Below are 112589 nucleotides of genomic sequence, written 5' to 3' on the forward strand. Positions count from 1 at the left end.
CCTCTTCCTTGGCTTCCCCTCCAGCATCAGGTCTCAACTTTCACCTCCACCCCCAGACCTCCCAAATGCTCCTGGTGAAACTCATAAGATAGAACAAGATAAAGACAAGTGAAGAGACGTGGCACAGAGACAAGGGCTTAAATAGAAATCTGATTTTTCTCACTTTTCTCCACTTTTTGAGACAATTCCAATGTCCCCATCCCACCTCCAGCAGTAGAGAAGTCCCCTGAGCTTCCTGACCATTACGAACCTTCACAGGATGCTCAGTAAGGGTCCCCCTTTTTCTGTCAACAGACCTAGCCCTGAGGGTACAAAGTGCAAGATGGGAGACAGATGGGTTTATCTCTCCACTGAAACTTTTTCTCTTTTACAGCACATTGTGGGCAACTTTTGCACACATTCACATGCTGTATTTAAACTTTGCACTGGAATGCAAATTCCAGAGCTTATGTCCTCACTGGGACCAGAGGAGGAGGGAGCTGGAAGAAATGACCCAAATATGGGCCAGTTCACCTCAGCCCCTTTTGCTCCTGGGGTGACTGGGTCTCTGCTGGAATGAAAAGTAGCCTGAGACCCAGAACCTGAACAGAACGCTTTAGAGAGAGGAATCATATGCCCTCTTCTCCTCACCCCTACCCCTGATGGCTAACCTATCAAATAACACTTTTTGCTACCACCAACCCAGACAACATTGTGGCAGCCAATGAACCAAAGCTCATTCTTCCTTTTCTCCAAGAATGAAATCTAGGAGTCCAGCTGCTTGCTTATCAAGGGGGATGTACAGCAAGGCCTAAAGCGCCCTGACTCACAGAAGAGCTGACCTCTGCTGAATTGCACTTGATATCATAAGACAGCCCAGACCATGCACTGGGTCTCCTTGGCTCCATCCCAAACCAGGGTAAATGGGATTCAGGAGGCTGGGTGTGTGTCCTCCCGTTTGAATCTAGCAGACCCTTAGTGTTAAAGCTCTATAATGAGACCTAATACTGCACTTACAGGGCTCTTCTGCTCAGATCATAAATGTGCACCCCACTTGTTTGCCAGTACTTAAGACTACTCGTACACATTTAATTAACATTTTCACAAGCATCAAGTCTTAGCTAAGTATCTCCACCAACAGGAAGTTCTAGAATTATACCGTATGAGCCCTAAGGATTTGGAGAACATTATACACCCATCTTAATCCAAAAAGTTGGGTGCCTGATTAATGAGGTCTTGATCATGGCCAGGCTGTATATTTAGGTCAGGCCTGTTTGTGCAGCTTTATATGCTCAGTGCTTAGCATAAGTCTAGACACAGACCTCAATAAATATTTGTTGAATTTGAATAAATCCTGTTAAAAAATCTCACTTGGAGACATCAGCTGTGACATCTCTTACTGCTGCTTCTCCCACAAGTTCCTGGTATAACCCAGGACTGACAGCAGGGGGCGCATGGGGGTTGTTCCAACACCAGAGGGACCAAAGGGGATTGGACTTTGACCAGGCCTCAAAAGCCTGAAATGACCTCCCCTCACCATGTTGATGACACAGTTCCTAAGGTACAAGTGGGAGCATGAACAGAGGGAACGGTTTTGGGCCTCAGAACCCACTGAATTAACTCCTAAGAGAACTCTTCTTTTGCAAAGAGAATGCACAAAAAGAGAAGGGAGAAGAGCAGCCAGCCTCCCACAACTGTCAGCCTGAGAGCTGCTCTCACCTCAGTCCATCTAGGGAAGGGGCTACAAAGCAGACAATCTTTATTCACAACTGGGGCAGCAGACGGGAGAGACCCCCGGGTCAGTCCAAAAGCAAAGATACTGGGGAGGTGGGGAGATGGAGTAGGGCAGGGACTCAGCACTCGTCCTCGCCCAGCAGGGCATAAGGGTTTCGGGCGGCCAGGCTGGACCCTGGAGCCGAGGTTGGGGTGTCCTCATCCCCTTCCCCCTCCTCATCCGCATCCCGGTCCTCCTCTCCCTCCTCCTCACAGGAGCTGCTCAGCTCTTCCTCTTCCTCCTCCTCCTCGTCACCCGCTGGCCCCACCCTGCCCTGCAAAACCACCAGCTCCATGGTCTCTGGATGGGACTCCCAGGTGCCTGGGGAACCAAAACAGAAAAAGAATGGGGGAGAGTTTTGAGCAAGAAACTAACGCCAGGCAAAGATGGGGAAGAGGCAAAGACTAAGAATGACAACCATTTTTTATAGCTGCTGGCATATATTGTGCGCTCATTCATTCACCCTCTCCTGTGCTGGGCACAGAACAGAAGCTTTGCACACATTAACTCCCATCTTGCCACCTCCTTGCCAGGAGCAACTAAGCACCCTGGTTTTGTAGATTGGAAAGTCATCTCAGACCTACTTAGTCACACAGAGCTGGCCGATGGGGGCAGAATCCGAATCCTCACACAGTGTGGCCACAAAGCCCACACCCTTCTGCCTCTCCTACAGCAGGGGCTGGGGAGGATCACCGGCTGACTGACCTTTCTGCTCATTGTAGCCTGGGGGATGAAAACACAGGCTGAGGCGGCCATCCAGCGCCAGCCGCAGGAGGCTGTTGGCCGCTCTGTACACATCGTTTCGGGCGGCCTTGGCTGTCTTGTAACCACGTTTCTCTGCCCAGGCTGGAGGGAGAGAAGGATGGGGATGGAAGACCATCAACTGGGCCCAGTCACCATCATCCCACACCCCTAATACAGTCCTTCCAGTTTCTCCCAGAATATTCCAGGCCCAAGATCTTGCTGGCCCTGAGACAGGGTCTATGGGTGACCAGCCAGCTGCCCCATCAGGATGGCAGGACCTCTGAGGAAGGACAGAAGAAGAGACAGGGCCAGGGGAGGAAAGCCAGACACGTGGAGCCCACCTTCACAGATGTCCCAGGCACACCAGGGGTGTTCTGCAGAGGGGTCCTCGGCCTCTGGGTGGCGCAGATGGAGCAGGGCCTGCACGGGGATGCGGGAGGCCAGGTAGCCCACGGCGGTGTACGGCTCCTGGATCTGGGCGATAGGGTAGATCCCCGCCAGGACCTGAGGGGAGGTAAGAGCATTCAGCACCTGCCTCGATCTCCTGCCTTCTCCCCACCGCTGGCCCTCTGCCCTGTACCTGCAACTGCCTGGGCAGAAGCGAGGGGAATATGAGGCCGGGACAGTCACAGAGCTTCACGGAGGGAGTGAGAAAGTAGGTCTGAAAGTATCGGGTGTGGCCCGGAGTTCTGGAGACACTCACAACCTTTCGGCCTACCAGCCCGTTGATCAGCGAGGACTTGCCCACGTTGGGGAAACCTAAGGAAGACAAGGAAAATTAACACTGACAGATCCTTACTCTGTGACAGGTAGGACATGGTGCTGTAGCTATAGATGAATGGGAAACTAAGGCGCAGAAAGGAAGGACAGAAGCGGTACAACATCACAAGTTACAAACCAGGCTCTGGCCTCCCAGCGCCAGGATCTCCCAGATGTTTCCTCCACCCCGCTCTGTGGTCTTACCCTGGGCCTGTCACTTCACACCTTCCAAATCCCACCTACAAGCACCTCTCTCTCTGCCTGACACCTCATCTTTCCAGCTCACTTATTCTGGATCCTCTATTCCAATGAGCCTCTGACCCTGACCAACATGGGCTCATGCCCTCACCTCCCTTCTTATTCAACTTAGATTCCACGGTCCAGCGCAACAGCCAGTCCCTTTCAAGGAGCTTCAACTCCCTGGCCCTGCCTCTCCCCTTCTTAGTCATCTGGCAAAACTCCAGCCTCGTAAAACGCAACTCTGCCCGGTCAGCAGCTGACTGAGGCCAGGCAGAGATGCACCCTGGTGCTGACTGTGCTCTCTTTACAACACACGCACGCACAGCTGGTATATCCACAGGTACCAAACTCCAGAGAGGCTCAGGTCCCTTATATAAAACGAAACAGTACAGCTAGCCCTCCCTAGCCATGGGCTCCTTGATTATATTTCCTCTCGAAAGGGGCTGGGAGACAACTCTCCTTTGACAACTCCATTCTTCTCTCCCCTTTATAGTAAACTCCTTAAGACTTGTCTATTTTTTGCCACCACTTCTTCACACCATCTTCTTTGTGACTATAAATTATAACACACACACAAAACACGTAAAACATAAACATGCCTGATGAACCCCCATGTCACCCTGAGCAGAGAGTGACTCACTTCCTCAGAGGCCCCATCCATTCCTTCTTGATCATAACCCTCTCCCTGTGCTCATGGGAGCCTGATCCCAAGGGGTACAGAATTCTGCTTCTTCACTTTCCTTTCAGTTCTGTGGCCTGTGAATCCTGAATGGCTGGTGGAGTTCAATTCTACAGCTTTGGAGCCTTACACAAATGGGATTGTACAGTATGGATGCTGTTGTGTCTGGCTCCTTACTCATACAACATTACCATGTCATTCCCCATCCTCTCGTCCGCCACCCTAATCTGGCTTTCTCTTCTCCACCCACGAAATCGCTGATCTCCATGTTGCCCAACTTGCTGAGCAAGTCTCTGTTCTTACCGCTCTTGACCTGTCAGCGACAGTCAACACGACTGAGCCCTCCTCTCCTCTCCAGACTTTCTTCATTTGCCTGTTGGAACACTCTTGATTTCATTCTGCTTTGCCCAGCCTCTAAATACTAGCCTAGTCTCTTCTCCATCTATCTCCTCTCCCACATCTCATCCCATCCCATGGCTTTAATCACCATTTATGTACACTACTGGCTTCCCAAGTTTAAATCTCATTCAAATTCAAATCTCCAGTTCTCTCCTCTAAGCTCCTGGCCCACTGCCTAGTCAGCGTCTCCACCTGGGATATTTAAAAAGACTCTCAAACTTAATTTGATTCCCTTCCCCAATCCCTCCAAATCTGCTCCTCTCCCAGTCTTCCTACTTCAGTGTTCCCGCTGCTCAGTATAAAACTTTGTTTATGCAACCCAAGTGCAACTCCTCAGCAATCTTGTGTTTTCTACCTTCAAAATATATCCTGACCTGTCTCCCCACCTCTGCCTCTGTTCTGAGCAAGTCTCATTTCTCCCCTAAACTGGGACTGCCTCTGACCACACTCTCTGCTTTGTCTTGCCCATCCCTACCATTTACATTCCTTTATCCCCCACTGAGAGCAGAGACAAAGCTCTTAATTAAGAGAAGATTCTCTTTACAACAGACTACAAGAGTTAAGACCAAGAAGGAACCTGATACTTGCTAAGCTCTTGCTATGATTTATGATGGACTAATTATTACAACTAAAAAACTTAATATGTAAGTTACATAACAGTGACCACTTCACATCAAGCATCACACAATTTTAACAATTATTGTTATTACTATTATCACTATTTGTCAGACTTTGTTCAGCTCTCTCTATACTCTTCTCCTGCTTCCTTCCATCCATTCTTTTAACTGAGCATCACTGTCCTCATTTTTCAAATCAAATTCACTGAGACTGAGAGTTGGTAGATCCCTTGCTCGAGATCAATAAGCTAAGAAGGCAAACTTAACTCAGGTGTCCTGTGATCATTTGGCCATGGCAGACAGCCTCCTCTGGCCTCAGAGACCCTGGAGCCTAAAGGGACCTGACCACCTTCTCTATTTCCCAAGTACTGAAACCCTGTGCCTCCTAGGCAGCCGCTACTTCCTTACCCACGCAGCCGATGGTCGCCACCCCGTCCTTGTAGCGCTCCCGCGCGGGGCCTGTCGGCTCCATCGCGGAGTCAGTCTGCTGCTCCACCAGGACGGCCGGCCCGTCCTCCTCTTCCTCCTCCTCCCCAGAGCCGCTACCCCAGGTGGCCCCGGCCACATCCCGGGCAATCTTCTCCCGCCAGCTGCTCAGGTCCACTGTGCAGGGAAGGAGAAAGAGGAGGTAGTTCTCCCCAGGGCCGCTGCCCATGATGGCGGAGACAGTGCTCTGCACAGTCGAGGTAAGTGGCTCCCTCTGGATCTCGCAGAGCCAAGCTGCATAAAAGCAACCTCCCCAGCCTTCACTTGACCCCACCCTGGAATCAGGTGCATTTCTGAGTCTCTAAAAAGCACCAGCAAGACTGAAGGCAGTCAGCCACAGGGGCTCCTGCCTCCCGGCTGCCTCCCTTGTCCTACCAAGTCAGGCAGCTTCTTCTCTTGGCCCTCCCTGTGGCCTCTTGCCTGAGTCGATACTAGAGGAAAGGTATGCAAAATGATTTGGGGCCCTGGGTCCCCCCCACTGGCCCCCATGCTTCGCCTCGAAGGGGCACATACCTTTCCCCGCAGTGATGGCTTCACAGGCTCTCAGCAGCTGCTCTGGCCCCAGAGCCCGAGTCCATCCTCTTCCCCGCCTCCGACTCTTCTTCAAGACTGAGATCAGAGGGTGCAAAAGCATGAGCTCACCCCATGGGGCTCAGGTACCCCCTCCCTCCCACCACCCTCAGACCCCAGATCAGGTCCTCCCTTTTGTCCCCTGCCCCCCGCCCCCGCCACATCTCCCACACTGCCCTCCTCACTGCCCACTCACCGCTGCTAGGGTCCTGTGGGGTGCGGGGATCCCGAGGGAAAGAGGTGAAAAGAACAATGTGGAGCTGGGGATAGTGTTGATGGAAATAATGCTTCCAGGCAACCACGAGAGCTGGGGGGGCCAGATCCACCTTGTTCAGGACAAGCACCAGGGCCAGCCCAAGCTCTCCAGTCACGTACTCGTAAAGTGCTGGTGGGAAATTCACAACCTGGAACAGGATATAGGAGGAGGGAGTGATGCAAGGTCAACCCAGAGTTCTCTGCCTGCAGCGCCCTACTCACCAGGCACAGCTTGGAGAGAAGAACCTGGTGGTAGCAGATTCTGGGGCAACAAGGACAGATCAGCCAAACTGAACTAGGGAGACAAAGCAGCGGTGAGCATCACCTGTATGTCTGTCTCTGGGCATTCCCTGTGGGCCCGATCAGGGATGGTAAATAGCTAAAAACAAGGAAGCAGACCTAGCAACGGGGGATAAATGCTAGAATCACTCACAGGGATGAGGGCTGGGATAGAAATTAATATCTAGTTTTACACACACATCTGTCTGCATGTGTACACAAGCTTATGTGCCGGCATGCACGTATGAGGTTTGCATTGAGCATGTGTAGCTGTTTAAGTGAGTGTGTGAATGCACATGTATGTCTCCGACTACGTAGGGGGTACGTGTACATGTTAATGATCTCCAACCTAAATATCCACACAGACTTTAGACCTCCCTTTCTCCCCCTAGAGAACAACAGTGAAGCAGCACAGCCAGATCACAGGAGAGCCATCCAGCAGCTTGTCTAGAGCCTTAACCACTACCCTAGCATCCCAAGTGAGGCTGAGTTCTGTAGAGACTCATATGGCAGGGAAGCCCACTTCACAGACTTCCCTGGAGCTCCACACTGAGACTTCCTATTAGCCCTGGTGTGCTAGGAAACAGGAACAGTTTTCCATCAAAGGGTTAAAGAACAGGAGGGGCGGTTGGCCAGAGGAGGAGTGAAAGGCTCTGACACTGATGAATAAAAACTGAGTTCCCAACTGCAGACGTCAGCAGGGTAGAGGAGACTGGAAAGGAAGGGATTACCTCTTTATCTCCCAACTAGTGCCTCTGCCCTTTACCCCACCAGAACCTCCCTCCCTCCTGCCCCTTGCCCACTCTCATCCCAGGACTCACTGGATGTCGGATATCAGTAATCAGCAGAACAATATCAGACATCTCTAACACTCGCCACAGCTGCCTCCATGTCTGAAAAGACAAAATCAATGAAAGAGAACTTGAGCCCAGAGTCACTCTCCTGCCTGACTCAAACCAATTTGGCCATGGGTGACTATGCCCCACTCCTGTCCCCACTCTAGTCTCACCTCCAGATTGTGCTCAAAGTAGCTGAGTTTCTCAGAGGTGTAAGCCCCATGAATCTTCCCAAGATACTCCTGGAAGCTCCGTTCCTCCTGGCTCATCAGTTGCTCCTTAGACATCTCATAGCTCCAAGGTGGGCGTCGGGGAAAGTCCAGGACTGAATAATCAAGAAAAAGTCCAAATAAGTTTCAGAATAGTTTTAAGACTAAAGCGTGCATGTCTCCCAGACCCCTTCTTTCTCCCAGTAGGCTCTTAACTCTTCCAAACTCCTTTCTCCAGCCCACTGCCTGTCCCAAGCATCCAGGCGCTGGGCTCTCACTCACCAGAGCCGGGCTGGTAGACCTCTTGGATGTCCAGCTCCAGCAGCTCAGCACTGATGGGCTGTAGCACTTGCTCCCGGGCAGCTCTCTTTCTCCTCTCCACTTCCTCCCGGCTGTCTCGCTCAAAATGCAGCCGGTATCTAACAGGGAAGGGACCACAGCATCCATCGCAATCCTTGGCCACAAACTCTTTTCTCCAGACTTCAAGTCTCGCTTCTCAGTCGGCCCTCCCCCAAATCTCTTTCGTGCAACAAAGGGCCTTCCCTAAGTTTCGTCCAGAAAAAGCCAAACTCTCTCCAGGTTCTGCGGAAGGGAAGATTGTGGCCCGCTCCACAAGCTTCCCTTGTGCCCTAGCGGCCCGTGGAGAACCGTGGTATCCCAGCCCTCCCCCATCTCCTCCAGTTTCAAGCCTCCACCAGCAGCAGCCTGCTTTCCCCCAACGCTCTGACTTCCGGGTAGGCGGGGAAACCTGGGCCAGAGCCCCCCGCCCACTCTCACCGATTTGGGTCATAGCCTCGCGGGCCCAGCCCTTGGGAAGGTTGCTGGTTGAGCCTGCGGATGTGATGGGTCACAGACTCCCCGTCCGAGGTGTCGGTTTGCTCCTCCCGCCGCTCTCGGCTCCCGCTGCGGCTGTTGGAACTGGATCGCAGCCCATCTTGAAGCCCTGCGGGGAGGAGCCGGTGACGCCAGTGCTGGCCAGTTCTCAGGGGCCAAAAGACCCCCTCCCCGGTCGGCCTGGCTCCTCCCCACACTACCGCACTTCTTTTGAGACCGGGCCCTCCCAACTACTATGCCCAGGACCCTTCCGGATGTGCGTGGGGGGAGGCACTCCTCCTCCTCCAGGGATCTGCGGGGATGGCGCCCCGTTGGAGCTGGAGGGATTCCCCTCCCCCAACTCTCCATCCTTCCCCACCCCTTCCAGATGTAGGGGGCTGGGGTGAGGGAATCCCCTCCGCGGTCGCCCACGCGCGTCGGCACGCGGCCGCCACCCCCTCCCACGCCTCCCAGAGGTGAGGCGAGCACACCCCTCCTTCCAGATGTGCGGGAGTCCGAGCCCCGCCCCCTCCTCCGGCTCCCGCACTGACCTCGCTTCCGCTCCCGCTTGTCCTGCAACTGCTTTTTCTTCTGCTTCACGCTGAAAGGCTTCTTCCTCGGCATGGCCCGGACCAGTCACCTGGCCCGCCCTCCGCCGAGCTCCCGCCGCCTCAACTGACTCCCACCGGGGCAGCCCCCGCCGCAAGGGCCCGGGACCCTGGAGGGGGCGGGGCTGGAAGGTGACGTCAGCGGGCGGGCCCGGCCGCTGCGCCCGGGCGGCCCGGGTGGAAGACAACGGGGAAATACAGCCACTTCCCAGTGAGAGCGAGGCAAGAGGATGATGCAGGGTAGGCTACCCGCACGTGAGAGCCAGTGGCACTGAGAGGGCGCTGCGGCGGCGAGGAAGGAGGCGCGCGTGGGAGGATCGGGCTAACTTCGTCACGGACGCTACCAACTCGCCTTCAGAGGAGGGGGGACGCGTGTCATCACTACCTTGCGCGCCGGGGAGAAGCTACCACTCACCTGGAGGGGGCGGTGGAGCGGAGGGCGGGTCCTACCACCTGGGGAGAAAGGGGCGTGGACACGCCTAAGCTACTTTACCAATCCTCCAGCTGGGCCTTAGAGGAAAGGCGCGACTACGCGTCCCGGGAAGGCAGCTGAGTTACTGAACTACACTGGGGGCCGGGTCAGAGGTCTTGAAGGGCGGGTGGCGGTATGGAGAGCCCTGGGCAGAGCCCTGCTGGGACCCAGATTCCTTGTGGGAACGATGATAAGGAGCAGGCTTACAGATCATAAATGCAAGCGCCGCCGAGGAGAGAAACCCAGATGGGGCAAGGATTTTTGGAGGGAGGTCATAGGGCACCAAGTTGTACCTGCAGCTGTTACCATAGAAACCGGGGACCGGATATGGCGATCTCAGGATGCGACAGCCTTCTCTTCTCAGGCCTTCTGGCCCGAGAGTCTGTCGACTCTATGGCAGACTGTGAGGAGCAGCCGGTTGTGGATTTTTTTTTCAGCGAGGGGGAGGAGCTAGCAACTTTTTCAAAGCGTTTATAGCAACGCAGCAACGGAAAGGTTTGAGATTGCTGCCCTGCCTGGCAGAGACTGCGGGAGGCGGCTGATGCGAGAAGAGCCGCACAAAGATTCCCCGCAGCCTTCCGGAAGTGAAATGGCGGGAGCCTCAGCCTCAGTGTCCACCGCGCCCCCCGGAAGCGGAAACAGAATCCCAGCGTGCCCCTTCCTCACTGCCCTCCAAATCCCGCTGCAGCCATTGCCGCAACCACGATGCCGAAACGAAAGAAGCAGAATCAGCAGCAGCAGCTGCAGCAGCAGCCCCCACTGCCAGAGCGGGATGAGACTGGAGACGAGGAGGATGGGAGCCCCATCGGTGAGGAGCCCTGGAGGGGTGCGCACATGCCTGTCAGCCTGTCGAGGCGAAGGGTTAGAGCTGAAAAGATGCGGGGGAGAAGGCTATGACGGGAGGAAGGGCGCACGCGCTGGGGCGGGGGCTTGGGGAGAAGCCTGTGTGGGATGGAACACTAAATGAGTTCTTTTACTTGAATCTTCAACTTCAAACTGGCCTCTAAACCTTTCTAAAGAAGGGAGAGGAGATAAAGAACTTATGTGCGCAGCCGCAAAACGTCAGGGGGAGAGGGGCCCTAGAGAAGTTGCAGATTGCGATGACTGGGATGACAGTTTGTGACCACACTTGCATGGGGAAGGTGGAAGTAGAGCTTTCTGTGAACTCCTTGCGGGTAGGGTTAGGGGAGAAGTATCTGATTGGCCAGTTAAAGAGAGGGATTGGTTTTACCTCTGGAATCACTTGGGATCTATTGGATAGCAACAATGTAAGGGAGAGAGAAAGTTTGTAGGTATCGTTTTCTCATTATACGCCGTGACAGGGCTGAGTCTCCACTTTGCAAATCCTGAAAATGCTTTGGAAATAGATGGGCGTCAGAACCCATAACACTGTTGAGAATATATCTGGCTTTACTGGTTAAGAAATGAGTAATAGAAGGAAAGCATATAAGAACAGGATTATCAGTTTTTTAGTCCATTCTGATGACCATATTTTCATGTCTACTCTTAGGACCACCCAGCCTTCTGGGCCCTCCCCCCATGGCCAATGGAAAGCCTGGTGACCCCAAGTCAGGTGAGAAGAAAGGGGCTCTGATCCTTTGATTGGGTCCTGAAAAGGGAGCAAGGGAGGGACTAAAACCCACAAGGGATTAAAAAAAAAAAGATCAAGAATTCTGTACTTAAATGAAAAACTCAATGTTATAAAATGACAGTTCTTCCAAAATTAACCCATAGGTCCATTGCATTCCCACTTATAATCCCTACAATGTTTTTGTAGAAATAAGCATTCTACATTATTGTATGGAAATGCAAAGGATCAGGGTGAGAAATTGCAAAGACAATTTTTTAAGGGGAAGGGCTTACTCTGAATATCAAGACTTATTTTAAAGCTGTAGCAATTATGACAGTGTGGTATTGGCCCAAAAATAGACATATAAATTAACAGAATGGCATAAAGAGTCCAGTAACAGGCCCACACACATATGGTTATTTCATTCTTGAAGATGGAATTGAAATAATGGCCTTTTTAGCAAATCATGGTAGGTTAATTGGATATTCATGGGTAAAGAAGTAATTTTAGAAAACAAATGTATTTCATAGTCTTAAAGTAGAATAGAGTTTTTAAGCAGACAAGCAACACTAAGCATAAAGGAAAAATAAAGTGAATTTCATTAGAAAATACGAACTTCTATTAATCAAATCACACCATTAAGAAGTTAATAGGAAGCCATAGAGTAGAAGATACTTGAAACAAACATAACCAATAAAGAGTTAAAATCTTGAATATATAAAAAACTCTGACAATCTGTTAGAAAAGTGGGCAAAAGACTAGAGCAGCCACCTAATAAAAACTGAGATCTAAATGGACAAAAACATGAACAAGAACACAGCATCATTAGTCATCAAATAAGGACAAGATAAAAGCATATAACTTGGAAACCAAACCCTTTGTGTACTGTTGATGGGATTGTAAAGCGGTGAAACCACAGTGGAAAACAGTATGGCGATTCGTGAAAAATTAAAATAGAACTACTATGTGATCCAGCAATTCCACTTCTGGGTGTTTACCCAGAAGAATGGAAAGCAGGATCTTGAAGAGGGAGTCACACACCCATGTTCATAGCAGCACTATACACAGTAGACAGGATATGGAAGCCACCAGATGCCCATTGATGGATGAATGGATAAACAAAATGTGGTATAATCATGTAATGGAATATGATTCTGCCCCTCAAAAGAAGAAAGTCCTGTAGCAGGCCACAGCACCGATGAACCTTGAGGCTAAGCCAGTCACACACAAAAAAGTGCTGTATGGTTCCACTGATCTGAAGTATATAAAGTAACTAAATTCATACTAACAGAAAGTAGAATGGTAGTTGCCAGAAGCTGGGGGGAGGAGAGGGAAAGAGTTATTTAGAAGCTACTAAGTTTCAGTTTTGCAAGATGAAAAGTTCTGGAGAACTGTTTTCCAACAACATGAATTTACTTAACACTATAGAGATACACACTTAAGTACTAAAGTGGCAAGTTTTATGTTAGTTACAATCACAGTTTCAAAACAAAAGACCGCTTTTCACACCCACCAGAATGGCAAAAATGAAAAAGATCATTACCAAGTGTTGTCAAGGAATAACAGCTTGTTTGTGGTGGTGGTGGGAGTGTGAATGGGAACAACCCAAGTTTCGAATTTCTTAAACATAAGCATACATATACTCAAGGATCCAATAATACCTCTACTACGTATATGCTCAACAGAAATGCATCCATGTGTGTACCAAAGACTTAAATAAAAATGTTCATAGCAGCATTTTTTTTTTGTTATATCCCCACACGATAACAAAAATGTGGAATCTAGTAGCATGTCCACCATCAGTAGAATGGCTAAATCAGTTGTGCGTACATGCGGTAGAATACTACACTGCAGTGAAAATGAAGGAACTCCTGCTACGAGCAACCTGGATGAAGCTCATAAACACTATGTTGAACCAAAGGATCCAGACAGAAAAGAATGCAGACTGTATGATTTCCTTTGCACAGAGTTCAAAAACTAACCTATGGTGCTAGAAGTCAAGACAGCTTTTTGGGGGAGGAGGGTAGGATAGTAGGCAAGGAGGGGCACAAGAAGGTGGGGCTTCTGAAGGGCTAATAAGGCTCTGTCCCTTCTCTAGCCTGTCTTAGTGGGAACATAGGTGTGTTTACCTTGGTAATAATTGAGTTGTGCACTTAAAATTGTGTATTTCTGGTGTATATATTATACTTCAATAAAACGTTTTTAAAACAAAATCAGGGTTTCATTATCTGTATTAATCTGGTCATTGATCATCTTCCCGTGTCTCTCTCTGTCTCTGTCTCTGTCTGTCTCTTCAGCTTTTCACAGAGGTCCTCCGGGATCAAGGGGACCAATGATCCCACCACTGCTGAGTCTCCCACCTCCTCCCCGGGGCAGAGGCCCAATTCGGGGAGGCCTAGGCCCCAGGTCTGGCCCATATGGTCGTGGTTGGTGGGGGGTCAATGCCGAGCCTCCTTTTCCTGGACCAGGCCACGGGGGTCCCTCCAGGGGAGGCTTTCACAAAGAACAGAGAAATCCTCGAAGGCTCAAAAGCTGGTCTCTTATCAAGAATACCTGCCCACCCAAGGATGGACCCCAGGTTATGGAAGGTGAGGTCCATTTTTTTATGCCTGCACACATTTAATACCCATCACTCCCAGAGCGACCTCATGCCTAGAATCCCCGTGACTCTTGTGCTTTGGGTTGTCCTTTGTCCTTTTGAAGTAGGAGTAGCCCTGAATGTTTTTTCTCCCGCGAGAAAGACTGTCATTCCATAATACCTGGAAATGGTAGCAAGCAGGAAGTCTGACCGCCTTCTCTATCTCTGCTTTCTGTTAGATTTGTTCGTTCTTACATTTTAAACTGCCCGATTTTCGCTTATTCACAGACAAATCTGACCGCCCCGTCTGCCGACACTTCGCCAAAAAGGGCCACTGTCGATACGAGGACCTCTGTGCCTTCTACCACCCGGGCGTCAACGGGCCTCCGCTGTGAGGCCGCCTCCCCACCCAGACTGGAAGGGGTCCCCGGCCTGGCGGCCACGTTCTCCCCTGCAGCCCTGTGCTGGCCACCATGAGGCTGTTGCTCGCACCACCCCCAGTCAGTGACGCCCACCCCCTCACCGCCCCCTCCCACTGGGGGTCCAGAGTTGTGTTCCATGACTGGTGTGCGGCGTGCACTCTTCTGATCCAGCCTCCAGAGACGTCTCCAGGACCATCACTGCTCCATTCAACTGCCTCCTGGCTCCTCTTCCCCCTCGCCGGCTGACTGCGGAACAGGAAACCTCTTTGGTGCTGTTTCTTGTGCATCTGTCCACCCAGCCCCGGGTATCGCCCTGGATTCCTGAGAGCCCTGGAGCAGTTTCCTACCATTCCCTCCTCGCTGCTTGTTTTTAAGTCCTTTTCGTGTGACACCCCTGCCCCAGCGTGATCAGCGGCCCTGTGACGCTCACCCAGTCGGCTGACCTGGGGTCAAGTGCGGATGACTGGTGCAGAGTCAGTCCCTGAGAGGCCACGCTCCCCTCTCTTGGATCTGGTAGTTCCTGCATCAGTAGCATGATCCCCACCGCTGTGGTCTGTGGTCACTGTGCTTTGTGAAACTCTGCATTCCCCTGCCCCCGACCCCCGTAGCCTTTCTCAGTGTCCGTGGCATTTTCGTGACTTCCCAACACTAGAGTAGGTTTTTCCGCCAAAATGGGTGGGGCCATTGGTGCCCCCTAGACTTTCCCCACTTCCCAACGAGGAAGAACTGTGAAACTTCACAAGACCGCCTCCCTGGTCGTCTCACCCTTCCCGTGTCGGTTTCTCGGGATTGACACAGGCCCGAGCGATGTCGTCCAAAGGCTCAGATGGGCCTCTCCTCTCTCCAGCCCATTTTAGTTAGACTGCATCATTGTGAGGCCACCAGCCGTTTCATTTGAATTCTGTGAATCTCCACCTGGCCAGTGGGTGGAACTCGGACAGTACTGTCGCCCTCTTCCAACCTTCTTCCCCTGTATCCCTGGCACTGGTTGTTTTCTGTGAAAACGGCAGTGAACAGTTTCAGTTTTGAACTGGCCCTGAGGAAATGGGTCAGGAGTTGTGTGGGCAAGAGGGAGGGATGAGAGCTGTTGGAGAACTGAGAATGAATTTTTTTTTAACATTTTTTTATATTAGTAATAAATGCAGTGGAAACAAGCATTTTCTTTAATCCCTGTGTTGCAGCCATCTCTCAAAGTGCAGAGGAGGCTGGGAGTCAGTGTATGCTTCATTTAGAATGTTGACAGATGTTTCTCCCAGTCTGAAGAAACCAGCAGGGCCCCTTACCCTGCGGAGATCAACTGGACCAGCTGCATTATATTCAAGGGCTAAGTTTTGTTGGAGAAAGGAATGGCCTGTCCATGGAGTCATTTTTAAACATTTTACCTGTGTTTATGGTTATAGAGTGGAGGTGACAAAGCAATCTTTGAGCAAATACTGGTAGAGTGCCTGCGGGCCAGGCAGCATACAAGACACTGTAGAGATAACGGAGAGCCAAAATCAATGAATTTAAAATCTACAAGAGGAGACACGTTCATCAAGTCACAAATATGTGTAAAGTACCTGTCAAAAGTGCTGTGAAGAAGCGAGACGTGGGGGAATACGAAATAACGAGTCTGGGGAGGTGACAGCTGAGACAAGCTCTGAGGACAAGCAGGAGGCGAGGTGGGAGAGCAGAATCCAGGCAGAGGTGTTGCTAAGAGGAGATGGGGAGAATGGGAAGTCAGGGAGAAGGGAGAGGAGCTAGCACTCAGGGCCGTGCAGGATATAAGGATGTGGGTCATAAGACAAGCCTTTGAAGAGCCTGTGATACCTGCCTTTTTAGGCAGGTGAGTATCATAGATTGGTTTTACAAAAAGATCACCTTTGTATGGAGCTGGCCAGCTTGGAAATGGCATTAGCAAGTTGAGTAGTCTGAGTGAGTTGTTGGTTTGGACTTGGGTAGCAGAATGGAAGAAAAGTGGACATTTGGAAATAGGTCAAAATGAAAGTATTTTAGATTTCTGAGGGTTGTTGGCTTACATAACCAAGTGCTGTTCGAAAAGAAAGTTAGTGGAAGAAACAGGTCAAAGGCCACAAACTTGCTTTTGGAATGGTTAAATCTGAGCTGCTTTTTAAGACATCCAAGGAGAGAGACAAAATAAGTAGTTGGATATACAGGTTTGGTACTCAGATTAAAACTAGAGACATTAATCTAAGTTATCTGCATTTGGGTAGTGGCTGAAGCTATGAGCATCGGTCCACTGGTTCACTTTGTAAATATTAAGCACCTGGGATGGCCCAGTGTATCAGTTTTAAGTTCAGTTGTAACAGAAACCAAAATTAGTCTTAAAGCAACATAGTTTATTTTTCTCACAAATCAAAAGACAGTGCAAAGCATGTATGACAGTCATGCCACCAGGCCCTCTGGTATTCATTCAGAACCCTTGCTCCCCCCACTTCTCAGCACCATGGTTCTTGGGGCCAAATCCTCCTATTCACAGTCTGAAATGAAGCTCTAGCTCACTTATCCATGTTCCAAGCCTCAGGATGGAGGAAAGGCAAAGGAAATTACCTCCAAGCTAACATTCAGCTCTCTAACTTCTATGTCATTGGCCATAAGTCGATATGTCCTGTGGCCTATAATACTCAGCTCCAGCAGCGAGGCTTGAAGAGTACTCTTTATCCAGGCAGCCAGGTACTAACCAGCAAACTCTTGGCCCTTCAGCAGGTGAAAACATTAGGGTAGGGCAAACATCCTCTGCCAGCCCCTCCCTGCTAGAATTAGGGCTGGAGATAGAGAATGGGACAGTAAAAGTGTCAGTGTCCTCCAGCCAAGGACCAAACAGGAACCACCTCTAGTTAAAGTTTAACTGCAGAGATCTTATAAAAGAATTAAAAATGACAGGATTAAGGTTTGTGTTAGGTGATTTGGGGGAAGATTCAAGGAAGAGGGGGATCTAGACTGAGCACTCCCAGGAAGTGGGGACAACTCTATGATTGCATATCTTAATACCACTTTAATACTGTTGTCTCTCAGGGTATATGGGGCACTGGTTCCAGGACCCCTTTATGTGCCAACATCCAAGGATGCTCAAGTCTCTTGGCTAAAATGGTATAATATCTGCGTGAAACCTGCACACATCCTCTCCTATACTTTGTCATCTCTAGATGATTTATAATACCAAAAATAATGTAAGTGTCATGTAGATGGTTATAAATTCAATGTAAATGCTATGTGAATAGTTGCAAATGTGCAGCAAATTTAGTTTTGTTTTTTGGAACTTTCTGGAGTTAATTTTCTCTCCTAATATTTTAATTCTAGGTTGCTTGAATCTGAATATGTGGACCCTGCAGATACAAAGTCTCCTGTTGAGGGAAGAGATGAAATATGGCTGAAGCTGTAATCAGCAAAAAAAAAAATAAAGCAGCCACTCCTCATTTTAGCTGAGAGGTACTTGTTCAGAATTTATGGTTTCCACAGTAACCTTGTTTTTGTCTTCGATTAGACAAGATGATAGACTTTATCTTACTTCATCACAGTCACAGGTTGACCTTGCCTGACTTGGGTGTTCTGTGAGTTTATGACCAGTGAGAGAGCACCATGGCCTAGATATGAGGGCCAGACCAGCTCTTAGCAACACCAAGGCCTACCTTCCAGGGTCAGGCCAGTTTCCAGTTGTCAGGCACTGTTCCTCAAAAGTAAACAAATGAGTAATTACAGGTTGTGGTTAATGATATAAAGAATATAAATGGGGCACTATATAGAGAATAATGGTTGGGAGCCAGTGGTGGTTAGGATAGACCTTACTGAAGAATCTGTAGCTGAAATCACCTGGAAGAGAGTGTCAAATGGGAAGAGGAGAGGGCCCAGGACTTAGCCTAGAGGACAGCGACTTTCAACGGCCAAGAGAAGAAGGACAAGAATGACCTGACGAGGAGGGATGGCCAGAGAGGCGGGGTGAGATCTTAGAATGTGTCATTGTCTGGTTGCTAGCCCTGCGCCAGGTACCATGCTAAGTTCCCGATATGTATTATCTTATTTAAGCCTCACGTTCATCTAATGAATACTTAGTGCCTACTCTGAGCCAGGCACTGTTTTAGGAGCTCGGGATATATCAGTGAAAAAGGCAACATTTCTGCCCATATGGTGTTTATAGTCTGGTGAAGATGGTAGACAATAAATACGTATATAATTTTAAGAAATATTTTGAGGACAAAGTGAAAGGAGAGGTTGGAGAGTGACAGGTGGAAGAGAGGTCAATACTACAATAGGTAGTGGTTCTTAGAGGAGATAGTCTGTGAATAGAGGCAGAAATTAAGTGAGGAAGCAACCATATGAATATCCTGAGGAAGTGCATTCCAGGCATAGGGAACAGCAAGGGCCAAGGCCCCGAGGCAATAGTGAGTTTGAGGGATTTGAAGTAGAAATAGAAGGCCAGTGGGTCTAGACTGGGAGATGAGACCAGGAAGTTCAGCAGGGGCTAAATGATACAGAGCTGCGGCAAAGCGTTTGGATTGTGTGTGTGTGAGGGGGGTGGGCTGTGCTGGCTCTTTGTTGTGGGCTTGGTGGCCTTTCAACGTGTGGAATCTTAGTTCCCTGACCAAGGATCAAACTGGAGTCCCCTGCATGAAAAGTGGATTCTTAACCACTGGATCATTCTGCATGTACAGCACCGACCCCGACCGCTCTGGAAGTCCCAGAGTGTTCTGGGAAAATGATTTATGTTTTAAAACTACCATTAACTGTAGGTTGGAAGGATAAACTAGAGAAGGAGAATGACAGCAGGAGAACAGGTAGGAAGCCACTTTGGTGGTCCAGAGGAAAGAGACGATGCAGAGGTGGAGAGAAGTAGGAAGATTTGGGATATGTTTTAAAGTCTCAGTTGATAGCATCTCTTTCTAGTTCACACCAGAAGTCTTGAGGTCATCCTTAGTTGTTTGGTTTTTTTTTTTTTTTTTTTTTTTGGTCACACCTGATGTCTAGTTCATCAACAAAGCCTGCTGGCTCTTTTTGTCAAATATATTCAGAAACCAGCCATTTTCACTACCTCCAATCACAACTATCACCCTGGTTTGAATCTTCACCACCTCCAAGAGGTCACTCTGCTTCTGCCATTTCTCCCATCTCATGCCCCTCCGTCAGTGTGAACCCAAAGTCATCCTTCTAAAATATAGGTCAAATCAGGTCACTCCTCTGCTCAGAACCTTGTAATGATTTCCATTTTAGTCAAGAGTAGAAACCCAATGATCTGAAAACCCATTTCCAGTTCACAGCCTGCTTTCCTTTTCCATGTGCCTCTCCAGCAAGCACACTGCTTCTACAAGGCACCACACTAGCTGTTCCTTCTGCCAGAATGCTCTTCTGGAAGTCCTTGTGGCCAGAGCTCTCACTGTCTTCAAGAATTTGCTTGAATTTCACATCACTGAGGCCTCATGAAGTCTATTTAGTGCTGAAACCTGCCTTCCTGATACTTTTTACCTTGATGTATATTTTAACATAGCAGTAACTCCTCTGCTAGAAATGTAAGCAGAGATCTTCATTTTATTCAGTGATATCCCGAAGGCCTAAAAGAGTGCCTAGCACATACTATGCACTCAGTATACTTTTGAATGAATGACGCCTGAGGCAGACATGGCTTGCTGATGAAGAGCGGGAATGGAAAAAGGATGACGTTTTAGTTTTGGCCTCAGTAACTAGATGAAAGATAGTGTGATTTCTTGACATGGGGAAACCTGGAAAAGATACAGCCTTGCAGAATAAACATAAGAGCTCAGGGACTTCCCTGGTGGTCCAGTGCTTAAGAATCCGCTGGACAATGTAGGAGTTTGCTCCCTAGTCCAGGAGGATCCCACATGCGACAGGGCAACTACGCCCATGCACCACAACTACCGAGTCCCCACAACTACTGAGCCTGCACTCTAGAGCCTGTGAGCCATAACTACAGAAGCCCACGTGCCCTAGAGCCTGTGCTCCACAGCAAGAGAAGCCATCACAATGAGAAACCCGTGCACGACCAGGAAGAGTAGCCCCCACTCGCCACAACTAGAGAAAGCCCTCACGCAGCAACAAAGAGCCAGTGCAGCCAAAATAAATAAAATTATTTTTAAAAATTAAAAAAGTAAAAGCTCAGTTTTGTGCATATTAATTTGAGATAGCTATAAGAGATCTCTCTGGTGGGCTGCCATCTATGGGGTCGCACAGAGTCGGACATGACTGAAGCGAGTTAGCAGCAGCAGCAGCAGCAGCATAAGAGATCTCAGAGAGGATGTCCAATGAACAGTTGGATTCATGAGTTTAGGGTAGAAATTTGAGCCAAAAAGAGAGATTTGGGGATTTTCATCAGTTTTGGATGATATTTAAAATTATGTGCATGCGTGTGTGTTTAGTCGCTCAGTTGTAGCCAACTCTTTGTGACCCTTTGGACTGTAGCTTGCCAGGTGCTTCTGTCCATGGCATTTTTCAGGCATGAATACTGGAGAGGGTTGCCATTTTCCTCCTCAAGGGGATCTTCCCAACACAGGGATGTGTAATAAGTCTAGACAAAAGACAGTTGAGCCTGGAGGCACTTCAATATTTAGACTTCAGGAGGAGAAGCCAGGAAAAGAGAAAAGGGAGTAGCCAGGAAAGGAAATTTGGAAAACAGTAGTGCCTCTGAAGAAAGCAAAAGGAGAAGGGAGTGGCCATCTGTATCAAGTGCTGCTGAGAAGTGAGTAGGATAAAGACAGAGAACTGGCCCCAATCCATTGACCTTGGAAAGAGTAGTGACCTTGCCAGGGAATGGTGAGGACAAAAGCAAGACTGTATTAGTTTAAGGAGAGAAGGGAGCTGGCAGAGCTATGGGAGCACTTTGGTCCCACACCTATTAAGCGGTAGAATTCGAAGTGTCCCAAATATTGATTTTGGTGGTGACTTAAGATCATGGCATACGGTCCCATCACTTCATGGCAAATAGATGGGGAAACAGTGGCTGACTTTATTTTTCTGGGCTCCAAAATCACTGCACATGGTGATTGAAGCCATGAAATTAAAAGACGCTTACTCCTTGGAAGGAAAGTTATGACCAACCTAGACAGCACATTAAAAAGCAGAGACATTACTTTGGAAACAAAGGTCTGTCTAGTCAAGGCTATGGTTTTTCCAGTGGTCATGTATGGATGTAAGAGTTGGACTATAAAGAAAGCTGAGCACGGAAGAATTGATGCTTTTGAACTGTGGTGTTGGAGAAGACTCTTGGGAGTCCCTTGGACTGCAAGGAGATCCAACCAGTCCATCCTAAAGGAGATCAGTCCTGGGTGTTCATTGGAAGGACTGATGTTGAAGCTGAAACTCCAATACTTTGGCCACCTGATGCGAAGAGCTGACTCATTGGAAAAGACCCTGATGCTGGGAAAGATTGAGGACAGGAGGAGAAGGGGACGACAGAGGATGAGATGGTTGGATGGCATCACCGACTGGATGGACATGGGTTTGGGTGGACTCTGGGAGTTGGTGATGGACAGGGAAGCCTGGAGTGCTTCAGTTCATGGGTCGCTAAGAGTCGGACACGACTGAGTGACTGAACTGAACTGAACATGTCAAAACTTATAGCATTCACTTTGCAGTTTATTGGTTATCTTTTGTATTAATATATAAAGTTTACCTTAAGTCAGTTACACCTCGGAAAAGCTGTTACCAAAAAAAAAAAAAGTGAACCCAAGCCCCACTGCACTGTGATTCCTGTTTGTTAGGCTACAGTTCCTTGTTTACATTTCTACACTTCGGGGTTTTGTGACACATCTCAACACTAGACCGACAAAGCCTCCTCCTGAGTTAGTGGACTTTGCTTTTCTGCTCCTTACCAATCAGAAAGGACTGGTAACAAGGTAGCGTTCAGTTTGTTTTTTTTTGTTTTTTTTTTTTTTTTTAAAGACTTCATGGGGAAGGAAATGGCAACCCACTCCGGTACTCTTGCCTGGAAAATTCCATGGCCAGAGGAGCCTGGTAAACTACAGTCCATGGAATCGCAAGAGTTGCACACGACTGAGCAACTTCACTTTTATTCAAAAAAAAAAAAAAAGACTTCACTCTTTCATACTAGTCGGAAATGATTATGTTCTGTCACTTAGTCACGCGGCGTCGTAGAGTCTTTGGGGTTCCTCGACTGCCTTAAACCTGCTGTCGCGACCCGAGTGGGCGGGCACCAGCCACGCCCTGTCATTTTAAGGCCACGCCCCCACCAGGTCTCAGGCACGCCCACTACAGGACGGCGCGGCGCGCACGTGGGCCGTCCGGGGCGGAGTCGACAGCCCAGACCTAGAGAGCAAATCTGGTTCCGGGCCCCACGTTACCGGAAGCGGAAATAGCACCCGGCGAAGCCAGAGTTACCATAACTGCTACCGCGATGCCGAAGGGGCCCAAGCAGCAGCCGCTGGAGCCCGAGTGGATCGGGGACGGAGAGACCACGAGCCCCACAGGTAAGGCTGGCAGGCAGAGGAGAAAGAAGATAGAAAAGAGAAGAGAGAGAAATGTGCGCTGGGTCCTACGAGAGGGTGGCGGGCGCGAGACTCACCGGGCCGTTCGGGGGGCTACTGCGCATGCGTGCAGTGGGGCCGGGAAGAGTTTGCCCTGGCAGGAGTGCTTTTGGGATGCCGGCGAAAAGAAAAGGTGTCGGGCTGTCAGGCACGAGCTTCAGTAACACCGGGCAAGAGACGGGGAAGAGAGTATGGGGGACTTCCCTTGGTGATCCATTGGTTAAGAATTGACCTGCCGATCCAGGAGGTGCGGGATCGCTGGTGAGGAAGCTAAGATTTCCACAAGCCTCCTGGCCAAAAAAGACAACACATAAAACAGAAGCATTATTGTAACAGATTCAGTAATGACTTTAAAGAGGGTCCGCGTTAAAAAAAAAAAAAAACTTAAAAGATTATTCCAAGAAGAGGATATGGTAGGAAGAAGAGATGGTGGAAATGAGAAAAGCCCTGTTTTCTTCTTCTCTTTTGGATATCTCGGTCACACCGTATTCCACAACCGGCATGAATATATAAGCTGTGCCTCGACCTATTCTGTGCCAGCGCAACTCGTACTCACCTGGGGTCCCATCTGCTTCTCAAGAGAGGCTGATTCCTTCATGGAGTCGTGCCTAAGACAGCTTTCATAAGACACCTTTTTGACTCAAGTGGAGCAAGAAGGTAGATACTGGGTGTTGGAATGGAGGATTAAGTTTTACTTAAAAACAGCTAATGTATGTTGAGCCACTTGTTTTTAATTATGCACTGTGCTTTGGAGAAGGGACAAAAAAATATGAAGACCTTCTCCCAGACTTGAAGGTACTTCAAGAGGCAGATAAGATGGATGGAAATAATAGTGGGTAAACAGTGACTAATTTTACAGAACTGGAGATGTAGGGATGAAAAGACTTGCCTATGGAGAAGGGGCAAGTCTAGTGTAGGGGACAGAGCTTTAGTCAGGGAATGTGCTTGAGAATGCTGTGGGACTAGAGAAGACAGGGGCAACATATAGGCAGATGGGAGTGTCAGCAAAGCCTCCCAGGAATATGTGATAGCTGAGTTCATTCTCGAATGATCATTATGAGTTAGCAAGGGGAAGAAGGTTCTAAGCAAGCAGAGGGTACAGTTAATGCAAAGATAGAGATGTAGTTGAGCCTGGCTGGTTCCCAGTATTGTATTGACTCAGGTGATGGTATTGAAAAGATGTGCAAGACAAGACACTGAAAGGCTTTATACTATTCCAAGGAATTTAATCCTAAAGACATTAAGAAGGAAGACCCATTGAAGTGCATAGAAATGATTTGAGTCAGGGAGATCATTTAGGAGGCTCTGGTAAAGAACCCTGTGAGAAGTTATAAGAGGAAGCCAGGGCATTGACTAGAGCTGGGAACCAACTAAGGGGAGAAGAATTAAGGCTGACACTCACTTGAATAATTCCATGGGTACTAGGCTCTTAATTGAAAGCTGTAATGGGCTATGGGTTGGGGAGCAGGAAGAGGTAAGGTCAGCTATTGAATGCTAAATTGGAGATTTCTGAGACGGCAAGGAGAGAGTTTGTTCGGTGGCCGTGGATAGAGCGGTAGACTGGGAGTGAAGACACATGTGTAGTTGAGCTGTTGGATCCTGGGAGTCCCCTAGAGAGTGTCTGTGGATTGAAGTGAAAAGAGGTCTAAGATGGGAACCCAAGAGAACGTCAACAATTAAGGGAAGACATATAGGGAAGGAGGCTGAGGAGATGAAACTAAGAAAGGCGAGCAGCCAGAGAAACTAGAGGCAGACCATCAGGATCCCTGACGCTAAGTAACAACAGGAGAGAAGAATGAAAGTGATGAGGGAATTAGCTTGGAATGTTGCTGAGTATAATCAAGCAAAATAAGGACTACAAAAAAACCCCCACAACAACAGCCCTTTTTGAATTGAACAACTAAGAGGATGGTGGCAGCTTTGACAAAAGTAGTGTTCATTAGAAGGTAACACCCAAGTCAGATTGTGGAATATTCAAAAAGGAATGGGAGACGGCGGGGGTGGGGGGGGGCTAGTGTGGACTGCACTTTTGAGACTCAGTGAAGACAAGAATAGAAACAGTAATTGGGTGGGGGGAGTGTAAGTTTTCAGAAAGTGCTTCACTTGGCTTTGAAATGAAGAACCACTTCAGTGGTGGCCTTACTAAAAGCAGGAGCTGTTGTGGTGGGGTAAGACGTGGGGGGTACAGGGTAGCTTTAGCCACACTCAGCCTTTTCCTGCTCCTGGGTGATGATACTTCTCACACTTGAACCAGTGGTCAGGAGGCATGGTTGTATTAGTTCATGGAGAGAAATTAGTGCCTGAGTCACTTCTGAGTGTTGTCAGAATGAGCTGATCGCATCATTCCGGCTTGTGTACTACATTGGGTCCTCCCGTTTAGTGGCTTTAGGATTAGAGTCCTCAGAATAGCATATACAGGAAGTCTTTCATTATTTCTCCACATCTTTTTGGTTCCATCACACTAGTCACCCCGTACAGGTATCAGATTTTGAAGTGTGTTCAGGGTGGAGGTCACCGATTAAGCAAAGACAGGCATAAGCATGGCTGGGAGTTACCAAGGAGCAGAGAAAAGCCAGTGTCCACAACATCAGTATGGATTAGGGAAAGAGGAGAAGAAATAGGATACGCCCTTCTCTTTTGTGAGGCCCTAAATTATAGGGCTTGACCTTCATTTTATCCACTTTTTGACACTGTAGATGCTCAGCATCTGAATAAATGATTATTGTGAACTCGGTGGCATTCTGGTCTGAGAATACTTAATGTGGTAGATAGCAGAAGGCTTTGTTTTGGTTTGGGGATGGGGGAAATTAAGTGACTCCAGGAGTGCCTTTGGATAGAATCAAATAGCCGTAGGCGATGGGATGGTTGGGGGTGAATGTGATGGTGGATAGGCCTAGGAGTGGCGAGAAATCACGAGGCTGCTGGCTGCCTCCCCATCTTATGTTGGAAGGAGTTAGACGTAACCCTCCATCTTCGGGGAAAAGGAGATGGACAGAAAGGAGAGGCTGGAATTTGTCAGTGACCTTTCAACTTCCCACTTTGCTCCCTGGGAACACGAGCTAAGCAGTGTCTCAGGTCACTCTGGGATGAATGACCGATGCCCAGTGAAGCCTAACACAGCGCGGTTTGTGCCGGAAGTGCAAGCGGAGCAGGTGTGGCATAGACCCAGGTGTTTGTTAACTTAGCAGATGGCTTTGTTTCCATGGCCTGCAGGTTCTAAAAATGACATATAATACTTTGTCCTACTTTTTTCCCCATGGGTGACTGGGGTGGGAAAAGGTCTTTCTCTCCCAGTATATCCTGAGTTATTCATGGTACCACTAGCTCAGCTAATTTTGCCACTTAATAACATTGGCGTCATCTCTGAATACCGTCTTACTTCCCACCTCTGCCATCACCTTGTGGATTCTCCTTTTCTGCCTCCCACTGCTCCCCTAGACCAGCCACCATTGTCTGTCTCTTGGGACAGTGTCCAGGGAGGGAGCTAGAAAAACAGTGACTAGGGAGGGTAGAGTCCATTGAGGGTTGGCAGGTGAGATCAGGGTGGCTTTGAAATTTGCAAATCATCATTCACAACGTCTGCTTAACCCTTCTAGACAAAGTGGTGAAGAAAGGGAAGAAGGACAAGAAGACCAAAAAGACGGTGAGGCAGTGAGGGGTGAGGAGAGAGGGGTGTGGGTGTTTCCGAGCAGAAGGTGGCCCTGTGAAGTCGGTGAGGGCAGGAGGGAGGGGAAGAGGTCTTGTCGGGAGAGGGAGCAAGGCGGGATGGTGTGTGTGGCAGGTCCCTGGGTACATGCGTGGTGGTGAAGGGCTTAGATCTTAACTCCTGTTGTAGTTCTTCGAGGAACTGGCAGTAGAAGACAAACAGGCTGGGGAAGAAGAGAAAGTGCTCAAGGAGAAGGAGCAGCAGCAGCAGCAGCAGCAGCAGGTACGGGTGTCAGCAGACCAACCACTCCCTGGAGGCATCTTCGGTCCGCCAGCCCCTCCACAGCCCACACTGGTTCACTCAGCTGACTGGGAGTGTTCTCTGGGGCAGAGATACAGCAGCGGCCCAGCCTTCATTCTCTCACCCTGTTTGGCTTTCAGCAGCAAAAAAAGAAGCGAGACACCCGAAAAGGGAGGCGGAAAAAGGATGTGGATGATGACGGAGAGGAGAAGGAGCTCATGGAGCGTCTTAAGAAGCTCTCAGTACCAGCCAGCGATGAGGAGGACGAGGGTAAATGCACTGAGGGGAGATGGGTACCTGGAACCCTTGAGTCAGGAAGAGTCAAGGGTTCATTCCTTGATCTTGGAGTTGGAGTAGATTGAGGAGTGGACATGGTCATTCTCTTTCCCAGCTCACCTTCTCCCCTTGTCATTTCAGTACCCGCCCCAGTACCCCGAGGAGGGAAGAAAACCAAGGTAAGCCGTCTGTCTCAGTGGTAGACAGAGACCCCAGGGGTGCAGCCTTGACCATCCTACTGACTTCTGCCCTTTCATTCTTCAGGGTGGTAATGTTTTTGCAGCCCTGATTCAGGATCAGAGTGAAGAGGAGGAGGAGGAGGAGGAAAAACATCCTCCTAAGCCGGCCAAGCCAGAGAAGAATCGGATCAATAAGGTGATATGGCTGTGCTAGTCCCTCCCACCCCATGTGGCACCTCTGGCTACAGTGTGGTGATTCCCTGGCTTCTTTTCCTGCTTTCAACTAGCTTTTCTAGGCCAGGCCAGTCTTGCTTATACTGTCAGTTTATCCTGTCAAAGTCAGCTTTTTTAAAAGTATTATCACTCTGAAATTTACAGCGATTCTGTTGCTTTCAAACTCAAAATCTAAACCAAAGACTTTCAAGTCTTTGCCCTTCCACCAGGACCCCTCTGCAGGATTGCTTGGGACTTGCCTTGTATACCGATCAGCCTCATCACGTTTTAATCCGGCCTGACTGTGTGCTGAAGCCTTTATTTTTTACCACTAAGCCACCAGAGAAGCCTGAAGCCTTTATTCTTTATGCTTTCTCTTCTTCCTAGAACACCTTCTCCAAGCCTATGACCATTCTCTCTTCTCAGCATTTGCCATCTGCAGGAAGCCCTCCAGTGTTAGGGCCATCCCATCTACGTGGCTCATTTGCCTACTCGCAGTCCCTTAGCTTCGCTGTTACTCTCTTCTCGTCTCTTCACTGTCTGTCTGCCGCTGGAGGGCAGGTTTTTTCTGGGTCTCATTTTCTCCCTGGCAGACTTAGTACAGTTAACTGCTACTCCTGGACTACCTAGAAATTCTTGTCAAGCTACAGGATAGCAAATTAATTTGTATGTCTGTGTGTGTCTTTTCCAGGCTGTATCTCAGGAACAACAGCCAGGGTTGAAGGGCAAAAAGACAAAGGAGGAGAAGTCAAAGGGGAAGGCCAAGGTGAGGGAACATTGGCGGGAGGTGGGCTGGTCTCAAGAATCAGAGCATTACATCTGACCTGCTGGATTTTCCCTGTAGCCTCAAAATAAATTTGCTGCTCTGGAGAGTGAAGAGGAGGAGGATGAAGAGGAAGTAACAAAAGAAAAGGAACCGCCCAAGCAAGGGAAGGAGAAGGCCAAGAAGGCAGAGCAGGTGTGTGTTTTGATGTTGGGGGGATGTGGGCTGAGGGGATCAGCCTTGGTGGCCCTTGGGCCAGGGGCAGGACGTGAGCTGCGACCTGGGGTGCTCTTACTCCCCAGAGCAGGGGTTGGCAAACTTTTGTAAAGGACTTCCTAGTAAATACTTTGGACTTACAGACCGCATACAATCTCTGATACATATTTTTCTTTTCTGTTTTTGGAAAGCCTCTTTGAAAATGTAAAAGCCATTCTTAGTTCAAGTGCCCTAATTTGCACCTCTTGATCCAGAAGAGGAAGGGACATGGCTGGCACCCTCAGCCCAGGTTCTGGCTCTGCCACTCCCTGTGTGATCTTGAGTACGTCTTGTCACCTCTTCAGGCCTCACTCTTCTCATCTGTGTCATCGAGTGACCTCTGAGCTCCCCTGTACCGCCAGCACCTGCTAGTTCTCATTCTGTTGGCTCTGCACAGGGCTTCTGGACCTCTGCTTTGCATGTTTACCTGCAGAGAAACTCGTGTGATACATGAGGAAGAGAACCTGTTCCTTTTGTTTTACCTTCAGTTACATTGTATTGACAGTTACATAGGTATAGGTACATACACATCTTTACATTTCATATATACATACATAGGTGTCTTCCTGGTGGCACAGATGGATACAGGGCTACAAGGAAACCAGAATGGGTATGAGAATGTGAGCACTGCCAAGATATTTCAGGATTCTGGGAGAGAGACAGAGCTGACTGTGGACCTGGCAGTGGATGACATGAAGTTCTCAAAGGCCCCCTTGTTTTTACCGTTGCCTGGTTCTCACAGGGCTCAGAGGAAGGAGAAGAGGAGGAGGAAGAAGGGGAGTCCAAAGCCGATGACCCCTATGCTCACCTTAGCAAGAAGGAGAAGAAGAAACTCAAGAAACAAGTAAGACCTTGGGTTCTTAGTGGTCAAAGGCAGGAGAAGTTTTTGTTTAATGCTTCAAGTAGGGGACATGTGAAGGGAGAGCTTTGGGAGCTGGGTTGAGTACAACAGCTGGAGTAAGGAAACAGTTGTGTTCTGTGAGCACAGTGTCATGGTGTCTGGTGATATGGGTCTGTGTTGTGGCAACGGGAAAGTGGCAGGCAGTGGCCTCAAATGTGATCTTCCCTTCCTTCTCAGATGGAGTATGAGCGCCAGGTGGCTTCGTTAAAAGCAGCCAATGCTGCTGAAAATGACTTCTCTGTGTCGCAAGCAGAGGTGTCTTCCCGCCAGGCCATGCTAGAAAATGCCTCTGACATCAAGGTAAGGTGCGAAGGAGCCCCTCCTACCAGCTCAGCCAGGGACCTGCCACTTCTCCCCTTCCCCTGAGAGGCCACGGTGACCAAGGAAGTGGGTAGGAGGAGGAGGTCCATTGGGAAAAAAGCTGGGAGACGTTCTCCACATCTTGAATTCTCCCAGCCTGTGCAAGAAGTTAGAAGAACCAGCATAGGAGTCCAGCTTTGGAGGGAAGCAGGTTGGGACAGGCTGGTCGCGCTTAGGGTGTGGACTCTGATTAGAGGCAGTGGATGGGGAGGGGGCTTCCCTGCAGAGAAAAAGGTGCAGCTGCTAGACATACGGAAGGGAGTTCTAATGTACTCACTCTTTGCTGACCATCGCAGCTGGAGAAGTTCAGCATCTCGGCCCATGGCAAGGAGCTGTTCGTCAACGCAGACCTGTACATCGTCGCCGGCCGCCGCTACGGGCTGGTGGGACCCAATGGGTGAGGAGAGGAGGGGCTGGAGCTGTGAGAGGGGAGGGGCCAGAGGGAGAAGAGACTTGTTCTGGGAGGCAGCCTGGTCCTCAAAGCTCTCATTCCCCAGCAAGGGCAAGACCACTCTCCTCAAGCACATCGCCAACCGAGCCCTGAGCATCCCTCCCAACATCGACGTGCTGCTGTGCGAGCAGGGTGAGGCCGCTAGTGGCAGAGGGGCTGGTGGGGAGGGGGAAACTCAGGGGCTTGCGAGGGGCTGCCACTGGGGTATGTGAGCCAGCCAAGAACAGACGAGCCCATGGTTGTGGAGTTGGAAGGGTTATGTGGGGAGACTGGGGACTGGGAAACGGGTGCCACAGAAGTAGGGGGTGCAGTGAGAGGCTGGAACAAGTGCCGAGAGCTGGACAGGGTCAGGCAGTCCAGAAACGGAGCTGCAGAGAAGAGGGGGTGGCAGACTTGGCCCCTGGGCACACCCTGACTGCTCCCCGGCCCCCAGAGGTGGTAGCTGATGAGACGCCAGCCGTGCAGGCTGTCCTTCGAGCGGACACCAAGCGCTTGAAGCTGCTGGAAGAGGAGCGGCGGCTTCAGGGACAGCTGGAGCAGGGCGACGACACAGCTGCCGAGAGGCTCGAGAAGGTAGAGGAGATGGCGCAGGGGACATGGGCTAAGACTGGGGGCTCCCGGGACCCCCCAACATGTGTCCTCTTCTCCCTCCTCCCAGGTGTACGAGGAATTGCGGGCCACCGGGGCGGCCGCTGCAGAGGCCAAAGCCCGCCGGATCCTGGCCGGCCTGGGCTTTGACCCTGAGATGCAAAATCGACCCACGCAGAAGTTCTCGGGGGGCTGGCGCATGCGTGTCTCCTTGGCCAGGTGGGCTCCCACCCCCTGCCCTCCCGGCCTCTGCCCACCCTTCCCTTCTTCCTGTTCTTCCAAGGCTGTCTTCTCCCTCCCGTACTGTCTGACTTGTCAGATTCGGAGGGCTTCTCTCCCTGTCTAGGGGTGTGTTCTCATCTGTCTCAGGAACTCTCAGGAGAAATTGGGAAGGAGTGTTCATGGTCTCAGGCTCCGCTTAGCAGAGGCTTCTGTGGGTTGTCTGAGCAAGGGTCTTCCTCCCACTGACCCTGCCTTCTGCCGCCCACCCTCTAGGGCGCTGTTCATGGAGCCCACGCTGCTAATGTTGGACGAGCCCACCAACCACTTGGACCTCAATGCTGTCATCTGGCTCAACAAGTGAGTAGCCCTGGATTATAGGTTTGTATCACTGGTCTCCAGTCTGCCCCTGACAGCTCTCACCCCAGCCTCTCTCTTTCGCTTCCTGCCCCTGTCTGCACTCTAACCTGGAGATTGTGACATTTCCACACTCTTTAAAACCCAGCTACCTCCAGGGCTGGCGGAAGACGCTGCTCATCGTCTCCCACGACCAGGGCTTCCTGGATGATGTATGTACCGACATCATCCATCTCGACGCCCAGCGGCTTCACTACTACAGGGGCAATTACAGTACGTGGGACGTACGAGGGCGAGGAAAGGGATAGTTCCTGGAGAAAGGCCTGGGAGGGAGGGACACAGGGACGCGGTGATAATTCTGAGTATTTCAGAGTTCTGGACATGATCCCTGCCCCCCCTTCCCCATCCTGCTGGGGACAGGGACAAGCATTGATGACCCCCCATCCCCTTGCCCCAGTGACCTTCAAGAAGATGTACCAGCAAAAGCAGAAGGAACTGCTGAAGCAATATGAGAAGCAGGAGAAAAAGCTGAAGGAGCTAAAGGCGGGTGGCAAGTCCACCAAGCAGGCGGTGAGCGCTGGCTCTTCCTGGGCAGGGATTTTCTCGGGAGAAGGAGCGGGGCTCAGACCCTGCCTGCCATTCAAGGCCTCCCGTCCAAGGCTTGGATGTCTCCCTTTCCCCGTTCTCCTCAGGAGAAGCAAACCAAGGAAGCCTTGACTCGAAAGCAGCAGAAGTGCCGGCGGAAAAATCAGGATGAGGAGTCACAGGAGGCCCCCGAGCTGCTGAAGCGCCCCAAGGAGTACACTGTGCGCTTCACGTTCCCCGACCCACCGCCGCTCAGCCCTCCAGTGCTGGGCCTGCACGGTGAGCGGCCGCGGTCCTGCCTCACCGCCCCACCAGGGCTCTCTGGTGCCCTCGGGGGACTCTGAAGAGAAAATAAAGTGCTGCTTTTCTTGCTTTCTCAGGTGTGACCTTTGGCTATGAGGGGCAGAAACCACTCTTTAAGAATCTGGATTTTGGCATCGACATGGACTCAAGGAGTGAGCTGGGGGGAGGCTCGGTGCAGGGTTCGGGGTGGCACTCGGGCTGTGGAGCAGGAGCCCCAGGGAGTTTCTGGGGACCTCCCCTCTGACCTCTGTCTTCCCTCTGGCAGTCTGCATCGTGGGCCCTAACGGCGTGGGGAAGAGCACCCTGCTGCTGCTGCTGACAGGCAAGCTGACTCCGGTGAGTCCAGGAGTCAGGGAGGGGCGTGGTGGTGGGCGAGCAGAGGCATGAGCACATGGCTGTTCCCTGGAGGCTCCAACTGGGGAGCCGTCTCTTCTGTGGAGAGTTAAATACAGAACTCGTCATGGATGGTTCTTTCCCTTAAGAGGTGCTGTAGAGGACAGTTTAGATCAGTCAGGGATACAGACCTGGAGAAGTGGGCCCAGATGAAGGGCATGCCTCCCCCATCCCGCTTGTGTGTTCTGGTTATATAAGAAATAGATGCCCATTGTAGAATCGTTAGAAATTGTGGGAACCAGGGAATTCCTGGCAGTCCAGTAGTTAGGACTCAGGGCTTTTACTGGCATGAGCCCGGGTTAGATCCCTGATCCGGGAACTAAGCAAGGGACAGATGAAAAACAAATTGCATAAGCCGGAGAAAAATCTAGAGATAACCTGTATTAATTTTAATGGATCGCTTTCCTTTTTTTTTTTCTTACAAGCATATATGTAATTATTTTTCTTAACAAAAGTGGGTTATCCTGTTAATTGTTTTGTAGCTAGCTTTTTTCAGATAACGTATATTAAGCATTTTTTTGTGCCTGTAGTCCTATATGCATTTTTCTCATGGATCTATTATAATTTATTTGACGTCTGTTGTTTAGAATGTTTCTGGTTTTTCACTGAAGGACAATACTATAGTAAAGAGTCTTACTGTACTTGTTCATGAATTTAGTTTTTCCTTAAGGTAAATTCCCTAGAATTGCTTTGGGGACTTTTTCAGTATATGTAGTGCTGCTGCTGCTAAGTTGCTTCAGTCGTGTCCGGCTCTGTGCAACCCCATTGACAGCAGCCCACCAGGCTTCCCCGTCCCTGGGATTCTCCAGGCAAGAACACTGGAGTGAGTTGCCATTTCCTTCTCCAATATGTAGTGCTAGTTGGTTGTAACCATCTGTCTGCCCTCCAGGCAAGTGTGGAGAAGGCACATTGCCTCACACCCACAGAGTAGATCTTTAGAAAGGTGTCCTAGATCCTCGCACAAACTCATTCCCATCTGAGGTGGAACCCTGAAAAATTCTGGCTGGAAGGTAGGGACGGGGTTTTTCTGCTCGTGGTCAGCCTGCTCCTGGTTCTGAATCTCCACTTACCTCTTCGCTTTTCCTCTTGCCTGATTTCCTGGCCTGCCGTGGTCATGTCAGGGACACACATGTATTATCTTTCTTGCGCTGGCTCGTTCCCGGCCGAGTTCTGGTGTTCATTTCCCTTCAGAGTTAGGAGGTGGAGCTGTGGCTCCTCTCCGCCCCGCTTACTCCGCCCCACCTTGCTTTTTCCTTGCAGACTCGGGGTGAAATGAGGAAGAACCACCGGCTGGTAAGTGGCTTTGGGAATCAGGTAGTCAGAGGCCGAGAGGAAGTCTGACTTTCATTGACTACCCTCCTCTCCTCTTGGGCAGAAAATTGGCTTCTTCAACCAGCAGTATGCAGAGCAGCTGCGCATGGAGGAGACGCCCACCGAGTACCTGCAGCGGGGCTTCAACCTGCCCTACCAGGATGCGCGCAAGTGCCTGGGTCGCTTCGGCCTGGAGAGCCACGCCCACACCATCCAGATCTGCAAGCTCTCTGGTACCGCGGCCCGGGCAGGCGTCCCCCTCCTCAAAATTCCCTCCCGCACACTGTCCCTCAAGGCGGGAGGGAAGAGGAACCGGAACTTGGGGGACCTCAGCGTGCGCGCATGCACCTGCTGCACACACAGGCGTTCAGGGCTCACCTACAGCCATGTCAGGTGGTGGAAGGTGCAGTGGTTCTCCCTCCCCTTTGCTCCAGGTGGGCAGAAAGCCCGAGTTGTGTTTGCAGAGCTGGCCTGTCGGGAGCCTGATGTCCTCATCTTGGTGAGTGAATGGGCCTGTGGGGCAGGGCTGACACCAGGAAGGGTAGGGGTCGTTAGCACTCGGTTTCGGGACACCTCCTCCCTGTAGGACGAGCCCACCAATAACCTGGACATCGAGTCTATCGACGCTCTAGGGGAGGCCATCAACGAATACAAGGGTGGTGAGTCAGCTCGGGCCTGCCCTCCTCCTGCCCCGCTTGGGGATGGGACTATGGTGTCCTGGGGCTGGGCACCCTCCTCGCAGGTTTTGATTCCCCTCTTCCTTTCTGCCTGTCCTCCATTCTCGCTGTCTTGCCTCAAAGCTGTGATCGTCGTCAGCCACGATGCCCGACTCATCACAGAAACCAACTGCCAGCTGTGGGTGGTGGAGGAGCAGAGTGTTAGCCAGATTGACGGTGACTTCGAAGACTACAAGCGGGAGGTGTTGGAGGCCCTGGGAGAAGTCATGGTCAGCCGGCCCCGAGAGTGAGCTTTCCTTCCTGGACGTCCCCCGTCTCCTCTCCACTCGGAAGCTTGCTCTGGTCTACAGCCGGCGTGGCAGCTGCTCGGACGTGTGAAAGCGGAGTGTGGTCTTGATGTGACCAGAATATTTGATTGCTTCTTTTTCTCTGAATGACTCGTCTGTTCTGCTTCTCTTGAGATAACTGAGTGGTCCTTGTCCTTGAAGTCCCTCTGTACAGGCAGAGGTGACATTTGTCATCATGGGGTTCCATCCAGCCAGCTCACGCAGCCAGTTGTCTGAGCCTCTGTCCTCACGGGGAAGCCTGCCTCTGGGCTGCCCCAAGCTTCGGGTGCAGCTGCCGCCTGGTCTGAGTGGTACTGCACTCCTCTGGTGGATTCAGCGCTGACCTAATGGATACCAACAGCTGCTGCTGCTCCTGCCACCCAGGATCTGGTGCCTGCAGTATCTGGTCTGATGGGGGAGTTGGGGACAGGAAAGGAATGCTGCTGAACTCGAATCGCCCTTTACAAGGGGAAGAAATAAAGTAAAGGAGTTGCCGCCGCCTTGTTGCTGTTGGGAGATTCGTGGGAGCTGGAACTCTTCTGAATCTTGATTTGCTGTGTCCGCTTTTCTAGCAGTGGGTGGCAGCGTCTCTTCCCCACCGGTGCAGGCGGGTGTCACTTGCAGTCTTACCTCACTTTAGGTAGTGCTCGCTGTTTGAGGAGCCTCTCCCTTCCCCCAGCCCTTCAAATGAGTGCAAGGGAAAGGGAGTCCTCCCTTCTAGGTAGGACTAGGACACTCGGGTTTCTCACTATCCAAGCTCCACCCTGGGGTCAGAGACCAGAGTGTCTATCCCCGCAGAGTTACTGTGTAGCACTGTGGGGTATACGGGAAGGGCGCAGACGTGGTCTGCCTTCATGCGTAATCTAGACAGAGAAGACTTAGAAGATGTGAGTGTACAGCATTGATACAGGTAATTGCCAAATGTGCGGAGTTGTAGATTCTAAGTGGCCTTGAGCTCATAGATGAGAAAGGTTACTCAGAACTTGGTTTTGTGACAGGATCACTTGAGGGAGGACCTTGAGAAATAGTAAGGCTTTTAACCATGAGCAGGGAGCCATTTTTGAAATGTAGGAAAAAGAGCGGATCTAAGGAAGAAAGAACTGTTTTGGGAGTTAATGAAGAACATGGCTGGTGTGGCCACTTTTTTTATTAGTGTTAGATTGGAGAGACGGGTTTGGAAAGTAAAACCCAAGTGGCAAGTGGTTGGTTGGTGATCATTTCAGTGAGTGATGGGTGAGGTGGACTATAGAGACTTAACAGGACAGGCCCCAGAAACTTCCTAGCGCGGATGAGGTGATACATCCTGAATTAGGATGTGAGAGAGGGGTGGAAAGGACGGACAGATGGATAGAGCCAGGTGTGCAAATTGGAGAGAAAACAGGTGCATCCACTTCTCAGGGGCACTTGAAGAACCATCTCAAGGCTTCCTGAGGTGGAATGTCTTGACTTTGGGAAGTTACGTTCTGGCCGGAAATACTACTGGACCGCAGTTACAAGGTTTGTACTGAAAGTTAAGATTTGGTATGAAGATGGTCACAGAGGTAGTACCATCAGGTACGTGTCCAGCCAGATTAGAAAGGATCTTGGAATTCGAGGGGAAAAAATCAAGGTCTTATGCCAAGTAAGGTGTTACATGTTAAAGTAGTCTCCATAGTAAGGTCCTTTGTAAAACGATGAGAACAGACTTCAAGTCCATGACTAACGGAGTGACCTTGGACTTAGCCTCTTGGTACCTGTTTCCTCATTTGTGACATGAAGGTGATAAAAAGTACATGCCTCACAAGGTTATTAAGATTTTAGATAAGTATTTATTATAAAGTGTTTTTTTTTTTAGTTACATGTATTTCATGTACAACTTAACACTTTGCACTTCAGTTCACTAGTATAGATGAGATGATATATAAAACAGGAATGTTATTTATAAGATGAACACCAGAATTTTGCATTTCAAGTATTTGATGCTAATTTCACTACAAATACTTCAGATACTGAAAGTAACTTCCATCCACAGGCAGAAGTTCTGTTTGTTTTCTCAATATATATACTGTTGTAATGCACCTAAATCTGGACAAAAGAATGCGCTCCTCCAGAGAGGGGAGCCTAATACAATACAGTGTATGGCTAACCCAAAGCCTGAAAAATGAAATTTCATTAACAAAATTAAATATTTGTATTCATGACAGTCTTTGTCACCTACAAATCAGGCACTAACGTGGTTCATAATGAGCACTTTGGAATGGTTCAAAAAATTCCTGATTATTCTGCACACCTTCCCAATGAGGAAACAGAGACCCTGAGCTGCCCCTGGCCACCCAGCCTGGAGGAGACTGTTCCTGCGACGGCGGCCCTTGTTTTCTGACCCCAGCACCCTGGGCATTCTCCCTTGGCTGTAGGATGTGGACAGATCCTTACTATTTCTCAAGGTCCTCCCTTACGTGATCCTGCCAAATCATCAGATTCTGGGTAATCTTTCTCTCTTCTGAGCTCAAGGCAACTTAGAATCTAGAATGCCACACATTTGGCAATGTGGACAAGGTGACCGAAGGATGAGTCCTCAGAGGGCACGAGAGCCAGGACAGGTGTTTTAGGGAAGACTGTCACATCAGCACTACAGTGGGAAAGGGGAACGCCAGGGAGGAGCGCCGCGCGCGGCCGTGAGCGCCGTGGCCGTGCAGGACTCGGAGGCGGCCTGGGTACGTGCGAAGTGGCCCTGGTGAGGCCAGTGCTGATGCAGCAGCTCAGATGCTTGAACTGGCTGCTCTAGAACCGTGGTTCTCAACGTGTCCTAGACCAGCAGCAGCAGCAGCACCCAGAGTTTGCTAGAAATGCCAAGATAGGGTTGACACAGAGGTCAGAAGTTACAAGGTTATTTGGGGGGTGGCGGTGGAAATGGAATAAGAAGGAAGAAGAGGTCAGTTGGAACAGGAGAGCTGTGCCTGCAAGGCTTGGTGAAGAAGCAGAAATGGGCACAGTAGCGCCTTTGGAGTTAGTCACAGGAAACGGTATTAGAGTGGAAGGTAGGGTCGCCTTTAGTTTGAGTGATAAGGGAAGACTTCTCAGGAAGTAAAACACTAAAGACAAGGCCTGTAGGTGGAAAGGAACCCACTAGATGGATAAGAAAGAGCCTTCATGGAAGGGACCAGAATGTGCAGTGGCTCAGAAGCTGGAAAGAGCTGGTCCTGGAAAATGGCTTGAACTTAGAGCTTGAGCAGCAGCTAGGACACATGAGGCCTTATACACCTTGATAGGGAGTTAGGATATGGTTCTAGAAGCATTAGAAGGCCATTGGAGTGTATGCAGAAGTGTGAATTTTCACAAAATTGTTCTGGCTGCTGGGTAGAGTGGTGGGTTGGGGGTGATAGGGAGAGGAGATGCCAGGAGTGCTGTTAAGATACTCCTTTGGGCAGGAGAAGATAACCTCCCTCCTCTAAGAAAGGAAGGGAGATAATGTGAACGCAGATATTTCCAGGTGAAGAGAAGCAGCGGTGCTCACTTGGGATGGGGCTGACTTTCTTAACAGGATTTGGTGCCAGAGAGTCTGTAGGAGTTAGGAAGTTTGCCAGCCAGCTGTGAATGTTGAAATCAGTGCTAGTAATTTGTACTGGGCCAAGATGGTAGGATTTCATGATTTTTCAACATTAGGTGTACTGCCTGGGAGCAGGAATGGGAGAAATAGAATAATGGTGATTCAGAATTGGAGATGGAACCAGTGTGCTTGGGGAAGGGTTGACAGAGGAGTCAAAAGGTAATTTTGGGGCTGGGGGTGGAAATGGAATAAAAGAGGACGAACAGACCACCTGAAACAGGAGAGATGTGTCTGCAAGGCTTCACTTCAGTCTCTCAGTCGTGTCCGACTGCGACCCCATGAACCGCAGCACGCCAGGCCTCCCTGTCCATCACCAACTCCTGGAGTCCACCCAAACCCATGTCCATCAAGTCGGTGATGCCATCCAACCATTTTATCCTCTGTCGTCCCCTTCTCCTCCTGCCCTCAATCTTTCCCAGCATCAGGGTCTTTTCAAATGAGTCAGCAAGGCTTAGAGAAACAGAAATGGGTACAGTGGGTACAGTGACATGGACCAGATGAAACTCTCAAGTGACAGGTTATTTTGGATTTTCATGGAGAATTTGTAAGAAAAATGGCTGAATTTAGTTTTTAAAATAGAAAAAATGAAGTTCTCTTAAAAGGTTTTTGTGGCCTGTTGCAGGAGATGGAAGAAGGGGAGAAGCAGGCAGTCAATGGAACCAGAAGCACAAGAATTTTAAACTTTTTTTCACTTGAGCTGTGTACTTCGTTGGTTATTTCTTAGTGTGGCCTTCGTATTATGTCTTCTCAGGTTCTATCCCAGTGCACAGAGCAATAGGATGACTGAACACTCTCCCGAGAAGGGGCAAAAGGGTAAAATCAGCCAATGCAGGTGGCACGTGGGAAGTTTAGGGAATTGCTGTCCTCTTGTGGCCAATCCTGGAAACAACAGCCAAGAAACTTGTGTTCTAGGGCTGTGTCCCTAGTGTTTTCCAGATCAACAATCAGCAACACTTGGGAATATGTTAGAACTATAGAATCTTGGAATTCATCCCAGACATACTGAATCAGAAAATTTGCTGAACCCCATGCCCAATTCCGATGCTGCTGAAAGGTTGGAAACCACTGTTCTCAACCTATAGCCCCAAATCCCCACCCTCCCTTTCCCTCTCCCTGCAAAATGTAATCTCCTAATATCTAACATAGAATAGCAGAACTTCCTATTTAAAGGTAATCCTCCTCATGCCTCCTGTCTCCCTAGGAGTGTTTTTGGTTTTTTTTTAATACACTTTTTTTCTTCTTGGCAGCACAGCGCAGCTTGCACGATCTTAGTTCCCCAACCAGAGATCAAACCCAGGTCTCGGCAGTCAAACTGCTGAATCCTAAACACTGGACCACCAGGGAATTACCATCCCTGGGAATCTTACTCCATCAGTTACGCCCTCAATACCTAGCCTTAAGATCTAAAAATAACTGAGTCTATACCTAGCAGCAGGCCTGTTTCCCTCTACACTGCAGAGCTGCAGGAATAAGGTGTCTGCACTCTAAAATTTTTCCACTGGAGCTGCTCGTCTTGCAAGAATCCACCTGTTTTTCCTTCCTTCCCTGAACTGCTCTTGGATTTTTCCTTCTTCCCTTTTATCCCTCCCCAAATTAGTCACAGGGCTCTTAGGATCAACTAGAATCAACATGCCTGTACCTCCTGCAGTGGGTGATCTGTGAGCTCTGCCCTCCCCAACGTTGAACTGCACGCCACCTACCCTGTACCCTGTGTGTGGTATTTATAGTCAAAGCACTCCTTCACCCGTGTTTCACTTACCAAAAACAAAGGATTGAAAACCACACTCCAGAGGTTTTGATGAACCTTTGACCACAGCTAATAATGGTTTCTAACAGAGTCCAAACACACCGGAGGTTAAATACTTCTCTTTCCACTGTTTATTATTAATGTACAAAATATACAAAACCAAAAGAAAAAGAAAATACTCATCCTCAAATCCATTGTGGCTCTAACCCAAGACCCTGCACAAAACCTAACCAATCCACTGTTTTCATAGAAAACAACTGATGCCGAGACGGGTGAAGGAGAGGACTGGGAGAGGGCAGGTCATCTTATCGAATCCACCCAGGAAGGCACCTGGTGGGGATTCAGAGGTGGCTGACAGGGCAAGGGAGCTGGAGGCCTCACACCTACGAGGTTCCAGGTGGGGACCAGGAGCGCGCTCACTCCCAGAGGCAGTGCATGTAGTGTGACTGTCAGGCCCAGCACGCCAGGCTTCAGTTGATGAAAAGCTGGTCTCACTGTTTTACAGTTTCCAGAAAGAGCTGTAGGCAAGGGTGGACCACCACCATGGCCTCACCTCTGCCAGCTACAACTTTCACGGGCTGCAGATGTGATTTGCCATCATTGAACCTAGCACACTCAAGGCGCAAAACTTGAGTGTCCTCGAAGATTTCAGAAGTCTCACTTGAGAAAGGACTCAATGTAAAAAGCCTGTGTTCGGGGAGGGGTGGGGACGATGTGTTCCAGAACTCAAATCCAGCCTGATTGAGCCCTCTCAGTGCAGTGGGGTACACAGTACCCCTTTACATCCCCACCCATGGGGAAATGAACGTGGCTGGGAGGATTTCATAAGTGCAGCTGATCCCACGTCCGAGTTCCGTGTGCATGTGGAAGACCCACAGCAGGAGAGCAGAGGTGTTCTCCAAGATAACCAGCTCTAGGTTCTCAGGCGTGAAGGGCAATACCGGAAAGGGGCTCGGGATACAGGGCAAAACTCCTCAAAGAGTGAAGCCAACTGGGTCTCCTCTTCAGCAGTCCAGGGTACAGAATGTGTCCAGTCTCTCTCCTCCCCAGACTGGAGGAAAATATGTACATTGATGCGCACCAGTGATCAGAAAACCCCCAGAACCCAGGCGTGTGGGCACTGAGGGGCCGGCTCCTCATCAGCTGGGGGAAGGGGAAATGGGCCTCACAGAAGCCATAAGAAAGTGGAAGGAGCAAGGCTGCAGTCCACAGGGCGGGGTGGGCGGGGGCCTAGGGCAGGGGCGGCCCGTTGACGCCCGGGTGGTAGAAGGCACAGTTGTTCTCGTAGCGGCAGTTACCCTTCATCATGAAATGCCGACACACGGGGCGGTTCGACATGTCTGTGGGGATGAAGATGGGGTCGTTAGACAGGAAGGCTCAGAGGCCGGTGCCACTCATCCCCCGAGTCCAAGGCATCCTGAGAGCCGTCTTTCAGAGACCTAGTCTTGGGGGCCTGGGAAAAGGGCAAAAGGGGATGCTGGGAACTGGGACTGAGGTGACCTCATGTTCTGCCTGACATACCCCAAGTAGTGAGGCCTCCCAGAAACTTGTACGGGACACCAAGAGCTGTATGTGGGGGACAGGGAGCAAACTCACCTCCTCCGTGGCTGTGGCCGCCATCATGCCCTCGGTGGCCCCCTCCTCCATGGCCAGGGCCATCATGGCCACGGTGCTCGTGAGGGGGTGGCCCTCGGTGGTCGTGGCCTCGGTGACCAGGGACATCATGAGGCCGGTGGCCATGGGGCCCCCCGTGTCCAGGGCCTTCATGGGGCCGATGGCCACCACCAGCACCCATTCCTCCACCAGGGCCTTCATGGGGGCGATGTCCACTGCCTCCACCCATGCCACCGCCGGGGCCTTCGTGGGGGCGGTGCCCCCCACCCATGCTACCACCAGGGCCTTCGTGGGGGCGATGCCCACCACCCATGCCACTGCCAGGGCCTTCATGGGGACGATGTCCGCTGCCACTGTTCATGCCGCCACCAGGGCCTTCGTGGGGACGATGTCCACCGCCGCCAACCATGCCCCCACCAGGGCCCCCTCGTCCGTTTGGGGGTCCACCTCCAGAGCGACCTCCTCTGGCCCCCCGGAATGGAGGAGGAGGAGGGGGAGGTTCATTTCCTCCTCGGCCACCGCGGCCTCTATGGTATGGCCCAGGGCCAGGTCCTGGCCCGCCCCGCATCGGGCCACCCCGCATAGGGTCACCCGGGCCATCCCAGAAGGGGTCACCCCCCCGGGGAGGGGGTGGGGGACCCAGGAGACGTGGACCCACCGGCCCACCAGGGCCCCCAGGGCCTCCATGGGGACCTGTTAGGAGGGGGAAAAAAGGGAGAGACAATGTCAGCTACCTGAATTATACCTAGGGACCACCATCTCCCAACCTAAACCACCCCCAAGTCTGGTCAACCCTGTGCTGTTACCAGGCTCAATCCAGCAGACAAGCCCCTTCCAACCGCTTGCTCTCCACCTACCTGGCATAGGCCCCCCAGGTCCAGGGGGGAAGTGCTGCATGCCCTTGGGGCCCCCAGGGCCTCCGGGTGGGAAACCATTGGCTATCGGACCAGGGCCTAAGAGTCCATGTGGCACTGTTGAATAAGGAGTGAAGCAGTCAGCAAGAGGATTCGAGAAGAGCGGCATGATGTCCTCCCGCTTAGGCGCGTCCAGCCAGCCCTTCCCACCAACCTGGCAGAGTGCCGCTCTCTGTCCAGTCTTCCCCTCCCGCGTCTTGCCGCCCAGTGGCAACACCCGAGCTCCCCCAAGTCCACTGCCGGTCCCCTCGCCCAGGCCCGGGGGCTGGCCCTGAGCATTACCCAGCATCTGCTTGATCTTGTCTGAATAGTCTGCTTGCTTCAGCAGTTCTTCTGAGGGGTGACTGTTGGGGCTACCCTGTAAGGCAAGGACGTTGAGGACAAGGTCAACAGAGAAGAAGGGTAATACCCTGAGGCGCAAGCAGATGGGGAGGCGAGCAGAAGGGGAGTGAAGAGCAAGGGAGGCAGGGGAGGGGCAGGAGAGAGGCTCGTACCATGATGGAGGTGAGGATCTCCTGCACGTTGATGCCCCCTCCTCCAGGACCCTGCGGGCTCTTCCCGGCACCCATGCTCCCCATAAGATTAGCCAGAACCGGAGGCAACTTGGAACCACCTGCTCCATCAGGTGACCCACCGGCTCCCCCAGGTTCCAGGGTCTCAACATATGGGGTCTCATCCATGGAACATTCCTGGAAGAACAAGTGGACAATCAGGACCAACAAGGAATGAAGAAGACTGTCTCACATGAAAGAGGCATTAACAATCACAACCTCCATCAGCATGCAATACTCACCTCATCTAGGGGGATGAGCTTTGGGGGGATAGGCTCATAGGGCTCAGGATCCGGCTCATGAGGGCTGTCAGGAATGCCGCAGGCAATAGAAAAAAATAGAAGAATGACAGTCAAATTATTTACTCAGGCCCTCCACTTCCTTCCTAACCCCCACCCCCTTCTGATTACCTCAAGGGCTCAAACCTCAGGGAGCGACCCCACTCCTGCTCACCTTTCCTTGTTCAGGAAGAGCTCCTGAAGGATCCCCTTCTCCCGCTCAGCCTGGATGTACCGCTCCTGGCTGTTGCTTCCAGGGGTGACGAGGGGCGAGGGCAGCACCAGGGGCCGGGGGCACACCCAGGGCACCTTCTCCTCCATGTTGTCATGGCTCAGACGCCGGGCAGTCTCAAATGCGTGTCGGTCTGACAGGATCTCTCGCTTAGCTGCTTCGCCAAAGTCCTTGATCTTATTCACGTTTACTATCACCCAGGAGAAAAAAAGCAAAAGAGGAAAGTAAGCCCAACCAAGTCCGTTTACCAACCAAGTCCTTCAACCCCACCTCCTACAGAGGAAACCGGATCGCTCACCTCGCTCAGTTTCATCCAGTTCAAAATAGAAATACTCTCTCAGCTTGCCCTCCTCCGGCCACGTCACAGTTTTCCTCTTCCTGCCTTTCCGGGTCAGCTGGCTAGGATCACTGGGACTCTCCACTGGCTTCACATCCAAAGCTCCTGGCTCCAAAGAGGCTGGAAGCAGAAGTGATTTCAGACCAGTCCCTTCCTTTCAAAGAACCCCCAAACCTGATCCAGGTTCTGAACTCACCAGTATCCATGAGCTCTGGGACTTCAACAGGGGGAACTGGGGTCCCGGGACGTTCTGTGTCCATAGTCTCAGGAGGTGCTGGCTCTGGGGAAGAAGGTTTGGCCACACTTGGTTCTGTGCTTGTTTTTCCTTCAAATGGGCTTGGCTATTGTGGAAGAAAAAGAAGTCACTGGGCACACAGGAAAGGCAAGGTCAAGGCAGGGCAATCAGTTCAGGTTCTAGAAGGATCCGCTGACACTTCCTGTCAAGGAAGACCGCCTCTGACAACGCTCTGCTGCTGCCACCAGTCTACGTCTGAGACAACTCCTCTTGCCTCCCCCAAGTGCTCCAAGCTGCTGGGCGCTTCCTTTCCCTGTACCTTTTCTACCTGGTCACTGGTACCTACTGCCCAGTGCCCGTACCTTGGCAGCTGTGGGTGACAGCACCTTCTTCTTCTTCTTAATTTTGATGCCTGGGACAGGAGCTGAATTGAGTGCATCCAGAAAGCCCAGGCCCTCCATAGCTGCAAAAGAAAAAAAACATAAAATAGCATCATCAGACCTCTTCATGAGCCTATTCTTACAAAGTCTGGGCAGAAAATTGGTCAATAGAGATTCTGCTGCCTGAATGTTGGACACAATAAGCTCAAAGTGACCAGGAAGCGTATGTAGGAGGATTTGCCCAAGAAATTCTTGTCATTCTTTCTTCTAAAGGCAGGCAAGCCATGGCTCTGGATATGAATCACAGCTCAGGTAAGTGACAAAGCCAGCCCCCACGAATGTGACGTGACAGCTGGGAGCACCCCAACCAGTCACTGAGCAGAAAGCCTCCCTAGTCCATCTCTCAAATCACTCCTAAGCCATCCTCTGAATGACTCCCATGGAGGGAATTTCTGAGGTACACACATCAAAGGACACCATTAAATCAAATGAAAATGGAGAAAAGCATTTCATTCCCCTGAAAAGTTGGCTCCCAATTCAAAGTACGTCCTCCCACTTCAGACTCACGTTGTGGTGGGATGATCTTCACTTTGATCTCTTTGGTGGCGTTGGGTGTCGTGTTTAGTGGTTTGTATTTCTTCTCTGCCGGCGGGGCAGCATCTCCTGGGGCAGCTGCAGAACTGTGAGAAAGGGAACTGTCAGCACCAGACTTGCCCCTTCCTTCTCCCTCAGGGCCACAGACCCCGACCATTCAGAACCCAGAATGTGCTCCGTACCTCTGACGCTTGAGGGGGATGGGTTTAAGGTTGTACTTGTCAGAAACCACCACTGCACTGGCATTCTTCTTCACGGGCACCAGAGACGGGGTCTCCAGCTCTAGTCCTGAGGGAAAAGACATGACGTTGGAGATGGACTTTCCCCCCTTAACCTTCATCAAGCCATATAAACCCCCGTGACGCCTCACCCACTTATGTTCCGTCTTCTACAGTTACGGCATTAGTCTGTAGGCCTGGCTGTGTACCTACCCACAGACCCTCCAGAGGCCAGAAGGCAGTCTTACCGGTGGAGCGGAACTTGGCGTGACTGGGCGCTGTGGTGCGGAGAGACTTGGGCTTCTCCCTCTTCTTTTCCGGGGCCTCCTCAGCCCGAGTCTCAGCCTTCACCTCAGTCACCGGTCGCTCAGGAGGGGTGGTTCGACTCTTTCCCTCTTCTTTCCGTTTCTTCTTATCTTTCTCTGTTGTGGAAAAACAGAGAAGAAAAAGATTTTATTTAGATGAAGAGAAAGACTGTCAGAAATAAAAAGCAGGCTATGGGCATGGAAGGCCACAACCCAGTGGGAAAGAAAGAAAGAAATCCAAGGGATCAAGGGCCAAAGAGCTTACCAGTAGGCTGGGTACTGCTCTGGGAGCGGATGACCGCCATCCAGTCGCTGACAAGGACTGAGGCCAATTTCCGGAGTTCTGCAGGTAAGAGAAAGAGGAAATGCCTAAGTAATGTAACATACTGCATGGAGATTCAAGTCATAAAACTAGAAGATGGCAGAATAAACCCATGCCTATGCTCTTCCCCTACCCACTTATTACAATAAAATCAGGAGAAAGGTGGGCAGAGTTCAAGTATCTGAAGGGCTATTAGATTTAAAAAGAAACTGTATTAGTCTACCTCATCCTAAAGGGAAACTTAATGCAAAATTTCAAGGAGGCACATTTAGATCCTCTTAAAAAAGCATTTTCTAGGCAACCTTTTTTTCCTAGAATGCTGTTAGTGACAACAGCTTTTTAAAAAATCAATTAGATGTTGCAAGAGTGAAAAAAGAAATTGAAAACCAGACCAATTTACGATGAATGAAACAGTTTATCTAGAGAAAAAAGACGGTCAGAGAATTTAAAGATAAAAAACAATTTATTTCTAAATACATGGGAGAAAAATTTGTTGCCTTTTCTTTCCTTCTGTACTTGGCAAATAACATCTCCTGTCTACAGGACCTCTTTCCGGGCCAACGTTCCAATTATGGGCTCATTCAATGACGAGATTATGGTAGAACATCAAAACAACTTTTCAAAACAGTCACAAAACTGGTAACTTCTATACTTAATGCAGTGTGAACCCCAATGCAACCCCAATGAAGAAATATAATATCCTAACATGGCAACGGCACCCCACTCCAGTACCCTTGCCTGGAAAATCCCATGGACGGAGGAGCCTGGTAGGCTGCAGTCCATGGGGTCGCTAAGAGTCGGACACGACTGAGAGACTTCACTTCCACTTTTCACTTTCATGCATTGGAGAAGGAAATGGCAACCCACTCCAGTGTTCTTGCCTGGAGAATCCCAGGGATGGGGGACCTTGGTGGGCTGCTGTCTCTGGGGTCGCACAGAGTCGGACACGACTGAAGCGACTTAGCAGTAGTAGCAGCAGCGACATCTTTTGGGAGCAACTGATACTATGGTCCAGTGACACAGTTGATAAGGAATGTACAATTTCAGTATCTAAAGTCAGCACAGAATAATGAAGGCAGCGTAATTAAGCCAGCTGAAAGAGGAACCAATACACCCTAGCAGATACTCAAAAGATGAGCAATGATTTAACGGGATTTCTGTGTTATAGACCACCCTACAAAACTACTCTGAGATGTCACAAAAATAGTGAAGTGCTCATTATATAAAAGGATGGAAAGCCAGGGAATATTTTTCACTTAGACAACACAATGTGAGTTAAAACAAAATCAAGATCATTTATCCTGGAAAATGTTCCCAGGGTTTTCTGCTGCAGCTAAATGGAACTACAGCTAGGCCTGCTTAGGCCTGGATGCTCCCACCACACCAAAGCCATAGCTTCTTTCCAAAGGGACCAAACACATCATTGCCCACAGACAAAGAGCAGGCCTATATTCTGATCAGGAGAGCAGCTCTGCTGCAAGACTGTTCACTTGCGGGAAACTAGTATCCTTTGCTCCTGGATTACACCTCGGGTATAAAATCTGGGGTGAACTCTTGGATGGATGTAAATCCTTTTCTTCTCTAAAGAAAAGCCAGGGACTTCCCTGGTGGCACAGTGGATAAAGAATCTGCCTGCCAATGGAGGGAACACAGGTTCAGTCCCAGGTCCAGAAGATTCTACAGGCTGTGGAGCAACTAGGTCCGTGTGCCACAGCTACCGAAGCCCATGCGCCCAGGACGTGTGCTCCACAATGAAGAGTAGCCCCTGCTCACCGTAACTAGAGAAGCCCCTGCACAGTAACGAACACCCAGCACCACCAAATAAATACATAAATAAAATAAAAATACAAAAAAGAAAAGCCAGAACTGTATGACCCTTTCCAGGAGCTCCAAAACCCTTTGTCTTAGAAAAGGAAAGAATCTCTTGCTATCAAAGCTAAGACATACCCCAGGAGTCACAATTCTGCCATGCCCTAACAGCAGGGTGTTTACTAGGAAAACTAGCATATATGTTGTTAGGAAAGGACAGGCCCTCACCTTCATCGTCACTCGACTTGCTCAGCTGCTTCACCAGTTTGGCTGTGTTGTTCTAGCAAAGAAAGGGAGCAACAGGACGGTAAGTGACAGGAGGAAAAGCTGCCCCCTCAGAGCTCACCACCCCTAGACTCACTCACAGTCTCTCAACAGCCACTAACACCGCACACACTCTTTCTCTTATAAAGCCCTGGAAGACATATTCTTACTCTAAATCAACCCACTTAGATAGGTTCAATCACTCCCATTTTACAGATGAAAGAACTGAGGCTTGGATGTACGCAGTGCCCCATGTCACACACCTATTAAAAGAGACAGATTTGAACCAAATCTTGATTCTAAATTCCTACTTATTTTTTTAACCATTCTATCTCACAGGTCCAAGACTGCAGCCACAACAGAGTGAATGTGGGTTTTTCATGTTAGGCTAAACCAAAAAGGAAGAATCAGGATTCTAAAGACCGAAGGTACCTGCTTGAGATGGTCAACAGTGAGGGGCAGGTGCTGCAGGGTCAGCAGAATTTGCTGTAAGAGGGGAATGTTGTTCGTCGTCTTCGAATACGTCAGCCAATTGTTAAGAAGCTTGTAACCACCGACGTCAATAAACCTGCAGACAGGCAGGAGGATCTGTGATGCCCTTCCTGGGCCTTGGGAGTACACCCCACCCTCCTTGTCCCCCATCAATGACCGAAGAATTCCATGCCTCAGCACCCCACTTCTAACTACATCTCCCCATCCCAGTCACCCAGGTCCCCACTTACTTGATCAGTACTTCCGGTGAACGGGTCTGCAGGAGAATGTTCAAGTATGTGCACCGACTCACCATCTTTCGTGCCTCCTTCATCAGGCTGTAAAAGAGGAAGCGCAGTTAGAAATGAAGGGTGTCTAATCTGCAAGTGCCCAGACATTCCTGAGAACTTGGGATTCTGCTCCCGGGTGAGGGAATCACACAGGCCCCCAGAAGGATGGGGTGGGTTAGGGGAGATGCGGAAACCCCCAGAAGGGTGGAACACAACCGAGGAGACGCACTGAGGTCTCCAATCTGGGGGAGGTGGGTGTCCCTGCTTCCCTCACACAAAGGACATGTCTGATGCTGCTTCCAGGTGAAAGCCTTTGCCTTCAATTACCATCTCTCAGGACTGACTCAGTCCTAAGTCGCTTTCTCTGGAAAATGTGAGGATTCCTGAAGAAGACATAACCAAACCAAGACTGCTGTCACCTGGCTCCTCTGCTTCCTTCCTTCGCTTGGGACTGTGGCTCTCCAAATATCCAGAGGCCATTAGGGCCAGGGGCCAACTTTACTATCACCAGTTCTAACATAATTGGATTTGAATCCTAGTCCACTGACTCCCACTCCTCAGGAACACACTTCACTATCTGCCTTAAGGATAATCATATTCAGTTCAGTTCAGTCGCGTCCGACTCTTTGTGACCCCATGAATCACAGCATGCCAGGCCTCCCTGTCCATCACCAACTCCCGGAGTTCACTCAAACTCATGTCCATCGAGTCGGTGATGCCTTCCAGCCATCTCATCCTCTGTCATCCCCTTCTCCTCCTGCCCCCAATCCCTCCCAGCATCAGGGTCTTTTCCAATGAGTCAACTCTTCGCATGAGGTGGCCAAAGTATCAGCTTCAGCATCAGTCCTTCCAATGAACACCCAGGGCTGATCTTTAGTCATATTACAACACACAATATCCTCTACTCACAACAAATTCAAAGGGTACAGACTCACCTGAAGATTTTCGAAATGCCATCCACACTCTTGACTTCCCCATCTCGGTTAAGGAAACTATCCAGGCCCTTGAGAAGCTCTTTGGGGTCTATGGGACCTGAACCCATGATCAAGGTTTTCTAAGAAGATAAAACAAATACACAGAATAAATGGGTGGCAAGGACAGCTCCAACTGCCTCTAATAAATTCCATCTCTACATTTGTCAGATTAGCAGTGACTCCTTATTCAATCTACATTCAACTATATTCACCATTACCCAGATAAGAAAAATCAACACAGACCATTGCTTCCACCAAGAAAACAGCCCTGGCAAGTGAAGCACTGTGTTAACACTGACTAAAGGGATAATAATTAGACTGGAAGACTGAGGCAGCACCTGTCCTCTTGCTCCAAGTGACATCCTTCCTAGGACAGCTGAACTTCACAATGTGTAACAGGTAAGGTTCACATTCCCAAAACACTCAACTCTCCAAGGCATTTTTGCTTATTAAGTATGGTTTCTCCTTAGTTGTTAAAAAATCTACCTTAACACACACACACCCCCCCCCCCCCCAAACTATTAGATTGAGAAGAACTGGGCCAATCATGGGTGTTGGGCTAAGTGTCTTTCATGAGTCAATTATTTTTTGTCTTAGCTCACAAAGAGTCAACTGCCAGAGGTGGCAGGATAAGGTATGTTTCCATCAGTAGATAATCGTTCTAAGTTGTAGGTCAAAGAGAAGGAAATAAAACTTGAAACAGATCCTCTCCCCCATGGGAGTTAGAGGTGGCTCCCAGAAATCAGACAACTGGAGGTAACGAAAATCAAGCAGGTCCTTTTAAGCCTTGAAAAAAAAGGTCCCTCATTAAACAAACACTGCACAAGTTTTTATTGTTTCAAAGTTAAGGGCAAGATTACTTTGTGGTTTCAAAAGCAAAGAGGAGGCTCTGATTCCTAACGCCCCACCTAAATCAAACCACCACCCACTATCCCTGAGTAGGGCCTGAAATTAGATACCATGAAGCCAAAAAGAAAGGAACAAATAAAACCAAAAGCTGGGAAAATGCCATTAAATTTTAAGTAGCTACTTTAGACCAGGTTAGCAAAGGAGTTAATTAAAAGCTAAACACAGCTGTTTTGGGACAGAGAAGAGTAAAGCCATTTCTAGGCCAGAACCCAAGTTCAGGAGAGGTAATTTAGAATCAATATATGGTTCTGATTAGGATTTTTATCCACAATGCCCCTAAACACTGGCTCCTGAGAGGCAGAACAGGCACCTTAGTAATATCAACATCTAGGAAACAAGACACTGGGCAGGAAGGTGGCAAGATGAAAACAGCCTCCTGCACCCAGTGCAAAGACAAAGACAGGAAACAGTGGCACTCTACAAAGATGACTATGCTTTCTGCAGAAAGCAGGCTTCTTTCAAGATCACGTCAATTAGTGATATTTAGTCTCAAGCTAAAAGAGAAAAACAAGCATAACAATCTCAACCTTTTACTCTTCCCAACAAAAAAGTCAATGAATTGCTAAATTTCCAGGTCCTAACAACCTAGGCCAAGAAGAGGCAGAGGCGGGGGTTGGGGGTGGCGGTGGAGGAGAGACTTGGTTTCCGAGACCAGAACCTGTGGGCTGAACACAAGGAGCGAAGAAAGGTGAGCACATCTAGGGTAACTGTGCTGCTGATGCTGCCCTGCAATCTCCACAAAGGCAGGTAGAACCTAAGGTCAGAGGAAAAAACATTCAAGTCCAATGCCACATAAATTAGAAGTCCAGAGGCCAAACCCACTGAAGTGGTGACTCTTACACACAGAGACAGACACGGGGATACAGGAATTTTCCCCAGGTAGTAAGCCACTATAAAGTGATATATAGACACAACAAAGGAATACATAAAACAGATTTCCCATGTGCTAGAGCCTGGAAAAACAAGAGTGACTCCCAAGTAACATATATCATTAAGTAACCAATGATATGCCATTTGACAAAAAGCTTTCTATGTAACTTCACTTCAAACCAATACCCCCTAAATATAGCTAGACCCTCAAAGCCAGAGCTGAATACACAGCACCTTGGAAAAAGTCCCTTTTGCACCACCAGTTAGGCCAACAGACCCATTTGCCCTACTTCCTTCACACACAGACAAAAAAAACCTGTCACCTGAGCTCAAATGTTCCTTTGCTTAAGTGGGTGGGAGATTAGAGAACTTTCTTTTGAGGGAAACCAGTGAGCACACGGAGAAACTCTGTCCAGTGCCTTCTACTAGGAATGGGACCCAGGGACAACTTTTTAATTCCCAATCGTAACAAGCAAGAATAAAAGACAATAGCCAAGAAAAGCTAGAAAACAAAGCAAAAGAAATGTTAAACATTCATTTTGTACTAGTTTTCCTATTATTTATATTCTGGAAATATAATTAAACTTAACTTGATCTCACAAACAATCATGTGGCTTTAAAATCTAGGTGGATTTTCTCATGATGGTTTTTCTTCAGGGAGAATAGCTTTCACTTAGAAGGACCCCAAGTGGCTTACAACCTAACTGCCTTATTTTGAAATCAATACATTTAGAAAGAAGGTCCAAGGCACTCAAGTGGAAAGGAAAGAGCCTAGAACTCTGGCACAGGCCTACAGCAGAAAAAGGCAAAGGAGCTGACCAGGAAAGGAGGGGCAGTGACCATGTGTCATAACGTATCAGGATCCTGGAAGCAAAGCCTAAGTTTTCTGGCAACAAAAATAATCCAGGGCACAACATGTTTTGATTTCCTTGAAGGCAGAACATATAGGAGGCTGGTGGGCAAGCAACCTCTGGCATCATCTCTTTGTCCTAAACCTGGGCTCTCCTTTCGGAGAACGCTGCTGGCAGAGACATGCAGACACAAGGCACTGGGCAATGTTCCACCTTTCTTACCAGAGGTAAAATTAAGTCCAGAAGTGACACCAACTCCTGCCTCCAAAATACATTTTACTGAAGAGTTATCAAATAAGGTGAAAAGTTATCTACCTTAGCCAGTTATTCCATACCCATCACCAATGAATCAGAACTGAATTGGTTCAGGACAAAACTTCTATGCAAGTTTAAAATCACTACTCAAAGGAGGAAGGAGTCCAAGTTTAACTTAAGAGGCCTCAGCACTTCTGGAAATGAAGGGCTTTGTAGCTTACATTCCCCACTTCCTAAGGCAACTGATGCAGTGAACTGAATTATGTCTCAGGTGATTCACAAGGTTGCATCTCTCAAGTTCCTCCCCTTCAAAATCATTCTGGAAACCTGGTAGCCCCTGCCCTCCTCCAAAGCTTATTTGCTTTTCAATAAAAGTGTAAATTCACTCCCCAACCCACAGGACAGGGTCCCAGGATAGAGCTCTGGCCACAAACTCTAATGATCAAGTTGTCCGACGTTCTCGGGATGGATGTGGGTACCCTAGAAGACCTTTTTCCCATCTCCCACGTTAAGGCCGATCTTCTTTATTATAATCCCCTGCTCACTAGAGATCAGGAACCCCAGTGGGTAGAATGTTCAGCTCCCAAGGTAGGTATGCTGCAGAGGCACATGGCAAACTGCTTAAAAGATAAAAAACTTGTGGTCAATAGGACACGTGGAAGAGTCCCTCCCACCAATCCAGAAGTTGAATCATTGAGAATCCATACCCCAAACATTAGCCCTATAGTCTCACCAAGTCAGCACAATGCAGTTGTACAAAATTGCTTTCCAATTCTGCCTAGACCCTTCACGGCTTCAGGGCAGGACTTCAAAAAATGAAAACTGTATGTAGAGTCTGATTAAGATTTGACTTGGAAAAACTTGAGAGGAATAAAAAGGTAAGAAAGGGACAAGACCCTTAATACCACCCTCAACTCGGGCATGGTTTTCAAACATGCACCAAAATGCTACAGCACCGCCCAAGTTGAAAAACGAGGACATTATTTTCCCACTGTTTTTAAGGAATTTTAGAGGGAAGGAAAAAGAAATTCAAAAAAGGGTGGCTCTTTGGGAAAAAAAGAAATGAAGATTGTGAAATGTAATACCAGAAAGGTTTTGCTTACCAGAAACCGTAGCTTGAATCCCCCTGCCTTGAGCTTACACCTGCTGCCTCCTTTCCTAAAGATTCACTTCTCATCTTAGCACCAGTGTACAGGAGCTAAGCAACTAGAGAACTGTGACACAGCACTGAACACAAATAGCTCACCCCCAAACCCAGAGGCGGGAATAAGGGCCATTTAGAAGTAAGTCCTGAAGTACCCACTCTCCCCCAGATTTCCATTATACAAATCGACCAAAAGCAGGAGGCCCAAGGACGGACTGATTCCTGAGCACAAACGGCACATTTCAGGGTCATCAGGCCCCAGCTGTTTACTCCTGTTACTCTTTCACCATCTTTGTGTCTTCCCCCAGGATCCCCCAACACACACTCACACACACACGCCCCCGCTAAAGCTTCCAGTCCTAAAATACAGATGTTTGACTTGTTTTCCACCCCAGGCAACTAAAGCAGGGAAAACTTCCAAGCAGTAGTGATGAGTGAGAGAGGGTGAAAATAAAAGCAACACGCTCGGGATCCTTATATACAAAAACTAGAGCTGCCCAAGGAGACAGCTTCAAGATCTAATTGCTACAAGCTTTTTTTTCCTTTTAAGATAATGGTTACAAAAGGTTAAAGAACATAAGGAAAATGGCTTTTCCCGTCTAGCAGCAGCGTGCAAGAGGAATCCAGAAGGCATCTGCTCGGGGGCGGGGTTTCGAGAGGGTGGAGAAAGGAGGAAGAAAGCTGATTACATCACCTTTCAGGGCGGCTCCTCCCCCTTGACCAAGTTTCTAGGGCGGCCCTAAGCTCTGGATGGCAAACGGGGAAGGAAAAACAAAGAAGCTGGGACGCCATTTTGTAATGGAGAAGAGGACTCAAAACTTAAAGCTATCCAGCCTCCGCCGGTAGCTTTTTACATTTAAGAACACCTTTTTAGTAAAAAAGAAAAGAAAAAAGCAGCCCCATCCTGAATAGTCTGACCTATTTTGAATCAATAAGAGCTTTGTGAGAATACAAGCAATTAAAATATTTAAAAGAACAATTTTCTGCGGGGAGGAACGGAATTTGCAATTGAGGTTCAACTTGCTACTAACGACCACCCCCCGCCCCCCCGCCCCGCATCTTCCCTATAAAGGGAAAGGGGGGGGGTGGACTTGGACCCCTCTCAACAAATAGGGTTGAGGTGGGAGGACAGGAGAAAAATGGGTCAAGACACAACCTGCAACGCCGCTTGGAAGACAAAAGGACAAAGAAAGTCGCCATATTGAAGCAGGGAAGAAAAAAAAATTCCTTTTAACGACACAAATCTTTTAGATAGCATTCAATTGCACTAAATGGCTTGTAAAATTAATACGCCTGAATTCCACATTTCCCCAACCTTTCCACCCTCTAACTGTATTCCCCCGACCAGAAAGTATCAAGTTAAAATGTTACTTTTTCTGCTTTTAAATAACCTATGCAATCTGCAACAATTACAAAACATTCTTTACCTCCCCAGCTATCAATCTTGTATGTATTGGCACTAAGATTATATTTTGCCCTGAATTAAGTGTCTTGCAATCTTTATTCCTAGATTGCCACCTGAATTAACCACACAAATATACCCCAAGCATATTACATTAAAATTGAGAGGAGTTAACAATCATTTAAAAATATACCCAACTATTACTTCTCTCCGCCCATCTCCTTACCCTGCAATCTTTATGTACAGATTGCTTATTAATCTGGCAAATTGAAAAGCGCCCTGCTTGTCTCACACACAAAGAAGTGGGACTTCTGAGCCACAAGATCCACCATCTTTTGTATGTGAGCTCATTAACCCTTTTGAAGACTGCTAACGAGAGGAAGGTAACCATTCCTCCTTATAAAAAGCAAACACTTATAGCTTTGGCAGTCTGGAAATTGGCTGGATTACCAAGGGTTAACCATCAAAATCCTAACTCGCAGGCCCTCCCTCCACCCTCTCCTTGCCTGCAGCAGAGCAGGTAAGAGGCAGGTGGTAAGGGAGAGAGAACACTGTTTTAGACCCAAAGGCCCTTTTTAATGGAGATTAAGTGACCGGATCGGTCCTTCTCCAGTTCTCTATTTGTTCTATGGTCTCATTTCTTCCTCTCATTATTTTTGGTTTCACAACGGGAAACGTTGATTTCTTGTTGCAAGGCTGGTTTTTGAAAATTCGACACTTACTATCCAATTTTTTTGCGACGTCAGCACCTCGGGCTCAGGGGGGGAGGGGATTAAAATTTTGGAGAAAAAAATAAAACAACCAACCAGGACCCAAAACTCAATTATTTGGGGGGCCTCATTGGATCAAAAAATCTCTTTAGAAAAAATAAAGGCCAACTCAGTATTCATTCCCCCCCCACCCAACTCCATTTAGGGAGGGGGGTCGTAGAAAAAAAGTTCTGAGTGGATTAAAAAAAGTAAACGCTGGATGAGTGGACTTGGGTGAGTTTGGGAAGGGTGGGTGGTTGATTATTTTTGAAGTTATGTGGTGACGGTCCTTCGGCCACAGATTTCAAGTCCCAGGCAGCGTGGGCTGGTGGGGTGGGCAAGATAGGTGGGAAGGGGCAGAAGACACAAGTGGTTGGGCTGGTGGCTGCTCTTTTCCCTTTCCCCCCTCTCTCTGGATCCTTTCAAGGGCTTAGATGTTGCTGCGGCTTGTTTCTTTTTTCCTGGTGGCCGGTCTGTCTTTCTCCGAGAAAATTCAAACCTGGGATAAAAGGAACACAAGGGAGAAAGATATAATCAGTACGGGCTGCTATTAAAACACCCAAAAGTACCATTTTTGTTGTCCCCAAACACTTCCATGTCCCACCCCGAACACAGCCGCTTAATACGAGTCATGGCTTTCAACTGAGCCCGCGTTTGACCCGTTCCCCAGGCCAACTCTCCGAGCAAAATTTTACCCACCAACCGACAAAATAGCAACACTTACCTCTAAACGAACCCCAGAATGGCGGCTGCCCGCTCGGGCGGAGTTTTTTATACGAGGACACCGCCCAATGCCCCCAAACGTGCTAGTGAAACGCCCTCTTCGCGAGACAATATGCGCGAGGCGTGAATTCATTGGTCAACCCGATAAACCACTCACCAGCTGATTGGATATCCAGCCTTAACCTTCGCTCAGCCCCTTCCCCCGGGCACCTTCTTCCGCCTCCTTCCTTGGGGGGAGGGGGGGCCCCTAACGCGTGCGCGTGACCAAGCAGCCTAGTACCGCCCTTTCCTCTGCTTCCACCACTTCCGCCCTCCAGGACATTTCTCTCCAAGGGTTGGAAGAATCGGACCGGCGCATGCGCAATGAAAGGATTACGGTCAAAAGCGACTTCAAAATTGCTTAAAACACAGGCTCTAAGAATGAGAGTTAAGAGTCATAGTGACTGATCCAGCAAAAACGCAATTTTAAGGCCGAATTCGATTGTGACGCAGCTGAAATTGCCCTCTCCCTACGCCCGCCCCTCACGCTTCCGTCCTGACGCAGACGCGCATCCGCCTTCCGCACTGCGGAGTCGTCCTTGGCCCCACCCTACTCTGGTTCCTGGAACATGCGCAGTCTCGTTTGCGGACTTTCCTGCTTTGCGGGTACGTCAAGATGGCTGCCTCCGTATTGAACGTGTTGCTGAGGCGCCTTCCTTACATTTCGCCCTTCAGAGGTGCCTACGGAGTTCAGGTAACTCCTTGGGGCACATTGTGTACAACCTCAGATTTGGTTGTACTTTCTCTAGGTCGTCGCTCCACTGCCGGGAATCCAGGAACGGAGACCTTCCCAAGTGCTTATACATTGGCTGTCAAGGAAACGCTCTGCTTCCACCATCCTCCCCCTTCGCCTCTCATTCCTCAGTACTGCGCGTTTTCTAATCTCGAGACAAGTGTAAAGAGCCAGGGTTGGATGTCATTCTCTTCCCAAGTTTCCGTCTCGGCTGAATAATTAGGAGATGGAATGGATTGGACCCCTTGGCCAAACACAAACCAGCTGTTAACTCTATGGTGGTGTCTAAATCTTTGATGCCCGAGGGTGTCGTTGGGTTGTGAGGGACACTAACTACTACCAGCCCGGCTATCGCTCAATAAAGCCAGAATACAGTCTCACGACCGGGGGACCAGTTTCTCGGCTCTTTATCTCACTAAATCAGTTTCTTACCAAAGCATACATGAGAGCATAACTACTTTGGATTGAGGTTTTCCCTCAGCCACACGTACTCACCACCCTGGAGATTCTTGGTAGGGCAGATTCTTGATGGGGCAGCGTGATTTTGGAAGGCTTGCCCATCTGCCACTCCCTAAAGTGATACTGAAGAGTGATGAGAGGGGCTACCACAGAGTTAATTATAGACTTTGGTAGCTTCGGACATAGCGTTAGGACTCAAGTTTGTTCTGCCATATGGAATGTAGACCATCAACTTTTTATAAGACCGGGCAACTCTGATTCAGGATTCAATTGAGTTGGGAGACTCACCTGTCCTTTACATCCTTTTCGTAGTACACATCTTAACTCCAAGAAGATAGACATTCTCCCTTTTTTCTCCATTACACTGAGTTCATCTCACGAAACACAGAAACCTTATGTGTGCCCGGTTTTTGAGTTGTATTTTCAAATAAATTTGCTTCCCAGTCACCTATTTATCTTCTAATGTTACCTTTTCTTGCAAGATCCAACTGGAGGCAGGGATACTGGTTGTTAATGGTGTAGATTTAATAAATCAGTCAGTTCTTGTCCTTGAACTCAGTGTCTCGTTTTCCTTCTGTTGTTCAGTCGTTCAGTTGTGTCCGACTGCGATACCATCAACTGCAGCACACCAGGCTTCCCTCTCCTTCATCGTCTCTTGGCGCTTGCTCAAACTCATGTCCATTGAGTTGGTGATGCCATCCAACCATTTCTGCTCTGCCCCTCCTTTAATAGGTTCCCGTCTGTTGCCGATGGTGTAAGTTTAATAAACCAATCATGTTGTGTCCTTGAACTCTTGTCTCATTTTCTCTCTGCCCCTTCTTTCATAGGTTCCCCTCCAGACTCTTTGCACCAAAGCCCCCCCTGAGGATGATTCTTTGCCCCCAATTCCTGTTTCCCCTTATGAGGATGAACCCTGGAAATACCTGGACTCAGAAGGTACTTGTTTATTTTTTTTAATATTTATTATTTATTTGGCTGCACCAGGTTGTGGCTGCGGCATGTGGGATCTAGTTCCCTGACCAGGAATCCAACCCAGGCCCCCTGCATTGGGAGCTCACGATCTTAGCCACTTGCCTAGACCACCAGGGAAGTCCCCAGACGGTACTCTAAATGGACAAGGGGCGCGTCAAGTGAGGTCTGAAATAAGTGGACAGAGACACCTCACCACCATCACCCAGGAATAGCTTGTATGATCTTTTCATTTCAGAATACCACAACCGCTATGGTTCTCGCCCTGTCTGGGCTGACTACCGTCGAAACCACAAAGGTGGAATACCCCCACAGCGGACTCGAAAGATGTGTATTGTGAGTTTCTGAGGATGGCACATGGATGGGATGTGGAGTGGGGCTGAAGGCCATAGTGACAGAGGCTTTGAACATCTTCACCTGCCTGTTTCTTTTCTCTACAGCGTGGAAATAAAGTTGCTGGGAACCCCTGCCCCATCTGCCGGGATCAGAAGCTGCATGTCGACTTTAGGGTAAGGAGAATCTTGTCTTCGGTATAAAAACTTAAAGCCTCTTTGCAGTACTAAAAGATTACCTTAGGTGCCCCATTCTTCATATCCTGGGCCCCTAAAGTCCATTTTGCATTGACTTTCTGGCAATGTGAAAACATTAATCTTTTCAGCTTTTAGTATTTATTAGTCTAATTACATTAGTCTAATAGTTAACTAAATACATTTATTTAGTATATAGTTATGTCTGTGTTGAATCTTAGCGGCAGCACACGGACTCTTCATTGTGGCGAGGGCATCTCTCTACTTGAGACAAATGGATTTAGTTGCCCCAAGGCATGTGGTATCTTAGATTAAACCCTCGTCCCCTGCTTTGGGAGGTAGATTCTTAACCACTGGACCACCAGAGAAGTCCCTCCTTCCAGACTTTTGCCTTCTACTGTGGGTTATATATAAAAGATTCATCTCTTACTTGTGAAGTTTTCAGTCTAAATCGGCAAGAGAAATGCTCATTTCTAATGAGAGGGAAATGCCCAAAGGTTCAGTTGTATCAATCAGTTACTTCCAGGTAGATTGGACTGGTTTTTTCCTGAGATTTTCTTTATTTTGTTGTCATTGATGTTTGATTGCATGTCAAGACTTGGGCCAGGAGGGCAGATACACGAAACAATGGATAATCCAGTTATTTAAAAAAAAAAAATCTTCATTGTGAGGAGGAGAGGACTTGTTTCTTGAAGGATTCAGAAACTATAAAGATGACAGTGGAAAAGTGCTCTTCTGCATTTGCAGTATTAGAAGATAGTAGAGCAGAAACTGACTGGTCATCAGGGAAGTTGGAAGGCATTCATATGTCAGTCAGCAGAGGCAGGTATCTGATTGCTTCCAGGCTTTTTCTGATACAGGTTGTAGAGGAGTCCAGGAGATACTTGTCAATTTCAGCTGTGTATTACTAGTTACCAAAAAAGGCTGTAATCATTTGATACAATTTATAAAAAATTACATGACTAAGGCAGACAGAAAGGTTACAGATGGAATAGTGCAGATGAATCTGCCTGCCATGGCACTCTGCCAGTATACCTGCTTTTCCTTTGGGAGTCTCATCACCTGTGATTAATTGCTGGCTGGGAGTCATTCTAACTATTAAATCTTTAAAATTGATCTTAACAAATATATACATTACATACAACATACGTTCATATAAGTTAGTCACTTACAAACATATAGCACATACCACATTTTTTAGGTGATTTCAAGGGTTTGCCACCCCGCTGTCCCTAATTTGTTGCATGAAGAGCTGACTTTTGAACCTGACCCCTGCAAAAGAGAATTCTTTGTGACTCTCAGTGACAGAATGTAGGATGTGCATGTGAAATGGTTAAGAGGCCAGGAAAGAGGAAAAGTTTGTAAGAAAATGTGTTCAGTAAAGGGATGGGGCTGAAACTGGGACATGGTGATTAACCTCTAACCATTTTGCTGACTTTCCTTTCCTCTCTCTTGTTTTTCCACCACTTTTCTCTACAGAACGTGAAGCTCTTGAAACAGTTTGTCTGTGCCCACACAGGTATCATCTTCCATGCTCCATATACAGGTGAGCCCATCATCCCCATCACCACCAGAATAGCTTTTTCTTACAGCACCTCTTATATTTATTAAGACAGACGACAGGTATTTCTTTGATGGCTCTTACTAATGGCATAAAAAGTGGGATGGAACCTTTTGGAAATCTTGATCTAATGGGAATAGTCATATGCTGAATAAATTACATATGGACAAAAGATCCAGATGAGTACTGATATAAGCAAACTATCTAAATGGAGCTCTTAAAAGATAAATGGTGCTGATTGTTTCCTTTCTCTAGGGTCTCTTCACTTTTCTGGAAGGCTTTCTCATAAATTGACTGTTCTTTAATGTAATTGACAGTTCAGTTAGATTTCCCAAATTTGGTGTAAACTCACCAATTCAAGATTACATCTGTTTATTCCCTAACTACAACCACAGGCCAAATCCAGCTCACTCTCATGTCCATTTATTTCCATACTGTTTACAACTGCTTCCAGTCTGCAATGGCAGAATTGAGCTGAGACAGATGATAATATATGCCTAAAATATATGCCACAGTGCCTCTGGTGTATGGCCCTGTACAGAAGCAGTTTGCCAGCCTCTGTTCCAAAGCAAGATAAATTTGCAAAGAATAATCAGAATCCACCCTTTTAGGGGGTGGTAGCCTGGTCAGTCGGAGAAGGCAATGGCATCCCACTCCAGTACACTTGCCTGGAAAATCCCATGGACAGAGGAGCCTGGTAGGCTGCAGTCCATGGGGTCGCTAAGAGTCGGGCATGACTGAGCGACTTCACTTTCACTTTTCACTTTCATGCATTGGAGAAGGAAATGGCAACCCACTCCAGTGTTCTTGCCTGGAGAATCCCAGGGACAGGGGAGCCTGGTGGGCTGCCGTCTACGGGATCACACAGAGTTGGACATGACTGAAGCAACTTAGCAGCAGCAGCAGCCTGATCAGTGGAGTTTGGTTTTTCAAGGAGTTGGTTTTTTTTTTCTTGGGGCTGCACGTGCGGCTTGTGGGATTTTAGTTCTCTGACCAAAGGTCAAACCCAAGCCTTCAGCAGTGAGAACGAGGAGGAGCCCTAACCACTGGACCCCCAGGAAATTCCCAGGGAATTTTAAAAAGATTTTTATAGTCAAGCTGTAAAAGGCTGAAGGAACTATTTTGCCACTTTCTCAGATAATCTTCCCCAGATCTGAAATCCTTTCTTCCTTTATTGAATCTTTCTCTGTGGATTGTCCAAGTCAGCCTTTTAACCACACTTTCCTTTTCTTTTTAATATTTATTTATTTATTGGGTTGCACCAGGTCTTAGATGTGGCACACAGTATCCTTGAACTTCTAGTTGTGGCACGTGGGATCTATAGTTGCAGCATGCAGACTCTTAGTTGTGGCATGTGGGATCTAGTTCCCTGACCAGGGATCAAACCCAGGTCCCCCACATTGGGAGTGGGAGTCTTAGCCACTGGACCACCAGGGAAGTCCCATCACACTTGCCTTTTGAATGGTGTTCTGCTCCCTGTCTTGAAGCCTTTACCATTAAATGGCTTCTCTGTACTACCCAGACCCTCCTAAGTCTTCATCCTGATTCTCAGAGAACATTCTTGCCACTGAGCAGAAGGGAAAACCAAGGCTCATGGCGAGGTCAGGGGAATGGGGTCATTAGGTAGAGCTGGTCTTCCATAACTAGCCCTCAATCACCATAAGGAAGAAGGTATATTCTTTATTTACTGTGCCTTATCAAATGAGCTGTGAGTTACCTTTTTTCTCCCCACAGGGGTCTGTATGAAGCAACACAAGAAGTTGACCCAGGCTATCCAGAAAGCCAGGGATCATGGTGAGCATGAGAAGGGGCACAGGGCGGTTTTCTTAGGCATAAGGATAGTGACTTAGGGCTGGAGAGTGGATATAAATCTTCCCAGCTCTCTGAGAAGTAGCACTCAACATGTTCTTCTCAAGAGTCTCTCCTTTCGTCATTCCACTGTCCTTTAGTTTCCTGTCCTGAGTCTCTTACCTTGTCATTGCCCTGTCCCTTTGTTCTTCCTCTGCCTTCTTATTTTGTAACTGTTGATCCCAGTGCCATGGCTAGATCATAAGAGCTTTGTATAAATTTTTGACCCTGGGCTCCATGACACTTTTACACAAGTTAGGAACAGGTAGCCCTCTGTTAGGGCAGATGCAGCTTCCTCACCCAGGCACAGGACTGCACAGCTTGGCAGGCAAGAGCCCACGCAGCACATCAGCCCACACTTGCCCCCTTGTTGCCTTTGGGTGGCACACCACATGCATAAATGTACCCAGTGGCTCTGATTGGTCCCTCCTCCTTTTATACGTTATTTTCCTTATTATCTTTGTTAATCTGAATTACCCCTTTCCTCTCCCCTGGCTTTCTCTTTTATTTTTAACCCCCTAGGTCTTCTCAGTTACCACATTCCCCAGGTTGAACCTCGGGACCTTGACTTCAGTACCTCTCATGGAGCTGTGAGTGGTACTCCACCAGCCCCCACTCTGGTTTCTGGTGACCCCTGGTATCCATGGTACAGCTGGAAACAGCCACCAGAGAGAGAGCTGTCCCGCCTTCGCCGGCTCTACCAGGGCCATCTGCGAGAAGAAAGTGGCCCTCCACCTGAGTCAATGCCCAAGGTGCCACTCAAGGCCCCCACTGAAGCCACCTCCACTGAGCAGGCGGGCCCCCAGAGTGCTCTGTAGGTGTAGACTGGGACGGGAACAGGCGGGTCTCCTACACAATACTTCATCCTGAAGAGTTGTGCCTACTTTGTGGCCAGTGGCAAGCTCAATCACCAGAGATGATGGTTGGTGAAAGGGATGAATACACATGAGGCTGAGGGAAGGTAGTACAGATTTGTATGGGAAACCTCAGTCCCTGCTGTTGTAAATAGATGGGTTACACATTCAGTTACTATTTCAGACTTGTACCAGCTGCATTTTCTCACAATAAAGCTGTACCCTGTCTCTGGGCTGAATTTCAAATGAATGAATGCTGTGGTGGGGGTTGGGGTTGGTGCGGGAGTGGGCAGTGGCTGCTGCTGTGTGGAGAGGGGTGGTCAGGTTTGAACCAACCCTGCCGGTGGGCTCTTGGGACCAGAAGGCACCTGAAATGAGCAGTTGTACCATTCTCTCTTGATCACTTGTGGCCCCTATGCCGGAGGCACAGTCTTCTTACTATTCCCAGCTGTTCACTGAAGGGTTGAAAGGTTTGGAGAATGAGACACTAGGCCCCAAAAATGGGTTGCTATGGCGCCTGCTGCCGTGGGAGGCGAGGATGGGCAGAGTGCTGCTGCTAAGCGACAGCTGGTCTGGCAAGAAGATTGGGGTCTCGGGGCCAGCTGCTGCGATACAAGCGGGTGGTGGAGGAGGGGAGGGGCGGTTCCCTGGGGACCTGCAGGCGCGGCCAGGGAAATACAGATTGCGGTGGGAGGGGCGGAAGTGACGTCGCGCGGGGCGGGTCCGACCGCGCACAATGGGCCATGGAGTTCCCGTTCGATGTGGACGCGCTGCTCCCGGAGCGGATCACGGTGCTGGACCAGCACCTAAGGCCCCCGGCCCGCCGACCCGGAACCACAACGCCGGCCCGGTGACATCTCAAATCTTCCCCACGGCCCTTCTCTCCCGGTTCCTCTTGGAACCTGGTCCAGGCACCACGCCCCCTTCTCGCGTTGACTAGTGACCGCTCCTTTTGATGGCCTGGCTCGCCTTTTTGGTGACCTTTGACCCTAGACCTTGTGGGGTTGATCGGGGCTTGAATCTGCCACCTTTCACCGCTTGGCCCAATGTGTGGTCCCAACCGAAGGATATGGTTGACCTGCCCTTCCTGCTTCCCCACTGTAATTTTAATGGAGAAGGGAGTGTACCACCCTGAAAAGAGGTGTGGCAAAAGTTTGGGTTTCAGAGTAGGGTGGGAAATAGGATTGGAAGACTCAAAGATAGAGGGAGGGCGTGAAGTACTGACCTGGGGTTATGGCCCAAGTTCCCAGGGAGTGATTGCCCAGGACCCTTTAACTCAGTGACTATCTGACTCTTCCCTCTTTCTGTAGTGTTGATCTGCAGCAGCAAATTATGACCATTGTAGATGAGCTGGGCAAGGCCTCTGCTAAGGTACTGGGGAGTCTACATGTGGTAAAGGGGAGGCCTCTGGGGACAGCTGGTAAGGGAGGCAGGGGTCCTTTGGAAGGGACTTGTAGAAAGTCTGTCTTAAAATTCCTGGCAGGCCCAGCATCTTCCTGCTCCCATAACCAGTGCATCCAGGATGCAGAGTAATCGCCACGTTATGTATATACTCAAAGATACTTCAGCTCGACCGTGAGTGTCAAGTGCTCTTCCATCCTGTGCTTAATTCCTTCCTCCCCCAGCCCCTTTCCCTGTTTTGACTCTACCTCTTCCAAATAGGTGCTCATTACAGTTTGTTATTTTCTCCATCCTACAGGGCTGGAAAAGGAGCCATTGTTGGCTTTCTTAAAGTTGGATATAAGAAACTCTTTGTACTGGTAAGTGTCATTGGAAACTGAAAATTCATATGCCTTGGCTTCTGAGAACAGAAGCGCTGGAGGTCGGAAGGTGGCAGTAATGTTTGAGTCCTAGAAGATCTTTTTAAGTTAAAAATTATTACTGGCTGCTCTGGATCTTCATTGAGGCGCATGCTCTTTGTTGCAATGCAGGGGCTTCTCCTCTTTGTGGGGCATGGGCTTCTCTTATTGTTCTAGAACAAAGTTGTGTTGCATGGGCTTAGTTGCCCTGCAGCATGTAGGATCCTAGTTCTCTGACTGGGAATGAAACCCGCGTCCCCTGCATTAGAAATTGGATTCTTAACCACTGGACCGCCAGGGAAGTCCCTAGAAAATCTTTGTTGTTCTTTTACCTCCTAGGATGATCGTGAGGCTCACAATGAGGTAGAACCACTTTGCATCTTGGACTTTTACATCCATGAATCACTTCAACGCCACGGCCACGGACGAGAACTCTTCCAGCATATGTTGCAGGTATTGCTTATCTCTTTGCCAGCTCTTCCCAGAGGCCTTCAGTCCTCCCAGAGGCCCTGCCTCCCATCCTCCCACCCCCACCATGTTCCCATATCCTTCCCAGGATTCCTGTTCGCATGCTTTCCCCATAACTTCTCCTACCCTAGTCTCTTGCTCCCTGCAGAAAGAGCGAGTTGAACCACACCAACTGGCCATTGACAGACCCTCCCAGAAGCTGCTGAAGTTCCTGAATAAACACTACAACCTGGAGACCACCGTCCCACAGGTTAGAAGTTTCAGAGAATAGATCCCCACTGAACGTTCCCACTGAATTACCTAGTCTTTGGGGGGCAAAGAAGAAGTACCTTCCAAGCAGTCCCTATTCCCCATTGTATAGGACTTCTTTTATACAGCTAAGCTCAGGGCAGGATCAGAGGATACCATCTCTCATCCTGGAGCTGTTTCATTATCATCTCATCTATTTTTATTCTTCATCCTGGACTGTTGTGTACAGCTAAAGGCATGTTTATACCCCAAACATAGTAAAAGTAAAGTAAGTAAAAAGTCACTCAGTCGTGTCCAACTCTTTGTGACCCCATGGACTATAGCCTATCAGGCTCCTCTGTCCATGGGATTCTCCAGGTAAGGATACTGGAGTGGGTTGCCATTTTCTTCTCCAGGGGAGAAGTTACTGCTGCTGCTAAGTCACTTCAGTCGTGTCCAACTCTGTGCGACCCCATAGATGGCAGCCCACCAGGCTCCCCCATCCCCTGGGATTCTCCAGGCAAGAACACTGGAGTGGGTTGCCATTTCCTTCTCCAATGCATGAAAGTGAAAAGTGAAAGTGAAGTCTCTCAGTCGTGTCCGACTCTTAGCGACCCCATGGACTGCAGCCTACTAGGCTCCTCCGTCCATGGGATTTTCCAGGCAAGAGTACTGGAGTGGGGTGCCATTGCCTTCTCCAACCCCAAACATAAGTCAGTTCATTTTCATCTCTTCATTTTCACATAGGCCATTACTTAGTCAAGCAAGATTTAATTTAGTAAGGGCTCAGAATAATATATGTTCCCTGTCCCCAGAGAGATTTGGTTTATTTGGGGGGAAGGTGGTTTGTTTGTAAGTAGGTGCAATATAATGTTGCTAATGCTGTCTGTCTATTCAGCATATATTTATTGAGCACCCAGCAGTATTCTGGGCTTTAGGAATACTTGGTTCAATAAAACAGAAAAAAGTCTCTGTTCTTACAAAGCTTATATTCTAGTTGGGCAGACAAACGTAATAAACAAGTAGATACTCTTGTTGATAAGCACTCTAGGAAAACAAGAGCAAGTAAGAACGTTTGGGAATGCCCTGGTAAGGATGGGAATGTGTGTGATTGCAAGTTTAAATGGGATAAGCAGGAAAGGCCTCACTGAGAAAGTGTCACTTGAGCAGTAACTTAAAGAGGTGAGACTATGAGCCATTAATACCTGGAGGGGGAGCATCCCACGCAGAGGAAATGGCTAGTGTGAAGGCCATGAGGTGGAGTGGGCCTAGAAATTTGGCTGGTGTGGCTAGAGCAGTGTGAGTGAGTGGGGAGTGCTGTAGAGGAGATAAGAACAGTAACAGGGAAAGAAGGACACTTGGGGCCCTGTAGCCTATTGCAAAAACTTTGGCTTTTACTCTTATTGAAAAAAGGAGAGCCATCATAGGGGTTTGAGCAGAGGGGGAATATGATAGGACTTTAATATTCATTTGGCTGCGCCGGGTTTCCATCAAGGCTGTGGGGTCTTTAGTTGTGGCATCCGGGGTCTTTTATTTGTGGCACATGGGATCTAGCTCCCCTACCAGGAAGTGAACCCAGGCCCCCTGCACTGGGAATATGGAATCTTAGTTACTGGACTCCAGGGAAGTCCCTAATGTGACGTACTTTAAACCAGAGCACTTTGCTTGTTAAGAATACGCAGTAGCGGAGTGAGAGTGCAAGCAGATTAAGAAGCAACAATCCTGATGATAAATGGTGGTGGCTCAGACCAAGATGGTGGCAGTGGAGGTGGGAAGGAGTGGTCCGATTTTAGGTATTCTGAAGTTAAAGCAAATAAGGTTTCTTGACTGACTGTGGAGAAAAAAGAGAGGGAGTTAAGGATGATCCCAAAGTTGTTGGCCTGAGCACTTGGAAGGGTGAAATTGCGTCAACTGAGATGGAAGGTAGAGCAGCTTTGGAAGGGGAAGTAGTAGAGTCCACCTTGAGTATGTTAACTGGAGATGTCTGTGGCGAGTTCAGGTTCAGTACACAGCTGGTTGCTCCCATAGTGTTGGGAGGAGAGGTTTCGGGTGGAGAGTTTTCAGCACCTGTACGATACTTGAAAGCAGCGAGACAGGATGAGAATCACCATGGAGTGAGTTATCGATCCAAGAACTTGAGCCCTCAGGCACTCTTGGAAAGTCTGGGAGGAGAAGTAGCAGCAAATGCAGCCCAGAAGTGACTAGTGAAGTAGATGCAAAATTAGAAGTGACCTGGAAGGCCAGTGAAGAAACTGTTTGCGGAAGGAAGGAATGGCTTACTGAGTCAGATGCTGCTGATCCATGAGGTAAGAAGAGGTCTGAGAAGTGACTATCGGATTTAGCTGCCTGAGGCCACTGGTGATCCTGACAGGCAGTTTCAGCACAATGGTGGATAGAAGCCTGGATGGAGTAAGTTTAGGTCACAGCGGTCCTCAACCTTTTTGGCACCAGGGACTGGCTTTGTGGAAGATAATTTTTCCATGGACCCAGTGGATGTGGGGGAAGCGGGGAGTGGTTTCGGGATTTTTCACACGCATTACATTGATTATGCTGCTGCTGATCTCACAGGAGGCTGAGCTCTGGCAGTAATGGGAGCAATGAAGAGCAGTATAAATACAGATGAAGCTTCGGCTCGCCTGCCACCGCTCACCTGATATGTGGCTGGGTTCCTAGCAGGCCATGGACCTGCTGTGTGGCCCAGGGGCTGGGGACCCCTGGTTTAAGAGATTAAGAAGCTCAAAACTGGAGACAGCAAGAATAGGTGACTCTTAAATCCTGGTTTAAGGTCAACAGAAATAGAGCAAGAGCTCGAGAGGGCTATGGATCAAAAGAGTTGATTCTTCTTAGCTGCATAAGAACAAACAGCATAAGAATGACTCAGAAAATTTGATGTCAGAGAAAGTGGGAAGAACTGAGAAAATCAAGAGAACTGCTGAAGCAGTGTTGCTGAGTGGGCTTGGGATTGGGTTGACAAGCGAGCCTTGGATAGGAGCACAGACAGTTAATCCATTGTAATGAGACTCATTGATGTGCTTACAGAGGAAGCATAAAGTGAGTGCTTACTTGGGTAAAGGAAGACTTGACTTAATCTTGAAAAGTGTTTGTCAGGGGGACAGAAGTAGACAGGCTAAAGTGCTTTTCATGCAGGAAGAAACATGAGCAAAGTCAGAGAGGTATTAATATACTTTTCAGGGCACTGCAAGCAGTTTTTTGTTTGGCTGGAGTGCTGAGCATATGCTTGTTGGAGGCGAATAATGTCATGGTAGACATTACAGCAGGGTCAAGGCAGGAGATAGACAGGGTCTGCTTAGAATGTGCAGGACATCATTTCTCCATTAAGAGGCAGCAGAGAGCAACAGAAGATACATAGTATCAGTATCTGGCATCAAATGTATTACCCAGGTAACATGTAAGAGCAGGGCAGTGTAGAGTGTATGCATGCTAAGTCGCTTCAGTCATGTCGAACTCTGTGTGATGCCATAGATGGCAGCCCACCAGGCTCCTCTGTCCACAGGATTCTCTAGGCAAGAATACTGGAATGGGTTGCCATTTTCTTCTCCAATAGAGTGTATAGATATAGATAGATAGATAGATATACAGTATCATAACGACTAATGTTTCATGAGCTCTGTGTGGTATCTACATTGCATTATCTCTGTTGATCCTTGTACATTTCTTTGAGGTAGTTCTTATTGACCCCATTTTGGGTTTATGTAGATTAGGGACTTGACCAAGTGTGCACAGCTAATGTTAGAGTTTGAATTTGAACCCATAGACCACTCTGATGACTACACTGTATTCCTGACCAACATGCCTCAGCTAGAATCAGGAGTCGGGGGTTTGAGTCCCAGTTCTCCCCTGTGTAGCTACTTAGCTTTGGGCCAGCCATGTCTCCAAGGATGTATATTTCTAGTTTTCTTGGGTATATACCTAAGAGTATGTAAGAGTAGAATTCCTGGGTGATGTGGTTAATTCGGTGTTTAACTTTTTGAGGAACTGAGAAACTTTTTCCACAATGAATGCAGCATTTTACATCTCCATCAGCAATGCATGGTAGCTCTAGTGCCTTGACATCCTCACCAAAATTTGTTATTTTTCTTTTTATAATGGCCATAATAATGGTTGTGAAGTTGTTTCTCTTTGTGGTTTTGATTTGCATTTCCCTTTTGACTAATGATGTTGAGCATCATTTCAAGTGCTTATTGGCCATTTGCATGTCTTCTTTGAGAAATGTTCAAGTCCCATGCCCCTTTTTAAATTGTGTTTGTTGCCTGTTTGTTCATGGGTGGGAAGAGTTCCTTATGTTCTAGACACAACACCCTTATTAGATATATGATTTGCAAATATGTCCTCTTGTTTATGGGGTTTCATTTTCTTGATAGGAAATCAATGTCCCATTTAAGAAATACACCATTTATTTCTTAAACCATGTCCGAAGTAATCAAGATTTTCCCTAATGTTTCCTTCTAAAAGTTTCATAGTGTTAGCTCTTACATTTAGGTCTTCGGTCCATCTTTTTCTTGTTTTCTTTTTTATTTTTATTTGGCCACGCTCCATGGCACACAGAACTTCCCTAACCAAGGACTGAACCCATGGCCCCTGAAGTGGAAGTGCAGTGTCTTAACCACTGGACCACCAGGGAACCCCCTTTAATCCATTTTTAGTTATTCTTTGATCCAAATTCAGTATCTTGCATGTAGATATTCAGTTGTCCAAACACCAGTTGTTGAAGAGGCTATACTTTCCCTTTTGAAAGGTCTTTTCACTTTTATTGAATATCAGTTGACTGTTTCTGGACTCTGTTCATTCCAAGGGTCTATTTGTCTATCCTGTGTTTCTACCACTGTTTTGACTACCATAGCTTTGGAGTAAGCTTTGAACTTAGGAAGTGTGAATCCTCCCCGAATTTATTATTCCTTTGTTGATCCTGAAGATTATTTTGGCTATTTGAGGTCCTTTGCAGTCCAGCTTTAGGATCAGCTTGTCAGGTCCTAAAATTCTGACTGAGTCTGTCAACAAGGACAGGAAGGCTGGCTTTTCTTCCTGCTGTGGTTTTTCTAGCTCAGGGTTCTATGTGTTCCAAGTATGTGCTGAGTAGCTGAACAGACAGCTGTTATTTCTCTCGTTTCGTCTTACAGGTGAACAACTTTGTGATCTTCGAAGGCTTCTTTGCCCATCAGCATCGTAAGTTTTCTCACCTGTGTGTGTTGGTCAAGCATTCGGGGTGAGGGGAAGGAAAGAGGTGAATTCTTGGTCCCCCCGGCCCCCTCACTGAGGGGCACCGCCGCTTCCTTCCTCACAGGGCCCCCTGCTACCTCCCTGAGGGCAACTCGACACTCTCGTGCTGCTGCGCTCGATCCTATGCCCGCTGGTAAAGCTGCATTGAATGGGTGGATCTGTAGTGCTGTGATGGCTAGTCACTCTGGAGGCCACCAGGAGCTCAGTGTGTGATCTGTGGGCCATTTGAGAGAATTCTAAAGCAACCCAAGTCTCCAGCAGACATTACCCATGGGAGCTCAGTGTATTTTATACCTGGCAAGACTTTAACTAAGCAAGCTCAATGGGAGCCTGTTTGACTGTAGACATTGATGGAGCCTCTTGCTGCTGCAGGCCCATCAAAATAGGCCAGAGTCATGTTCCTCCCTAAACCCCTCAGGCTCTGTCAGCCAGTGAGTGACAGGCAAGTGCAGTCTCCCCTTCCGCTTCCAGTCATAGAAGACTGACGCAAATGATCCAAAGCTTAAATACTAGTTTCTGAAGATAACACTCAGAATTTGTAACACTTCCAACCAAATAACGGAGAAACCTAGCCTAGGAGGTACTGAAATGTTGCCCAGGTTCCTCATTCCATCCTCATCCGCACACATGCTCCCTGCCAGGCTGAGTCCTACCCTTTCTTCTTTCTCAAGGCGGAGGAGTGCAGCCTTCTGCTGGCTGTGCAGTGCACACCTGCACAGAAGGCCCCCTTTCTGAAGGAGCTGCTCTGTGGCTAGTTCTCACCTCCTCTGTGGCCGGGAAACAGAGTAACCACCACCCAGACAACAGTGTCACCAGTGACTAGCATCGACCAGTGTCAGGCATGGAGAGGCAGTTCATATCTGTGACTGGCTTTGATTTCTAAGACCTCCCCTCGGTCTAGCTCCTACTGACCAAAGGCTATGAGAGGGAGAGAGCCAACAAGGACAGTGAAGACCAGGTCTACAGGGGAGGGGACCCTAAAGCTTAACTGGATCCACTGGGCAGTCTCCTTTGCCTCACATGATGGAGAAAGAACCTCTTGAGAGGGAAAGGGAGGGGCAAGTAGAAAAGAGAGGAGGCAGAGGCTGAGCTTGGACAGTCTGTTAGCCTCCCATTTACTTTCTCTGGTAGCTCCTTTCCAGATGTCTGTGTTTTTTCCTCATCCTTTTTTTCCCCCCCCTAATAAAATGTAAATCTCTTCCTATCTTTGCCCTGGAAGGAGAGGTTCTGCCCCACGCCAACCTCCCCTAACCTCTCCACAGCAATTCCTGATTAACCAAGGGCTTTGTCCATCTCATCTAGAGGGACCTGGGGTCCTCGTTGGCCCGGCTGGGACCATTCCTCTGCCCCCGAATCCCAGGGGTGCCTGACAGCGCCCACTGACAGTAAGAGCTCGCCTCCCTTGGCCACCCTTCTCCTGTACCTCCCAGGCCCCAGAGTCTCCCCGGATCTTTCCCCCAACTCTGCATTCGGCCTACTCCTTCTGGCTCTCCTCAAAATGCTCCAGCCTTCCCCCCAAATTCCCTTCTGGTGTGATGGCACTGCCACAGAGCTGCTTCCGCAGCGTAGCTGACGTCTCCTTGCCCAGGAGGAACTGTGGTGTCAGGGACCAGAGGTTTGGGGTCACGGGGGTGGTGGCCGGGAGGAGGGTGCACAGTGTGTCTCCCCACGCTTACCTCAGTGTCCTCTCCACTCCCAGCTCCAGCAAGGAAGCTGCCACCCAAGCGAGCAGAGGGAGACATAAAGCCATACTCCTCTAGTGACCGAGAATGTAAGACTGGGCTGGGGAGTCTGGGCCTGGGGGCCTCAACCCAGGGGAAGGATTTGTTCTCTAAGGCTCTGACTTCTCTTTTTCCTTCCCTGATCTTGGCTCTCACGACTCCCTTCCCTGTCCTTTTCCTTCTTTCTCTGTCTTGCTCTGTTTTCTCCCTCCCCCCAGTTCTGAAGGTAGCTGTGGAGCCTCCATGGCCCCTGAACAGGGCCCCTCGCCGTGCGACTCCTCCAGCCCACCCACCCCCTCGCTCCAGCAGCCTGGGAAACTCACCAGAACGGGGCCCCCTCCGCCCCTTTGTGCCAGAGCAGGAGCTGCTGCGTTCCCTGCGCCTCTGCCCCCCACACCCCACCGCCCGCCTTCTGCTTGCTACTGACCCTGGGGGCAGCCCTGCCCAGCGGCGCCGCACCAGGTAACAGGAGCTGGAGAGTTAGGGAGCCTCAGGACTGTCAGGGCAGTTAGAAATGGCAGAGGGCAGTGTAAATCAGAGACATGAAGCAGTGGGACAGGAGGATTGGAGACTCCTAAGACGTTTTGAGAATATACTGGAAGATACGTGTGGAAATGGTCTGGAAATAAATTACAGTTAAGGAGCAAAATAGGACTTCGGGGGAGCCTAGGGACACTAGTGCCTAGAGGAAGGTTAGAAAGAACGCAGACCCACTGGTGGGAGGGGGCGGGAAATTGTGGTTTAACACTTGCTGGGAGGGGGCAGGGTCTCTGACAGCCTGGGGAGCCACTGGCCCCGGCTCAGTGCCTTGTGTGGCAGGAGCCCACCCCGGCAGGCAGGGACTGGGCCTCTCCTTTATTTCTCTCCCCAGCTTTCTCTTCACCTCTGACTTCTCTTTCTGTTTTTCTCTCCCCTCCATTTTCCCTCTCCCCCTCTCCTGTCCATAACATCCTTCCCCAGTTCCCTTCCCCGCTCTGATGAGAGTCGATACTGACAGACTGCTAACCCCCCTCCCCTCCCTGGGAGACCTGGCGAGGGTGGAGACCCTTCTCCCTGAGAACCCCAGACCCAGTCTCCCACTGCATCCCCCAGCATCTAGGGGGACTTGACAAGAACCCGTAGGATTCCCTTTACCCCTTTCTTGGACAACTGGGTGGTCAGGGTCCCAGGTGGCCTAACACTTCATAGCTTTTCTTACCACAGAAAGCAGCCCTTCTCTCCTAACTTGGGCTCTGAACACTCCCACAGACAGCCCGATTTGCTGCCAGGCCTCTTGGTTGGGCAGCTCATACTAATTATCCAGAGAAGCACACTCTTGCTTGCTGTCAGATTCTAGAACATCATGGAAAGTCCAAAGGCCTCCTCTGCCAGGGAAACCTTTGTAAAAGAGTCTTGTGCATGGAATAACTCCTGTAGTCCCTCTACACTGTCTGCTGGTAGCTCTAATACTGCTTTGTGCTACCGGCTGCAGCTACCCTATCAGCCTGCTGACGCCAACCACTGAACGAACTGTGCTTCATAGCAGTCCAGTCAGGTAGGACAGGGACTTACCAGCTCCCCACGGGATCCACTCAACATTGCCAAACTCTTAATCTCCACATTTCATGTATGTGTTAATCTGTCGGGACCCCTGAGCTGATGTCTGCTGTGGGACTCTAGATTCATCACGCTTCTATAGATACTACCACCTCCCTAGGTCCAGGTTCTCTGAAGGAGTCTGTTTCTTGGCAGTAGATCCCAACCAACACCCTGGGATCACTCTTAGCCAAGTTTCAGCAGCTAAGCCTGAGTTTCAAGGCTCTTTTAGCTCCTGGAATACCCTCTCACATCCATCCCTCCCCGGTAGCTAGATATACTGATAGATTCCTGTCTTGTGAGATTGTCTTGATGATGATGGGGGAACTCTTCCTCTGGCCTTCCTCTCTTCTTTCCTCCATAGCAAGAATCCTCCCCTGCTCCATACCCAGGCTATAGAAATCCTTTCCCTCCCTACCCTCTGGATGTGTGCTAGTTCAGGTACCCCACTGTGTTCCCCCAAATCCTTGGGAGCAGGATCTCCCTCTTTTCTGACTCACTCCTCCTTTTTCTTCTCCCTCTCAGTGTTGTCTGAATAAAGCGTGAACTCTTTTGTGTTTTTTAAATGGACATTTTCAATGAAAAAAAAACAAAAAACAAACCTTAAGGTCTCAGCCTCGTTTGTGCGTCACCCTGTATTTTCCTGGGCTCTCAGGACATCTGGCCCACTTCTTCACCTCTGAGATCTGCAGATCTTCCAGCAAGGAGGCTTAGAGCTCCCCTCGCAGGATCTGGTGTCTGCCTGTCCCCATCTTCACTGCTGGATTTTCTCCTGCAGATTCTGTCTCCTCTAATGTAGACACTGGATCCCTCCATTTAGGCTTCTGTATCTGTTCCTCCATTCTCTCCAGAAACCTCTAGCTCTCCCTCTAGTAACTCCTACTGTTTACCCCGGGCCAGCCCTTGCTGAGATGTTAAGATTTACTAACATCTCTAGGAGCCAATTAATTGCCTTCTGATAACAATCCCCTAATTGTTTCTTGGATTATTCTTCTCTAAACCCTTGGATCTCTTTCTCAAGACAATCCTTTTCCTAAATTCAGCCTTGCCACTCCCTCTTCCCCTCTGGCTAAGGTATCCCATAATTAAGGTAAACGTGTTTTCCAACTCAAAACATCAGAGCACCTGGTTCAGCAAAATTTTGCCTTTATGTGAATCCATTTTTTGTTTTTGGCTGCACTGTGTAGCTTGTGGGATCTTAATGTCCCAACCAGGAATGGAACCTGTGCCCCCTGCAGGGGAAGCACAGAGTCCTAGCCACTGGACCACCAGGGGATTCTCCTGAATCTTTTTATAACATGATTTCGATCACAGTTAACCTTATGGTTAACACATTGCCTCAACTAGAAATAATAAAGCAGCAAATTAGGACTGCTCCAGAAAACCTTGGGGTATACAGTGCTCTCCCTTCCCTTTTCTGGGGCACAACTTGTATTAAACCCCATAGGAATGATAACTACCCCCTCTCTGTTCCTGTGCTGTTCTTTTATTCTTCTCCCCTGATTCCTCCATACCCACTCATCTTTCATCCTGTAGCCTCTTCCCCATCATTTCACATTTCTTCTACAGCGGGACTCCCCCAGGGCTGGTAGCCCAAAGCTGCAGCTATAGCCGCCACGGGCGGTTGAATTCCTCATGTCCCAATACAGGTAAGTTACTCATCTCCTTTCCCTCAAATCAAGTAGGCCATATTCACTACCTACTCTAGCCTTCCCATATACATGCCTGGTATTTCCACAGGCAACCAAGAACTGAAGCAGGGGGAACAGGAAACAGAGAATAGGTGAGGTCTGAGCCCCTTCCCTGCCAGCCTCTCACCACCTCTGACCCCTTTTCTAACATCGCTCTCAGCTGCTTCTCCTCCTAAATCTCACTCTCTGAACTGGAAACCAGCTCCTCCCACAAAGCCTTCCACCTAACATCCTACAAGCCTCTTTCCCCATAGGTTCACCTCTGGTGCTTCCCTTTGGCACCACTCTGTGGGGTTTCAGGTTTGGACATAGCACCAATGGTTCCAGCCTCATACCCCATCATTTGTCCTCCTCACAAGAGCCTGACAGACCTTGAAGAAGCTGTGCTCTTGATCCTCACTTTAGTACCTGTGTAACCCACTCTCCATCTCCCTCCCACCTACTAGGTGTGCCATTGAGGAGCAGGTCTTGTCACAGCATGGGTCTGGGGAGGAACCCATGCACACAGTTCCTCCACAGGCCCAGGTTCCACCAGCCCAGGCTTGGACAATGGGTGGGGACATGTTCAACGCCAGGTTCATTCGAAACTTGCATGAACGTCGCAGCACCAGGCCTTGGTGACCGCAGCCCCCTCTCACACCTTCAAAATCATTATTATTTCTATCTCACACAGGACTTAGTCAAAGCTTGCCTCGCCGTGTATGTATTCATTCATTCATTTATTCATTCTACAGGCTTTTTTTTTTTTAATCAGTGCCAAGTCATTTGTATCTTATTTTTAACCAGAACAATAAAGTATTTTTTACCACGAGCGTTTCTGAGAACTGCGGATGTCGTTATTTCAGTCCCACTCAAACATCAGCGCCCACTTTTGCGCAAGCGTACAGGTGAGAGCCGTACTCTTAGGCCGCTAATTTACTGCGCAAGCGCCCTGAGGCTGCCTCCGATTCGGCGAGCGCAGGCGCACTTTCGTAGACCTAGCGCCTCACCGCCTCCCTGGAACCCGCCGCAGTGCGCAAGCGCGCAACATCTCCGTTTCCCTCCCCTCAGCCCCTCACCCCCCCCCCTCCTTTCCCCTTCAAGAAGCCGGCTCCGGGGCGCGCTCACCCCTGTGAGGAGGCCGGAGGCCGGACACAGGAGGCGCTCTCCATTCCCGGAAGATCATGTACCAGCCCAGCCGGGGGGCGGCCCGGCGCCTCGGCCCCTGCCTTCGCGCCTATCAGGCTCGTCCCCAGGTGAGAGCCGAGAGGAAGCGGGAGGGGAGAGGAGGGGGCGGGGAGAGACCCTCCTCAGCCGGCGCGTGGGGCGGAGCGCGCGTCCCGTTTCGCGCAGGCGTACTGACGTCCCACCGCTCCTTCCCACCTGTGCGGAGCGGCGCGTGGAGGGGCGAGGGGTCTCAGGGACCGGAGGGCGGCGCTGCCAGCCCTGTCGCGCACGGGACGTCTGTCTCCTGGATCTTGCGGGGCAGGCGGGGTTGAGGCTGGCGCGGTGGGGCGCGGCCGCATTTCTCCCGCGTCTTCGCGGTTACCTGTGTCTGGAGGTGATTTGAAGGACAGAGGGCGGAGAGGTTCGCGGCGCCTCCAGGGAGCCGACCAGACGGACCTGCGGGCCGCGCTCTGCAGCCCACGCATCTTGCACCGGGATAGCGGTCCCGGCGGGAAGGCCGGCCCGAGTGGACCCGGTTCGGGCCCTTGTGCCCGGGCGGGCAAGATGGCCACGCCCCCGGCGGAGACGGCGCCTCCGGGACACCGTCGGGGACAGAGGTACCCGCGCGGCCTGCCCGCCTTCCCCGATAATAAGACCCCTCGGGGGCTCCTTGAAAACGCAGGAGCTCGAGTCAGGCCTGACTTTGAGTGACCTCTGCCTCATCGCAGTTTCAACATCAGTAAATCAGGGGCATCATGAGGTCCATCCAGCCTTTAACAGTCTCCTGGGCTTTTTCGTGTCATTAGAGGAGCCCAAGTGATGAGCTTGCATTTATATACTGCTTTACAGGTCGCAAGGTTTTATTAACATTTATTATCTCTTAAAGTCCTCATTGTGACTCAGTGTGGCTTCATCGTCCTTATTTATAGGACATTTATGGAAAACTCAGGCTGAGGGAATTAGAGTGCCTAACGTTACATTATAGAATTGGAACTCCAAAGTCTCCTAGTTCCAGTTGGATGTTCTTTTCTCTGCAACAGCCGCCTCACATACTCCTGGAGTTGTGTTAGAGGCCGCATCATTTCATCCACAATATCGAGACCTGTCTGGTGTTCGTTCATTTGTTCATTCTTAAGTATGCACTCTTGTGATTCTTGCTGTAAGAGACAGACCTGCCCCCAAACAGGTTTGGAATCTTAAATCTAAACGTATTTGCTATTTTGGCTAGGTATTTGTACTTAAGTCACAAGAAAGTATATCCTCCTGTTTTAAGCAGAGATGGAGATGAATTTTTCCTCTAGTAATTTGATCTTTCCTGTCAGAAGGAGCAGGTGGATTGGAAGCGTGTTAATAGGCAGAGTTTGGATGGAGGGGCATTAGGCAGCTGGATTCTTACCTTTTTTCTCTTTTGTTCTTCCTCCTTAGGACCAGTCTTCTCCATGGGCTCTACCATTCCCACCCCTTTGGCCTCACTCCACAACAACCACTTCTCCATCTTTGCCTCTTTTCTGGTCTCCCCCACCCCCAAGTCCTCCCACCCGACTGCTTCCCCCAGCTCCCCCACTGCCTCTCCCTCAGGTCCAAGCCCTCACCTCACCATGGGTGGTTCTCCCCCCAGGAAAGGGGGAGGAGGGGCCAGGACCCGAGTTACATAGCGGCTGCCTGGATGGGCTCAGGAGCCTGTTTGAGGGGCCTCCTTGCCCCTATCCTGGAGCTCTGATACCTTTCCAAGCCCCTGGAACCGCCCACCCTTCCCCTGCCACTCCATCAGGAGATCCGAGTATGGAGGAGCACCTGGCTGTCATGTATGAGAGACTGAGACAAGAGGTAAGTCCATTCAAAAGTGGCCTTTGTCCAAAATAGGGAGAGATGTAGGTAATTCTTAAAAATAGGAAGTTAGTCAACTGAATTCTTTCTTGGAACCATGAGACAGGCATCGAAATATGTTGCAAACATTTCCCAAGGAAAAGATACTCCTTGGTTTGAATTAGGGATGAGATAACCTTTCACTCAGGAATAAGGAGACACTCAATATAGAAAATTGAGGAGTAGGATCATCTTTTCTTTCCTCCTGGTTTCATGCCTTCTTCTTCCACCTAGCTTCCCAATCTCTTCCTTCACTCCCACGACTACACTCTCTACTCATCGGATGTGGAATTCATCAATGAGATCCTCAACATGCGTACCAAGTGAGAATCCATTGAACGGGTAGGGCCTTGGGCAGGAAAAGGACCCAGTGCTATTTTCACTTATTAGAGAAGGTCCTAAGTTGCTTCTCACCACCGTCCCCAATTCCTCTGTCAGAGAACAGTTTGGTTTTCTGATTGTGTCGTCATGAGATTTCTTCCCCATCTCTTCCTGTCAGAGGCCGGACATGGTACATTCTGTCACTGACTCTCTGCCGCTTCCTGGCCTGGAACTATTTTGCACAGCTTCGGCTGGAAATTCTGCAGCTGACACGCCACCCTGAGAATTGGACCCTGCAAGCCCGCTGGCGGCTTGTGGGACTGCCCATCCACCTCCTCTTTCTTCGTTTTTATAAGCGTGACAAGGAGGAGCTTTACCGGTAAGAGAAGTGAGAAAAGAAACACAACTTTCTAATCTTACCCTTTTGCGAGTCTGCAGGCTAGTCTCCTAGACAATCCTCCATCTACCCTGACTAGACTGCAGGCTCCTTGAAGGCAGGCTTTGTTTTAGTCTACTTTAATATAGAAAAAATAGGGACTTTGAGCATATAGGAAGCTTCTGAACTCAGTTTCTTCATGTACATTACCTGGCACATAGTAGGGACTCATATACTTAATCAACAGATGAAAATACCTGTCTCTTAAGTTTTGCTTCACAGCCTTGGGTAAACTACTTGGTAAATTTCTGGCACAGGGTAGCATCCCGAGAAATTCTTAGCCTAAGCCCACACCGGTAGTTTCTAAACTTTGCTGCACAATGGATTCTTGGATTTTTTTTTTTATCCAAGAATCTTTTTTAAAATACTGGTGCCAGACATTCTGATTTAATTGGGCCCAGGGTAGAACTCAGGATTTTTAAAAGATCCTCAGGTGATCTAACACATAGCAAAGGTTAAGAACTACTAGTTTAAACAAATGCTTGAATTAAAACTTTAGGATCAATAACCCTCTCTCTCAGTGAGCCTCTTTCTCCCTTCACCAGGACCTATGATGCCTATTCCACCTTCTACCTGAATTCCAATGGCCTCATTTGTCGCCATCGCCTAGACAAAGTGAGTGCTAGGGCTGTGGGGGGCGGGGGGTGGTGTGCGGGGTGACAAAGTAGAACATCACACCAGCTACATTAACCTTTCTCGCTTTAGCTGATGCCTTCACATTCACCCCCCGCACCTGTGAAGAAGCTGTTAGTGGGAGCCCTGGTGGCTCTGGGGCTGTCGGAACCAGAACCCAACTTACACCTGTGTTCGAAGGACTGATCAGGAATTGGGGCAGAGGCAGCACTGATGACTTTGCTACGCACAAAAAGAAGCGGTGGAGGCAGCTGAGAGCCTCAGAGCCAGTTACCTCCCCAATTCCCTCTCCTCCTCTACTTTCCATCTCATGCTATGTAAAGCTGCTGTGTAATTTAACTTGTAAATAATAAAATCTACATGAATATATGAGATCCAATTTCCATGTCACTTTTTTATGAATCTCAAAAGTTCCCCATGGAATTTCCCTGGTGGTCCAGGGGTTAGGACTCCACACTTTTCACTGCTGAGGGCAAGGATTCAATCCCTGGTCAGGGAACTAAGATCCCACAAACGGAGTGGCCAAAAAAAAAGTTCCCCATAGTTTTATTCTAAAAATATTTTTATTAATAGATATTAAATAAGGTACAGAAGGAAAAGGAGCTGGTGTTAGGTTCTGATTGTTCTGTTCCCTGCTCTTCACCCTAGCTCTTCCCGTGTCTTGCCTATTTTTTTGGGCATTTTCTTAGCATGGGGATCTTCTAGCTCCTTGGCCTTGTAATAGTGGGGCGCCACTTCGAGAAGCCAACTGCTCTCAATCTCCAATACCTGCAGGAGGAGAGAAAAAAAATCAGCAAGATTCTCTTTTGTCCAGCCTAGATTCTGAGATGTGTGTGATTTTTAAAAAGGTTCTCTTCTTTCCCCTTTGTCTGCAGGGCAAGAGAAATGGGTATCTGGCTCTAATACTCTATATCCCAACACTCTGTTATATGTTGTTCAAGAGCACAAGTAAGCTAACTCTAAACAAAAGCCTGAACCTAAAGACTAAAATACACTCAAGACAAAGGCCACACCTGCTTTGTTCACCATTATCACTGCAGCCCCTGAGGCACTGAGACAATGCATTCAGCACTTAGTGAAGGAACAGTTAGATCTTAGCGGATGGTGAGACAGCTTTAGAATGGATGCCTTTCTACCTTATCCTACCTTAAACCAAGTTGCTTTCCTCTTTCTCTGCCAGTCCCAGCAACCTGAACCTGGGTTTTTCGCATGCCAGAATACCATCTCCCACACAAGCCACCTGCCTGGGCAGGCCAAGGTGCCCTCACCTGTCTCATGAACTCTTTGGTGGTCAAGACAAGTTCATGGTAGAGCAGCCAGCGTGGCTGTTCCTCAAAGAGGGAAGAGTTGGGATGAATGAACACCGTCTGCTGCTGTTTGACTGTGCGGTAGCCGCTGCGAGTCAACCTTGCTGTGTGGTAGAAGTAGCCAGCGGTGATGGCCTGGAAGCAGGCGGGAAAGGAAGTCAATGGGAAAGGCTCGCATCCAGGGACCCTCAGCACTCGCTACCTTTTTAGTGCAGGCTTTCGCTTCACTTCACTTTGGGAGACCTAGGAAGGTAAGGACCTCCAGTGCCCCAGGAAGAAAGAACAAGGGGAACCCACCTTCCCCAGGGAAAGGGGCACATTCTCAGGTCGCTGGCCCCAGACAAGCTTGCTCCTCAGGAGATAATGGGTGGACGGCAGGAGACTAGACTAAGGAAATGCTGACCTTTCGAACACGGATGTAGTCCCCTTGGCAAGAACTGAGACCAACTTCCACACGTTCCAAGAGCCCCTCCAGCTGCTCCCGCACATCCCGGGCTCGGCGCATGGATCTGAACTGAACAAAGTTCTCATAGCACCACTGGGAAGAGTAACCACTCTCAGCCCACTGTGAAGAGAGGAGGGAAAAAGGGGATGTTAAGTTTATACAGCAGGACCAGAGTCCCCTGTGCCCTCCTCATTCCCATTCACCCAAGCCCAGGGACCTGTGTATAAACATTCAGCAGAACCAGGTGGTCCCCACCAGGGAGGAAGAAGTTGACCCGAGCATTGTCAGCATGGACGACCTTGTCCTTGGGTCGGTAGAAGATGGAGTTATTGACAGAGAGCATGGCAGCCACTGTCAGGATCTCCTCTGAACAGCTGTACCTGGGGCAGGAAGGGAGAAATATGAGAGCTCAAAGCAAGACACAGAGGAACAGACCCAGTGAAGACAAAAGGGACTGCGGTGTGACGGATGTCCTCATGCAGGGGCTGCAGGATGGGCTGACGGCTACAAATCAGAGAGCAGACTGCTTTTGGTAGCAGGGGCAGCAGGATGGGGGTCCAGGAGGTGAGGTCAGGCTGTAGATAAAACAGTAACAGGAGAGACGTGCAGGGAGGCAGGGGCAGGAAAATGTTGTGAGGGTTCTGCAGTAAGAAGGTGTGCATTACAGCAATTCCTTTAAGTTCATGTAATGACCTTTAACTTTAACCACAGCCAAGGGATGGCATTAAAAAGAGGTCCCCCCACAGCTGCACCTAAATGCTCTAGTCGGAAACCGGAGGAGAGACTAAGTCTCCAAGCCAGCCCTCCCTCAGCACTCCTCACAGATAAAAAGTCTTCCACTTTTGTTCATGCCCCCAAATTTTCTACATTCTTGGCTATCTCACCCCATTTGATATCATAACCAAAGACCTGACGGTGTCTGACTGACCCTTGTGGACCTCAAAAGGGCAATAAGAGTTATCCAACAACTTAAAGAATAATGTGGTGGAGAGGAAAAGAAAGCGCACAAAGATGGCCCCAGAGACAGAAGCAGCCATGGCCAGTGTGTGTGCCAGGGGCCCGGCTGAGTCAAGGGCTTACTTCTCAGAGGCCAGGATCATTTTAGACAGCATGGGGTCCACAGGCAGCTCTGCCATCTTTCGACCAGACTAAGGAGAGGAAAGAGAGAGTTGAGGCCACTCCTTCTCCAGGTGTCCCCCCGCCCCTCAAGGGGTCACCCCAGCCTTCCTCCCACCCCAGCCCACTGCCCTCCCACCTCACCGTGGTGAGCTCCCCAAGGTGGTTGAGGGCTCCTAGCGCATAGAGCTGCTCCAGAGCCAGCAGCAGGGTCTCGTATGGCGGGGGGTCCAGGAAATCAAAGTGCATTAGGTCATGGATCCCTGGAGAAGGATGGGCGGGGTTAGGACAGAGTCCTTCGCATGACCAGTGATGGCAGCCCCACCCTACCCTCTCAGAGGACTGGGGAGCCCAGTCACCTAAGCTCTTAAGCAGCAACACAACGTTGCCCAGGCTGGTCCTCTGAATCTCGGGCACCGTGGTTTCCTCCAGCTCATGCTGGTAAGCCCAGGCGGTATACAGGCGGAAGCACTTCCCCGCAGCCACCCGACCTGCCCGGCCAGCTCGCTGATTGGCGGAGGCCTGGAAAGAAAGGACCGTTTGTCAGGCCCATTGACACTCTGGTGATGGAAAAGAGACAGGGTGGTATTTCTGCAAGAAATCTGGGGGGTGTGGGTGCAGACCGCTAACCCCCCTGCTCTGAGCTATCCCCACTGCTTCTGAGTTGGCCTGTTGTCCCCCTCGCCCCATGGGGACCCCACTCCAGTCCAGGCCCACCTTGCTGCAGGGTGTGACAGTGAGTGATTCCATGCCTGTGCGGGGGTTGTAGCTCTTCTGCTTACAGAACCCTGGATCCAGCACATAAATGATGCCCTCAATGGTGAGCGAGGTCTCAGCAATATTGGTTGCCACAACCACCTGAATGAGAGGATGTGGGGTCACCCGGAAACTCCACCCACCTAGTTACCCAGAAGTCATTCTGGAAGATAAGGAGTGGACAAACAGGGGCAAAGGAGCAGGAGCTGAAGCGATCTGTGGCCAGGGTCAGGAGAGGGGAACAGACCAGCAGAGAGGAGAGAGAGACGTGGGGGTAAGCAGAGCATAACAAGGAAAGGAAAGGAAAGGAAAAGGGTTCAGCAGTTTTTTTCAGAGATGGGAGCTGAGGGAGTTAGGCTCCTGCCCCATCTCTCCCACTGTTGCTTTCATAATCACCTTCATATGTTAGTTCCTAAAATAAACCCCCTGATGAGTCTTGCTGCTCTACTCCTGCCCCTGGTTACACAGCATCCAGAATGATCCTTTTAAAATGTGAGCCTCTTACATCACTCCCTATATCCTTCAGTGGTTCCCATCCTACCTGACAATCACAGCCAAGATTTTTTAGGCCCCAAGTTCTCCAGCCCCTGGCTACCCTTCCCATCTCATCTCTGAGCATCAGGGCTCCTCGCCCCACCCCTGCCCTCACACCCATCCTCCGCGTGCGCTATTCCCTCCACTTGGCGCATCTTCCGGATCAGATGTCAGCCTGGCACCCTCCCTTGCCTGGCTGAGGCTCCAGCTTCACTCTCACCTCATCAGACAGGGGGTGTTCCTACACCCTAAGGAAAATACCTTCCTGCCATTCATTCCCCCCCACCGCGACTCCCCTGGGTGTGCACTGTACTTCTTCAGAGCCTTTGTCACGAATTGACATTATATATTTATGTGTTATTTCCTAACCTCTGTTAGTCTAAACTCCCTGAGGCTAGAGACTTTGTTTAGTCCATCACTGTATCCTCATCCCTTAGAATAGTTCCTGGAAAGTGGGAGGAGCCCTGTAAATATTTGTGGAAAGTTACATCTTTGCTCACAGTCCTTTGATGACCACTCACTGGTCTGAAGTCCACACTCTTCCTCCTGCCATCAAAGGCTCTCTCTAACCGCCATCCCAAGTTGTTTTCAGCTGGTTTCCCCTTACTTTGCCATGTGACTCTTCCACTAAGCCTGCTAGATTACTCTGACCTCAAACACCCCTTAGGCCTTCCTCTGATACTCCCCCAGCATCTTCCTTAAAGGTCCAGTTCAAATCCTACCTCCTGGCAAACCCAGACCCTCCCTTCTCATTGCATCTCTGCCACACTCACTTTCTGGACCGTGCATTTGACTATCTCTCTGTCCCTGCCGTTGTCACCCTCTCCAGCTCCAGCAGTGAGGGGCTGGCTGACTGCCACCCAGCCTCGCAGCTGTGCCAGGACACACGTTGCACAGGGCATGCGCATTCCTTCCTTTTCACTACTAACTGCATGAACCATCGGGGATGATGAATGTGGGCTTCTCCAACTGACCTTCCGTGCCCCCGGGGGCGTGGGCTGGAAGATCCGCGCCTGCATGTCGGAAGGCAGGTTGGCATAAATGGGCAGCACCAGGAGCTCCCGGATTTTGGAGCCCAGGCGGCGACAGCGATCCTGGAGCATCTCGCAGGCAGCCTCGATCTCCTCCTGGATTTGGGTTGGGGAGAGCAGCACGGGACCCAGAGTCACGCAGGGCTGACCCACCAGCCCAGTCTTCCCCAGGATACATACACCAGCCCTGCCCCACATCGCACCTGTCCTGTCAGGAACACCAGGATGTCCCCGGGGGGCTGAGTCACGTGGATCTGCAGCACGGACACCACACAGGCCTCCAGGTAGTCCGCCTCTGGAGCCTGGGCAGGAGGACGCGGGGTCACGGGAGGGCCACCTGCTCCAGCAAACCCCTTCCTCTCCTCCCACCTCGACATACACTTCATCCCGGTTCCCCTCAGGACTCTCATCCCATCCTTCCCTCCAAGGCCAATCTCCTCCAAGGCTCTGCTGCCTTCACACTTAAGCCCACCCTCCCTGAGGGGGGCACCTTGGTGTAGAAGATGTCAACTGGAAATCTGCGTCCAGGGATTCGGAAGATGGGGGCGTCATCGAAGAAGGTGGAAAAGCGGGCCGTGTCCAGTGTGGCTGAAGCCACCAGGACCTTGAGCTCAGGTCGGAACCGCGCAACGTCCTTGATCAAGCCAAAGAGAATGTCTGTGTGCAGGGTCCGTTCGTGGGCCTCATCCACCATCACCACGCTGGGGAAGGAACAGGTGCAGCAGTGAGCTGGGGGGGGCGGGACACTGGGACCTCCAGAGGAAAGAAACAGAAGAAAGCAAAGAGCCAAAGGGTGAATGTGGGAGGAAGGGGCTCCAAAGAGAGGCCAGTCATCCCAGTTAAGACAGACAACAGAAAGTCAGAGAAGGAGGGGGCTTGTGAGTCTACAGCATCTCCCAGCCTGGGCAGACAACAGCACCCATGATCTAACCCTAACTCTCTGGGCCCATCTCAGTTCTAGGACGGTTAAAACCATAAAGATTCACGAACCGGTGTATAAGTCAGAAAAGAAGACAAGGGCCAAACTGGCTGTTGGAAGTGAGAAAACAGGGTGGGAAGGAAGGAGAGAAAAGCCAGAGATGAAAAGATATGATAAAGGAAGTTGCTAAAAGTCAGGAGAGCAGCAGACGGGAGGGAGACGAGGGTGGGTGGCTCCCCTTCCCATGGGAGCTGGGGGAGCTGTGCGGACCTGTAACTTGCAAGGTCAGGCTCAGAGAGGAACTCCCGGAGAAGCATCCCATCCGTCATGTAGCGCAGGACGGTTCGCTCTGACGTGCAGTCCTCAAAGCGGATGCTGTAGCCAACCTGTTGAGGGGTCCGGGAGTGATGAACAGTTGGGCTGGTGCTCCCAGGAGGGAGGGCGAGGGGACAAGGGTGAGCACCTGGACCGGCGGGGGGCAGGGGGAGCCTGTGGGCGGCTGGGGCTGAATCCCAGACCCGAGGGGCTCCCCACAACCCTCAGTCCCCACAGGTCTCACCTCATTGCCAAGCTTCACACCCATCTCCCGGGCCACTCGGGCAGCCACACTCATGGCCGCCACTCTCCGGGGCTGGGTACAGGCAATCTTCATACCCTTCTTTGTGTAACCCTGCATGACAAGAATAAAGAGGAGGCTTTCCCTTTGCTAAATATGCAATTCAGAGAAGCTGGAAATGCAGGCCAGGGCAGCAGGAACAGAGGAACAGACAGAAGCCGAAAACCAGACAAGATCTTTGGCAGACGTGGAGCTCCCAAAGGGTCCTCACCCAGTCCTGGCAGTCCCAGCCCGCTGGGTCGTCAGGTTCAGGGCTCTACGAGATGTGAGCTGGAAAAGGACTGACTGGCTGGGTAGACCCCAAAGTAAGGGGAACAAAGGAAAGCACAAAAGCAGGCGAGGTCTTTTCAGTCCTCATTCTCTGGCCCTGCAGAGGCCAGGCTGGTGGAGCGGAGTCCGCGTTCACACCCACCTGCCATCTATCCATCTCCACCTCCTGCCGAGGCAAAGGCACAGCGTGCCTCCCAGGCATGGACCCCGTGGCAGGAAGTGAGAAGGGAAACGGGAAAAGGGTGTGGTCCTTCCTTTGAAGACCCTCACTACCGAGCAGAAAAGGCTAAAGGAGTGAGATGAAAAGGGAGAGCAATGACATAAAACCCCGTGAAAAGGAGCTGCCAGCACAGCGCTGGTCAGTGGCTGTCGTACCTCCTCAAAGAGGTACTGAGGGATCTGGGTGGTCTTGCCCGAGCCTGTCTCGCCTTCGATGATGAGGACCTGATGATTAGCAATAGCGGCCAGGAGCTCCTCGCGGAACGGGAACACAGGAAGGCTGCGGCGCACAGCCTGGATGGACTCCTTCTGCTGAGCCTGAGTCGGGGTGGGCGGGGCCGACGGCTCCTAAGGACGGGGAAGAGGGCTGTGAGCATCAGGGCCGGCGCCAGGCTCCTCAGGACGTCCCTGCGCCCCCCAACCTCACCTCATCGCCCTGGAGCTGAGTGGCCCGGACAAACTCGATGGTCTCCTCCTCCTCCAGCACCAGCTGATACTTGGGCTCCTGGGAGGCAGCATCTCGGGCCCCAAACTTCAGGGATGCTGCCCCGAGCCGGGCCTCCTCCCAGCGCCGCTGCTCCTCCCCAGGGGCGCCGGATTCCTCCTCCACTAGATCCACTGCGCGTGCCGGCTACGGAGACAGAGGGACATGGAGACAGAGCTGCGCTCTCTGCCCAGCGCCCCCTCCCCAGCTGCTACTGCCACAGAGAAAGGCAAGACAAGGGAGGGCCCGCCAAGCCGCCGCCTTAGTCCCCGAAGCCTTCCCTCCCCTCCGCTCGGGCACCTGGGCTGAAGTGGAGACCCCTCACCTCACCTGTCCTCGGGTCTCCTCGGGCATGTGGTAGCGATTGGTGGCCTCCAGTTTCTCCTGCTCCCCAGCCGCCCGGTACTCCCGGGCCAGATCCCGCACGCGCCGCTTGTACCTGAGCTCCCGGCGCTCATGTCGGCTCAGCTCCACGTCCCCGAAGAGGAACTCCTCGTCCGCCAGCTCAGCCTCCAGGTCTTCCAGCTTCTCTCGCTCCCGCTTGGCCAGGTACTCTCGGCGGGATTTCTTCCTCAGCTCAGGGACCTGGGTCAGGCCAGGGCAGTCAGAGCCTCCCCTCGCTAGAAGAGTGACCCCTTTCCCCTGTCCCTCTAAGAGGCACAACTTCCTGGGCAGGCCGGCCCGGGAACCTAAAGATGTGTCCTCCACCATCCTTCCCTTTTCACTGAACAGCCTAACGAGGAGCCCAACGTAGGGCCCACACGCTGCCTTCCAGCAGCTCCGACGGTCCTTCCAGGCAGCCTCACCATCTTTGCCAACATCGATTCACCAGGATGATTATGTGTGTATTTTCTATTCTACCCTTGCTATTTTGTTCGACTCAGTGTAAAGGGAAAACATGACGGCCGATGCCATGATGTGGAGCCAGAGGTCTCCAATTGAAAACAACTGAGACACTCAGAATCCACCAGGGGCCCTCACCTTGGGGGCAAGTGTATCTAGTTGATCAAAGAGTTCATTTGGGCTTTTCTGTAACATCTTATGAAAAAAACTTGAATGAACTTTTTGGCCAACTTGATACTTAATTGCTTGGTTTTTTTGTTCCAGGATACACTAAAATGAGTTTATGCTCATGAGCTGATCTGAGTAGCACACTCGAATTCTCCTTCGGCCTGACAGGCACACCGCTGGACAGTACCCGCCCCTCGCCCCACCATAGGATGTACACACCACCACCCAAGAGGCGCTGCTGCTACAGCTGTTTAATCTGAGTCTAAGCGAGCTGCAAGACCCAATTTCCACTTTAAAGTAAGCACTGGGACAGAACTTAACACCACAAGATACGGATCAGATAAATCCAGAATGTAGGACATGGTGTACAAGATGAGACAGAGAGAAGGGGAAAATGAAACAAACTGAAGAGACCTCACACTCAAATGCAACGCATGAAACGTGACTGGCTTCCAGTTTGGAAAAAGCAGTTATTAAAGACATTTTGGGATAACTGAGGAAATCTTATTGTGGGGAGATTCTTAGCTGATGCATAAGAATCATCTTCTTGGGTGTGTCAGTGGCGCTGTGTGAGAATGTCTGCAGACACCAGAGACATGCTGATGGCATAAAACGCCACGATGTCTAAAACTTTCGTACGGTTCAAAAAGGACCCAAAAAGCTGCCACGTACACAAACACTGAAAATGCTGCACATGGTATTAGCAATTTTTTAATCCAAACAGTCTGGATAGATGTTATGCTATTCTTTCAACTTTCCTATTTGTGTAAATTATGAAAATTTTCATAATTAAAAAAGGAAAGAAAAGTTCAAGAAAGTAAAAATACTACATCAGCACCAAGAGACAGCTCAGAAGTCTCTGGCTACAGTCACTTTCTGGGGTGTAACCTGAGATGAATACATCAAGGGAGACCCGATGGCCACTAAGGCATTGTTAAGACACCAAGAGTCTCAAAATTCTTTGGGGGAAATCTAAGTGTGACTTACATGGGAAGGCCAGGCCTTCAGAAAACTGCAACCGTATCGAGGCTTCCCTGTAACAAGTCTAGTGCATGAATCATAAGGGCTCAGTCCCTGTGCAGTGAGAAGACCAACTCTGAAAATCAGTGGGTGATCACAAGGCCCGGGGGAGTGGGAGGTGGGGTAGGGAAATGGAGGGATTAGACCGTAGGAAGGTATCTGGAGATGGTGTGCACAAGCTCAGGGGTCAGCACATCCCTGGGCAGTATGACCCTGCCCTGCCCCTGTCCTCCAGCCAGCCCCTTGACCTTCCAGCTGCCTTTTGAGTACACCTCTTTAAGTCCCAGGAACAGGGAAATACTTCCCTCACTAACATACAGTCTGATCTGATCCTAAGGAGTCAGAGGGTTTCTGGGCCACTTTCTTCCCACTACAGTTGAAGTCTATCCTTAGCTGGCCCCTCAACCAGAGACCCAACACCCCCCACCCCACTTCCTCTGCATCTTTCCTCCCTACCCCTAACCACTCCATCAGGAAGTCTTTCCCTTTGTCTTTCTGGGCACAGGGACCCACCATAGCTTTCCGGTCTTCCTCAGCCATCTTGAGGCGTTTCTGAGCCTCTTCGTAAGCCTAGGAGAAGAAGGCAAGACTGGTCAAAGTCCCCACGCCCACAGCCATTCCTGTCTAGAATCACAAGCATCACTCAGATGTTCCCTAGCACAAAGAAATGTCCCCCCTTCACTGAGGAATCTCTGTGGTTACAGGTTCAGCAGAGAGCCACCTTAGCCCAAAGACCCAAAGAGATAACCAGACTACTGGAGGCGGCCCCTTGTCTTCCCAGAGATCACTATCTGCGGTCACACGCAACCTCAGACCGGATCCAGGGGTGTGTGTGGGAACTGAGGGAACGTGCTGCTCCAACGCACCTTCTTGTCTGACCGCTCCAGGACGTTGCGAGTCCGATCCTTGTCCCGCTGCCGAACCCGCTCGGCAAACGCATCACGTTCCTCCAGGTCCTGAAGGCGCTCTCGCTCTGTCCGCTCCCACTCATCCTCAGACTCTGGCTTTTCCGTCTGCTCTTTCTTCTCCCTGCAGCCCAGCCCAGAGGATTAACTGAGGGCACTCAGAGGCTTCCTGTCCCATCAACCACCTGCCCCATTCTCTCGCCCCCTACTTCTGACTTACCCTGTCTTCCTCTTTCCTTTCTCAGAAACTTGTTCCTCCTCCTCGTCTTCCTCTTCCTCCTCACGTTTCTTCCTGAGATGTTTCCGTTTTTTCCGCTTCTTCTGGACACTGCTCCCGGCCCTGCCCACAGTCTCCTCGCTGCTGTCCTCACTGTCCTCCAACAACATATAAGAGCGGTTCTTTTCCAGCAGGGCTCGGGCTTCTCGCTCAGCTGCCCGAGCTGGCTTTTCCACCACTGCCTTCCGTGGGACCTGTCGGGAGAGAGAGGAGAAGTCAAGGGGATGTGAGCAACTCCTGATCTCTGCCCACCTACTCTGCCCGGTTCCTAATTTAAGGAGTAACTAATCTTAAGCCAGCTGTCATTCTCTCTTTTCCCCAAGGCTTCACACCACTTCCATCAGCCCGAATGGGGTCTCTTAGTTTCTAAGCCTATCCTGTGCACCCCCTGCTAGGTACTAGGGATATAGGGATAAAGAGACAAAACTTCCTGCCCTCACAGAGTTTACATTCTCACACCCAATTCTCGACTGCTCAGCCTCTGTTCTCCCCAATGACTAAGTCAGTCCTACCCAAGGACTGGACAAGGATTGTCCAGATTGTTTTGCAGAGCCCTGTCACAGGCCAGCACTGTACCAGCCTCCAGAGATACCCTGGTGAACAGATTAACACTGAGCTCCTACCCTCACATCAAGTACATTCTAACCTCATCTTTCACCAAGTGCATATGGGACAGCCACACCAGGTTATCTGCCATTCTCTGAACAAGTTTAACACTTTTAGTCTTACTGTATATTTCTGAGGTCTTGTTCTGCAGGGTACAATTAGATGGTATGAATACAAAGACGAAAAACACAGTCTTGTCTTGCAGGAGCTCACCATTACACCTTTACTCTTCCCCTTTCTCTACCCAACAAATTCCAGAGAATCTGTGGGCCTGCTTTTCGCCATCACCGCTACACCACTTCTACCCTCCCGCAACACTGCCCACACATTTCTTCTATAGCCTCACTCTTCGAAGGGTGGGTAAGTTTCCAGCATCACCCGGAAACTTGTAAGATTTGTTAGAAATGAAGAAAGGAAGAAACCATCCCAGACCTACCGAATCGGAATCCTCATTTTAACAAAAGCCGTGGATGAATCCTAAATCTGTTTGAGAAACACTGCTCTATAGACCCTTAAGCCCTCCTCAATCTTCTCCACGGAAGTGGTCGTCCAGCCCGAAAGTGGTAACTGCTTGCAAAGTGAAGTCGCTCAGTCGTGTCCGACTCCTTGCGACCCCATGAACTGTAGCCCACCAGGCTCCTCCGTCCATGGGATTCTCCAGGCAAGAATACTGGAGTGGTTTGCCATTTCCTTCTCCAGGGGATCTTCCCGACCCAGGGATCGAACCCAGGTTTCCCGCATTGCAGGCAGACACTTTAACCTCTGAGCCACCAGGGAAGCCCAAACTGAGCTTAATTCTCCGTTGGACAGTTTGCCCAAGTGAGCCCAAACTCCGTTGGACAAGTAACCTGGGGGCCCCTCCCCTGCTCCACCCACTCTCCCGCCGCTCCCACGCCCGGTCCCGCCTCTCCCAGCACCTTGTTCCAGAGTCTCAGGGCGAAGTCCCGGGCCGGCCCACTGAGGTCCAAGGTATCGGTGTCTCGCAAGCGCTGCACGAACTCCTCTGCCGAGGCACAGCGCTGCGCGGTACCGATCAGGAACTGGGCCACGTGCCGCTCGCTCAGCCCCAGCACCGAGTGCAGCTCGTCTTGCACCCAGCGCTCCAGCCCCGCCGGTGTCGCCATGGCGACACACGCTCCCTATTCCTAGCCCTGAAAGTGTCTCCAGCTGCCACGTCGGCGGCCGGGCGGGTCGGAGGCCTAGAGCTCCTGGATGGAGCCTCTGCTCCGGAATGGAGCTGCCTGAGAACCCAGGAGTTCGGTTTCCGATAGTCCAAAGCAATCTTCCTGGACCGCAGAGGCCGGAAGTGGCTGCTCTTTTTCGGCCTACGCACTACGGTGGCCGAGCGAGTTCAAATCTCGCGTGATTGTACGCGAAGCCCGGAATAAAACATGTTCATTTCTTCCCCTACTGAATTTCTGTCGCCCTCTGTTGGTCATTCGTGAATATTACACTCATTCATTTCATTCAACTATATTGAGAACCTTGGAGAAGGCAATGGCACCCCACTCCAGTACTCTTGCCTGGAAAATCCCATGGACGGAGGAGCCTGGTAGGCTGCAGACCATGGGGTCGCGAAGAGTCGGACACGACTGAGCGACTTCACTTTCACTTTTCCTTTTCATGCATTGGAGAAGGAAATGGCAACCCACTCCAGTGTTCTTGCCTGGAGAATCCCAGGGACGGGGGAGCCTGGTGGGCTGCCGTCTCTGGGGTCACACAGAGTCAGAGACGACTGAAGTGACTTAGCAGCATATTGAGAACCTAAAGTGCCTGGTGGCTCAGGTGGGTAATGGCACCCCACTCCAGTAGTCTTGCCTGGGAAATCCCATGGACGGAGGAGCCTGGTAGGCTACAGTCCATGGGCTCGCGAAGAGTTGGACACGACTGAGAGACTTCACTTTCACTTTTCACTTTCATGCATTGGAGAAGGAAATGGCAACCCACTCCAGTGTTCTTGCCTGGAGAATCCCAGGGACGGGGGAGCCTGGTGGGCTGCCGTCTCTGGGGTCGCACAGAGTCAGACATGACTAAAGCAACTTAGCAGCAGCAGCAAAGTGCCTGGTGGCTCAGGTGAGAAAGAATCTGCCTACAATGCAGGAGACCTAGGTTTGATCCCTGGGTGGGGAAGACCCCCTTGGAGGAGTAAATGGTAGCTCACTCCAGTATTCTTGCTTGAAGAATTCTATGGACAGAGGAACCTGACCTACTACAGTCCATGGGGTCACAAAGAGTCGGACATAACTGAGAGACCAACACTTTCAATGTGGGCCAGGCACAGTTTTAGTACCCAGGGATATAGCAAAGAACAAATCAGAAACAAATCCCTTACTGAATTTACAGTGGCAGAGGGTTGGGGGTGGGGACCAGCCTGACAGAGACAAGATACATAAAAATATAAAATACTAAGTTATATGGAGCCAAAAGTAATGCAAGGTGTGTGTGGGCGCTTGTGGGGTGGGGCGTTCAAATTAGAAGATCAGGTCCACGCTTGTTACAGATCAACTGATTAGGAGTGACCTTTGCTAGGACAGTTACCTTCTGCAAGAAGTGAATACAGGTTAGGCTTAATTGAGGACTCCAGGCAGATGAAAACTCAGGATGTGGAGAAAAAGCTAAGGTACCCTCTTTTCTTGGTGCTATCTCATGTTATTTTAAAAGATCTGCAAACTAAGAAATATGCAAATTGTATTCTGCTTTTTTTTTTTTTTTGCTAACAGCTTGAGAAAGTCACTGGTGGCTGCTTAATTTTAAATAAGCAGAACTTGTTGCTTGACTACTGTCTGGCCTCTGATTCTGCTTCATACTTTTACAATTAATTGGATTTATCTGACACTGTGTTGGGAAACTAAACATTTGTTATTCCAACTAACAGCCACAAGTAGCTCCGCATCATTGACGTCATGAGTGCACTGTTTTCTGTTTCTGAAATGGACTGTGAACACCCCTGGCATCTCAGAGTTTCTTACTTCTGCTTTCCTGGGTCAAAACTAATTAGGGTCTTTACCTAATTAGCTACTAATGTGAGTACTCTCCCTCCATACTCACACCCACTCTGAAGTGGCTTATTCTTTTGACACCTTGCTTATTCCCTTGCTGGGAACATCTCTGGCATGTGTTTAAGATCAATTTTTCCAATACATTTTGTTTTTAATAAAGGAGGACCTTCCTCTAGTGATAGGACTCTATCTGCCATATCTTTATTAGCCTGGAGAACTGGAAAAAAAAATCCGATAAGTAAAATGTAAATATTCCACACATAGAAGATACAAATTCACCGAAATGGGAAAGTGTCCCAGTGCCAACTATACTTGGGCCACAAAGCCATGAATTATCTATGGTTCTTAAAACTTTAGGAATGTAAAACCGTTGTCTCTCAGAGGAGACCCTTTTCAGGAATCTGCCCCTCTGTACTATTCTGCAGCAGTTTCAAGAGATTTATTACTTACGGTCTTGAGTCTTGGAGTAAAATCCCCTGGATTAGCCACTTCTAATCATACACTCTCTGGCTGCTTGCCTTGCACTAGGCTTCTGAATACCAGAATCCTTCAATTCAGAGTGTCCTCTGCTTCCAAATTTTTATCTCCTTTCATCTGCTCATTTGTTCATTCATTCTAAAGATAATTGTGTGTGTCTATCAGGTGCCAGGCATGGGGACGCCGCAGTGAACCCAGCCGATCGTTTGTCATCATGGTATGTCCAGTGTGGTGGATGCTCCAACTGTCCTTCCTCAAACCAGCCCTAGACTTACAAAAATAATAATTTTTAAAATTACTTTTTAATCATTTAAAAGTATTTATTTTTGGCTGCAATGGGTCTTCAATGCGCATGAACTTTCTCTAGTTGCAGCCAGTGGGGACTACTCTTTGCTGAGGTGGGCAGGAGGGCTTCTCACTGTGGTGGCTTTTCTCATTTCAGAGCACGGACTCTAGGTACCCGGGCTCAGTACTTGTGGTACACCAGCCTAGTTGCCCTGCAGCAGGTGGCATCTTCTGGAGCAGGGATCAAACCTGTGTCCCCTGCCTTGGCAGGCGGATTCTTAACCACTGGACCACCAGGGAAGTCCAAAAAATTTTTAATTAAAAAAAAAAGAGAGAAAACAAAACAGGGAGTTCCCTGGTGGTGTAGTGGTTAGGATTTGATGATTTCATCATGGAGGCCCAGGATAAGTCCCTGGCTGGGGAACTGAGATGCCACAAGCCGAGAGGCACAGCAAGAACAAAACCAAACCAAAGCAACAACAAAAAGTCCCCAGTCCCTCTCCTGCTGGTCCTTGGAGAAACCGGTGCCAGGTTCTCCCAGAACCCTCTCTCCATGGCCAGTGCTGAGCTTCTGCTTCCCTGTCATATTTTCCCCTCCCACAGCTATGGCTGCTTCCTCCTTATGGCTAGTAAGAAGGTGAGAGAGGCCTGGAATGAGGAACCCAGAACCCACTGCATCCCACCCCCACCCCCATTCCCTTTTTCAAAAGAAAGAGAAGCAGCAGGAGAGTCGGAGAGAGCTCCATTTTATTATAGAAAATAAAAACAAAAACAAAAACCCAGGCAATTGAGAAGGAAGGAGACATGGTGGGAAGAGAGTTGAGGTCCCTCATGACTCACCCCACACCCTCGCAATTCAATTCAATTGTGAACCACCAGGAGGAACAGAATTAAATAACTAGAGGGGGATACAGAGTTAAGATTCCCAGCCTTCCCTCTTGGGGGAAAGTGAGACACGGGAATACTGAGCAAAAGTGGAGGAAGCCATACCCCGGGTCCCCCCAGTGCGGGGACTCCAGGGGACAGGGAAGAGGATTCTACATGGACACGCAAGTAGGCGTGGGTTGTAAACCCAGGACTTTGGCAGGTGGGGCTGGAGATGGTGGGGGTGTGGGGCTGTAAACCAGGCTGTAGTCAAGAGAAGCAGCAGGAGCTGTAAACAAAGGGGCAGGGACCTAAGGAATAGGAGGGAGAGGTGCTGGAAATGCAGTGGGGGCTGGGTCTCCCGGGGAGATGGGGGAGCCTCCAGGGGGTGGTAGGGAGTCGAGGAGAGTGTACCCTGCCCGTGGAGATGGCAAGGGTGCTCCATCTCTACCCCTGCCCTGTGAGCTCTGTGCTCCTCCCCAGGACTGGATGGGGGTCTCGGATCACCTAGGAGGCACCAGCATGTCTGAGGAGGGTGGAAACTGAGCGGTTGCCTCTGCCCCCAGAAACAGGAAGAGGAAAGCGAGGTGGAAGATGCTGGTTGCCCTTCCCTGCCAGGCTCATGCTGAGGGTCTGTCTGTCTGCTCTGAACCTTCTGGGTTCCAGAATCTTCAGTTCCGGGAAGGAGGGAGGTGTATCTCCGTGTTGGAAGAGGGTCACCTCCGACAAGACTCATCTGTGCGAGAGGAGGCAGCAAGGATAGAGGATGAGCGAGGGTCTCCGCCTCCCGCCTCCCCACCCACTGCCCACACTGAAGGCCAGTTGGCGCAGAAAATCTTATAACATCTCCCACATCCTGAGTGCCTGTTGCTACTACTGGTAACAGCAGCCATCACTCATTCCATTTAGCCTGGATTCTCTGCCAGCCATTCTCATCACTTGTTTAATTTTGCAATAACCCCGGAAACGTTAAGTTATTCAGCGTCCAGCCATAGTTCCTAAGTGCCTCCCAAAAAGTTCTTAGCCCTCTCAACAATTCCAAGAGGTGGTTATTATTAACATCATTTCAAAAATAATAAACTGAGGCCAGAGGTCAGGCAGTTACCCTGAGGTAACACCACAAATAAGAGACAAGATGGAATTCAAACTCAGGCCTGTCTGATCCAAATCCTGTGTTAACCACACTATAGCACTCAAAAAGAGTCTAGTTTAGAAATGTGGAGATCTTATGTGCCCTTCGCTTCTCAGGACCTCAGTTTTCCCATCTGTTAAAAGGAACTGTGAAAGAGGAGAGTGAAAAAGTTGGCTTAAAGCTCAACATTCAGAAAATTAAGATCATGGCATCTGGTCCCATCACTTCATGGAAAATAGATGGGGAAACAGTGGAAACAGTGACAGACTTTATTTTTTGGAGTTCCAAAATCCCTGCAGGTGGTGACTGCAGCCATGAAATTAAAAGATGCTTGCCCCTTGGAAGAAAAGCTATGACCAACCTAGACAGCATATTAAAAAGCAGAGACATTACTTTGCCAACAACGGTCCATCTAGTCAAGGCTATGGTTTTTCCAGTAGTCATGTATGGATGTGAAAGTTGGACTATAAAGAAAGCTGAGCACCGAAGAATTGATGCTTTTGAACTGTGGTGTTGGAGAAAACTCTTGAGAGTCCCTCTGACTGCAAGAAGATCCAACCAGTCCATCTTAAAGGAATCAGTCCTGAATATTCATTGGAAGGACTGATGTTGAAGCTGAAACTCCAGTACTTTGGCCACCTGATATGAAGAACTGACTCATCTGAAAAGACCCTGATGCTGGGAAAGATTGAAGGTGGGAGGAGAAGGGGACGACAGAAGATGAGATGGCTGGATGCCATCACCGACTCAATGGACATGAGTTTGAGTAAACTCAGGGAGTTGGTGATGGATAGGGAGGCCAGTCCATGGGATCGCAAAGAGTCGGACACGACTGAGAGACTGAACCAAATGAACTAAAGTAGCTGTTGGGCTAGAGTCCCCGCCAAGCTCCGTCCAAGCGCCATCATTAAATCCCCCTTCCTCCTGAACCGCAATGCCCGCTCCGACCAGCAGGCGGCGCCAATGGGCCGGCGAAGTCTAGGCTCACCCACTATCAGGGCCTTGGTGCGCAGCCCGCCCTGAAGCTCTGGCTGCAGTAACAGCAGTTCCTCCTCCTCCTCTTCGTCGTCGGCTTGGGCCACTGGGGGACTGGGGGCGCTGGGGGCCTCAGGCTCCGGGCCCAGCTCTTCTAGCACCGAACTCTCCGAGGGATACTGATACGTGGTCTCCAGGGCTGTCTCGCTGAAGGAGATCTTGAGCTGAGGGTGGGAGAGAAAGCGGGAAGGAGGCGAGGTCAGACCGCAGGGTAACAGGTGCAGGACCACGGGGAGTGGGGACTGGGTTTGGGTACGACTCGCTGACTTTGCCCGCCCCAGCCACTCTGGAAGCCAGTTTTCCTTTCGGTACTGGCTACTCGCTGGCCAATCCCAGATTTCCCCTCTTCAATCATATCGTTTGAAAAACATTGACTTTGGCCTGAGCTTCGGCAGGGGCCTGGGTAGCAGGAGTGAGGAACCCAGGATCAAGGTTTCTGCTTTTAGAGTGTGGGAGGTGGAAAGATAAAGAGAAATTAAAAACCTGGATATAAGTCCTGTGATCAGAACTGAGTCTTTGGGCACCCTGGGGGCAATCAGGGGGGCTCACCAGGGGAGGTGAGAGCTGTCTCCTGGGTAGGAAGGAGCTGGCTGGGAGGGAGTCACAGGCAAAAGCCAAGACAGGCACATTGGTTTCCAGAGTCTTGGTCCCTTGCTGTTCGAGGGAGAGCCCAGGACCCTGAACACCAGCCCCTCCCACCTCACTCATTCCTCTCCTGCAGCTGAAGTGAGCCCCCAGGAAAGGGTCTTGGCTCTGACAGGGGAGCAGAGACCAACAGAAAAGCCAGAGGAAGGGAGACTGTCCCCCGAAACCCATTGAGATGATAAGCCCAAGTCCCTGAAAGCGGTAGCTGCGGGGGAGGTGACAGGGCAGAGAGGAAAGTCCAGGCAAACACAGGACGGGGCTGGAGATTGCACCAGAAGGGACGTGCAGTGACAGAGACAGGCGACCAGAGGAATCTGGAGGGGGCAGAAAATCCTCGGGAACGTACTGGCGCAAGAGCCAGTGAGCCCCAGCTGTTCTCACCACCTTTTTACCCTTCCCCTCTGCCCTCCTAAGAAGCTCAAGGGGAAGGGGCAGGGTGGGATTAACTCTGGGAGCCAAAGCGATTAAGGAGACAAACAGGAGGATTCCATGCGAACTGCTCGGAAAGGTCCAGAGGATCTCCTGGGCCTTCTCTAGCATCCGTTGGGGAACCTGGGGGTTGGGGGCCCTGCATCCCCGAGTCTCTGCATGGACTGGCGTATGAGAAGAGAGTAACCAGGATTGTGGCTGGACAGGTGGTTGCTAACACCTGGGTCCCCATGGGAAGCAAGAACTCAAGAGATGTGTGTGTATGTGTGTGTGTGTGTGTGCGCGCGCGCACACATGCGTGTGTCACTCTCTGAGTCCAAACCTGGCATGGGCCACCTCTCTGGTCACAAAAGCCAGAACCTGGCCAAGGCCTAGGAGGGGCTCCAATGTGCCCCTCCCCACTCAACACTGTGCATCCTCCTCCACTCCAGCCACATGGGCTGTGATTTCCTCCAGGCCCACCCCAGGCACTCTTACCTCAGGGCCTTTGCACTGGCTGTTCCCTCAGCTTAGAATACTCTTCCCCCAAATATCGCCGTGGCTCCCTCCCTTTGGATCATGCTATTATTTGCTCCTCCTACCATCTGGCCCTCAAAGTTCCATTTGTCCCTGTCCTAATTTTCTCCAATAGTCACTTAACCATCTTCTAACCTAACCTACCAAAAAGAAAGTTAGTCGCTCAGTCGTGTCCAACTCTTTGCAACCCCAAGGACTGTAACCCACCAAGCTCCTCTGTTCATGAAATTTTCTAGGTAAGAATACTGGAGTCGGTTGCCATTGCCTTCTCCAGGGGATCTTCCCGATCCAGGGATTGAATCCAGGTCTCCTGCATTGCAGGCAGGTTCTTTACCGTTTGAACCACTAGGGAAGCCCTAACCTACCAGAGGATTTACTAATTTGGTTACTTATTTTTGTCTGCTGTCAATAGAAGCATGGAAGTTTCTTCAATGGGTAAGGAAGGTTCCATTCATCCAGACATTAGATGGCGTCCCAACAGACCAACCCTGGGGGAACACTCTTGCGGGGTGGGGGGGTGCAGGCCAGCCTGCACACAGTCGACCCCCGGTCCGCGTCTGTGGAACAGCCAGCTGGTAGAATTGAGTGACAGGAACCAGACCCCTTATATCCTAACTTCTCCAAAGGAACCACGTCTACTGCTGACAGGTTTACCCAAACTTCTGGAAACCCACTTCTGTTTTCTTTTCATGTCACTTTTTGAGATACCGAGCTCTGTAGTTTATTATCCGCTCTGGTAAAAGGAGCCATTTTATTTGCTCTCTGTCCATGTTTGTCTCTCTCCCCCAACCCTGCTTCTCTCCTCACCACCCCAACTTCTGACTGGGCTTCTCAGGAATGCACAGCCTTCATGGGGTGTGTGTGTTGGGGGGGGGTGGGTATGGATGGGATGACTCACTCACTCCTCTCTCATCAGCTATATAAGGTCACGAGGGGGCTGGGGAGAGGAGGGGCCGACCTCCCAGCCAGAGGGGCCTCTGGGGAAGGGCACGGGCCATGGCCCAACCCTTGGGCTCCAGTGGCAGGGCTGGGGCTTCTTTCCCAGTGCAGGGAGATGTTTGATGGAATTAGCCTGCAAACAGGAGTTATTTAGGGAAAGGGGTACAGTGTTAGACAGCAGGGTCCTCCTATCCCTGATCTGATAGGCAGGGCTGGACATGCCCGTCCCTGATGAGCAGGGTGCTGGGAGAGAGGAGAAGGCCTCAGGGAGAGCTGAGGGGAAAGTGTCTGGGCCCAGAGAACTCTGCACTGCTTCTTCCCCACCCCCACCTGAAGCAGCCACTTCCTTATTCTCTCACCACATCCTGAGCACAGTTCTGGCCAGGCCCATGGCCCCATGTTCGCCACTCAGCCCCACCAGCCTTCCGGCCCCCACCCCAGGCTTCCTGTTTGGGCGATCTGCTTCCGGCTCCCTCGCTCCCTGACCTAGGACTAGAACCTAGGACCTCCCTCACTCTCACAGGTCCTGTCCTGCACTCAGTCCCTGGCCTTTGGGCCCCAGACTTCATGTCTTCCCCTCTTTGTTCCTCCCCAGAGGCACAAGACAGCCTCTACGGTAGTAAGTGACTTCTCTGAACATCTCACCCTGGCTGTTCCTGACCTAGTTCCTTGCCCAGCCCGGAGGCAAAGGGGTCACCTAGCAGTCAGCTCAGGACAGACCCAGGGACCACGGCTCTGGGATGGGAGCTTGAGCTTCATGTGAAAATGAGCTGGGGTCTCAAGTGACTCCCGACCTTTGTGCTTTCCCACTGACACCGGGGACACGAAAAACAATCTGAGGATGACACATATGGGATGAGGGCTGGAGCTGTGTTAGATACAGAACTTCTCTTTCCTTGGAGACTTTCAAGCTGGAAACTGGTGTATGGGGCAGGAGTTGGGCCAGCGCCAGGGAAGAAGTCAGCTTGGCTGTTTCCAACTTCCCTGCACCGCCTTTTTTCCAGTTTAACCTCTGACCTTCTGCTGTCCCCAGTCCCCAACCCTGCCCTCGACTCCCATTGTGCTCTCTGCTCTCAGCACAGTGCCTCCAAATTCACTTCTCTTTCTTTCTACCCCAAGAGGAGGGAGAGGCCAGGAAGAAAGGGGAAAACCAACTGCTGAGCCAGTTCTGGGGAGGGAGGGGATGCCCAGGGAGGAAGGACTGGGAGGGAGTGGTGGGGGGGAGTATTTTGGAAGAGGAGAAGGCTTTTCTTGTCCCAAGAGAGAAGGGAGCACTGTCTGAAGCTGTGGCCCAGCTGGGGGTGTGCAACCCCGAGGTCACCCACTTCAAATGGCCTCTGTGTGCGTCTCTCCCATGGGGCAGACTCGGGGTTCAAAAGCCTTCTTCTCTCTGCTCCTTGGCCAGCCCCTGTTCCACTCCCCTCCCCCACTATCCTAGGATGCCCCCACTCGGCTCTGCAACACCCCCTTCCTTGGGTCTTTGAGCTGTTCCTCCACTTGCTTCTCTCTGCCATTTCTCCCTAAAACCCCAAACCCTTCTGCCTTCCCAGGCTTCCTACCCCGGCATTCTTTTGCCCACTTTTGCCCTGCAGACCCTGCCCGCGTAGACTCCAGGCTGTGGCCTCAACTCGGGTCTCCCACCCAGATGGGCTGGGCTGGGTCACAGACTCGGGAATGGAAAGCATGGGGGCGGAACTCAGAGCCTGAGGGAGAGAAGAGTGAGGAGCCTGGGCACACCCTGAGAGAGACACACCCAGGACAGCTAGCCTGATTGCGGAGCGGGCTCCTTGGGCTGGGAAATGAATGGAAAAGAAGGGCCACAAAAAGGAAGGGCGTGTGTTCAGGGTAGGAAGGGTGGCAGCAGGAATGAACAAGAATAGATGAAGACAAGGATACAGAGGTGTAAAAAAAAGGAGAGAGACAGGAGTCCACAGAGCAGTGATGGTGGGCTGGGCGAGAAGTCTGGGTTGGCTGCTCCCTACCTGTTTGTGGCGCCTTTCAGGGGACCCCTTGACAAGGCAGCTGCGGCTGAGGCGGAGGTAGCCCCCCAGAACCAAGATCTCCTCGGCAGTCGGGTACCGCTTCTTCCCAGCCCCAGGGACCGCTGCGTCAGCTGTGGCTGGGGCGGCTGGAGTGGTGGGGGCTGCAGGGGGCACGGACCGCCGGGGGTTGACTGTGAAGGTGTGTCCGCTGCGGCGGGGGGCCCCCACCCCTGGCCCTGCCTTCACCCCGTAGAAGAGCCGGCTCATGAGGGGATCCCCAAGGGACTGGGGGGCAGGTGGGGCTGGGGGTGGGGGAGACAGAGGGGTTGCAGGTGGGGGCCGGAGTTCCCCTGCTTCCTCTTCCTGCCGTCTAGAGGCTCCAGTCCCGGCGTCCTCTGGGGAGAGGGGGGAGGGTGCAGAGCAGCGGTCCTGCAGGGCGCCCAGAGGCCTGCTCTGAGTGCCCGCCTCCTCCTTCTCAGCCTCCCCTTCTCCAGCTTCTGCACCCAAAGGACCCACGTGCTTCTTGGCAGACTCTGGAGTGTCCGGTTTCTGGGGCTGAGGCTCTGTGTCCCTGGGTGTCCAGTCTCGGACCTTCCCAGAGTTCAGGGTCCATTTCCAGCCTTCCAGTGGCCGCAGGCCCCTCTCGCCATCCTCCACAGGACTGGGCCTTTCCTCTGCTCCCTCTGGTCCTGCAGAGCGACTGTCTGGAGCCTCCATTGTTGGGGTCTCTGACGACGCTGTGGTCCCTTCTGGGACCATTCTTGGAATCGGCCTCTCGTCTTTTCTCCCCCATTCCTCTGAGCAGTCTTTTCTTTCTTCTCCTGAACTCGGCCTCCACTCTGACGCCTCCAGTTGTCCCAAACTCTGTCCCTGAGACTCTCTGGGGTCGGGCCTCCATTTATGGGACTCTGTCAGGCCAAGCTTTTGGTTGTCAGACTCTTCCGGGCTCAGTCTACTGTCCACCACCTCTGTTCTCCTGGGGCTTTGTTCTCCGGGCTCTGCCAGTCTCAAACTCCGCTCAGGAGTTTCTCCAGGGCTCAGCCTCCATTTCCGCACCTCTGACAGTCTGGAGCTCCTGTCTCCAGCCTCTCCTGGGCTCTGCCTCCAGTCCCGAGACTCCAAAGGCCTGGGGCTCGACTCTCGAGCTCCCCCTATCCCCAGCCTCTTCTCTCTGGCCTCCCTGGGACTAAGCCGCTCTTCCCTGGACTCTCTTCCTTTGGGGCTGGGATCCCGTGTCTCCCCAGGGCTGGGTCTCCGCCCCCGGGTCTCCAAAGGTCCAGGCCGTCTGTCCGTGAGTAGCTCTTCACTCCGCTGCTGCTGCTGCTGGCGCTCTTGCCGGATAAATCGGTTCTGGTGTACGGGCCCAATGGCCTCCAGGAGGACAGCAGACTCGTCTGGGTTTGGAGGTCCAGCCTCCGTAGTCCCAGGCACAGGGCTAGGCTCCCCAGGAGACAGACCAAGCTTGGCCCGGCGGCGCTCCAGAAGGCCCCGCTTCCAGGCTGGCATCTGCGACAGCCGCTCCCGCTCTGCCGTCTCACGGCCGCGAACGGCTGCCTCTTCCTGCCGGCGCCGGGCTAGCAGCTGTAGCTTCCAGTCTGGGATGGTGGCCATGGTCGCCTTGGGGAGGGTGGGGGAACGCTGGGGGGCAGAGAACAGGAAGGAGAGGCTCCAGAAGGGCCCAGGAGGTGAGAATGGGGGTGGGGGGAGAGGAAGCAGGGGGAGAGGTGGGACACAGAGGAGCTGAGGGTGAGAACAGTAGGAAAGGGGGCGCCGGGGGGGTGGGCAGAGAAAGGGGAAAAACTGAGAAAGTGAAGAGGAAACTAAGAGCCAGGTGATGGGGTTGGGGGAGGTGGGTCGAGAGGAAGAGTGGAGATTCAGCAAAGAGACAGGAGTCAGACTTGTGGGTACAGGTTACTGGGCATCAGAGACAGTCCCCAGGTTGTGAGAAGAGGGAAAAACGAAAGAAGTTGGCGCGAGGGAGAAAAGAGAAGAGAGGCTAGGGGTGAGCGGGGAAGGATCCGAGCGAGGTTGCCTGACCGCTACCCCAGGAGCGGCGGGAGTGGGAAGCGAGGTCAGCGGGATCCCCGGCGGAGAGCGGGCAGTGGGACCTGAAGGGGTGTCGGGAAGGTGGGAGGGCGGAGAGTGGACAGGTCCAGGGAAGAAGGGGGAATCGGGGGCAGAGGGGCAAGGGAGCTCGGCGGCTGCAGCCCGGCGAGTCTCAGCGCGGGCCCCGGAGGTCCGGGCTCCCCTTCCAGCTCCGCTTGAGCCACGCCTCTCCGGCCCCCCAGCCCCCACCCCTCCGCCCTGCACTCCGCCCCGGGGCGGGCCAGGGGAAATACCCTCCCCCGGGGACTTTCGGAACCCGGCGATCGGAGCTGCCAGCTTGTTCCCAGAACCCTGGCGTCCACCCCCCACCAACCCTAACCCGGTCCCGGCCCAGCCGCCGGCCTCCCCCACCGGCGATGCCCCGGGGTCCCGGGCAAGCGAGCGCCCCAGGCGTACGGAGCACCGGCTCCACACCGCTTCTCTCCGGAGCCGGCCAGTCTTGCGCCGGGGTCTTGGCGCTCATGGAACCCCGACCTCGCCAGCCGTCCCCACCCGGCTATGACCGCACTGATGGGCAATCTCGGCACAAAGAGAGGAGAGGCAGCCCGAGGTCCGCGCCCGGGATGGAAGGGAGGGGACACCCCCTCCCCAAGTCTGAAGCCCCTGGGTCAACTCACACGCCGCGGGGCTCCCGGGGGAGGGGGAGCGAAGGAGCCTGACGTCCGGAGAGAGGAGGAGAGAGGAAGAGGAGGAGAGAGGGATAGAGGGAGATCCGGGGCCGGAGGTGGGGGGGTGCGGGGTGGCTCGGGAGGGGGGAAGGGAGGAGAAGGGGAGGGACGGAGACTGAGACCCGGGGGCCGGGCGGGGGGCGGCCGCCGCTTTGTCTGAGGACAATGGGGAGAGGGAAGGGGGCGCGGGGCGGAGCCGGGCGCGGGGGCGGAGCCTCGCTCCCCGGGTCCCCCTCGTGGGGCCTCGGCCCCGGGACTCTTTTCCCGCCGCGATTCCCGGCCCTCCGCGGTCCTTCCCCAGGGCCTCTCACGCGGCTCCCGCCCGGTAACCCTGGACAACCCAGGTGTCCAGACCCCCACCCCCAGCTCGCCAACCCGGGGCGGCGGCCCGTGACTCAGACCCCTCCAGGGACTTGGGGAGGAAGCGGCAGCTGCTCGGAGCCGGGCCCGCCCTTCCCATCTCCTGCCGCTCCTCCCCACGCTTTTGCCTACCCGGGCCAGCCTTTGTTACCGTGGGGGCGCTTGCGGGGCCCGTGGGGAGGGGGCGGCCGCAGGAGCAGGGCTGGGAAGACAACGGTTTCGGAAGCTCGCTCCCTTACCCGAACCTTTGCCCCACGCTTCCGTTTCAGCCCGTCCCCCACCCGGGTCTGCAGCGAGAAAATTGGGAGATTTGAAGGAAGGGGGACCGGGTGCTCCGGGAAGAGGGTGGAGGGCTGGGTCCGCGGGGAGTGGCCGCCGCCCAGCGGTCACCAGAAGGCGCGGCCGATGCCCAGACTCCAATGTAACTTGCCTTTCCCAGAGCCAGCCCTGCAGCTTTGAGAGACACTGACAGACTGCATTCTACACGTAGAAAAACCAGACTGAATTTTATTTTCCTGTAGCGCGAGTTCCTCGGGAGAGCAGGGAGCCTTTAGTCACCTTAGCTAAGAGCGAAAGAAACCGCTCAACTAGGTTCAGGAGGATGGAGCCTAGGGGCGGGGCCTAGGGAGCTGGAAAGGCCAGACAGTGGGCCTTGGTCCAGCTCCTGGGAGGGAGCTAGACGTGGAGAAAGGATCCCTGAGGCGCAGAGGGTAGTAACAGGGCTAAGGGAGTGGTCAAGCCAGACTCTTCTCTTGGTGAGGAAATTGTTAATGGAAGGTCAAGCCCTGAACTGTAAGTAGAGGGATAGGTTCCCAGCCACTCCTTCTTCCTGGCTGGTAAGAAGTGGCCCTTGGAGTCCAATGGCTGAAATTCAGTATGGAGCTGGAACCAAGGAGTGGAGGCTCAAGCAAGGAATGGGACCACTCCTTCAGTCCATTGATTTGGGGCTCTGGTCTGAAGCAGTCAAGGCCTGGATGTTAAGGGAATTTGGGATAGGAGGGAGAGAGGAAGTACAGGGCTTGCAACCAGGGTTAACCCCTTACTCGGCCTCCCCATCCTGGGGCCGGGAGAGCAGGTGGAGTTTTCTTTGTAGCTGGGCCCGGAGGTAGCGGAGATCATGCTGGTCCAGTCCATGAGCCAGGCCCAGGTAGAGGGTAAGGAGGAGAGCAAGGAGCAGGCGGTCAGTGCCCAGGGTGGGTACCACCCATAGCACAGTCAGCAGCTCCACGCACACTGGATGGCGCAGGTGGGAGAAGAGTCTCAGAGCCCGGGGCGACTTCAGGGCCAGAGGCTCGCCCAGCCCCAGCACATGGTAGTACACCTAGCAGAGGGAGAATGGCTTAGAAATGGAGTCAAGCCCTTGTCGCAACTTAACTGCCTCTTTCCTCCCCTTCTGGGCACCCTCCTTCTATGACAGGCTCAGGAACCACCCTTCTGAGACTGGGGGTCCCGGACCCTCATCTCTGGCCCATGAACCTTCCCAGGCCCAAGAAGCCCATGATTCCTAGCCTTTAGGGCAGGGCCAGGGGGAGACTATCTTATAAGAAAGGGAGGTGAAGGGATCAAAAACAAGAGGCAGATGGAAGACAATGGGAGGCAGAGGGACATCCTTGGAGGGGAAAGAGGTATTCTAGAAAGGATCAGATGTCTTGGGTAGGGATCTGGGAGCCTCACCTGTTTCAGGCCCATGAGCTCTGCATAGTCGAAGACGAGAAGGATGCTGAAGATGAGGAGCCAGGAAATGACGTGGAGGACAAAGCAGAGGAGGGGCACCCAAGTGGCCCACGGCTCAGTCCGAGTCTCCCACAACACAGGACCCCTGGGCACGGGCTCCCAGTACCGCATCACCAGCTGAGGAAGGAAGAGGGACTGGGTTTCCCAGCAGCCCACCCTTGACAGACCCAGACCCAGGGGCTGCCCCCAGTCCAGGCTGGCCGGCTGTTCTCCCCACCTCTATCATGAGCATGTTCACCATGTGGAGGGTGCTGGGTGGGGTCCTAAGGATGTAAGAATGACTTGTCTCCACTCTGAGGACTTAGAGAATGGATGAGAGTGACCGGATAGGCACACAAAATAGCCTATGCCAAGCACCCACTGAGAAGACAGGTGAGTACTAACCAGGAAGCTTTCTCTTGAGATCTAGGGAAGTGCTTTTGAAGAAAGGATAAGACTGAAGAGGTGTTAACAAGGCACTCTCAAGCGGGACAACATGAACAAAGTTGCCAAGGTGAGAATGCACACATCATGCCCAGGGGATCACAAGCAGTACATACTTCTTGATAAAAAGGAGAATGTGTGCTGTGAAAGAATGGGAGCTGAGATTAGTCCTGAACACCCTCAGTTCTCCTCCTAAACCCACCCTTTATCCGAAGCCTGAGGTTCTTGCAGCTCCAATCAATGACATCCTTCACACATGCTGTTTCCCTTGAGGACTCAGCTGCTAGGGCTTCATACCTGCAAGGCCAGGGCAGTGCATGCCACGTACAGTGACCTCTGAAGGACCCCAAAGTACCGGGACATCCATTCCTTCACGGTCTCAGTTGCCATGAGGCTGTGCTGCCCCACAAACAGTAACAGGAGCCCCAGATCCCAAAACAGCGGGACAAGGATGCTTTGGTCCTGCAGGGCAGCCAGCCATCCCTGGCGGGCATCTAGCGGGAGTTGGAAAAAGGTACAAAAGATCAAGAAGACTGTGGGAAACACTGTCTACCTTCATCTCTTCTTGGGGACCCGAGGCCATGTCCCTTAATGCTTTCAAGAGCCTTATCGCTTCCTCTCTAGGCTTTGCCCACCTCATTTTGCTATTCCCTGTTTCTCCCCTTTTCCCCATGCTTCTTTCAGAGCTGGGGAAGAACATTCCTGTTGGGCAGTCACGAAAGGCATGGCTGGAGTGCCCTTCTTGTTTCAGTTCTCCAAATGCTCCCTCTTTGTAACACCCTCTATAGTCCTCTCTAAGAAGCACTTTCCTGAGAATATTCTGTTCATTGCCCTTTCCCTCCCTCTCGGTTCTCACTCTCCCGCCTCTCCAAACCGCTAATCCCAGAGTTCCTAATTTAGCCCTCCGGTCTCCTCGGCCTTGTCTCGGCGGCTTTCAAGGCTCTAGTTCCCTCTCCAGAACTTCCCCTGTCATTTGTCTCCAAGCCCCGCCCCACGCTCCCTCTGCTCCGGCTCCACCTCCCTACCCTAGAGCTCATCCTCCGTCCCTCCCGCTCACCCGGACTGCCAGACTCCGAGATTCTTCCAAGAAGTGGCCGAAGGGAGGTAAAGCGTACGAACTCCACTCCAGTGCCAAAGGCCAGGATGAAAGAAGCGAGGGCAGCAGGGATCAGGAGCAGTGCAGGGGCCATGGCGAGAAGTGGAGGGGTGGGGAAAGGGGCGGGTTTGGGATTCCCGCGGCCGCAGGCTCCGCCCCGGGCCCGCCCCCCGTCTGGGACCCTTCCAGGCGTGGGGCGGGGCTCCCGCGCGCCTGCGCCGGGTTTCCGGCCGGTGCGCACAGCTCGCTCACACCCAGCTGCGGAGCAGCTCCCCTGGGTTCCTTTTCCCACCCAACGATCTCCGCGTCACAGAAGGGAGTGTTAGAATCCCGAGTGAGGGATGAAAAGGGCAGATGTTGTGCAGTCACTCACGTGGGTTGAATCGCAGCTGGGTTAGTTTTCTCATCCAAAATGAAGACTATTTCCCTCTTGCAGGGTTCTTGCAGAAACAGCATTATGAACCAACCCCCTTTCCTTTAACAGCTTTGACTTGAAAACAGCCAGAGTCAGAGGTTACAAAGCCTCAGTTAACACTGGTAATGAGCGGTGAGAGAACGGAAGACTGTTGACCTAGGCTGAGAACCCAAAGTTCTGAATCACCGATTGCAGCTTGTTAGGTGAAAAAGAGTGACTATTTTACCACAAATTAATGCTTATTCTGTGTTATAAAGTTGCCTCTCCACTTGCCAAGGGCAGAGAACTTGTCTGTAACACTGAAAGACTGGGTCTAATAATGCCAAAAGTGGCTGTTTTGTAACCATGAGTGTAACAATATGTTAAAATATTTGTGATAGAAAACTTTGTTATAGTTGTAAATTTTGTAGTAGGTTAAACTTGTGATAATTAACTACCTATGACTTTAGTCTGAAACCTCATTAGTTTGACTCCACTTACTAGTCAGAAAGCACTAAGATCTTTTGTCCAAAATGTTTTCCTACACATCTGTTTGTAATACCTACAGACGAACATTCACATCTAAAAATCAAAATAAAAGCAAGGTTTTTCTCCACTAAATATCATGTAGCTAAGGACCTAGGCATAAGCTAGTAAGGACCTTAGAGATCATTAAGCTAATTCTTTCAGATAATAGAGGAAACATAGGCCTAAAGAGATAAAGAAAATTTCCTAAGATAAGGAACTGCTAGTCCTGTGGGCTCAGGGATGACAAAATTGCCCAACAGCATGCCACAGGCTCTACATTCCTTTCCCCTCGCAGACTCAGTACTCCCATTCTCCTCTGAATCAAAGCTGTTGTGAACTGTGCTACCAGACAGCATGTTTCCCTCCTGATTCACTTTCCATCCTAAACCTCAGGAAGCTGTCCTGAATGTACCTCATCAAAGAACATCACAGCTTTAGAGGGAAGCCTCTCTATATAACTGTTCTGTCTTGGCAAACCTTTTGGGTTCACAGGTGGTCACAACAGACCTGCGGGTACTGGGATACTGCAATATTCTTTGTGATTGCTCTACACTCTGCCTCCTAATTTTCACTTCATTAAACGCTCTCCAAATTATCTTGACTGTGCCATCGTTTGCTGTTAGGATCCTGATGGATTGACATTACACGATGTACAATGTATGAGCTGTAGGATTCATTGGCAATGTAAGAAAAGATCTCTTCTCTAGAAATTTGAATTGGGGCACTTAAATGTTACCAGTCATAAGTGGATGTGCACATGAGTGGTAAGTGGGGCTACAGAGGCAGCAGGTGCTGTAAGAAATCCAGAACCTCAAGGACTCAGACAGCAGCAGACAGTACAAGCCTTTGGGTAGGGCAAGGGGACTACTATTTATCTAGGTCCTACTGTGGGCCACACCCACAATGGCTGTGCTTAATATATATTGTGAGGTTGGGTATGTTTAATTTTTTAATTTTTTATTTGGCCAGCAGCATGTGGGATCTTAGTTCCCTGACCAGGGATGGAACCCATGCCCCCTGCATTGAGAACACAGGGTCTTAACCACTGGACCACCACAGAAGTCGCAAGATTGGATATGTTTAAAAGCTAGCACAGTGTTTGGCAAAGCTAATGCTGTTTCTACTACACCAAAGTTTTCCAAACTTAAGTATAACTTAACTTGCAGAAAAGTGCACAAAACCAATATATTTTTTTTAATCGAAGTGAAATTCACATAACATAAAATTAATCATTTTAAAGAGAACAGTCCAGTGGCATTTAGTACATTCACAATGTATGCATCCACCACCTCTATCTAGTTCCAAAGCATTTTCTCTTCACCCCAAAATAAAACCGTGAACCTGTTAAGCAATTACTCCCCATCTTCTCTCCCCGAAAGCCCTTGACAAGCACTGCCTACTATCTCTATGGACTTACCTATTCTGCGTATTTCCAACAGATGGA

The 112589-nt window shown here is 50.5% G+C and overlaps 9 protein-coding genes and 1 non-coding gene across 26 annotated transcripts; 5 read left to right on the plus strand and 5 right to left on the minus strand.

Annotated features, from left to right (window-relative positions):
• Nucleotides 1–1721: 1721 nt before the first annotated feature.
• Nucleotides 1722–9357, minus strand: GNL1 (G protein nucleolar 1 (putative)). The gene is made up of 12 exons (XM_006052345.4): nt 9191–9357; nt 8604–8769; nt 8109–8245; nt 7791–7942; nt 7603–7674; nt 6444–6651; nt 6191–6286; nt 5600–5794; nt 3078–3256; nt 2839–3001; nt 2459–2599; nt 1722–2074 (listed from the first exon to the last, which is right to left on the minus strand). Exons 1-12 carry the CDS (start codon nt 9261–9263, stop codon nt 1833–1835), a joined length of 1824 nt encoding a protein of 607 aa, XP_006052407.1. The 5' UTR covers nt 9264–9357; the 3' UTR covers nt 1722–1832.
• A 954-nt stretch (nt 9358–10311) lies between these two features.
• On the plus strand, nt 10312–15443 carry PRR3 (proline rich 3). The gene is made up of 4 exons (XM_006052346.4): nt 10312–10527; nt 11230–11292; nt 13587–13877; nt 14156–15443. The coding sequence occupies exons 1-4, from the start codon at nt 10425–10427 to the stop codon at nt 14260–14262; spliced, it is 564 nt and encodes a 187-aa protein (XP_006052408.2). The 5' UTR covers nt 10312–10424; the 3' UTR covers nt 14263–15443.
• Nucleotides 15444–22562: 7119 nt separating this feature from the next.
• On the plus strand, nt 22563–35381 carry ABCF1 (ATP binding cassette subfamily F member 1). 5 transcript variants are annotated; one of them, XM_025296516.3, is made up of 26 exons: nt 22563–22721; nt 26375–26421; nt 26614–26706; nt 26823–26825; nt 26862–26994; nt 27142–27179; nt 27265–27375; nt 28084–28158; nt 28237–28350; nt 29153–29254; nt 29489–29611; nt 29968–30068; nt 30169–30254; nt 30556–30695; nt 30781–30929; nt 31206–31289; nt 31435–31559; nt 31744–31856; nt 31979–32150; nt 32252–32326; nt 32440–32510; nt 33828–33860; nt 33943–34111; nt 34313–34377; nt 34465–34537; nt 34679–35381. In XM_025296516.3, exons 1-26 carry the CDS (start codon nt 22649–22651, stop codon nt 34843–34845), a joined length of 2535 nt encoding a protein of 844 aa, XP_025152301.2. In that variant the 5' UTR covers nt 22563–22648; the 3' UTR covers nt 34846–35381. The 5 variants fall into 5 exon arrangements, with proteins under 5 accessions (XP_025152301.2, XP_025152305.2, XP_045020617.1 ...); XM_025296520.3 differs by lacking the exon at nt 26823–26825 and having other exon boundaries at nt 26865–26994; XM_045164682.1 differs by lacking the exon at nt 26823–26825 and having other exon boundaries at nt 26868–26994.
• Nucleotides 35382–40322: 4941 nt separating this feature from the next.
• Nucleotides 40323–78306, minus strand: PPP1R10 (protein phosphatase 1 regulatory subunit 10). Of its 4 annotated transcripts, none has more exons than XM_025296508.3 (20): nt 78144–78306; nt 56156–56681; nt 49964–50082; nt 48990–49076; nt 48700–48835; nt 48232–48283; nt 46138–46215; nt 45816–45989; nt 45532–45637; nt 45323–45435; nt 44738–44838; nt 44337–44481; nt 44102–44260; nt 43747–43993; nt 43536–43599; nt 43237–43431; nt 43025–43100; nt 42686–42799; nt 41811–42521; nt 40323–41554 (listed from the first exon to the last, which is right to left on the minus strand). In XM_025296508.3, the coding sequence occupies exons 3-20, from the start codon at nt 50068–50070 to the stop codon at nt 41445–41447; spliced, it is 2775 nt and encodes a 924-aa protein (XP_025152293.1). In that variant the 5' UTR covers nt 50071–50082; nt 56156–56681; nt 78144–78306; the 3' UTR covers nt 40323–41444. The 4 variants fall into 4 exon arrangements, with proteins under 4 accessions (XP_025152293.1, XP_044794257.1, XP_006052404.1 ...); XM_044938322.2 differs by lacking the exon at nt 78144–78306 and adding an exon at nt 57063–57225; XM_006052342.4 differs by lacking the exon at nt 78144–78306 and adding an exon at nt 56907–57044.
• Nucleotides 57424–64128, plus strand: MRPS18B (mitochondrial ribosomal protein S18B). The gene is made up of 7 exons (XM_006052341.3): nt 57424–57638; nt 58964–59072; nt 59344–59441; nt 59546–59614; nt 61112–61178; nt 62928–62987; nt 63564–64128. Exons 1-7 carry the CDS (start codon nt 57561–57563, stop codon nt 63857–63859), a joined length of 777 nt encoding a protein of 258 aa, XP_006052403.1. The 5' UTR covers nt 57424–57560; the 3' UTR covers nt 63860–64128.
• ATAT1 (alpha tubulin acetyltransferase 1) lies at nt 64588–77426 on the plus strand. Of its 8 annotated transcripts, none has more exons than XM_006052334.3 (13): nt 64588–64745; nt 65206–65266; nt 65379–65470; nt 65595–65655; nt 66034–66147; nt 66311–66412; nt 71529–71574; nt 71693–71761; nt 73328–73399; nt 73568–73811; nt 76494–76573; nt 76665–76707; nt 77062–77426. In XM_006052334.3, the coding sequence occupies exons 1-13, from the start codon at nt 64639–64641 to the stop codon at nt 77234–77236; spliced, it is 1266 nt and encodes a 421-aa protein (XP_006052396.1). In that variant the 5' UTR covers nt 64588–64638; the 3' UTR covers nt 77237–77426. The 8 variants fall into 8 exon arrangements, with proteins under 8 accessions (XP_006052396.1, XP_025116316.1, XP_006052399.1 ...); XM_044938323.1 differs by lacking the exon at nt 64588–64745 and adding an exon at nt 64805–64871; XM_006052335.4 differs by lacking the exon at nt 64588–64745 and adding an exon at nt 64878–65036.
• On the plus strand, nt 77583–81389 carry C2H6orf136. The gene is made up of 6 exons (XR_003112539.3): nt 77583–78378; nt 79187–79588; nt 79862–79950; nt 80127–80327; nt 80930–80999; nt 81090–81389. It is a non-coding gene; the product is annotated as a chromosome 2 C6orf136 homolog (transcript).
• Nucleotides 81390–81561: 172 nt separating this feature from the next.
• Nucleotides 81562–93871, minus strand: DHX16 (DEAH-box helicase 16). 2 transcript variants are annotated; one of them, XM_006052330.4, is made up of 20 exons: nt 93451–93869; nt 91871–92121; nt 91612–91774; nt 91259–91315; nt 89045–89299; nt 88658–88861; nt 88387–88578; nt 87685–87795; nt 87396–87511; nt 86697–86907; nt 86410–86508; nt 86150–86302; nt 84603–84743; nt 84245–84407; nt 84030–84148; nt 83850–83917; nt 82987–83149; nt 82728–82889; nt 82286–82459; nt 81562–81785 (listed from the first exon to the last, which is right to left on the minus strand). In XM_006052330.4, the coding sequence occupies exons 1-20, from the start codon at nt 93655–93657 to the stop codon at nt 81657–81659; spliced, it is 3138 nt and encodes a 1045-aa protein (XP_006052392.3). In that variant the 5' UTR covers nt 93658–93869; the 3' UTR covers nt 81562–81656. The 2 variants fall into 2 exon arrangements, with proteins under 2 accessions (XP_006052392.3, XP_044794256.2); XM_044938321.2 differs by lacking the exon at nt 84603–84743 and having other exon boundaries at nt 93451–93871.
• Nucleotides 93872–97024: 3153 nt separating this feature from the next.
• On the minus strand, nt 97025–106085 carry PPP1R18 (protein phosphatase 1 regulatory subunit 18). The gene is made up of 3 exons (XM_006052329.4): nt 103837–106085; nt 99279–99489; nt 97025–97894 (listed from the first exon to the last, which is right to left on the minus strand). The coding sequence occupies exons 1-3, from the start codon at nt 105445–105447 to the stop codon at nt 97875–97877; spliced, it is 1842 nt and encodes a 613-aa protein (XP_006052391.3). The 5' UTR covers nt 105448–106085; the 3' UTR covers nt 97025–97874.
• Nucleotides 106086–107451: 1366 nt separating this feature from the next.
• NRM (nurim) lies at nt 107452–110535 on the minus strand. Of its 2 annotated transcripts, XM_006052322.4 has the most exons (4): nt 110185–110521; nt 109425–109621; nt 108645–108821; nt 107452–108291 (listed from the first exon to the last, which is right to left on the minus strand). In XM_006052322.4, the coding sequence occupies exons 1-4, from the start codon at nt 110315–110317 to the stop codon at nt 108010–108012; spliced, it is 789 nt and encodes a 262-aa protein (XP_006052384.1). In that variant the 5' UTR covers nt 110318–110521; the 3' UTR covers nt 107452–108009. The 2 variants fall into 2 exon arrangements, 1 of the variants encoding a protein (XP_006052384.1); XR_003102151.3 differs by lacking the exon at nt 107452–108291 and having other exon boundaries at nt 108688–108821; nt 109330–109621; nt 110185–110535.
• Nucleotides 110536–112589: the final 2054 nt, after the last annotated feature.

This window comes from Bubalus bubalis, chromosome 2 (assembly GCF_019923935.1).
Source record: "Bubalus bubalis isolate 160015118507 breed Murrah chromosome 2, NDDB_SH_1, whole genome shotgun sequence".
NCBI lineage: Eukaryota > Metazoa > Chordata > Mammalia > Artiodactyla > Bovidae > Bubalus > Bubalus bubalis.

Excerpts from the sequence above, each read along its gene's own strand:
- GNL1 (XM_006052345.4), bottom strand. The coding sequence starts at position 9,263 with ATGCCGAGGAAGAAGCCTTTCAGCGTGAAGCAGAAGAAAAAGCAGTTG. Across the intron at positions 8,770-9,190 it reads CAAGCGGGAGCGGAAGCGAG|GGCTTCAAGATGGGCTGCGA; the intron begins GTCAGTGCGGGA and ends TCCTCCCCGCAG. Across the intron at positions 6,652-7,602 it reads TTACTGATATCCGACATCCA|GTTGTGAATTTCCCACCAGC; the intron begins GTGAGTCCTGGG and ends ATCCTGTTCCAG.
- PPP1R18 (XM_006052329.4), bottom strand. The coding sequence starts at position 105,447 with ATGGCCACCATCCCAGACTGGAAGCTACAGCTGCTAGCCCGGCGCCGG. Across the intron at positions 99,490-103,836 it reads CTGAAAGGCGCCACAAACAG|CTCAAGATCTCCTTCAGCGA; the intron begins GTAGGGAGCAGC and ends TCCCACCCTCAG. Across the intron at positions 97,895-99,278 it reads CACCAAGGCCCTGATAGTGG|ATGAGTCTTGTCGGAGGTGA; the intron begins GTGAGCCTAGAC and ends CCTCTCGCACAG.
- ABCF1 (XM_025296516.3), top strand. The coding sequence starts at position 22,649 with ATGCCGAAGGGGCCCAAGCAGCAGCCGCTGGAGCCCGAGTGGATCGGG. Across the intron at positions 26,422-26,613 it reads ACAAGAAGACCAAAAAGACG|TTCTTCGAGGAACTGGCAGT; the intron begins GTGAGGCAGTGA and ends CTCCTGTTGTAG. Across the intron at positions 30,696-30,780 it reads CTGCCGAGAGGCTCGAGAAG|GTGTACGAGGAATTGCGGGC; the intron begins GTAGAGGAGATG and ends CCCTCCTCCCAG.
- NRM (XM_006052322.4), bottom strand. The coding sequence starts at position 110,317 with ATGGCCCCTGCACTGCTCCTGATCCCTGCTGCCCTCGCTTCTTTCATC. Across the intron at positions 109,622-110,184 it reads CTCGGAGTCTGGCAGTCCGG|ATGCCCGCCAGGGATGGCTG; the intron begins GTGAGCGGGAGG and ends AACTCCCGCTAG. Across the intron at positions 108,292-108,644 it reads AGCTCATGGGCCTGAAACAG|GTGTACTACCATGTGCTGGG; the intron begins GTGAGGCTCCCA and ends TCCCTCTGCTAG.
- DHX16 (XM_006052330.4), bottom strand. The coding sequence starts at position 93,657 with ATGGCGACACCGGCGGGGCTGGAGCGCTGGGTGCAAGACGAGCTGCAC. Across the intron at positions 86,908-87,395 it reads CCTGACCTTGCAAGTTACAG|CGTGGTGATGGTGGATGAGG; the intron begins GTCCGCACAGCT and ends TTCCTTCCCCAG. Across the intron at positions 83,150-83,849 it reads ATGATCCTGGCCTCTGAGAA|GTACAGCTGTTCAGAGGAGA; the intron begins GTAAGCCCTTGA and ends TTCCTGCCCCAG.
- MRPS18B (XM_006052341.3), top strand. The coding sequence starts at position 57,561 with ATGGCTGCCTCCGTATTGAACGTGTTGCTGAGGCGCCTTCCTTACATT. Across the intron at positions 59,073-59,343 it reads GAAATACCTGGACTCAGAAG|AATACCACAACCGCTATGGT; the intron begins GTACTTGTTTAT and ends TTTTCATTTCAG. Across the intron at positions 61,179-62,927 it reads CTTCCATGCTCCATATACAG|GGGTCTGTATGAAGCAACAC; the intron begins GTGAGCCCATCA and ends TTCTCCCCACAG.
- PRR3 (XM_006052346.4), top strand. The coding sequence starts at position 10,425 with ATGCCGAAACGAAAGAAGCAGAATCAGCAGCAGCAGCTGCAGCAGCAG. Across the intron at positions 10,528-11,229 it reads GGAGGATGGGAGCCCCATCG|GACCACCCAGCCTTCTGGGC; the intron begins GTGAGGAGCCCT and ends GTCTACTCTTAG. Across the intron at positions 11,293-13,586 it reads GCCTGGTGACCCCAAGTCAG|CTTTTCACAGAGGTCCTCCG; the intron begins GTGAGAAGAAAG and ends CTGTCTCTTCAG.
- ATAT1 (XM_006052334.3), top strand. The coding sequence starts at position 64,639 with ATGGAGTTCCCGTTCGATGTGGACGCGCTGCTCCCGGAGCGGATCACG. Across the intron at positions 64,746-65,205 it reads GGAACCACAACGCCGGCCCG|TGTTGATCTGCAGCAGCAAA; the intron begins GTGACATCTCAA and ends CTCTTTCTGTAG. Across the intron at positions 65,267-65,378 it reads TGGGCAAGGCCTCTGCTAAG|GCCCAGCATCTTCCTGCTCC; the intron begins GTACTGGGGAGT and ends AATTCCTGGCAG.
- PPP1R10 (XM_025296508.3), bottom strand. The coding sequence starts at position 50,070 with ATGGGTTCAGGTCCCATAGACCCCAAAGAGCTTCTCAAGGGCCTGGAT. Across the intron at positions 49,077-49,963 it reads GGCATTTCGAAAATCTTCAG|CCTGATGAAGGAGGCACGAA; the intron begins GTGAGTCTGTAC and ends CCTCTTTTACAG. Across the intron at positions 44,261-44,336 it reads CCCAGAGCTCATGGATACTG|CCTCTTTGGAGCCAGGAGCT; the intron begins GTGAGTTCAGAA and ends TTCTGCTTCCAG.